This window comes from Sorex araneus, chromosome 6 (genome assembly GCF_027595985.1).
Source record: "Sorex araneus isolate mSorAra2 chromosome 6, mSorAra2.pri, whole genome shotgun sequence".
NCBI classification, from domain to species: Eukaryota; Metazoa; Chordata; class Mammalia; order Eulipotyphla; family Soricidae; genus Sorex; species Sorex araneus.
The window spans coordinates 40,448,669-40,592,847 of NC_073307.1; the positions used below are offsets into that span (position 1 = coordinate 40,448,669).

General features: G+C 40.3%; 1 protein-coding gene across 1 annotated transcript; it reads left to right on the top strand.

The window, feature by feature from the left end:
* Positions 1-392: 392 nt before the first annotated feature.
* DTWD2 (DTW domain containing 2) lies at positions 393-84,040 on the top strand. Its single transcript, XM_055142462.1, has 6 exons — positions 393-680; positions 19,529-19,619; positions 25,720-25,814; positions 27,742-27,934; positions 70,408-70,536; positions 81,323-84,040. Exons 1-6 carry the CDS (start codon positions 463-465, stop codon positions 81,491-81,493), a joined length of 897 nt encoding a protein of 298 aa, XP_054998437.1. The 5' UTR covers positions 393-462; the 3' UTR covers positions 81,494-84,040.
* Positions 84,041-144,179: the final 60,139 nt, after the last annotated feature.

Here is a 144,179-nt window from a genome sequence, read left to right on the forward strand (position 1 = left end):
TTTTTTTTGGAGGAGCACAGGGACTACTCCTGGCTCTGCACGCAGGAGATCATATGGGATGCTGGGAATGGAACCTGGGTCGGCCACGTGCAAGGCAAACGCCCTACCGGCTATGCTATCGCTCCAGGCCCCCTGAAGACCTATCAAGGTGGGGGTTTCTTTAACTGGCGACTATCACCTGCCACTTGTACCACCTGCGCCCCGCAGGGCAACCCACAGTCCACCCAAGCGCATATGCCTCTAGGACAAACGGCCCACGAGGCCCTGACCAATAGGCCCCTTCCTCCGCCGCTGGGGGGCGGGACCAAGCGCCCGGGCTTGGGAGCTCCGCCCTCCTTACGTGGCGTGCATACGCGCGTGCGTGCGTGCGTGCGTGCGTGGCGGGCCCGGTTTCTGCAGCGTGTAGCGCCCCCCGGCGGCGGCGGCGGGGCATCGCTGCGACCGCCGACCGGAACGCCCGCCATGGAGCCGCCGGAGGAGGCGCGAACCCCCCGGGAGCCGCTCCCGGGCTCGCCGGCGGCCTGTGGCTCGCAGACGTGGAGCGAGGAGGCGGCGGCGGCGGCGGCGGCGGTTCAGGGGGGCCCCGCGCCGGACGCGGAGGTGGACGGCGCCGGCGCCGACGGCCTGTGGGAGCTCCCGGTGGAGCCGGCGGAGCGGAGGCCCGAGTGTGGCCGCTGCAGGTGACCGCGGGGCCGGGGACGCGGCTGCAGCGCCCTCTGCTGGGCACGCGGCGCAGCGGCGGCGGCTCGGCCGAGCCTGTCCCCGAGAGCGCGGGCTGGGCGGGACCGGGCTGGGCGGACCCTGCTCGTGTGTCACGGCTCGGGGACCTTCCTCCGGGGCCTCGTGATTTCCCTGTCCTGCCTGCAGCACGGAGCGCGCCGTGCGCAGACCTCAGCGCGGCCCGCGGGACCTGCTGGGTTTGACTTGTCTCCAGTTGCGCTTAGTATTTGCAATTATATTTCGATTCCAGTATTTCTGCACTTGGCTGTATTGCTCGGGAGTGTTTCCTGCCGTTAAAAGCTCTTCACCTCCTCCGCATGCTCTGACACTTTTTTCCCTTTTAACAAGTTGCTGAGAATACAACTCTGGAGATGTGGAGAGGTGGAGAGCTGTTATCTATACAGTATAAACTAGTTGGTGGCTCCTTATATTTGATTTGATGGTGAGGATTCTGTTGCTTTTCTGGGTGAACTTTTTTGCTTATACTTATCATAGTTCTTGAAACTAAAATGCCGTCTTAGATTCGAGTGATCCATTATTCGGTAAGTTGCACATAACAGTGTAATTTCTCTAAGCACAGTACTATAACTGTCCCAGCCGAGGGAGTTCGGTAATTGGTTCTGTTCAGGAACTTCAAACTTGATTTGACTTAATCTGTTAGAAGTTCTGACTTACTTGTTAGAGGTAAAGTGTATTTTAAATGTGTTTTGTTTGCAAATCCACGGCACGTTTTTGCTTCTAGGTCAGTTACTCTCTTAGTCCCAAACATGTCAAATCCAAAACTTTGATCTCCAAGTATACGTAGTTCTTACTATTTGTTATGAAATTCAGGCTAAGGATTATTGGCATCGTCTGCACACAGAATGGTGAATTAATGGGCAAAGAAATTTGTTCAGGCAGTTTCAGAGTGCCTGCTACCAGGCACGATGATGGTCCCTGTCATCCCGTTGCTCATCGATTTGTTCGAGCGGGCACCAGTAACGTCTCTCATTGAGAGACTTATTATTACTGTTTTTGGCATATCCAATACGCATGGGTAGATTGCCAGGCTCTGCCCCGAGGGCTTGATACTCTTGATAGCTTGCCGGGCTCTCCGAGAGGGGTGGAGGAATCGAACTCGGGTCGGTCGCGTGAAAGGCGAAAGCCCAACTGCTGTGCTATCACTTCAGCCCTGCAGTAGCTCATATCTAGAAGAAGGCATATCCCTAGGTCGAAAATGTGAGGATATCGGGCATATTTCCCTTTCAAACTACAGGTAAGGAGCCATACAGAGACTTTTATTTTACACACATGTCCATGTTTAATCGTTGTGGGGGCCATTTCCAGGTGATTGGGGCCCGTGGCCAAACCTGGTGCTCCAGGGGCCCCTGCAGTGCCGAGAATTCAGCTCATGGCCTCAAGCTTGCAAGGCCTTCAGTGTCCTGCTTGGGGCACGTCCCTGGCCCTTGCACATTTTTCAAAGTAAAAAGGTCTTAAGCAACTTTGTTCAGTTAAGAATCACTTTGCTGGTCCTGAGTACAGCAGGTGGGGTGTTTGCCTTGAATGTGGCCCACCTAGGTTTGATTCCTGGCACCCCATATGGTCCCCTGAGCACAGAACCAGTAGTAACCCCTGAGCATTACCAGGTGTGACCCCAAAACAAAATAAATGAAATCACTTTGCTCTTTGTCAAGGCTTGTGGGCCTCATTCTCCCCCCTGGAGACTGGCCCACGTCTCAACCTGAGATGTGTCTTCTTGGCACTTTTCTCTGGTGAAGCCCATATTCTTTTTCCCTCTCTTGCTCCCCTTTTCTCTAAATTTCTTTAAATTCAAACTATTTCACTTCAGGGGCTGGAGCGATAGGACAGCGGGTAGGGCCTTTGCCTTGCACTCGGCCAACCCGGGTTCGATTCCCAGCATCCCATATGGTCTCCTGAGCACCGCCAGGGGTAATTCCTGAGTGCAGAGCCAGGAGTGACCCCTGTGCATCACCGGGTGTGACTCAAAAAGCAAACAAAACAAAACCAAACAAAACAAAAACCACAAAAATACCCCAAGCAAAACAACAAAAAAACTATTTCACTTCACTAACAAAAAGAAATACCTTGCTAATTAAAATCTTGTTTGAACTACAGGGGAAGTCAAACATACATAGAGATGGGAATATGTGTCTATCTCTTATCTTTTTATTTGATAGTCTCTGAAACGAAGACATGGGGCGGAGCCAGAAGTTAAGAGGACACATGTCTACTAAGTTATTAATGTTTCAAGAATTTACTTGTCTTTTAGTGAGTTAGCAGATCAGATATCAGATGTGAGCATACTTTCTTTTCCCCTTGCTACAGTCTGTGCTACTAGCTTCTTGCTCCTGTGGGTGTATAGAGAGTGGTCTAGAACACAGATGGTGCAGCTGAGCCTTCTATACAGGGTAGAGGGGTACAGGAAGCTTGGAAGGGGCATTGACTCTGAGGCAGAAAGGTAAAATGGTTGTCCTTGCGTGCTGATTTGGATTGATTAGAGAAGAATCTGGATGAGGGGAGATAGGATAAGGGAAAAGCGTATTTCTGTGGAGGAAGCAGCTTGTGTAGGGGTATAGTGGACAGCGGTATTTCTCAACCATGAGCTTTATGGTCCCTACTGTAGGTCCCCAGGTTATTCCAAGTCTACTGGCAAAAATTGTGTAGGGGAAGAGAGGTACATGTGAGATAATGGCGCCAATTGGTAGTGTGGGATGGTCACAGGAAATACAAGGTCAGGTCAGCAGGGGACCGTGGTTGGATGAAGGTTGAGAAAATGCTAATGTAGAGAGTGCAGTGGGTTTGGAAAACGTGGAGAAAAGAACGGTGCATAGGCGGGCCACAGAGATGGTAATGGTCGTACTGGGGAGGAGCAGAGTAAACTATTAGGGAGTTTGCGTCTACTGTGCTAGAACTCATAGGACCAGCCACACAAGTTGACTTTTTTGTTTTGCCTTTGGGCCGCACCTGGGGGTACTCAGTGCTACTCCTGGCTCAGTGCTTGGGGGTCATGCAGTGCCAGGGACTGTACCCGGAACTCCCGCATGCCAGCTATGTGCCCCAACCCTTTGAACCATCTCCCCGGCCCTGAAGTGTGAATTTTCACATTTGAATGGTGGTAACAAGTTCTTACTTCTCCAGGTTGCTGCTTTATTTTATTAAAAGAACAAACAAATGACAACTCACCAAGTCTACCACTACAGATTTGGTAGGGTCCAATGGTAAAAGACTTGCCTGAGAAGAGTTGGGGTCTCTTGCCAGAGAAGATGTTAGGCGCCTTAATTATACTTTTATGTCGTCTGTAGCTAATGCTCTGAGCCTGAATAAAGGAGTCAGAAACCCACTTGCTAATCATTGGTCCTAAGAAAGGCAGAAGCACATCTGAATACAGAGCATTTGGTGGGGGTGGGGGTGGGGGAGCTTGAGAGAGTTTGTACCACACTTGGCAACCCACTGTGCTATTGCTCGACTCCAGTGCAGGGTGTTGAAAATACGCCAGTTGAGAGAGAGAAACAGTGGGCAGAGCACGCACGCACTGCCGCTGGTCGACCTCTGGAAACGTGAGAAACAGAGTCTACAATTGTAATGATGATGATAAACCACACCTGTCTGTTTAGCACCAAGCACCTGCCAGGTGCCTACCAGACCTAGGTTTTTCTTGGGGGTGGTGGTGTAGTGGATGGGTTTGAACTCAGGGCCTCATGCAGGTGCGGTACTCAAGCTAGCATTGACCTGCATCCCTGGCTCCTAGCTGTTTGGTGTAGCCATGGCCTAGTTATTGCCCCAGCCTTCTGGAATGGATGAAAATGATAACTCTTATTTGTTTTTTGGGGGGAGGGTCATACCTGACTATGCTCAGGATTCACTCTTTGTGGGGCTTGGGGAAGCATGTGGTACCAGGGATCAAATTTTAGGTTGGCTGCGTGCAAGGCCAGGGCCTTGTACTGAGTTTTATTTTTAAAATAAAAATTTAAAAATTCAAGTTTGGTGCTCAGGGCTTACTCCTGGCTCTGCTGGTAGGGGTCATCCCCGGTGGACTTAGGAAACTGTGTTTGCAGGGGACTGAACCTGAGTCAGCTGCATGCAAAGCTCATACCCTACCCGCTGTGCTCATGGTGTTAACTTTTTGTTTGTTTTTGTTTGTTTTTTGGGCCACATCTGGCAATGCTCAGGGATTGCTCCTGACTGCACTCAGGAATCACTCCATGGGGGGTGCTTGGGGAACCTCTTGGGATGCCGGAGATTGAACCTGGGTTGACCATGTGTAAGGGAAGCACCTTGTCTGCTGTACTCTCTCTTTCAGGCCCTGAGGGCGTTAACTTTTAAATGATGGGGAGGTGGAGGTAGCAAGCTTGGCTCCCCAAGACACATCAGTCCCTTGGCTCCACGCTCCTCTCCAATGACACCTTGATTTTTGGGACCAGGGTGGTGTTCCCCCATTTTCCAATGATATACTAAGGCTATCTGGGCAGCTCTGAGTCTTAACGATTTTCAGGCTCATAACAAGATGCTCATATTTCAGTATTTTCCAGCTCTTTAAAAATGTACCTTGAGATTGAATTGACAGTTACTATTTTAGAAGTTGAGGTATACAATGTGTTGATTGGGATATGCTTGCCCGTGGTAGCTAGCTCGAACCCTTCTCTTATTATGTAATTATCGTGTAATTTCTTCTTTGAGGTGAGAAAATTTTATGTCTAGCCTTCCTGGAATTTTGAAGTTTGCCACACAGTTGTCATCGACTGTAACCCCATTACTAGTCTGTCTCCAGAACGTTTTCATCTCCTAGTTACAAGTCTTTGATAATATCTTGCTCCTTTATCCTCTGTCTGTACCTTTTCCTTCTTCTTCTGCATTGCTGCAGAGGAAAATAGGACCGGGAATAGCATCATCAGAGAAGGAGGCAAGGAGACTAAAAGGCACTTAAGGAGAACACAGCTGCCAAATTGTCTTATTTCAGGTTTCAAATTAGTCACTGATACGAAGAGTCAAAGTAAGATAGAGGAAGGATTCAGATACTTGGCTTCTGGGAGGATGGGAAGATGTGTCTGCACCTAGGTGCCTCCTGGGCAGTAGGTGGCCGAGCTGCATTCTCGCCAGGCCCTGGGAGTGTGCTCCCCTTTACCTGGCAGCACGACTGCTGTGAGCCCCACAGAACCCACCCAGGGTTTGCTGCCTGCCCGAGTCTGGTTCGCTCTCGGATTCTGAAGTTCCTGCATGTCTCTGCCCTGGTCCGCCTGAGCCACAGGGCAGGCCAGTCTGCAACTCCGGAAGAGGCACGTGAGCAGTAGTCCTTCTCGGGGTTTAGAAGAATGAAGACTGCTGAATCCTTATCAGTGTTTGGGGTAGTGGGGGAACAATTTTTGAAAAGTTTGAAATCAGCTTGATTATTAATAATTTAAAGATGAAAAGTTGGGTGTTCCTCGTGTTCTTTGTTCATAGCAGAAGTATCATACTCCCGAGAGAAGATTGTTATTTATTATGGTTTTTTTTTTTTATGGTGCTCAGAGATTATTCTTGGCTGAGTGGACTGGGGGTGCCCAGGGTATGGAGATTAAAACTGGGGTCAGTAGAAAGCAAGGCAAGTGCCTCCATCCCTGCACTGAAGATCCTTATGGTAATTTGTTCTATCCTGTTCATTTAGAAAATATGTTTATTCTTTGAAGTAGTACACTCGTAATGTGAAAAGCGAACTGATATACAAATTGCTCTGCAAGCTAATTGGATGTTCAAAGATAAGCAGAGATGATATATGACAAGAGGGATTCTTTTTTCTTAATCTTAATTAAGTCTCTGAGTGACCAGTTTTTAAAAACCACATTAATGCTTTTTAAAGGTTTGATTTATATCCTCATGAAAAATCAGAATTGTTTCTTTTTCCTCCATTAATAAAACTTCCCTTCAAAGGACATCAAAGCCCACGAACCCCTTAGGCTCATGTGTCCAAAATTAATCGTTCATAGTTCTGGTAGTGTTGGTATCATTAGTGAATATTTTTCAGAAATACTCAGGTCTAAAATTTTGTATTATTTTAAAAAATGATCCCCAGTCGCACAGCTTTTAGATGTACACTTTTATCAACTACTGAAGACAGCGCGGTGATTTGTACAGTTATGCTGTGCAGTACACATTCAGGGTCAGGTTTTGGCCAGGGCAAAACTACAGTATCTTCTGGAGTTTCCTTGCAACACTGTATGATACTGACCTCGGTGAAAACTGTGGCTTCCCATGTTCTCTTGTACGTCCTTCCAGCAGGGCATTTCTTGGCCTTCTCCTGCTGATATTGGGATGCGCCTGATTTAACTTTTGTCTTTTTGATGGTGAGATTCTTTTTTTTTTTTTTTTTACTTTTTTATTAATGAATCACTGTGAGGGTACAGATCCATTTTTACATATTTTCATGCTTGTGTTTCAGTCATGCACTGCTTGAGTACCCATCCCTCCCTCCACCAGTGCCCGTTCTCCACTGGAGAGCCCAGCATCTCTCCCACCCCTGGTCTGGATTCTTTTTTATTTTCTGAATCCTTTCTCGCCTGTGATTAGCTTCTGATTTCTCGGAGTACCTTATATTTTAGGTAGACAGATGGTACTGCGAGTAAAGCTTGTTTTCTGTGCTGAAGTTTTGTTAGATTGCATGTGTGAGTGTGTGTGTGTGTGTGTGTGTGTGTGTTTCTTTGTTGAAAGCCTAGTGAGCAGCAGAGCCCTGAATGTGCTCATGGAGAAGCACAGGCCGGGGAGGGATGGGTCCGCTGGCCATGCAAAGTCTTGGAGACACGAGTGTGATTGGAATGAGGTAGATCTGTTTATGGAGGGGTGTAACTTGGCAATCACTGTTATTGTCACTGTCATCCTGTTGCTCATTGATTTGCTCGAGCGGGCACCAGCAACGTCTCTCAATGTGAGACTTATTGTTACCGTTTTTGGCATATCCAGTACGCACGGGTAGCTTGCCAGGCTCTGCCGTGCGGGCCCGATACTCTCGGTAGCTTGCTGGGCTCTCTGAGAGGGGTGGAGGAATTGAACACGGGTTGGCACGTAAAAGGCGAATGCCCTACCACTGTGCTATCGCTCCAGCCTGTAACTTGGCAGTAGACCTTTTAATTGTTATGGATACATAGCATAATATTTATAACTTGAGCATGTACAAGTATACAAATCAGTGGCATTAGCATTAAAGTCACAATGTCATGTAATCATCAGCACTCTGTATACCTAAAACCTTTTTATTATTCCCAAGATGAATTTCATACATACCATTAAACAGTAATTTTTTTGTTAAAACATTTATTTTATTAAAGCACCGTGAATTACAATGTTATTCATAGTTGGGTTTTTGACACACAGTGTTCACCAATCCTGCTACCAGTGCCAGCTTCTCTCTATGAGGTTAATTTCCGCTCCCTTCCCCCACAGGCCCCTCCAGCCGGAGTCACCGCCTGCCTCTTGACAGACACCTTTTACATTTGATTATCAAAGTTTGATCTTGGGGCTGGGGCCATAGGACAATGGTTGCCTTGCACATGGTCCACCCAAGTTTGGTTCTGTAAAAAACTAACGCACGCCGAGGCTATAGGACAATGGTTGCCTTGCACATGGTCCACCCAAGTTGGCATCCTGTAAAAAACTAACGCACGCCGAGGGGCGTGTGCACTTGCTGGCTCTCCGAGTGGCTCTGTCTCACCACCTGCGTTCGGTGCTCTGGAACCACTGTGTGGCTGTCGGTCAAGGGCAGGCGATGGAAGGAAGAAGGCCAAACTGGTTGCTCGATCAGTTAATTTCATTCTCACTTTCTGCTTCTCTCCTGGTTCTCGATCTCTCTCTCTGGATCTCGCCCCCGGCTCTGGCCCACTCTTACCGCCTAGTTAAATCCCCCCAGCATGAGAGGGTTGGGGCTTACCCATAGGTGTGGTCATCATCAATAGGAGTAAAGTTCTTTCCCTCAGGGGATTCTGCTTCTGGGACAGATTCTCCTTCAGTAGGACCATCCACCCAAGGGCGGTGTGTTTCTCCTCTCCTCGTCCAGCAAACATATAAGCATTCATAATATTAATCATTTTGTATGGACACAATAAGAAATGCAATAAGCTTACAGAATTGCTCTCCTGGGGCCATCTCGATCTCAGACTACAGTGCTCAGGCCAGATTAGTCTTTCCTATCCCTAGCAGGGTCCTAGTCTCGTCATTACTTTTGGATCATGACAGCATTTGTCCATGACCAAGCTCTTAACTTATAGTTAAGAATTAGGCACTTTGCTCAGGCCCATCTTGATGCCAGGGTAACACATAACCAACCGCTTGCCCTGGATCTGTCCCATCCCTCGTTGGGACACTGCTTTTGAGGTGCTAGGAACTGAGGGCAACTGAGGCTTAAGTGGAGAAAGCAGATGCCCTGGAATGAATAATATTTGAAGCCAATTAACTCCCAAGTTACAAAAGCGTAATATTGTCTTCTTGTGTCTATACAAAAAGGACATTGCTTTAAAGTAAATTATTCAAAAGACACAAGGAGAGGAGAAAGGCAATATTAACTTATAAGTTCAGTGTCCTAGAAAGGTCTGACCTTACAAATTAACAGAGTCTGATTAGGGGGAAAGCTGATTAACTGTTTGGGGGAAGAGAGCATAGTGAAGTGGTTACAGATAAAGAAATGGGAGTGACTCGGGAGCACCTTAATGGGTGTGGCTGGGATGAACCTAAGCTCCTTGTGGCAAGGGGGGAAAGGACAAAGCAGTGTCATTCTACAGCATCCCTTATGGTCCCCCAAGCACTGCCAGGAGAATTCCTACATGTGCAGCCAGGAGTAAGTCCTGAGCATTGCTGGGTGTGGCACCCCCCCCCCCCCCCCGCCAAGTTTGGGTCTCACAACTTCAGTATTATTGGTTCTGTGGTTTGGATATTTAGCTCTATCATTCCTTAACACCACTGTCCCCTTCCTCCGGTCTCTGCTAACCCCTGTTTGCTCCTATCTTTGGGCACTTCACTTAGTCACGTAATATTGTCCTTCTGTGTGTCACATTTCACATGTATGTTGTCTATCCATATTATATATAACAATTGCATTCCCAGACCAAAGGGATAGTACATCATGTTGGGTGCTTGCCTTCCAGGTGGCAGATTCAGGTTCCATCCCTGGCACCCCATCGGGCTCCTGAGCCCTTGAAGATCAAATGACTTAGTGTAGACATAGTACTCAGAACAGTGCTTTTCTTTATAGTAAATCCATAATAAATATCAGCTGTCCTATGTTTTACATCTTAAGATTCTTTTTATTAGTTTATAAAAGTAAATTCTGTTTTAAATTAGCATGAAAAAATTTGAGCTACAAACCATTTTTTAAAATCATAGCAAAGTACACAAAACGTACAATTGTATTTAGTGCTGATGACTTCATTATTATATTATTTGTAGCTCTCGATCAAGTTTTCATTCAATAATTTTTTTTCTTGCCTTGTGTAATGTTAAAGAGATAAGAGTTGAATTCTAGCATATTTTCAGCTATTTACATAGTCATAATAAAAATGTTAAACAACTTTCCTATTGAAAAAAAAATGTGAAAACTACAGATTATTAGAGAAACCTTGAGTTATTCATTCTTTGCTTCTTAAAAGCCTTTTTAAATACACCTGAGTTATATGGTAAATAGAAAAGTATATCTACAGGAATATATAGTCGAGCATATGAAAATTTCTCATGACCCCTCACCACCTCCAGCTCCCATCCATACATATACTATCATGGTCTACCGGGCAGGAGTTGGGAATGTTCTACCTCTCACCCAGTCATGCTCAGTGGTGACCTCTGTTGGTGCTGGGGAAATTAACATGATTCTGGGGATTCAAACTGGGGTCCTGGGGGATGAAGGGCAAATGCCTTAATCCTTGCACTCTCTGTTTGGCTCTCCTAAGACTTTTAATTCATTCAGTCATTCATTTGTTTTAGTGGAGTAAGATAGCTTTATTTAGGTAGGGGTGAAAAGAAAGGTAGGGGGAAGGAGAGAGAAAGTGGGAGAGACAGCGAGAGGGAGGGAGGGAGGGAGAGAGAGGTGGGGGGAAGGGAGGGAAGGAGTGGCTGGGGAGAGAGAGCACATCTCAGCTTGAGATACGGGTGAATCTCCAAGATAGGGATGTGCCCTTCTAATAATTTTAAACTGGAACATTTCATAGCTTTCTTTTGACCTTTACTCTCGTAAGTCTGTCAGAATGGTTGAGAAACAACCCAGGTCTAGCCATGTGGGTAGGAAACTAATAATAAAGATAGGAATCACTGGGGTTTTGATAGTATTGAGATAACTTTCTGACCAGGGACTTAAGGAATGTCAGTGATTACCTCCAGACCATATTCTTTCATCAAGCTAGGCACTGGTCTATTAAAATGAACGAAACTTGGCTATTGCTATGAAAAAACTTTAAAGGGAGAAAACACATAGAGGCAATTCAAAATCATAACAGTCTGTGTTTTAGGATGACCGGTGGGAGGGACCCTCCACTATCTTAAGTGGAGCTTTTCATTGGAGATAGAATTTGGAGCATTCTTTCTGTGTGGCTTTTCTCAGTGAAGTACTCTGCCCTGGACTTTTACAGTCTGGTGCTAAGTGTATTCTTTTAGCCTTCATTTTATCACTCCCTAACCTTCATTTTTATCAGTCATCCAGTTCCCTTTCAGCAACGTTTATTAGATTTGTTGAACATCTGGGTCTTCTCATTTTAATTTCCTGGAGACTTCCCGTGCTTATATTTTATGTATGTCTCTTTTTGGGGTGGGGGGTGTTTGGCCCCACATCTGGCAGTGCTCAGGGGTTGTTCCTGGTTCTGTGCTCAGGAGTGGCCCCTGGTGGTGCTTGGAGGGTCACATGCTGTGTTAGCTGCATTACGGGGAAGTGCCTTAACTCCATACTCCCTCTCCACCTTTATGCTTCTATTCTAGATAAGACACACAGCCCGGGCTCTTTACCAGGGCAGAGCTCTGCAGATGTGTACCCCCGCCTCTGTGTTGCGCTACTCTCTCAACCAGGCTTGTGCTGGGGTCCTAGGCGTGCAAGGCATAAGACTTTCTCTACGGCTGAGCCACGTCCCCAGCACCTAAAACAGGTGTTTTATGTTTCGCTTTATATCTTTGTTCTGTTATTATCTCTGTATGAAGTGTTCCTCCCTCATCTCTATCTAAAACCTTAATCTGTTTCAAGGCCTAGCCCAAGTACCATGTCATGCATGACACCATATCTCATTCTTCCTGCTGTCTTTAAGTTTGAATTGCTTCTTCTCACTGCTGACTGTTTTCTCTGGGATACAATTATCTTTCTGTGAGCTGCTCCTTTCATCTCTCCTCTCTTATTGTTAGCCTCATGTCTTTAACTACTTGTATCCACTTTATTTTGAAAAATTTTATGCTTTGGCTTTGACCTTTTGCCTCATGTTCCTCTCTTATAACTCTCTCTCTCTCTCTCTCTATATATATATATATATATTTTTTTTTTTCTCCCTAAGCCGGCCTTATAACTCCTGAAGGAGTTATAAAATAATATAGTGACGACAATTTTGGTGAGGTGTGTTGCTATTTATGCTCAATGTAGAGATGGTAGACATTACATATTTTTCTTTTATTTATAAAATGAAGGCTAGTATATTAATAATTTTTTTTTTCACTGATGGTTGCCAGTATTTGAATCTAGGTCCTTATACATGTGAGACATAGGCTCTACCACTGAGATACATCTCTGATATTATAATAATAGTGAAAAATGCCTTCTCATTGATTATATTGAAGATAGTTTTAGAATAAAAAAAAGGGGTTTACCAGCAGATTATTTAAGTTCCTTAGTTTTTAATTTTTTTTTAGAGAAACAGACAATTTATTATAGCATGACCCCTGCCCGATAGAATCCCTCAGTAAGTCACATATATATGTATATATGTATATATACATATATATATATACATATATATATATATAAAAGATTGAGCTTCCAACCCCACCTCTTCTTTCAAAATCGAAGTTTCAACTTCAGAACTAGTACTGTATTTCTTGTTTGCCATCCTCAACAGTTGGAGAGCTCTGTTGTCATTGAACTTGTTCCTCTTTTATTTCTTGGATAGACCTTCTATATCAACAAAGAGATAATGGATCTAATATTTTTTGTCCTTAGATTTTAGTTTAGCCAATTGTAAGCTCAGCTGGTTGAACAGTTGGATGAAATTTAAGTTCCTTCAAAATGACAGCAGAGGGCACTGTGATGTTATGTTTGCAAAGCTGCTTCAAAATTAGACCGTTGTTGCTATTTTTATGTAAGGAAGTGTATCTGTTCTACTAGCCTATAGACAGTGGAATTCCTTGTTCTTTGCTTTTTCGTTGTGTTGGGACTATAAAATACCTATCGAGTTTGGGAAGTTTGTGAGGTGAGCTGTTTTCTTCCGGGTTCTAGAATTGTTTTGTTTTTGTTCAGTGAGTAAATGATGTTCTTTAAGAATAGAGATTTCGCTGGAGGGATAGTGTAGGAAATAAGGCAGTTACCTTGCGTGTGACTGTTCCTAGCTGGATCCCCAGCACTTCATGTTCTCCTGAGTACCCCCAGGGTCACTCCTCAGCACACAGCCAGTGGCAGCTCCTGGGCACTGCTGGGTGCTACCAGCTCCTCAGAAGCAAGCACCCTCCAAAGCCCAAACATAGTAGATCTGAGGGCCGGGGAGGTTGCTGAAAGGGCTGGAGCACAGGCTCTCTTGCATGGTGGTTCAGGTTCCGGCCCTGACCCTGCGCCACATGGTCCTCATCACCCCTGTACCACTGGCCAGAGCGGCACAGCGTCGAGTGGTCAGTACCGGGCTGCCATGGGGAGTGGCGCCTCCACCCTTGAGGCAAATTGTAATTCTCGTCAGTCTGTTTACTAGCCTTTGCAGTTTGCCGCTGTGCGATGGTCTTGACTAAAGTCAGTACTATGGAAAACTAGCGCTCCGTGGCTATTCTGTAAGGCGTTTAATTAAACCTTGGGAAAACATTGTTTTGGTTGCTGCAAGCACCTGTAGTTGCTTGTCAGATATGATGGGATTTGCCTGCAGGCGGCGGGGATGGCAGGCCTGGAGTGACGGATCACCCTGGAAACGCGGCTGTCTTCAGAAGCCAGGCTTAGTCTGGCAGAAGCCTGCGCATTTATACCCGTACTTTAATGAGAAGGAAAAGTTGTTTCATAAAGCCCCTCCAGGGAAATTTATTAAAAATTTTATTTGTATTTTAAGAATTAGAATTATTGGGGTATAGAAATTTATTTTATTCTTCTCTCTCTCTCTTTCTCTTTCTTTTTTATTTTTTTTTGGGTCACACCTGGAGATGCACAGGGATTACTCCTGGCTCATGCACTCAGGAATCACTCCTGGTGGTGCTCAGGGGACCATATGGGATGCTGGGAATTGAACCCGGGTCGGTTGCGTGCAAGGCAAATGCCCTACTCGCTGTGCTATCGCTCCAGCCCCCCCCCCCCGTTTTTTTTTTTTAAATTTTTGGGTCATACCCAGCAATACTCAGAGCTTACTCCTGGCTCTGAGCGCAGGGATCACTGTTGGCAGCCTTGGGGGATCAAATGGGGATCAAACCCTGGTGGGCCGTGTGCAAGGCAAACACCCTACCACTGTACTATCGCTCCAGCCCAAGTTAATAGAAGTTTTAAAGATGATAAGCCTCAATGATAGATAGAAAGTAAAACATTGTGTACTTACAATGTATTATAAATATAGAGCAAGGGAGAAAAGAAACTTCAATTCTTCCTTTGCTTATTGTATTTACACATTAGCTGAAAAGTAGCATTCATAAATAATTACACTTACATATTTCTGTAGGTATCCTGCAGCAGGTTCTTGGTGCCTTTAACTTCAACACTGTGACTTACTCAAAGCCACATAGCAAGACAGATTTTTGTCAGTGGCACATGATACCGTTTATTCCCAGGGCTGGGAATGGAGCTCAAGTGCTAGACCCATATGCTTTGCTTGTTTGAGGCTCTGGATTCGATCTCCAGCCAGAAAAAAGCAAAGGGTGCAAGGATGTGGTGCTGTGCAGGCCTCAGGTGATGCTGGGGTCTCCATGGCTCACCCTGCCACCCTTACCCTAGATGGACTGCCTGGCCTTGTGTTTTGTTTTAAAATGAGTTATTATTAGTTTGAATTTGGGCTTCACCCAGCGCTACCCAGGGCTTGCTCCTGGCTTTATGTTCAGGGATCACTCCTGTTGGTGGTTGGGGAACCATATACAGTGCTTGGGATTGAACCCTGGTTGGTCACTTACAAGGCCCTAGTGCTTATTGTTTTCAGATAATCAGTTTTTTAATTATTATTTAAATTTATTTTTTAATTAGTGAGTCACAGTGACGGTACATTACAGATTCACACATTTCCGTGCTTGTTTTTCCCTCATGCAATGTTTAAGAGCCCATCCTTCCACCAGTGTCCATTCTCCACCACCAATGAACCCAGTATCCCTCCCACCCCCCCAATCCCGTCCCCCCCCACCCCACCTCTGTGGCGGGGCATTCCAATTTGATATCTCTCTTTCCTTTTGGGTGTTGTGGTTTGCCATAGGGGTATTGAGTGGTCATCCTGTTCAGTCTTTAGTCTACTTTCAGCATGCATTAGATAATCAGTTTTGATGAGAAGTTATCTGTTACTTTTTTTCTCTTTCAACTATAGTATTTCATAGTAGGAGACAACTTAAAAAAATTCTTTCTGGCATAGTGATAGCAGTTGAGCTCTGCCAGGAAAGGAATCTTTCTTTATTATTCTGCAGGCCTGGCATATAGCAAGTTGTCTACAAATGTGTTGAATTTTATAAATTATTTGACTTAAAAGAATATGTTTATGTATTATACTCAAGCAGTTTTTGTTGGAAAGTTTATTTGATCCATTATTGATTTGAAATCTATAAGCCTTTAAACTTAACTTTTTTTTTTTTTTTGCTTTTTGGGTCATACCCAGCGATGCTCAGGGGTTACTCCTGGCTTTGCACTCAGGAATTACTCCTGGCAGTGCTTGGGGGACCATATGGGATGCCGGGGATCGAACCCGGGTCCCCGGGTCGGCCGCGTGCAAGGCAAACGCCCTACCCGCTGTGCTATCGCGCCGGCCCCTAATACTTAACTTTGAAGTGGGGACTTTTTATATTCTCTGGGAAAAGATTTTAGACTGAGGGAGCAGTTTCTTTCCACTTATAAATTCTTTTCGTAAGAAATAGTCGAGTAGCTGGATAGCTAGTCACCATGGTGGACCATTGTGGAGGAAGGATGTTTGAGAAGAATTGCTGTTGACAATAAGCACACATTCAATTTGTAAAGTGACCTGTTAAGTTTCAAGTTGATCAGTTGGAAATAAAAAATGTTTTAAATTACCAGGGTTGTATTAGTTTGAGGTTGTTGTAATTAGAATTAGGTTAATAAAGGAGACATGCTTTAAAATAACTAGGTAATGAAGTTTTATGAGCATGTCAAAGCTGAAGTCAAAACTATGAGTTTTAGCTTACAGCAGTTACAGTATTTACACATAAAGGGCTAAACTGTGTTTCTTTAGCTTTTGCTCTTTGCATGCCATCCTCTCCCCAAATGATCACAAATCATAAAAAAAAGGCGGTTATGAAACAACACATTTTATTTATAATACCAGTTGCTTAAGTTCTAAAGAAGTAAAGGAAACAACAGTTTTGAAATAGGGGGTAGGCTGAAAAAATTGGATAGGAGGGGAAAGGTATCCCAAGGCGGAAATAAGACACAGCAATTGTTGGTAGTTTGTGGGGCTGTGATCTGGGATAGAAAAATGGAGAAAGGAGACCAACTGCCCTCACAGGCCTTGCACTGGAGGGAAGAAAAGTCACCTCCAGTAATGTAAATCAGATGGAGTGCCTTAAGAAAAGCCCACCTGAATCAGGGGACAGAGTATGATGGCCAGAACGGCAGATGATGATAATAGGTGATTTTTTTTTTTTTTGCCTTACCTCGTGATGCTCAGGGGTTACTCTTGGTTCTGTGCTTAGGGATTACTCCTGGCGGTGCTCAGGGGCCATCTGGAAACTGGAGATCAAATTCAGGGTCAGCTATGTGCAAGGCAAGTGCCCTACCTGCTGTACTATATCTCCAGCCCCAGAAGTAGGTTTTTTTTTTCTTTCTCATAGATGTCACGCATGCTCAGAAGCCACCAGGGCCTCACCTAGCAGTGCTGGGAGTGGGGGCCATGAAGCACTGGGGATCAAACTCAGCGCCTTGTCTTTCTCACATGGATCATGTCTTTAGCTGGAGAAGCTGGTTATATTATTTTGGCTCGGGGCTGCTTCTGCCTGTGCTCAGGGCTTACTCCTGGCTCTGCACAAGGGGTCACTTGTGGGGCTTGGGGTACCGTCTGGGGTACTGGGGGTCTGCGCGGGTCAGCCATGTGCAAGGCAAGCTTGTTTCCAGTTGTTCTCTCTCTCTGGCTCCAGAAGGGGGTTATTTTTGAGAGAGACATTGGTAGCTATATCTGAAGCGGAGGCTCAAGAATGTTGAAAACATGAAATCTAACCTGCAGTCACTGAACTTTGTGATGTGCCTGCCAAGGTGGGGTGGACTGGAGGTGGAGATGGAGTCTGGGAACACTGGTGAAGAGAAGTTGACACTGGTGGTGGAATATTGTATGCCTAAAACTCAATTATCACAGTACTTTAATAATAATAATAATAATAATAATAATAATAATAATGATAATAAAATACAATGAGACCCTGAGTACGGCCCTGGAGGCCTCTGTCACTGGAGGACTCAAACAGTATTTCATTGCTGGACCTTTGAGTTATTGTTCTTATCACCTGGAGTGGGGATGGGGTGTGTGTAGGAAAAAGGGTTAAAGGGAGTCAATTGTTTGGGTTGGTGGTAGATGAAGACTAGTCTTTCATTTGTACTCGTAATGTAGTATTGACCAGTATAGAAATGTAATGCTGGTTTGGGGCCAGAGAGATAGTATAGGGGTTAAGGCACTTGACTTTGTATAGGTCAACCTCCCTTTGACCCCTGGCACCACTTATGGTCCCCCTGACCACTGCCAGAAATAATCACTGAGCACAGATCCAGGAGTAAGCCTTGAGTACCACCAAGTGTGAGCCCTTCCCCAACGAAAACAATTTAGAATATGTAATGTTGTGCTCTGAAACTTGAAACAACACTAGAATGATGACCATCACAGAGGATTAGGGAGAGGGGCCGATTGAGAGTTGGAAATTAGTATTTTGGGTAGATTATAAAGTAGTAGATGCAGAGGTTGAGCAATATATAAATTGAACTACATTATAAATTATATAAATTCCCTATGTAATTTATATGAAATTATGAATCATGGTTACTTCAATAAAATGTAAGAAAATACCACATTGAAAGTAAGACTAAATCTTAAATATTCTCATCATAAAAAAATGGTGGATATTAACTGGAATTACTGTGGTGACTACTTTGCACTGTATCTAGGTCATTAAATGATTATATCTAACATCTAAAACTAATATAATGTTATTTGACAATTATATTCCAATGAAAAATGAATAGATCACTGAGCAGAGTTTGTATAGTTTCTGTTGAAAGATAACTTCAAAGATAACATAGAAAGATAACTTTATTTCTGTAGAGAGTTGTCTTCTCTACAGAGATTTAGATTTTCAAAGTTGTCATTTAAAAGGTCAAAAGTTTGTTTGATTTATTATTTTAAAATTGGGTCTTATTTGACATTTTCACTGAGTCTATTGAATATAAATTTCACTGAATTCATTGAATATAAATTATCTTTGAGGAGTTTAAAAAATGGTAGTTTGTATAAGTTGTTTTATTGGTATTTCAGAGGAATTTCAGTTATATTGACATTTTGTATAATTTTAAATATCCCTCCAATGAAGGTTGGCTCACTTTAACAACAGACTCTTTATGACATTTTTAATGAGCAGTAACAGATGCATATATTAAAAACATGCATAATACTTGGCTTATCTACTAATGATAGAAATCAGCCTGTTAGGTAAAATGTTACATTGCTGGCTAAAAATAATGCTATAGTAGGACTTTTTTTCTGTAAAAGTTTAGTAGATAGAAATAATTTTGTTTGGTCTAGGCAATCATGTTGTGTATATTGATTTTGTAGCCTGCCACTTTAATGGTTTATTGTTTCTAGTAGAGTCTAGTGGAGTCTTTAGGATTATTTTGTGTATATTATCTCGCTAAAAGCTTTCTGTATGCACAATTATTTATGCAATTTTAGCTTTCCTTTTTATTTGAAATATAAGTTAGGTATGTTACTCTGCAAATAAAGGACCGTGGTAATGTTTGAAGTTTTCCACTGAAGATTCTACATAATATTGTCCCATTGTTCATCGATTTGCTCGAGCGAGCACCATTAAGGTCTTCATTGTGAAACTTGTTTTTACTGTTTCTGGCATATTGAATATGCCACTGGTAGCTTGCCAGGTTCTGCCGTGCGGGTGGAATTCTCTCGGTAGCTTGCTGGGCTCTTCAAGAGGGACAGAGGAATCGAACCCGGGTTGGCCACGTGCAAGGCAAATGTCCTACCCACTGTGCTATTGCTCCAGTCCATTGTTTTAGGTCCTATAATTTAAAATGGCAAAGTAGATGCAGAGAATTTACTACTTTTTTTTTTTTACCCCAAATTCTCATATCTAAATTGTGATTCAGTTTATTGTGTTCATTTTAAAAGAATGAAGTATTAGAAGATCTTTTAATATAATGAAGTCGGGTCTTGTGTAGATTTTAGGTGGTTATTATATCACTGCATTCCTGTTTTTTACAGGTTTTCTTTTTCTTTCTTCCCTTTAGCCGGCCTATTAAAGTATGCTTGTGTCCATTTCTGCCAGTGCATCCTCTGCACATCTCTACTCACTTGTACATAATTCAGCATCCAGCAGAGGTGAGTGAGCTTTGGCAAATACACGGTTTCATACAGTACATTAGTACAGGAGGAAACGCAGATGAAAATGCTCATTTCTCCCAGCTCTTTCGCTCTTCTGAAAATAAATTATGGCATTTGGGGAAGATAGTTTCTTGTGCTTCTTATCTTATAGAAAAATGTAGTAGCCTTTGGAGATAGATAAAAGCTTCTATTTCATAAGATGGTATCATTCCATAAGGTCATTATTAAATAGTATAGAAATTTAGAACTTGAACAATTTCTGAGCTTTTTTGAGTAGAGAGATAAGAAAATAATTGCTTTATTTTAATCATAGCTTATATTCCTTGATATATTTTCTTATTAAAGTTGACGTAACTTTAGAACTTTAATGTTACAATTATGAAGCATTACAAAAATAAATGTACAAGTTAAAAATTGTTTAGATGAATAGATCAACATGTACTTTTACAGTGTATACGCTTCACATAAAGACTTAAAAATTTTTAGTTAATACTCTCCTATATTGAATTATGCATGTACTGGTGTATATGTTGCTATTCATTGCTGCTATTAATGAGGCAAGGAAGGAGGTTATAAATAGCCACAGTTCAGTATAAGCTGATGCTTAAGCTCTTCTAGCATTTAGGAGCCAGGATACTAGATATCAAATCATGCTTTTGAAGAAGGATTATTTCTAAGGCCTATAGTTACTTAAAGACTTTAAGATGTGAAAAATACTAATCTTTTCCCCCCCTTTTCCAAGTGGTAAAGCAACCTATAAAAATTTAAACATTCCATTTGTGGAGAAAACGTTTTTTCCCCATGTGTGTGTGCGAGCATGTATTTCAGTGTTTACAGCAGCATGCTCTGTGAGCATCATAGTGTTTTGGTCAATAACATTATTTTACTACATTTAAACATTTATCACTCTGTAGCTCCATTTGCATAAAATGATAGCTTACTGGTTAATGCAAAAAATCTGGTGAGGGGCTGGAGAGATAGCACAGCGGGTAGGGCGTTTGCCTTGCACGCGGCCGACCCGGGTTCAAATCCCAGCATCCCATATGGTCCCCTGAGCACGGCCAGGGGTGATTCCTGAGTGCATAGCCAGGAGTAATCCCTGTGCATCGCCAGGTGTGACCCAAAAAGCAAAAAAAAAAAAAAAAAAAAAAAAATCTGGTGAAAACTTTTGATAGTGAATGGTATTTTCGTTTGTGATAGTGAATGGTATAATACATAGTGTGGTAACCTTGTCATTATTCTTGAGATAGCTCTTAGAATGCAGATGCTTTTATTACCTTGTGGTAATTTTAATGTTTTCTAATCCCTGCCTCCTCTCCCCCCCTCTCTCCTCTCTGAGCTAGAAAATATACCTTTTTTATTCCATCTTCTTTCATTCTTTCTGTTCTTCCATCATTCTTTCCATGCTTGTGTGGTGAAAATGTATTTTTGGTAAAACCTAATACATTTATACTTTTCCTTATCAACCAAGTAGCCTTCTAGTTTCCATCTAACTTAGTTATACTACTGGATTGCCTTCTGTTTAACACACAAGTTTCAATAAAAAGTATGTCAATTGGATGGGTTCACAATAAAAAGTGACTGAAGATTAATTAATTTATTTATTTATTTATTTATTTATAAATTGAATCACCGTGAGAACAGTTACAAAGCTTTCAGATTTAAGTCTCATTCATACAATGATCAAACACCCATCCCTTCACCAGTGCACATGTTCCACCACCAAGAACTCCAGTATATCCTCCATCCCACCCCCCACCCTGCCTGTGTGGCAGATGATTTTCACTTTATTTTCTCTTTTCTTCGATTACATTCAATTTTTGACAAAAACCACTATTATTATTATTATTATTATTTTTTAAGCTTTCAATGCAGTTTTATTTCAGAGATACTATCATGGTTATTTTCTGTTTTATTAAAACATTCTTTTTGCTTATTTCACTGTATCACTGACATCCCATTCTTCATCTGTTTACTCGAGCAGGCGTCAGTAATGTATCCATTCATCCCAGCCCTGAGATTTTATCTATCTATCTATCTATCTATCTATCTATCTATCTATCTATCTATCTATCTATCTATCTATCTATTTATTTCTCCTCTTTTTTTTATAAATTTATTTATTTATTTATTTATTTATTTTTTTTTTTTTTTTGCTTTTTGGGTCACACCTGGCGATGCACAGGGGTTACTCCTGGCTCTGCACTCAGGAATTACCCCTGGCCATGCTCAGGGGACCATATGGGATGCTGGGATTTGAACCTGGGTCGGCCGCGTGCAAGGCAAACGCCCTACCCGCTGTGCTATCTCTCCAGCCCCAATTTATTTTTTTTATTGAATCACCATGTGGAAAGTTACAAAGCTTTCAGGTTTAAGTCCCAGTTATACAATGCTCAAACACCCATCCCTTCACCAGTGCATATATTCCATCACCAAGAATCACAGTAAACCTCCCCCGCATCCCCCCACCTCCCCAGCCCCACAAAACCCACTATTATTATTTGGAATTTTCCTCCAACAATCAGACCTGCCGAAAAGGCATCATTAGATAATTTGTTTTCTATTGCTGATAATGAAGAGCATATGATGTCACACGGCCGCAACAGGGGTTGTGTGGTTTTGGAATTCTGGTATTTTAGTTATTAAGTCCAGAGGTATTTCTGCCAGCAGCTGTTGCATTCCGAGATTGGTTTGTGTGCCTCTGGGATCACGGCCGTTCAAGAGCGGAGGAGCTGTTTGTGGGCTGCTGCTCGGGGTCTTGTCTGGGCAGGGAGCAGGGCGAAAAAAGTGACTGAAGGTTATTAAAAGAGGCTTTAGTAGCTTTGGGAAATGAAAACTGGAAGGGAGTGGATGGTTTGGAAGGGAGATGATGGGGTATTTCTAAGAATAGATACATCTATGTATTCAACTAAGGGTTAAAAACAGGACATTTATCCCTCAAAATAAGTTTATAAAAAATAAATGTTGTGTCCTGCTTCTTGGTCATTCATGAGTAATGTCTGTGTAATCATAATTTTTTTTTCTTTTTGGGTCACACCTGGAGATGCTCAGGGGTTACTCCTGGCTCTGCACTCAGTAATTACTCTTGGCGGTGCTCAGGGGACCATATGGGATGCTGGGGATAGAAACTGGGTTGGCCACATGCAAGGCAAACACCCACCTGCTGTACTATCACTGCAGCCCCATAATCATAATTTATTAATGTAAAAATGTTGAAAGTTACATGACTGGAGTGATGTGAGAGAGCAGAGTCCTCATGAATTTGAAGAGAATTTACCAAGTGCTGCAGGTAGAATAGGGTTCTAGAGCTAGATTGCTTGAGTTCAAATCTGTTAGTAACCTTATAACCCATAACCCTGGTCAGTTTAGTCTCAGTGCTTTAGTATCATTCAGTAAAATACCTCTGGTGAAAGATAACGTTCTTTTTTTGGGGGAGGTATTGAAACCTCGATCTAAGTGTACCCCTGAGCCATATTCCCAGCCCCTGTCTGTTTTTAACATTTTAAGGACTCTCCATACTGTTTCCTATAGAGGCGGCACCAAGTTTTATTCCCACCAGTGGTGCGTGGGGGTTCCTTTTACTCCACACCTTTGCCAACGTTCTTTTTACAAGTCTTTTTTAAATGTTTTTATATTACTTTTATTTAAAATTTTTTTTAAAATTTTATTGAATAACCTTGAAATAGTTACAAGCTTTCATGTTTGGGTTACAATCTCACAATGATCAAACACCCATCCCTCTACCAGTGCACATTCCCCACCACCAATATTTCGGGTATACCCCCCTTTTCCCACCCTCCCCCTGCCTCTATGGCAGATAATATTCCCCATATTCTCTCTCTCCTTTTGGGCAGTATAGCTTGCAACACAGATGCTGAGAGGTCATCATGTTTGGTCCATTATCTACTTTTGGCATGTGTCTCCCATCCCAACTGGTTCCTCCAACCATCATTTTCTTAGTGATCCCTTCTCTATTCCATCTGCCTTCTCCCCTCCGCTCATGAAGCAAGCTTCCAGCTATGGGGCAATCCCCCTAGCCTTGTATCTAAAGTCTTTGGGTGTCAGCCTCATGTGATGCTACCCTACACTCCACAAATGAGTGCAGTCCCTCTATGTCTGTCCCTCTCTTTCTGACTTATTTTACTTAGCATGATACTCTCCATGTCTATCCATTCATAAGCAAATTTCATGACTTCATCTCTCCTAACAGCTGCATAGTATTCCATTGTGTAGATGTACCAAAGTTTCTTTAATCAGTCATCTGTTTTAGGGCACTTGGGTTGTTTCCAGATTTTGGCTATTGTGAACAGTGCTGCAATGAATATATAGGTACAGATGTCATTTCTACTGTGTTACTAGTCTTTTTGATGACAGTCATTCTCACAAGCATTAGATGGTATCTTTTTGTGGCTTTGATTTGTCTTTCCATAATAAGGCTGAGCATATTTTCATGTGTCCATTGGCCATATACATGTTTTCTTTGAAGACGTGTCTATTCAGATCTTTGGACCAATTTTTGTGTGATTATTTGTGGGTTTTATATTTTGGTTAAGTTGTATGAGTTCTTGGTATGTTTTGTTATCCTGTGTCCAGATGTGTGCCCTGCAAATATTTTCTCCCATTAATGATAAGATTCTTTTTTGGAGGAGGCGGTATCCTCACCTGGCAGTGCTCAGGGCTTATTCTTGGCTATGTGGTCAGAAATCAGTCCTGGTGAGGTGCTGGTGGTGGTGGTGGTGGATTGGTGCGGGGGTGGGGAGGTGAACTAAGGTCAGCTGTATACAAGGCAAATGTTCTACCACTGTTTTATCTCTCCAGCTCCAAGAAAGTTTTTTTTTTAATATTTATTTACTGTTACTGTTAAAAACAGTAACAGTAAATACTGGTGCCCGCTCAAATATTTATTCATTTATTTGATGGATATTTTTTATTTGTTTAATATCTGGGAAAATAATTTTTATTATTTATTTTTTTATAGCTAAAAGAATCACCCACTGAAGATATTAAGTGGAATTTATAGAAATGGCTACCAGATTCTCCACTGAAGGGTTTTTACTATTTTTTCATTTTCCTATACTCTTTTTTCCCCTTTGAAAATGAAGCCACGTACCCAGCTTGTGCTTTGGTGGGAGCAGGAGACAAAGCCATCTCCCCACGTGCTGGGAAATATTTGTTGCTGGGAATTCATTTTATAAAGGAGATTTGTTTCTTCTCTCCTGCTTGTTTGTTCAGTCGCTCATTTATATCAATCTAGGATCTATTTTATACTTGGGTTACAATCCAAATACTAGGTGACTTATTTTATTGCTCAGATCACTTTGGCTGTGAGTCCTTTAGCTTTTGTATCCCAGGGATGTGCCCCTGTTTTTTTTTTCTTTCCCTTTCTTACCACCGACAGGCTGTCAGGATTATCTCTGAGACTGCAGCAGTGTGGAGACCCTGGGGATTAAACTCAAGCCTCAGAGTAGTGCTCATGGGGTTTGAGCCACTGAGCCATCCTCCAGGTCCCTCCATTGCCCCTCCCCAGCCTCGTTGTGTTATTTTGAGCACTTCCTTCCTTGCTTTCTGAACACAAAGATCTAGGCAATTATTTTCAAGATGACGTACTACAAAATGCAATTACTCTTGATAGCAAACGTCTGTCAGAAAGTGATTCAATTTAGGTAACCAAATTTAGTTTTCATAATCTTAAACATTATTTAGATTGATGTTATGTTATTTGAATAGTAAACTTCTGAGCGTACACCCATAGACATGTACGTGTGTATAATGTTTCATACTGATGAATTAGAGAAATACAGAACTTTTTATTACTAAACTATGGATTGTAGCAAAAGACCAGCTAGAGACCGGAGAGATGTTTTTGGAGCCTGTTGGGTGCTTGCCCTGCACACTGCTCACCCGGGTCCCTGGCATCTCATACGGTCACACTGAGCCCTGCCAGCTCTGCCAGGCCAAATCCCCCCGCCCCTCCTCCCAATTTTTTTTTATAAGATTGGATAAATTTTTATGTAATGTAAATAAAATATTCAACATGAAAGATTCAGACATGTGTTTGTCTAAGTGAAAAAAATTGTGTTTTATTTTTTAATTAAAGGAAAATAAAGTGTTGCGGACAGTTCCCCTGCTGGCAGCATGCCTCCCTCCGGACAAGTGTAAAGTCAAGATTGGGCGGCGCTTCAGTGAGGAAAGGTGAATTATGTTTATTGGAAATTTAAAATAATTCTTTTCTAGAGGGAGAAGGACAAAGACTGGATGATCTCCCTCACCTGTGGTTATATATCGAACCAAAAGAGGAGAGTAAACGGTATCAAATGATGATAAACCCTGGACCTTTAATAATGAGCTTACCAGGTGGGGGTGGAGGGCCTTGGGGGCAGGGAGAGGACTAGAAGTAATGTAAGGCAGTGATGGTGAGCTGCAGTAACTCCTTATGTCAAAACCATAAAGAGTAGCACGATTGGGGCTGGAGCGATAGCACAGCGGGTTTGCCTTGCACGTGGCCGACCCGGGTTCGAATCCCAGCATCGCATATGGTCCCCTGAGCAACGCCAGGAGTAATTCCTGAGTGTAGAACCAGGAGTAACCCCTGTGCATCGCCGGGTGTGACCCAAAAAGCAAAAAAAAAAAAAAAAAAAAAAAAAAGTAGCACGATTGTGTTACCGAAATTCTAATAATAATAACAACAACAACAACAACAAAAACAACAACAATTGCTGTTGCTAGTATTATTTACTGCACTTATCTTTTAAAATGATTTTCTTTAGCTTGTCCCAAACGTGGTACATTGTTTGTTTGGGGCAACACCCAGTGATGCTTAAGACTTACTCTTGCCTTTGTGCTCAGGGATCACTCCTGGCGGAGCTCGGGAACCATATACTGTCCAGGATTGAACTGGAGTAAGGCACGCACCTTTACCCTCATAATATCTCTCCAGCCCTAAACATGGTACATTGGGAGTAATGGAAAATAAGTTCTGCCTTTTCCCTCAAAATAGTACACTTCCAAACTACAGATCGAATGCAGAAATCCAAAGAAAGATGGCATTATCTGCATCTAAGCATAACAAAATATGCTTAGCCTAAAAGGCATGTATGCATGCTGTTTATTTCACTTTTAGTGAAGGTGCCTTTAAGGTGGTCATTTTGTATTAGATTTAGTCTCACCCTCTTCTGCTATCTAATATGGTACTATATGGTACTTTATGGTACTATAAAAAGTCATTCTCTGATAGATTTTTTTCCTTTTGTTTTCTGTTTTCCATTTTTATTGAGGTATCATGATTCATAACACTGTTATGATACTTCCATGTATGAACTCTGATGGATGTTAAACTAAAGTTGAGTTAGAGCTAGAGACATAGTAGAGGGGTTGAAATGCTTGCTTTGTACATGCTGACCCTGATTTGATCCTTGGCACTGCTTATGGTACCCCAAGCACTGCCAGGTGTGACCCCTGAACAGAGAGCCGGCTGGGTGTCCCCCCAAAACTAAGGAGAAATAAACTAAGTTGATTGACTAATATGGTTCTTGCAATTGAATGACTGTTTTGGGCTTTTGGTAGAAGATCTGATGAAATCCTGGAGAAATGATTAAGAAATATTGCTTTTGATACCCTTGTAGGTGGAATTTTAAAAATAATTTCAAGTGTTTGCTCTAGTATGTAATAATACAGCTGTGTTTTATGTTTTAACCCTGTCTTAGTGCTTTCCTTAGTTCACTTATTGTAAAATTTTTTTAGATTTTCTAGAATTTTCTGTACTCTGAGTACCTTTATTTCTATTCCTTATCTATTGCACAATTGCTTCTGCAGTAAGTACAGTGTATAAAAGGAATGATGCAAGCCAGTATCTTTATCTTGATCCTAACTTTAAGGGACATTGTTAAATGTGGTATTGGCTATACAGTTTTGTAAATGCCATCTATCAGTGGAGAAGATGCTGTTTATTGTCGCTGTCTTTTTCTCCTTCTCCTGGTTATTTTGTTGATTCCATGCATAGGCCATTATTACATCTCCAGTGCCAAAAAAATCTGACATCTATTTTTGAATAAAGTCCAGTAAGAACAGCAAAACTTCTTTTGTCTACACAAGCTAACAAATGTTATTTTTAAACTTGTAGAGATCCTGAACTTTCATCTATTTGTCAGAAGTCTGGTACATTAATATTATATCCAGGAGCTGAAGCCGCTAATTTGGAAGAATTTATATTAGATTCTCCTATTTATCCTTCCACAATCATCATCATTGATGGTACCTGGAGCCAGGCTAAGGATATTTTCTATAAGAATTCCTTGTTTCGACTTCCCCAACAGGTAAATGAATTTCATAATGTAGAAAAGGTAAAATGTACCCTTTTTAATGTTTTATGTGAGGTGATAAAAAAGTATAAAGCTACTTTGTTCATATTATGAATAATTGAATTCTTATTTATCTTGAAATCCTTTATTTTGGTTTTCATTATTTTAATCATATGGTTTAGCCTTTTAATTTGTTATTGTAATTAATGATGACACATTTCCCTGTGGAATCAACCATTCTTGTGTTCCTGGAATGAACTGTTCTCTCTCTCTCTTTCTATATATATATCACATACATACATGTATATGTGTACATAATATATACTTATGTGTGTACATATGTGTATATATACTATGTGCACATATGTGTATACATATATATTATCACTTTGCTATATTGGTAAAACAAACACTATTTAATGGAATTAAATTTCTTCTACATGTTTTATACTTGTATTATCAGATTTGAACATTGAAATGACTCTAACCTCTTAAAGTAGATTGGAGAGATTTTAATATTTTTAGCAAGCAGACTGGAGTAATGCACATAATATTGGAATTCTCTGATTCTTGAGAATTGGCTCCAGCTTATTGTGAAAACCCACCTATTCTTGGTTACTTTAAATATGTTGTCTTTTAAATCCTTTTTTTTTTTTAATTTTATCACCATGTGGAAAGTTACAAAGTTCTCAGGTTTATGTCTCAGTTATACTATATTCAAACACCATCCCTTCACCAGTGCCCATATTCTACCACCAAAATCCCCGGTATACCCCCCGCCCCCCACCCCAACAGTGTAACTGATGAATTTCACTTCATTTTCTCTTCACCTTGATTACGTTCCATATTTCAACACAAAACTCACTATTGTTTTGGGAGTTATACCCCCAAACAAGATAACCCTACTAAGGAAGCACTTGATAATTAGTTTTCCATTAAAAGTTAAATCCTTTTTAAACCCTTTTATGGAAATTATTCAAGCTTTCTACTTCTATTTGATTTGATTTTTAATGGCATATTTTCTAGGGAGTTATTCCTTTCATTCAAGTTAAATAAATATGTATTTAATTTCTTAAGAATGTATCCTTTCTCCTTTCTAATTAAACACCTGTAGACACAGATACAAATGAAACTTTTCCCCCCAAGAATACATCAGAAAAATTTTTTTTTTGTTTTATTGAACTTTCATAAGTGTTAGTAAAGAATAGATGCCTGAATTTTACTTTTTGAAATTGAAATTTGGTAACTCTAGCCCAGAGCATTACGTTTTCCTAAATATGTTTTTTTGTTTGAAAAAAAAATATAGTAATTCAAAATATAACACAGTGTATAAAAATTCATCTTGTATATTTTGAGGCAGTTTTATCTTAAGCACTTGGACAATGTGGGTAATCTCAGAAATAGTATGTGTGGTTATTTAGAATCTTATACATCCAGCTCAGTATATGAGTGTTACTTGGTCACACAAAAACTTATTTTGAATCTGTATCATAAAACCAATAGAATTTATTTAGTTTTGCAGATAAATAGGGTAATTGAGTTGAAAAGGGAATTTTTTTTTTCTCTTTTGGGTCACACCCGGCGATGCTCAGGGGTTTCTCCTGGCTCTGCACTCAGGAATTACTCCTGGCGGTGCTCGGGGGACCATATGGGATGCTGGGAATCGAACCCGGGTCAGCCACGTGCAAGGCAAACGCCGTACCCACTGTGCTATCACTCCAGCCCCGAAAAGGGAATTTTTAAAATTTATTTAGAGTACTTGTAGGGTCATACCTTGTGGTACTAAGGGCCTCTTCCTGGCTCTGTGCTCAGGAGTCACTGTGGCAGTGATTGAGGGATCATATGTGCTACTAGAGATTGAAGAGGCTCAACCATGTGCAAGGCAAGTACCTTACCTCGTGTACTGTCTCCAAGTATTGATTTTTAAATACAAGTAGATATAATTCTAGACATCTGCAAAATTATAGTCACTTTATAGTAAGTTCTTATCTACTCTCTGTTAGCATTAAGGAGGTTTACTTGTTTTTAATGTATTTACCAGATCTTGAAAAAGTTCCCATTCATATGATTTTCAGTTAATTAGTAACCTTCTAGTTTTTCTGGGAAAACTATTCACTTACTACATGATAGACTTTCCTAGAAACCCTACTTTGATAAATGGACATTAGTAACTTGCAAGTATTGTGCCTCTGTCTTGATAGAAATTTGACTCAGACTAACTCAAAGAAACAAACAAAAACAGCGGTATATAAGGCATGCATCTGAGGAGCTCAGACCGATGGAGCTCCTTCAGGCTTGGCTGAATCTTATTCTCAGCAGACCTCTCTCTCTCTCTCTCTCTCTCTCTCTCTCTCTCTCTCTCTCTCTCTCTCTCTCTCTCTCTATCTCTCTGTCTCTCTTGTCTCCTCTCCTCTTTCTCTCTCTCCTCTCTCTCTCTCTCTCTCTCTCTCTCTCTCTCTCTCTCTCACATACACACACACACACACACACACACACACACACACACACATGCTTGATGTCTCTTTCTTTTATTTTGAGCTTTGGTTTCCCTTGTGTTCATCTGATTCTCTCATTTTATTTTAAGCACCGTGGTTTACAATACTGTTAATGGTAGTGTTTCATGCCTAAAACATTTCAGCCCCACACCCTCCAGCTGTATGTGCCTTTCCACAGTGTCCCAATGTCCCGACCCTTTCCTATGCTCCTCACCCCACACACTTCCTACTAAGACCAAGCACAATTCCTAGTAAGACCAATTCTAGTTTCTGTTACTTTTGGAAATTTGTTATTCCTCTATTATATTTCTTTACATCCCACATATGAGGAAGATCACTTTATGTCTGTCACTCTTCTTCTTACTAACTTCATTCAGCATCATACTTTCCAGATCTATCCATGTAGCACCAAATAGTATGATTTTGCTTTCCTTTCTTCTTCTTTTTTTTTTCTTTTTTGCTTTTTGGGTCACACCCAGCGATGCTCAGGGGTTACTCCTGGCTTTGCACTCAGGAATTACTCCTGGAAGTGCTTGGGGGACCATATGGGATGCTGAGGATCGAACCCGGGTCGGCCACGTGCAAGGCAAATGCCCTACCCGCTGTGCTATCGCTCCGGCCCCCTTTCTTCTTCTTTTTAAAAAATTTTATTTTTATAAAGTTGTTCACAATAATTTATTACATTTAATATTCCAACACTAATCCCACCACTGTTACACCTTTCTGCCACCATATTTTGAATGTTTTCATTCCAGTCTCAAAGCGTGCCCTCCAAACAGGACCTAAATAATTTATTTTGTATTGCTTGTTATGAATACCACTATCACTGTCACTCATTGCCCATCGTTGTTATGAATAATCTGCTAAAAATGATCCAGAAAGTTTCTTTAGAGGAAAGTGTGTGAAGATTGTTGTATTTCAGCCTGGAGCCATTAAACCCTTATCTTGGTACATCAGTGGTGTAGAGCGTGAGATGTCACGTGGCTGCATGCTCCAGGAATTAAAAAATTTTAAGTAAGGTGATACAACTGAGGTTAATTTTTTTTCCTTTTCTTTTTTTTTTTTAACTGGATGTGAATTTGGGGTATAAAAGCATCTCTGTGGATTGTTGCTCCTGTTGCTCTCTTCGGAGAGATTTATGTCTGAGTGTGGATCATGGCAATTAATGAGTTTATATGGTGCCAGAGGCAGTTCATGGGCGTGACTGCCAGGCTACTGGAAGCCCAGGGAGATGGGGGGAGTTCACCCATTCCTGTACGAGCCTGGAGATTTTGGTCCAGCATACCTGGGTTTTTCAGCAGATTCACTCATGGATGAGGTTTGTCCAAGCCTATGGAAGTCTACCGTGAGAATAGCAGTGATTTGAGTTCTGGAGGTTTTTGGTTGCTGGGGCTCAATTGGGGTGGGTGGGGGGACTCACCAATTCTGCTCTTGGTTGCCATGGACAAGACAGCCTGGCACGGGGTCCAGAGGCATCTCTGTGGTGTGCTACTCATGTTGCTTTCTCTTTTTTTTCCTTTTTAATTAAATCACTGTGGATTACAAAGTTACCAAGTTATTAATTACTGGGTTTGAGGTGTACATTGTTCCAGCACCAGTGTCTTTCCTTAGAGTCAAGTAGAATTCCATTTTGTATATGTCCCATAGTTTCTTTATCCATACATCTGTTCTTGAACACTTAGGTTTTTCTAGTCTCTTTGGAGGACAACATGGCACTTCTCAAAAAAGCTATATATCAGTGTTCTTCCAGTTTCATATATGAGTTTTTTCTCTCAGAGTGAAATCTTGGGCAGTTCTATAGTTGGAGGTGGGCTAGATTGGTTGATGCCATTGTTGATAGCAGGACCTTGTGATAGGGACAAATTCTTTAAAATATATCAGCTGTTGCTACTCTTTTTTTCTTTTTTGGGTCACACCTGGTGATGCACAGGGGTTACTCCTGGCTCTGCACTCAGGAATTACTCCTGGCGGTGCTCAGGGGATCATATGGGATGCTGGGCATTGAACCCGGGTCAGCTGTGTACAAGGCAAATGTCCTACCTGCTGTGCTATCACTCCAGCCCCAGCTGTTGTTATTAGAAGGACAGTTGGAATGTTTGGCTGGACAAAGTATTCTAATGAAAAAAGAACATTCTATCAAAGACCAAAACTACCACAGATTGTTCATTGTTCATCAGTTGTTTATAAATACTTTGTCTTTTACAAATACCTTTTTCAGTTTCTACAGAGTTAAGGCACTCTATAAATATTTTAACATTTCTAAGACTGTATCACTGTATCACTGTCATCCCGTTGTTAATCGATTTACTCAAGCAGGCACCAGTAATGTCTCCATTTGTCCCAGCCCTGAGATTTTAGCAGCCTCTTCCTACTCCTTTTTCCCAACGATCGGACGCTTTTTTCAGGGCCAGGGAATGTGACCTGTTATTGTTACTGTTTTTGGCTTATCGAATACGCCCCAGGGAGCTTGCCAGGCTCTTCCATGCAGGTTGGATACTCTCAGTAGCTTGCTGGGCTCTCCGAGAGGCATATATATCTGTATATATCTATATATAAAAATATATATTTGTGTGTGTATGTATGTATGTATGTATATATATACACACACATATATATACACACACATATACATATATATATTTCCTTTTATGATGAGGCTCAGTCCAAGCGTGTGGAAAGTGGCCTGGAGTGCGGCGGCGGTGGGGCAGTGGAAGGTCAGCTGCTGGGGCTGGGTCCCTTGGAGTGGGGAGGGCTCTCACCTGCCCCCCTCTGGGACACCCCTGGTGCAGAGTCCAGGGTGACTAAATTCTAAGACAGAAAAAAAAAATTTAGGCCAATCAATTCTTTCTAAAATTTCCCTAACCTGTAAGTAATATAGTTTGAACAAATTTGGTTTTATTTCTAAGTGTAATTTATCACTTTTCTCACTGTACACATACATCTACAAACTTGCTTTTTTGGGGGTGGTAATGGCTAAATTTGTGTTAGCTATTACTTTTAGTGTAATTGATTCATAACAGTGTAAAAATTTTGCTCCACAGGTTCAGAGAAGAACGCAGAGGACTTAGTGTATACTTTGCATTCAGGAGGCCTGAGTGCTTTCCTCAGTGTCACTGGGTAAAGGGAGCACTGAGCCTGAGCCAGGAATAGCTCCCCCCAGCACTGCTGGGTGTGGTCCCAAACCCAGACCAAAAAAAAAAAAAATAAACCCAATCCAAATAAATTTTTTGCAGATTTGTTACAAATACCTGAGAGAAAATGGCAGGAAGAAAAAAAAAATCAGCTCTAAAATGCAAAGTTTTATTTGCTTTACAAATTAAAAAAAATAGCAGATAACCATATGTGAATTTCATAGTTATGTATTAAGGAATGAAAGAATTGTAATGCAAGACCATTAACTTGGCTTCCTTTTAATCTGGATTTCTAATATATCCAGACCATTTGGCAAAGTATCTCTTTCCTCAGAGGAATTTTACACGGGAGACTCTTGACATTTGCTAGAAGTAAACCCAAGGTGAATATGAAAATGTTTGCAGAAGGTTCTGGCTTTCTTCAAAAATGTTTTTCCAGCAGACATTTGTATATCCTTATTCTACTGCCTTTAAAACTCCTTAAGCTTTATTTCTTGATAAGCAGAACACTGTTGGGAGCACTCACTGGTAAGACATTTTCATAAAAACTTTTCCTTGTGTACATACAGAGCTGTCACAGATTGATCTATGTGCCATATCTAATTATTGCAAAATTTAATATGATATTATCCATTAATTTGAGTTTTCTTTGCCTCTATCACTGGTATTGGGTATTGGGTTATTTTGTTTTCTTTTTGGGACACGCCCAGCAGTGCTCAGGGCTTATTCCTGGCTCTCCGATGAGGGATCACTCCTGCTGGTGCCTGGGAAAACATATGGTACTGGAGATCGAACAAGGCTTAGATAGAGCAAGTGCCGTATATCTCTCTCGCCTGGATTTCTTTCTGTTGCCTTTCTACCTCAAAAGGAGCAACTTTTTTTTTTTGAACTTTAGAGTTAATACATAGAAGATGTGGTGATCTAGGGAATAATAAACCCTTTTCAAGATGTAGATTTTGAACAGCCTACTCTACTTACTGTTTATTTAGTGACTTTTGTACTGTGCCTTCCAGTAAATATGCTTTAAATTAGTATGACAGCAAATATGTTATCTCATGATCTAAAGTGTCACTGTTCTTGGGGAAAAGTCAGGACTGTTGATTGTTAAACTCAGAACACCCAAGATTTATTCATTTAGTGATTACAGTTTTTGACCTTTCTGTAACATTCATAATTTTGTGGTCAGACTATATCCACACCTCTGGGTCTTTTCAGTTCTCTTACATTGGAGGGTACATGTTACTTAGAGGCTTTGAAGAGGATTTACAAGGAGGTGCTGCCAAACTACTTTTCAAGGTTGTAGAAAGCATTATAGTTACCTACGGAACTTGAGTTCCTGGTTTTTATTGGTATGTGATTTCAGGTGATAGAACTTGAAGTGATAGGATTTATGGCGTTGCTGTTTGTGGAAGAGCAATTTAAAGAAAGTTATCAAAAATCTTCACATAGAATTCTTAACTTCCATATGTTATTTATTGAGTTCTTAACTATGAACTCAGTTCTCTTAATGGGGAGAAATTCTCAAATCCCTTGGCTGCTAATAATGTAGCTTTTGAACTGGAAAGAATCTTAAAGATTAATAAATCATCAGCATTTCAGAAGTGAGGAAGTTAAAGGCCAGTAATAAATTATTCTTCCAAAGTTATATAGCTAGTTAAGAAGAGAAGTAGGAATGTAATTTGTTTCTCCTGCATCCTAATTCTCCATGTCATGCTATCTCTAGAATTTTTTAATTAGCACTGTCGAACTGTTGCACTGTCATCCCGTTCATCGATTTGCTCCAGTGGGCACCAGTAGCATCTCCATTGTGAGACTTGTTACTGTTTTTGGCATATCAGATATGCTACAGGTAGCTTGCCAGGCTCTGCCATACAGGTGGGATACTCTCAGTAGCTTGCTGGGCTTTCTGAGAGGGACAGAATTTTTAATTAAAATAATTTGGAATAAGTTTATTTTAAAATTAACCTAAATAGGGGCTGGAGTGATAGCACAGCGGGTAGGGCGTTTGCCTTGCACGCGGCTGACCCGGGTTCGAATCCCAGCATCCCATATGGTCCCCTGAGCACGGCCAGGGGTGATTCCTGAGTGCAGAGCCAGGAGTAACCCCTGTGCATTGCCAGGTGTGACCCAAAAAGCAAAAAAAAAATAAAAAAATAAAAAATAAATAAAATTAACCTAAATTTGTGCTTTTATGGCACATATCACTTGGTATAAATTAGTGCCTCAGATTTCCTAGGCTTTTTTTAAAAACCTGGAGAAACTTTTATAATTCATTAAAGTATAATTAACAGTCAACATTATTTTAGTTTCAAGCATATAATGATTTGGTATTTGTTTACAGTGTAAAATTGATAATCACAATAAGTTTAATTGCATCTTAGAAACTTAAGAATTTCAGAACTGTATTTTTGGTTTGACACTCATATAGTACATTGTAGCTTCTTTATAATTTTAAGGCTTTTTGGGGAGTCTCCTGTTTGACCACCTAACTAGCTGAATGCTAGGGAGCAAGGATGCGGCAGTGCTCAGTGGAAGCTTTTCAGTTGAGATAGAATTTACAACCTTAAAATTCAGACCTTTAGTACACAGTTCAAAAGACCTTTATATATATATATACACACACACATATATATATATATTATATAATAAATCGAATTGTTGGGTCATCCAATAACTGGTTAACTTTTTTTTTTGGCTTTTTGGGTCACACCCGGAGATGCACAGGGGTTACTCCTGGCTCTGCACTCAGGAATTACTCCTGGCGGTGCTCGGGGGGCCATATAGGATGCTGGGAATCGAACCTGGGTCGGCCGCGTGCAAGGCAGACGCCCTACCCGCTGTGCTATTGCTCCAGCCCCGACTGTTTAACTTTCTGAGGAGCTGCCAAAGTGTTCTCCACCGCAGCCACATTGCTTTGCATTTCTTCCTGCAATCTTTGAATGATCCAGTCTCTGTATTCTGCACAATTAATTATGTACCTTTTAAAAATTCTGGCTGTGCTGGTGGCTATAAAGTGGTTTTCATTTGTGTAATTGTTCTCATTTGTGTTTTCCTAGTGACTGATATGTTGAACATATTTCTATGTACTTACTGGTAATTTGTATGTCTTCTTTGGATAAATATCTTTCAGATCCTTTGTATATTTCAGATTTCTTTATTGTTAAGTTGTAGGTACTTGTATGCATTTTATAGATTAGTCCCATTTCAAATACATGACTTGCATACATTTTCTTACATCCTGTGTTTTTTTTTCATTTTCTTTATTGTATTATTTCATGCCAAAGAACTTTGATGAAGTCCAATTTCTTATTTTTTGAGATTAAAACTTTTTATTATAGTTTAGGCATTATGGTTATAATAGCACTAAAGTTTATAGTATTGATTTACAAAGTCATTGCACCCTGCCACCAGCAAAGTGCCCGTGACCCCTACCACTGTCCTTATGTCAACTTTGACCTGCTCTTCATTTCCCATACTTTTACTCCACTGTTTTTGATCCAAGTGTTATTTTTTTTGTTTTTTTTTTTTTTCTTTTTGGGTCACACCCAGCGATGCTCAGGGGTTACTCCTGGCTCTGCACTCAGGAATTACTCCTGGCGGTGCTCGGGGGAACATATGGGATGCCGGGGATCAAACCCGGCTCGGCCACTTGCAAGTTCTACCCGCTGTGCTATCACTCCAGCCCCTGATCCAAGTGTAACAGTTTGTCATTGTTTGATACTACACATTCCCTTGTTTTGTCTCTCTATAGTCCACCAATGAGTGAAATCACTTGACACTTGTTCTTTCTCTGATTTACTACACTCACAACATGATATCCTCCATCTCCATCCATATTGCAGCGTGAGTTCATATTTCCTTGCAGCTGCATAATATTCTGTTACTTATAAACACATATATAGCATACATATGAATATATGTGTATGATGCACACACATATACATATATGCATTTACATATATACACACCTGTATATCATATATACACATGCATGTGTATATATGTGACATGTATACACATAATCATATATACACACATATATCACAACTTCAAGAGATGTTTTAACACTTGGGGAAAAGTGAGGAGAAAATTACTGAAGATCTAGGGGCTGGAGCAATAGCACAGCAGGTAGGGCGTTTGCCTTGCACGCAGCCGACCCGGGTTTGATTCCCAGCATCCCATATGGTCCCCTGAGAACTGCCAGGAGTAATTTCCTGAGTGCCAAGCCGGGAGTAATCCCTGTGCATCGCCAGGTGTGACCCAAAAACAAACAAACAAACAAAAATTACTGAAGATCTAGTAGCACTGTAGTACTGTTGTCCCATTGTTCATCGATTTGCTCGAGTGGGCACCAGTAAGGTCTCTATTGTGAGACTTGTTGTTACTGTTTTTGACATACTACGGGTAGCTTGCCAGGCTCTGCTGTGTGGGCAGGATACTCTTGGTAGCTCGTCGAGCTCTCCAAGAGGGACGGAGAAATCGAACCTGGGTTGGCCGCATGCAAGGCAAAGGCCCTACCCGATCTAGTTTAAACATCAAATCAAAGGAGATTCCAATTAGGAAAAAGTTTTTTAGATTCTAAGGATACTGAATAGTAGAAACATTTTTAGAAATCAAAAAACTATTTATTATTTATTTTCCCTCAAATATAGTGATTATTTTGTCAGTCATTTTTCTAAATAAAACTATTTACTGTCATCCCGTTGCTCATCGATTTTTTCGAGCGGGCACCAGTAACGTCTCTCACTGAGAGACTTATTGTTACTGTTTTTTGGCATATCCAATATGCTCTCTCCTAGAGCAAAAAATAAAACTATTAACTCATTTAATTGCTGCAACTATTTCCTAAGATAGGTACTATCATGACTTGCATTTTGTAGGAGAAATTAAGGCACAGATGTTAAATAACTTTCTTAAGATCACAAAGTTAGAAAGTTATAGAACAAATAGAGTTCCAATACAGATATTTAATGTTTCTGCATAATATACAATATTCACATTAAGAGGTTGAAAATTGGATGCCCTGTTCTTAAAGTGCTTTGTGGAAGTTTGTTGTGAATGAGTAGGGCTGGTTTGGAAAATTCTGCTGCAGTTTGGATAAGCGTATGCTATGCACATCTGTCTATGACAGAGAGAAAAAAATGGGAGGGGGAGGGGAAGTGGAAGGAGGAGAAGGTGAAGGAAGAATAGGGAGACAAGAGGAAGAGAAGAGAAGGAAAGAGGAGACACTGTTTGTAATGATTTGACTTCCACTCAGGGGAGTCTTTGATAAGTATAAAATATTCAGAGCCTATTTTCATCTCCCTGATGATTAATATATTGAATGTTTTCATGTGCTTCTTGGTTAATTGAGGCCTGTTTTCTCTTATTTAGCTTTAGGACTTCTTTATATAATCGGGATATCAACCTCTTCTGGGATACATGCTTTCTTGGATTTATCAGGTTGCCTTTCCTTTTTAAAATTAAAAACATTTTTTGGTTTGTTTGTGGGCCACACTAGATAGGGTGTACTCCTGACTCTGCACTCAGGGATCACTTCTTGCAGTTCTCAGGGGTCCATATGGTACTGGGGATCAAGCAAGAGTATGATACATAAAAGGAAAGGGCCTTACTCAATGGAATCAGGAATGGGTGACCTCCCCCCATCTCTCCTTATTTCTGGCAGCTTGGCAGTTACACCCACAAGCTGCCTCTGGTGCCATATAATCTCATTAACAGCCATGATCCAGAGACTCAACAATAAATCTCTCAAAAGAGAGCACAGAACGGTACACCGTAGATATGCCTTCAGACCCCGCGCCAGGATGTTTCATTCAGGGCAACCTGGAGGGTAGTGGGTGAGTTCCCCTTCTCGCTCCAACAGAGCCAGCCCTGGCAGCCAAAAACCTCCAGAACTCAACCACCCCCATGCTCATGGCTGCTCTCCACATGCTCGGACGAACCTCACCCGTGAGTGACTCTATTATTGGACATCGCATACTTTACACCACCCGTATACCAAGAGTAGCACACCACATTTGATGGGGTTTAAAGTAGAAGGCAACCAATTTTAGGGGGACATATATTTATACAGATACAGATATAAGCACACAAGACTCAACCTTTAACAACATGTTACTCATCTCTTATAGAAGGGCTTAATGGCTCCTGGGTAAAATACAACAATCTTCACTCATTTTCCTCTAAGAAACCTTTGGATCATTTTTAGCGAATTTTTCATAACAAGTAATACACAGTTATTTCAGTCCTGCTTTGGAGGCAGGGTTTAGGGATTGAGATGGAAACATTTAAAATAGGTGGCGGGAAGGTGAAATGGTGGTGGGATTGGGATTTGAATATTAAATGTAATCAAATATTGTGAACAACTTTATAAAAATAGAATAAAAATAAGAAAAAAAAAAAGGAAAGTGCCCTGCCTGTTGTACTATTTCTTTGGTCCCATCAGTGGATTTTCTGAAATTTGAAAATGCTTTGCTTAGGTATGTAACGTGACATTTTTACTAGTTGCTTATGAAAGAGCTAGTGTGTTTGTTCTTTTTGACCACACTGGTATGAGTAGTCTTTTTGGTTTTGAGCTGTTCGAATAGTTGTGTGATGATATCTCATGTGGCTTTTATTTTATTTTAACCTAATGACAAATGATGGCTAAGTATCTATTCATGTACTTACCATGTATATACCTTGGTGAAGAGTATGTTCAGATCTTTTCTCTTCTTTAAAACATTGAGTTCTTTTTTCTTAATGAATCTGGAAGTTTTTTTCTTATATTCTGGGTCTTTGTCATGGTATGTGATTTGCAGATATGATTTTCTTCAAGTCTGTGGCTTGTCTTTCATCCCTATGGCTATCTTTTTTTGTAAGTGCAGAATTTATTCAATTTTATGAAATTAATCAAAATTTAAATTTATATTTGCGATTTAAAGATATAATCTTTTGGATAATTCAGTTGTTATTATTCATGAAACATGGAAAAATGTAATGTTCCAAAATTTTTATAATAAAGTCTTCTTCAGGAATAGTAATATTAATTAAAATAATAACAGAGAAATCACTTATCAAGGAAGAGAGGGCACTTGCCTTGTGTGCGGCTGACCCACGTTCAGAAGCTAACTAGTTGCAAAACCAGAACTTTCAGACACAGAATCATAGGAACATACTAAGATTCTTTAAATTCAGGTGACCTGAGAAGCTTTTTGGTTTTTTTTTTGTGTGTTGATTTTTGCCACATGTGGCATGCCCAGGGTTGCTCCTGGCTCTGTGCTGAAGAATTACTCCTGGTGGGGCTCACATGGGATTGCAGAGATTGCACCCGGGTCAGCTGCATACGAGGCAAGTGCCCTACCTATTGTACCGCTGCTCTGACCCTGACTTGAGGAACTTCTTTGGTGAGAATACATATTGTTAAAAACATTTTTATCCTAGAAAAATAAACAGGTTGATGATGGTTGTGAGTGCACAGTCCGTATTAGACTTGTATTCCTGGAGTGCCTTCAGTGCTTTCTGTACATCACCAGGCTCATCCCTCTGACTCAGAATGTTCTGCCCTTTGTAAATGTAGCAGAAAAAGCCTGAGCAGCTCGTCTGATTTTTTTTTTTTTGAGATTCCTTTTACTAGCAGTTGCTAACAATCTGTGTTGTCACAGTTAAGTCAGATATTCCATTACATACTTGTTCCTTAGAGAAAAGAGCAAAGCTAAGAAAATTAAATATTTTCAATTTGAAATAAAAAAGGGAAATTTTATTTTAACAAATCAAGTGTGATAATGAATGTTTTGTTTCAAAAACAGACTATGTAAATATGCATGTACAGAATATATAACATATGCACATATGATACAGTTGTTAACAGAAGTTGATTATCCTTTTAGATTTAAATAAAATTGCCTTAAGTTCTATATCAAATATGCTTTGGCACTTTTCTGCAAAAGCATTATGGTTATTTCAGCTCTGAGTTCCCACTCTGCTGGACTGATACTTCTCAGAAATATTCTCTCTCTCTCTCTCTCTCTCTCTCTCTCTCTCTCTCTGATTTTGGGGCCACACCTGGTAATGCTCAGGGCTTACTCCTAGCTCTGCACTCAGGGATCAAGGGATCACTCCTGGCAGGGCTCAAGGAAATATATGGGATGCCAGGGATTGAACTGGATCAGCCACATGCAAGGCAAGTACCCTACTCACTGAACTATCTCTCTGGCCCTCTCATGGATATTTTCTTCTCATCTTCTCTGTCTTTTCCATGTTGAATGGGATCTCTTTTCTGTAACACATCAGTCACAGTAAGCCATCATATGCCTGTGTATGAATATATGGAGCAGAGTCTATTGAATGTTGGGACAAATGATGATGTTGAACTGTAGGAGGCTTATATCAGGGTAAACTATTTAAAATGGAATGTTCAGTAACTGTTCCTTATCAACATGTGCCCAATTCATTTGGTTCCTTCCTTCCTTCCTTCCTTCCTTCCTTCCTTCCTTCCTTCCTTCCTTCCTTCCTTCCTTCCTTCCTTCCTTCCTTCCTTCCTTCCTTCCTTCCTTCCTTCCTTCCTCCCTTCCTCCCTTCCTCCCTTCCTCCCTTCCTCCCTTCCTCCCTTCCTCTCTCCCTCCCTCCCTCCCTCCCTCCCTCCCTCCTTTCCTTCTTCTCTCCCTCCCTCCCCTTCCCTCCCCTCCAGTCCTCTCCCCTTTCAGCTATTCCCCTCACCTCCCCTCACCTCCTCTCCCTTTCCCTCCTCTTTATTTTCTTTGTCAGCCCTGGTGATGCTTGGGGCTCACTCCTGGCTCTGCACTCAGAAATTAGGAATTACTCCTAGCAGTGCTTGGGGACCATGTGAGATGCTGGGGCTCAAACCTGGGTTGGGTGTGTGCAAGGCAAGCAACCTACCTGCTGTACCAACCCTCATTTGTTTCTTTCTGTGCATGTGTATTTGTTTTTTTCTTAAAATTTCTTTTCTTTGCTCTCAACTTGCCACTACTTTCCAAATTCAAGAGATATAGGTTGTTCCTATGATTCACTGTCTCTATATATATCCCTCTCTTACGTCTTTTTAAAATTTCATTTTATTTTTATAAAGTTGTTCACAAAAATTTATTACATTCCATATTCCAAAATCAAGCCTACCGCCATTACACCTTCCCACCACCATTATTTTGAATTTTCCCACCAAGACCCAAGCCTGCCCCAGAATCAGGCCCTAAATGATTTATTTTGTATTGAATTTTTGTGTTTATTTTGTATTTATTTGCTTGTTATGAATAATCCGCTAAAAATGATCCAAAAATTTTACCTTAGAGGAAGATCATTGTGTGAAGACTGTTGTATCTCACCCTGGAGCCATTAAGCCCTTCTATAAGAGATTACTAACATGTTGTTACAGATCGAGCCTTGTGTGCTAATATATCTATTTTTTGATCAGGATAAGTTGCCTTCTACTTCACACCCCATCCAATGTGGTGTGCTACTCCTGGTACATCAGTGGGGTGGAATATGAGATTTTTGCTCCAGGAATTCTAAAATTTTATTTTATTTTATTTTTTTTGGTGCAACCATTTTATTATTTTTTTTTCAGGTTTAAGTCTCAGTCATATAATGATTAAACCCCCATCCCTTCACCAGTGCACATGTTCTACCACTAAGAACCCCAAAATACCAGCCTCCCACCCACCCCCCACCTAAGTAGTTAATGATCTTCACTTTATTCTCTCTATTCTTTGAATATATTCAATATTTCAGTAGAGAACTCACTATTATTGTTTGGAATTTTCCCCCAACAACCAGGCCTGCTGAAAGGGCATCATTTAATAATTTGTTTTCCATTGCTGAGAATGAAGACTCTATGAGCTCATGCGGCCGTGACAGTGGCGGCACGGTTTTGGATTTCTGATATTTTAGCTCAGTTCACAGTCTAGATGCATTTCTGTAAGAAGCCGCTCTGGGTGCCAAAATGGGTTAGAAGACCTCTCGGATCATAGTCTTTAGGAGCAGAGGGTCCCGGAATTCTAAAATTTTAAGTAAGTTGATACAGCTGGAGTTAAACTTTAACTCGCTGGTGACTTTGGGGTTCAGAGGCATCTCTGCAGCTTGTTGCTCTCTTCTGAGCTTTGTTTGTGAAACTATGGATCACGACCATTCGTGAGCTTAATGATGACAGAGGCAATTTGTGGACATGACTGCCAGGCTCCCAGAAGCACAGGGAAATGGGAGAAGGACACCCATTCTTTTTTTTTTTTTAATTTTTATTTTTTAAAAAATTTTATCACCATGTGGAAAGTTACAGAGTTCTCAGGTTTATGTCTCAGTTATACCGTATTCAAACACCATCCCTTCACCAGTGCCCATATTCCACCACCAAAATCCCCGGTATACCCCCCGCCCCCCACCCCAACTGTATAACTGATGAACCTCACTTTATTTTCTCTTCACCTTGATTACCTTCCATATTTCAACACAAAACTCACTATTGTGGGAGTTATATCCCCAAACAAGATAACCCTAATAAGGAGGCATTTGATAATTAGTTTTCCATTCAAAGATTGTATGTTTTCAGGTTTTAGAAAAGGTCGCGCGGCCGCGTTAGCTCGGATCTGTCCCAGTCCCGAATCCTGGAGCCGTGTTAGTTGCTGCTCAGTGTCGCCAGGGTTCCATCTGGAGAAGGTGTGCTGGCGGCACCTCCTCCCTCCGGCCCCCCAGTGTTGCTGGCCCCGATTAGGGTCCGGAGCATTGTCCGGGCCGCGTTGCTAACCAGAATGCCTCCACCCATTCTTGATTCTGTGAGAGTCTGGAGATTTTGGTCACAAAACCCACTACCTGAGCTTTTAGGCACATTCATACTCATGGATGGGGCTGGTGGATCAGCTGTGAGCATAGTGGCGATTGGATTCTGGAGATTTTCAGCTGCTGGGGCTCTGTTTGGGCAGGTGGAGGGCTCATCTTCCCCTTCTCCAGGGTGCCCTGGGTGAGACTCAGCCTGGCGTGGGCTCTGGGGGCATCTCTGCAGCTTGTTGTGTCTTTTAAGTGTTTAGACTTTTTCTATACATGTGCAGAAACCTTCATGTCACTTGGTTAAAAATAAAAATCAGTCTTTTATTTATGCTCTATAAATGTGTATATTTCAAATAATGGTTGATACTTGTACATCTCACCCAGGAACTTGCTGATACTTTTTGAAAAGGATCTTTGTCTAAGCAAGTACAGCACATAAATGTGATAATTCATTTTGCTATTTCTTTAGCAAAAGAAATTTTTGCACATTTAGGGTATTATTGCTCTGTATTAGTGAACATCTTTGAATGCATTAGCTTTTGTCTCTTCTTTCATTCTCGTTCCTCTTGGGATCTGATTTTCTTTGTTGGTTCCAGGTATTTAACCCATTGCTTCATACACACAAATAAGTGCTTCACGGGGCTGGAGAGATAGCACAGCGGGTAGGGCGTTTGCCTTGCACGCGGCTGACCCAGGTTCAAATCCCAGCATCCCATATAGTCCCCTGAGCACAGCCAAAGGTAATTCCTGAGTGCAGAGCCAGGAGTAACCCCTGTGCATTGCCAGGTGTGACCCAAAAAGCAAAAAAAAAAAAAAAAAAAAAAAAAAAAAAGTGCTTCACTACTGAAATACATACTTGCCCATGTTAACTTTCTGAACAATATGAGGAATTGTTCAAAAAAGCTCTTTGAAACAATTGAAAAGTAAAGTCCAGGCATGAAATGTTGAGCCTTCGTTTCCTGAGCCTTAGAAGGCCTCGCACTCCTTGTGGACTCAGTGCACAAAGCACAGCTATGTGGATCTCAAGCCCTCTCGGGAATGGTCGTGAGGGATTGCTTGCAGAGGAGCCATCGTTGAGTGGGGACAAAGTTTACAACTCACAATTTCTTTGACTTTGGTGCTTAGCTGTCCGTATTGCAGAAGAAAATTGGAAAGTACTTCCATTGCCATTGTTGAGGTGACATGGATTGCAGTAGTGTTAGTATTTAGGCGGACACTGTCATTCTGCCACTCCTTGCCACGAAAGAGCCAGTATTCCCCCACCTCTAGCCCCAGGTTCTTTCTGTTCCCTTCCTCTCCCTCTCACCCCCCAGCCCCAGTGTGGTAACTGCAATCCTGTTGTTAAAGTTTTAGTGTTTGTTTTCTGTTTGTAGTTGCTGTGAACATGTGAGAATTTTTGTAAAGACTCATAAAAGTGAATTTTGGGTCAAGTGGGATGTTTTGTAACTGCTAGTTCAGTTTTAATAGCCTTTATTTTTACTGAGAAAGCACAGGGTTTACAAAATATAAATGCTTATAAGTTATAGGGATACAGTGTTACTACCCCCACACCCATCACCAAAGTGCCAGTATCCTTTCACCATAGTCCACTAGCAGTTTTTTAAATATCTGTCCCATACTCTGAATATTTCCTGGGTATTTTATTATCATTTATGTTTTTGCTAATGTGGTAATTTAAAGTAGAGTTTGATTACTGTTCCTAATGTTTTTTTAATTGAATCCCCTCTTCTTTCTGTGTCCTGATTTAATGTGGATACTAAATGATGTTAAAGCGTTGCTTATAATTCTGGATAAGGAACAATAGAGATTTTGATTCTCTATTACTGGGGACACAATTTCATAAAAATCTATACATAAAACCATTTAATAGAAGTGTTTTACTTATTTAAAATTTTATTTTATTTTTTAAACAATGTCCCTTCTCCTTAACTCTTGTTTTTCACTTGATTTTTTTTAATTTTTTATTTTATTTTATTTTTTTTTAATTTATTTTTTTTCATTTTTTTCATTTTTATTTTTTTTTTTAAATTTTATCACCATGTGGAAAGTTACAGAGTTCTCAGGTTTATGTCTCAGTTATACCGTATTCAGACACCATCCCTTCACCAGTGCCCATATTCCACCACCAAAATCCCCAGTATACCCCCCGCCCCCCACCCCAACTGTATAACTGATGAACCTCACTTTATTTTCTCTTCACCTTGATTACCTTCCATATTTCAACACAAAACTCACTATTGTTGTGGGAGTTATATCCCCAAACAAGATAACAAGAAAACTAATTATCAAATGCCTAATAAGGAGGCATTTGATAATTAGTTTTCCATTCAAAGATTGTATGTTTTCAGGTTTTAGAAAAGGTCGCGCGGCCGCGTTAGCTCGGATCTGTCCCAGTCCCGAATCCTGGAGCCGTGTTAGTTGCTGCTCAGTGTCGCCAGGGTTCCATCTGGAGAAGGTGTGCTGGCGGCACCTCCTCCCTCCGGCCCCCCAGTGTTGCTGGCCCCGATTAGGGTCCGGAGCATTGTCCGGGCCTCGTTGCTCACCAGAATGCCTGCCGCTTCTCTGTGGATTGTGGCATCAAGATTTTCACTTGATTTTTAAAAAGTTATATTTGGTGGCATATCATTCTTTTTATATTTCATGTGAATTAAGTTTTATTTCAGTAGGATTTTTATGTTTATAATGGCATGGTATGATGTTTACAGTATTCAGTGGAACTATTAAAGAATGCATAGGAGTATGAGACTGCTTTAAAGAGTTAGCTAGAGATTTAGAGATCTTAGTCCTCTTTTTGACAGTTTGGATAGGCTTCAGAGGATCTTGTTTTCTAAAGTATTTAGAAGCCAGACATATATCATAGAGTAAAAAGAATTCCCTGTGAGCCTTTAATACTGAGAAGTATTATTTTCATTAGACCATCTTTTTTTTTTTCCCAGCCCCCTACCCTGCATGTGTAACTGGTAAATTTCACTTTATTTTCACTTTACTTTGATTACATTCAATATTTAAACAAAAAAATTCACTATTATTGATTTGGAGTTTCTCCCCCCTAAAGTCAATCTGCTGAAAAGAAAGCATTTGGTAATTTGTTTTCCATTGCTGAGAATGAAGAGATATGAGTAGACCATCTTTTTAATGAATATTCTAGAAAAATTAAAGTTTTAGAAATTAATTAAAAAATTAATGTTTTAGAAAAATTAAAAACAAGCAAAACTATGTTAAGAACACTTTGACTTTCCATGAATACATTGTATCATGCCCATTTCTCTGTTTCTCTCATTTCTCTCATATTACTTGTTCAGTTTTGGATGCTTGAATTACATCCAGTGCCTCATACATGTGGGGCATGAACTTGTCTCTGAGCTACATCCCTGGGCCCAGTTTCTGTCTTTTTATTTTTTATTTTTTTATTTTTTTTTGTTTGTTTTTGGGTCACACCCGGCAATGCACAGGGGTTACTCCTGGCTCTTCACTCAGGAATAACCCCTGGCGGTGCTCAGGGGACCATATGGGATGCTGGGATTAGAACCCGGGTCGGCCGCGTGCAAGGCAAACGCCCTACCCGCTGTGCTATCGCTCCAGCCCCATTAAAGGGAAAATATTGTTGAGGCTTTTGTAGTTATAGAAACACAGTGATAATACCATTTGTGTCTTAGTTTATAATTTATAATGCTATTTAGAATGTCTCTCATTTGTTTCCCGGAAAAACCTTTTAGGTACTAATGTTGTTACTGTGTTAGAGTAAATCTGACATAAGTTGTATCAGATGGAACAGTGAACACTAATAACCACAGTTTTTGATGAAAATGTTTTAGGATAAATAACTACAATTAGTATTAATTTAAAAAAACTTTAAAAAGTCCATTTAATGCTAAAAATCTGTTTATCATTATGGTATGATACAGTGCATGGACACACCCAAAAGATATAATGTCAGATATATAGAGATAGTTCAGTAATACAAAAATCTATTTATATAGCATAAAAGGATGTCAACAACTTTTTAATGATTTATATGCATAGAGCATCTGGTCCTTTGATATCATTAGCAAGTTTGTATGCAGTCCAGATCTTGAGCCATATGGCAGTCATGTGTGTAGGACATGATAGAATATATCTCAGAAATGATTGTAGACTTACGGATTCTAGGAGGTTTTAAACCCAATATAAATAATATTTTGATTCATCATAGAAAGCAACTATCTCACTTTTTCCAGATAGACTGTGAATGAAAAATAATGTTGTTCACACTCTTTTTATCTGATGAGAAACATTAAAATACTATTCTTTATGTGAATAACGTTCATTGTTGAAGAGGACTTATTATAAATGTATGTAACTACAACGGACAATATTTACTCTCAACTGAAATGAAATATTTTAGCTGATGTAAACCTGGGGGCGCTTAACAGTTTGCAACATATCTAAATGACGTGTTTAGAAGTATAAATGTATTGTAGTCATATATTCTTTGACTATAATTTGAGCACTACAGTTCAGTACATGTACTATTTTGTACATGTACTTTCTTTAATCCTGTGAAGGCTTATTGAATCCTACAATGATTTCTAAACTATTCAACCTATAGGACTTGTTTTCTTGCCTGTGAACATTTGATTTACATTTCAAGTTGCATGTTTGCAGTTCTCAACTTTTCATAACTTTGTCAAGTTAGATAATGTTTTTGTAAATTATTTTGCAAGTGATTTATTTCTTAGGAATCACTATAGTTATATAGTGATATAGCTTAAGATGTGGAAAGGTATTATTAAGTGATTATATGAACATATTTTTAGAATGTGCTTAATAATAGACTTTTCCAAACATCAAAAAACTAAAAAGGAGTTTAGGATGAAATATTTAGAAGACCTTAAGGTTATCCAGAACCAGCTGATTTCATTTTGAGTCTAGCTAGTGTTAAACATAAATATTCCCAATTAAGTCATTTTAATCTCTTGATAATCTCTGTTGGTAATTTATATTATAGATCATTAGAACACACTTAAGGAACTCATTGATATTAACAAGCTGTAAACACTAGCCTGAGGCCTTTTGTACTACTTATCTAGATAAAATGTATTTCCTTTCTTAAAGGTTGTACCCCCGCTCTGCTGTATACCAACGTAGAACATTTTCTTCAGCTTCATGAAAGGTGTGATTTAGGCACTATGCTAAGTGTTAGGCGGTATTCCAGTCTCTAGTTACATATTTGATTCTCAGTTCAAATAGTTAAAAAGCTGATAAGATTATGAAACTATATACCATCTGTCTTTCCAGCTTTAATACTGCTTCATTGTTTCTTTTTATTACATTCTTAACATACTTTAACATTTGACAGTGTTAGATTGAGAAGCATTCCTATTGTATAGTTTGTACTTCCAAGATTTACAATCTTCCCATTTTTCAGTTTTTTGATTTTTACCTTAAACAGAGATTATAGGATGTTGATCATGTTGTAACTACCCCAAAATTCAGTCAAAATATCTCAGAGAAAAGATGCAAACTGCTAATGGAAATTTTAATGATCCCTTTTATTAATAATTAAAAATTTAATTCCATTTCCGCGGCATGCCTTATCATATAGTTAAATCCTGAGAGAATGTGAAGTACATGTCAAAAGATAAGTTCTTGGAGAGTGATAATTATTTCAAGAATCCTGAGTTAATAAGTATAGAACAAAATTAACTTGGGGTAGTTTTTGTGGAATTGGTATCTGTTTAATCTATTAACTCTCTTGCTCAGTCCGTCTTAAAACAGTATTATCTTTATATTTCAGGATTAGAGCTATAGTTTCTTGAAAGACAAGTGCTTTTACTTTTTCCCAAAGATTCCCCCCTTTGTGGTGGTGGTGTGCTGGGAATCTGGTCACAGACTCGGTTGCAGTTCTCACCCCCTTGAAGCTGGTACTTTTCACTTTTGCATGTGCTGTGCTGGGGGTTGCACACTTGGGATTGCCCAGGGATCACACCAGCACGAAGGTCTGTGCAGGGACTGATCCCTCAGTCTCACGTGTGCACAGCAGGCACTCTGCCATGGAGCCACATCCCCATCCCCCCCAACAGACATTTTTCTTTTCTGCAAATGGAGCTGTTCTTCGGTTTCTCTCATCTTCATAGTAAAACCATGTCTGTTCAATCTGATAAAGTTTTAAAGCATTGCTTTGTTTACACTGTTTGACTTGGACATGCTCATGTGACATCTCTATAATTGAGTTTAATGTGCTTTAAATGGTAGTGTTTAAAAAAAAATTATTAGACTAACAAGTACCAGAATGTTTATGTTAACACTGTTTGTAATCGTTTCAGTGCTCGTCAACAATAGAATGTATAAATAGTTGTATTTTCAGTGACATGCTCTGCAGTTATAAATACTAGCTGATAAGGAGCAGCCTCAATGAATTTTATAAACATGGAAAAGCCTACACATGAGTGTATATAATTTGGTTTATGTGAAAAGTGTATCTATATGAGTCAATTTATACAAAGTCGGAAGGTAGCAAAAGGATGGTTTTAGGGGTTAGGATACAGTCAGTTTCTCTGTGAAGGTGAGTACATGGAGACAGCAGAGGTGGTTTGTGTTTCTGGTTATAAGGACTCTTGATTGTGGGGGCTGGTCACCCAGCTTAAGTCTACACTACAAAAATGCAGGACCTGCACACCCGAGTCATTTTTTGCCATCTTTTAAAAGTATGCTTATCATGAAGGAATTTGTATCTGCAGTTGATTCTTGTTCTTTGTGATACACTTTTACCAAGTTGCTGTAAAAACTTCAGTTGTATTTGATTTCAGAATTCCTTGAACCTGTCAGTCTGACCCCAATTTCTTATACATTTATAGATTTTCCTTATTTTTATATATTCCTACTCCTGCTTAGATCCTTTAAGTGATTAACTATTCAACCAATTTTCATAGAAAGGCACTCAGATAGTTTTAGTGTGTGTTTTGACTGCAAAATTGTCAAGCTTTTGAATTTTTTTGCCAATTAGATAGTAAGACATGGTATCTCATCACTTTAGAAATGAACTTCATTGAGGTGTATTTTATATATGATAAAATGAATTTATTTTATCATAAGTTGATGATTTTTGACAAATGCATATTTCTTATAACCATTACAATCTCGTTGTAGAACATTTCCACATTTACATCATTTCCCAAAGGTTTCTTGTCTTTTTTGGATTCAGTTTTCTCATATTTTACCCCAGCCACAGATAATCACAAATGTGGAATCTGTCACAATTTATTAAATTTCCCTTTCAAAAATAATTTCATGTAAGAAGACTTGTGCTTTGAAAAGTGTGTAGCTACTAAAATAAGTGGAAGAGTACACTGGGAAATGAAAAAGAGCACATGCTCATGGATTGGAAGAATTAATATTAAAATGATCAACTGTCTAAAGCATTTGGCATTCGGTATAATCTCTCAAAATTTCAATGGCATTGTTCAAGGACAAATATTAACAATAGTAAAATTTGCACAGAACCACAGAATCTCCTAAATAGCCTGTAATCCTGAGGAAAAAAGAAGATGGGAGGCATAGCATTCTCTCACTTTAATCTATGCTATACAGCTATAGTAATCAAAACCGTGTGTACTGGAATAAAAGTATTCACGCCAGTGGAATAGAGCTGACAGCTCAGCAATAAACTCTTGGATATATGGAAATTTATGACGAAGGAGCAAAGAGCATAAAATAGAGAATGTCTCTTCAACAAATGATGCTGTTTGGAAAAATTGGATAGTCACATGCAAAAGTTGGACCACTAACTCATACCATGCACAAAAATTAACTCAATATGGATTAAAGACTTAGAGGTTAAAGTAAATTGAAATCCATAAAATACATTGAAGAAAATATCTAAACACTCTGTGGTATTGGCTTCAGAAGTACCGCCATAATTTTACTCCAGCAGCATGGGAAACAAAAGCAAAAGTAAAAAATTAGGGATTGCATTAAGCTGTAAATCTTCTGCTCTGAGAAAAATTGCCATTAAAACAGAAAAGAATTACTGGGAATGGGAGAAAATATTTGCAGACCACACACCTAAGGGTTAATATCCAAGACATCTGAAGAACTCAACAAAATAAACCAACTCTACCAAAAATCGAGAAGGGCCACACACTGGATATTCAGTTTACCAACCGGCCTTCATGGAAAAAAGTGCTCATCACTGATTATCTGGGAAAAGCAAATCAAATCACAATGAGGTATTATCATACAGTAGTAACAATGTCCATTTGTAAACGGGCCAGAAACAACCATTTCTGACATAGTTATGGGGGAAAGGGGACTCATTCACTGATGATGGGAATATAAACTTTTTCAGTCTCTATGCAAAGCAGTGTAGAGATTTACCAAAAAATTAAAAATAGGGCTACCATATGGTGCAGGAGTTGCACTCCTAGGCATGTGTCCCTAGAACACAGAAACACTAAATTTTAACAGATTTGTGCACACCTATGTTCATTGCAGTGCTCTGTGAAATAGCCGAGATCTGGAATCAACCTGAGTGCCAAATGGGAGGAGGGCATAGAGAAATGTAGTGTACGTATATACACAATGGAGTACTATCTGGCTGGAAGAAAAGATGAAGTCTAGCCTTATGCTGTAACATGGAGGAGCTGGAGGGGAGGGGTCACCCTAAGTGTAGTACATCCAGAGGGAGAAAGACGAATACAAAATTATGTCGCTCAGGGGCTGGAGCAATAGCATAGCGGGTAGGGCGTATGCCTTGCACGCGACCGACCCGGGTTCGATTCCCAGCATCCCATATGGTCTCCTGAGCACTGCCAGGGATAATTCCTGAGTGCAGAGCCAGGAGTAACCCCTGTGCAGAGCCAGGTGTGACCCAAAAAGCAAAAAAAAAAAAAATTATCTCATGAGGGAAAGATATCTGATAAAAATCAACACAGAATAAGTTTACCAAGGCAGGAGTGAGGAATGGGGGGTAGGCTGAAAGAGTTCTGGTGGAGGAATGTTGACACTTTGGTGGTTAGGCATGGTGGTGCAACATTGTGCTCTTAAAACACATTAATACGCACTTTTATAAATCAGTGTTACCTCAATAAAATTTTTCACGTAAGTGAAATCATAAAATGTATCATTTTGTGTTTAACTGTTTATTGAGAAAAATGCACTTGGGGATAGAGAGATAGTACAGTGGGCAAGGTGCTTGCCTTACATGTGGCCAGCCTGGGTTCGATCCCCAGAACCTCATATGGCTTTCCGAGTACCAACTTGAGTGATTCCTGAGTGCAGAGCCAAGAGTGATCCCAAATAACAAAAAACGAAAAGAAAAATGCTCTTGAGATGATCTTGAGAGCAGTCCATGTTAGCATGTGTAATAGCACTTAGCACTTTATTCCTTTTTGCTCAGTGTATTCCATTGTATGGACACTTGTTTATTTACCTGTTGGTTGATCTTTAAGTTATTTCCAGTATTCTTATGACTATAATTGCTGCGAACATCTTATATAAATTCTTGCATGGATATGTGTTTCTTTTGGGAATATGTTTTGGAGTAAAATGACTGGTAACTATATATTTAATGTAAGAAACTATCAAACTATTTTCTAAATAAATATAATGCTGCATTCTCGTTAGTGGTATAAAAGTCCAATTTCTTCACATCTTTAATGACGTGTGCCATAGCCTGTCATTTTAATTTTAGCCATTCTAATAAGTGATTAATGGCATCTCATTGACTTTTGGGCATTCAAATATCATTTTATATTGGGCAGTCTTTTTGTGATTGGGCTGTGAATATGCTTGAAAACAGCATACTGTTTTATATATATGCATATGTACACATGATAAATAAACATGTATATGACATTTTCATTCTGTGGGTTTTCTTCTCATTTTCTAAATGTCTTTCAAAGAACAAAATTACAATTTTGATAAAATTCAGGTTTTTTTGTGTATTGAATTATCATGAGATACAGTTACAAAGCTTTCATGTTTGAGTTTCAATTGTACAATGATCAAATACCCATCCCTCCACCAGTGTACATTTTCTACCACCAGTGGCCCCACTCTCTGCCCCTCCCCACCTCTTTGGCAGGCAATTTCCTTTTTACTCTTTCTCTACTTTTGGGCATTATGTTTTGCAATACAGATACTGAGAGGCCATCATGTTTGCTCCTCTATTTTCAGCAAAAATCTCCCATCCCAAACAGTTCCTCCAACCATCATTGACTTAGTGATCCCTTCTCTGTCTCAGCTGCCTTCTCTCCTAGCACATGAGGCAGGCTTCCAACCATGGAGCAGTCTTCCTGGCCCTTGTCTCTACTGTCCTTGGGTATTAGTCTCATATTAAGATATTTTATATTCCATAAATGAGTGCAGTCATTCTATGCCTGTCCTTCTCTTTCTGACTCATTTCACTTAGCATGATACTCAACATGTCTATCCACTTATAAGCAAATTTCGTGACTTCTTCTTTCCTAAATGCTCACTACTTAGTATTCCATTGTGTAGAGGTACCAAAATTTCTTTAATCAGTGGTCTGTTCTTGGGCACTCAGGGTGTTTCCAGATTCTGGCTATTGTGAGCAGTGCTGCAATGAATACATACAGGTGCAGATTTAATTTCTACTGTGCTTTTTTGCACCCCGGGATATATACCTAGAAGTGGTATTGTTGGGTCATATGGAAGCTCAATTTCTAGTTTTTTTGAGGAATGCTCATAATTTTTTCCAGAAAGGCTGGACCAGTCAGCATTTCCACCAACAATGAAAGAATCTCTTTCTCCCCACATCCGCACCAGCACTGGTTGTTCTTGTTCTTTTTGACGTGTGCCAGTCTCTGTGATGTAAGAATGATATCTTATTAGCCATGTGGAACATTTTTGCATGTGCCTTTTGGCCATTTGTATTTATTTTTTGAGGAAGTTTTTGTTCATTTTTTCTCCCCATTTTTTATTTAAAAATTAATTTTCATAAGGTGGTTCGCAGTAATTGATTACATTCAATTTTTCAACACCAATCCCACCATCATTACACCTTCCCACCACCATTTTTTCTAATTTTCTCACCACCATTCAAGCCTGCCTGCCAGGGGCAGATGCTAGATAATTTATTCTCTATTACTTAGTATGAGTATCATGAGAGGTCATGCAGCTGCAAAAGCGGCCGTGTGCTCTGGAATTCTAATTGTAAATGGTTGGCATCCAGAGACATCTCTGTAGGGAGCTAATCCTTTTGGAGATTCATTTGGAGTCTCCTGGATCAAGGCAATTGATGTGCGAGATGGCGCCCAGAGGCAGATTGTGGGCGTGACAGCCCCCAACCCCAAGCAGGCAGGGAAACTGCCTGTCTCTGCTATCACCATTGGCCTGGAGTCAGTCCTTGAACCTGCATACCTGGATTTTTTCTTCTGGAAGCTCGTTGCTACGGGGGTTTAATCTGGAGTGGGCGGAGAGGGCGCACCTGCTCCATCTGAGGTGCCCTGGGGGAATTGGCTCGGTATGGGGTCTGGCGAGATCTCTGGTGAGCTGCTGTCTTCCGGGATTCACTGCTGTCTTCTCCCCATTTCGGGGGGTGGGGTTGGAGATTTTTTCTTCTAGAGTTCTACTAATGTCTTGTATATCCTGGATACTAACCCCTTATCTGATGGGTATTGGGTAAATAATTTTTCCCATCCTGTGGGTTCTGTCTGTATTTTGGTCACGGTTTCTTTTGAGGTGCAGAAGCTTCTTAGTTTAATGTAGTCCCATTTGTTTATGTTTGTTTTCATTTGCTTGGTCAGTGGTGTTTCATCCTTTAGATGCCTTTCGCCTCAATGTCATGGAGAGTTCTGTCTACATTTTCCTCTGTGTATGTTATGGTAAAGTCCAGTTTTTTATGTTAATCTTCTATCATTCATGTTTGTAGTGTCCTAAGAAATTGTTTGTTACATCGAAATTACAGACTTCTATTGTGCTTACTTTTAGCATAGCATGATTTTGCTTTTATGGTAGTGATTTTGAGTTGGTACTTGTGAGGTAAGAGTTGGAATGATTTTTTTTCTCCCCCATATGAACATCATCATAGGTGCAGACACTAACGTAGATAGTTTTCTGGAGACTATATTCAGTTCCATAGATCTGTGCCTTATGCTAATGACCGTCTGTCCTAAATACTGTAGCATTAAAGTTATTCTCTAAATCTGCTTATAAGTCATTTAGCTTTGTTTCTTTTTAAAACTGATTTCACTAATTCTCAGTTCTTTGCATTTTTATGTTAATTTTATAATCCTCTTGTTAATTTGAACCAAATCTGAGATAATTTTCATTTGAATTGCATTAAAACTGTAGATTAATTTTGGGAGAATTGACATCTTAACAAGATGGAATCTTTTAATCTATCTGAATAAAAGTAGTATCTCTATTTTTCTCCTTTATATTGTTTTGGCATTTTTTTTGTTTTTTAAGAGTTAGGTCTTAAATATAGTTTGTTACAGTTATCTCCAGATATATTTTAAAGACTATGAGAGTTCCATTGTGTTTATTGATTAAAATTTCCAGTTGTTCGTTCCTAATATATAAATTCAGTTTTGTGTATTGACTTTGCTTTCAGAGATCTTTTCAAGTTTCTTAGTATTTGCTGTAGATTTTGAAAAGATTTCTTTGTTTTTTTCTTTAAAAAAATTACACCATCAGGTAGTAAAAGAAATGATTTCTGATTTGGAAATGCTATTGGAAAATAATGAGGAAAATAAAATACTTTATAAAAACTTAAAGATTTTATTCCTCCCCACCCCTCCCCTCCCCTCCCCTCCTCTCCCATCCACTCCCTCCCCTCCCCTCTCCTCATTTTATTTTTATTTTATTTATTTATTTTTTTTTGCTTTTTGGGTCACACCCGGCGATGCACAGGAGTCACTCCTGGCTCATGCACTCAGGAATCACCCCTGGCGGTGCTCAGGGGACCATATGGGATGCTGGGATTCGAACCCGGGTCGGCCGCGTGCAAGGCAAACGCCCTACCCGCTGTGCTATCGCTCCAGCCCCCCCCCTCTCCTCATTTTAGGCCAGACCTGGCTTATGCTTAGGGCTTACTCCTGGCTTTGCACTCAGGGGACCATATAGAGTCCTAGGGATAGAACTTGGGTCAGCTGCACACAGGGCAGTTGCTCTGGCCAAAAATAAAATAAAAGATGTTGTCATCATACAACTAACTGTTTGTGGCATAAAAGCTCTTTCCTGCAACATTAAAGATCAATTGATTCCAAATTTTAAAATTTTAGATACTTTTATTTGTCTTTGGGTGAGTTAAGATTTTAAGAGATATAGTCCAATTAATGCTTTAGGTAAATAACACTCTGGGTGCCTGTATAGGGACAAAGATGGCGAATTTCTAACCTAAAAAATGTGAACTCACGGCATTATGTTAAAATCTAATTGTTGAAGAATTACAGTTAAATATAAAAACATTGGTTTTTATTTATTTTTTAAAATAGTGAATTGCCATGAGGTACAGTTACATACTTAACAAACTTTCGTGTTGGCGTTTCAATCATACTATGATCAAGTACCCATTCCTCCACCAGTGCCCATTCTCCACCACCAGTGGTTCCAGTATCCCTCCCACCACTCCTCACCGCCTCACCCCACCTCTGTGGCAGGGCATTCCCTTTTGTTCTCTTTCTCCTTTTGGGCTTTGTGGTTTGCAATAGAGGTATTGAGTGGCCATTGTGTTTGGCCATTGGTCTACTTCTGGCACGCATAACCCAACTTGAGCAGGTCCTCTAAACACCCTTCTCTATCTGAGCTGTCTTTTCCCCCAGCATGTGAGGCCAGCTTTCAAGCCATGGAGCAAACCTCCTGGTCCTTATCTCTACAATTCTTGGGTGTTAGTCTCCTGTTCTGTTCCTTTATATTACACAGATGAGTGCAATCTTTCTATGTCTTTCTATATCCCTCTCTTTCTGACTCGTTCCACTTAACATGATACTTTCCATGTTGATCCACTTAGATGCAAATTTCATGACTTCATGTTTTCTGACAGCTACATAGAATTCTATTGTGTAGATGTACCAAAGTTTCTTTAACCAGTTATCTGTTCTTGGACACTCGGTTTTTTTTTCCAGATTTTGGCTATTGTAAACAGTGCAACAATGAACATACAAGTGCAGATGTCATTTCTACTATACTTTTTTGCCTCTCCGGGATATGTTCCCAGAGTGGTATTGCTCGGTCAAATGGGAGCTCAATTTCTAATTTTTTGAGAATCGCCCATACTGTTTTCCAAAGGGGCTGAACCAGTTGGCATTCCCACCAGCAGTGAAGGAGAGTCCTTTCTCCACACATTTGCACCAACACCAGTTGCTTTTGTTCTTTTGGATGTGGGCCAGTCTCTGTGGTGTGAGATGATATCTCATTGTTGTTTTGATCTGCATCTCCCTGATGATGAGTGATGTTGAACATTTTCTCGTGTGTTTGGTGATTTGGAGATCTTCTTTGAGAAAGTTTCTGTTCATTTCATCGCTCCATTTTCTGATGGGGTTGGATGTTTTCTTCTTGAAGAGTTCAACCAGTGCCTTGTATATCCTTGATCTCAACCCTTTACCAGATACGTATTGAGTGAATATCCTTTCCCATTCTGTAGACTATATTTTAGTCCTTGTAAAAACATTGTTTTTATCATGCCAACTCTAAGTCCGGGCTGGTCAATATTTCAGTTATTTCATTTATTGGAATTTTAAAACACGAAACACTTTTCTAATCTTGCTTAATCATATGGTTTTATTTAAAAGATTTGTACCTTGGTTTTCTAAAAAAATCTCCATTGAAATATCATGTGTATGATTATTAAAAAGAATTCTGGAAGGCTGGAAATGTGGGTTGGTAGCAGAGCATATGAGGTTTAGAATGCATGAGGTACTGGACTGAATTGTAGGCACCCCTCGCACCCAAATAAAAGTTTGGTATCACATAAAAGTTACAGTATTGGGGGCTGGAGTGATAGCACAGAGGGTAGGGCCTTTGCCTTGCACACGGCCGACCCGGGTTCGATTCCCAGCATCCCATATGGTCCCCCAAGCACCACCAGGAGTGATTCCTGAGTGCATGAACCCGGAGTAACCCATGTGCATCGATGGGTGTGACCCAAAAAGCAAAAAAAAATTACAGTATTTCTGTAAATATGCACAAGTACTGTGAATTATTGCCAACTTTTAGCCAATATAAATAGAGAAGAATGAATATAATCATTGTGTACTTGCCCTGGTATGTTGGTTGTAGCACAGAGATTTTTACAAAGACTTCTCTGTAATAGCAAGAATGCTCACAAATGTTCAATAATCAGGCATTTAAAAAATCATTGTGGTTTAATTTTTAATGCTGCTATTCATATTAATCAGGTAAGTAAGAATTTCAAGGATAGGAAAACTAAGAAAAATAACAATGGGTGATATAATTATAAAGTTACTTTTCAATTTGTGTAATAATACTTTGAATTTGACATTAGTTAAGCTGAATTGATAAATATTCAGTAAATTTACTCTAGAGTGTCATGGTTTTAAAGTGGTTAAATACTTTCCTTCTGAATTAGAGCAGTAATTAAAAAAATTTTTTTTTATTAGTGAATCACATGAGATAAAGTTACAGACTTACAAGTTTTCATGCTTACGTTTTGATCATACAAATACCTCCACCAGTGCCCGTTTTCCACCACCAATGGTTCCAGCATCTCTCCCATCACCCCCACCCTGTCCCCTTCACCCCACCCTGCCTCTGTGGCAGGGCATTCCCATTTGCTCGCTCTCTTTTTGGGTGTTGTGGTTTGCTACAGAGGTATTAAGTAGGCATCATGTTCAGTCTATAGTCTATTTTCAGCCCATATCTCCCATCCCTAGTGGGCCCGCCTAGCACCCTTTGTAAAGCAGTGATTTTTGAGTGATTCTATTATGTCAGTGTGCATACAAATTTTGAAACGTATTTATGTGATACTGATTGTGCTTTTGGAAAGTGTTGATGTATGGGATATGAGCTATTTTTAAACTCTATTGGATAAAATATAAGTAGACATAAAATATTTCTGATTAAATGTAGCCTCCTAAGTAAAATGCTCTGTTAAAATACACAGTGAACTTTAAATTATTATAAGAAAAGTATAAACTCTCTTATTCTTTTAGTGACTACATGTAAATTCTTTGCTTTAGTGCTTTTTGTTTAACTGAGATACACAATTATATTGACTTTATCTTTCCCCATTTTTAAAATAAAATAGCTGACAGAAAATTTTATAGTACTCACATAGGTGGCAATATATTTCTAACAGATATTTAATTTGATTGTCTTCTGGGTATCTTGGGGTTTAATAGGTTTGAGTTAAAGACTGTTTGCTCTTCATTCAGCCACTAGTAATTTCTTGGTTATCTGGTCACTTTGGTTACTCTGATAGTAGGTATATATTTTATTTATTAAGTGTTAATGCCGGATTCAGTGTATTTACTGGGTTGCAGTGATATATGAAAACACCTACTTACAAGAAATAAATTTTTGTCTGTATCTACTAATTACTGCAACTGCTAGTGAGCCATATTATGACTCTGATGGTGTTTCAGCCTCTGATTGCTTGCATTCTTTCATAGGAGTGCATTATTCAGAGCTGTTTTGCATAGCCACAATTCAGAGTAGGAGGGAGCGGCAGTGGATGCACGATAGGCTTTCTTGCAACAGCTGTCACAGTTGGCAAAGGTAATGCTGGAGAAACACTGCATTATAATGGCCCAGTGGACACTATTAATTCAGAGAAAGAAGAGCTGTTTTCATAGTAAGCTCACTTGGCATAGTTAGGCAGCTGGTATGATTATGTGCCACAATTACAGGGCATGGTGGGTAAAACTGGGAATGTTGTGGATTGTATAGTGGGAACAGATGGCTGAAAAATACTTGACCTTTTATTTTCTTGCCATTCTAATAATGAAAAAAAATTTTAAAAGAAATCAGAAAAAATAATTTAAATAAATTTGGAAACCAACCTGAATACAAATGGAAAAATTTAGCCAAATTTGGTGAGAATAAAGAAAGTTACAGTGAGAAAAAACCCCAACAGCTCAGGATTGGGGATTCAGTTTAGTGGTAGAGTGCAGCATTGCATGTATAAGACCCTGGCTTTGATCCTTACTGCATCTAGAGGTTGCTAATGAAACCTCATTGCTGCAAAATATTATTACAGAAATATGTAAGAAGTTTTCATGCTGATAAACTTTACATCTGACCCCACCTATTTTATTTGCTTAAGTAAAAATAATGTACATTTAAAAAGCAATTCTTACCCATGAAAATATTTGACTTTTAAATATTATATATATATATATATATACACACACACACACATATATAAGGATATAAAACTTGTGAAATCAGGATTTGGCATTTTCGTGATTTGCTTAAATGTGTGTTCTTAGGATAGCCTTCTGTTTAAGAGTAAGGTCCATCAAGCATTCACAGATATATATAAATTTATTTAATTAAATTCAATTAATTAAAAATCTAAGAATTTCAAGTTTTAAAAATGTGAACTAGAAAAGAATATATAGAATATATTCTTATATTATAATAAGAATATATAGAAAGTTCTCTGCTGAGAGCTTTATCCTACGTAGAAGAATGAAGAGTTCAGCCCTCAGGTCACCCTGCCTGGCTGTATTTGGCTGTATAACAGCCATGTAACCATGTACTTGCTGTTTGACTTGGCCAGTTTTTCCTCTGCGTTTGGATTCTTCATTTGGAAGTCAGAAGCACTGATAGCATTTATGTCATATATGAGGTGCAATTTAGTGAGATAATGTATGCAAAGTTCTTAGTATAGTTTCTGACTTACAGAGAATATTATCAAGACATGTTTATTGAATTTGGGAGGGGGTGATGCCGTACCATACCCAGAGGTGCTCAGGGACTATTTTTGGTTGTGTTCAGTAGTAACCTCTGGTGATGTGGGCGGTGTATGCAGTACCCTAGATTAAATAGGGGTCAACTGCATGCAAGGCAAATACTTTACCTCCTGGTCTCTTCATTAATTACTCTCTCCATCATCTTTTCTGTTTTGGAACAATCCTGGCATTGTTCAGGGACCACACAGTGCCAGCAATCAAACTGTGGAGTCACGCATGCAGAGCTTGTGCTCCATCCTTTGAACTATATCCCAGGCCTACAGAACTGTTTATTGAAAATGTATGTAATGACATGATTATTTTATTGAATAACTGAGACTTTCTTATTTGTTACTTTTTTCTTGGTAGATTATATTTTACATCTTATTATTCAATAACAGAGTGAATCATATATTTCTTTTGACTTGTGTCCAACAGGATTTTTTCTTTATCAATATTACAAAGATACTATGTTTGAGTGAAATAACCTTATTACAAAACTTCTTGAACCTTTATTAGTCCACATGATTCATATATTTCTGAAGTTAGAGTATTTTTGACTTTCACTTTTGACTGTTTGACTTGGCCAAGACTGTCTGCACTGTAGCACTATCATCCCATTGTTCATTGATTTGCTTGAGCAGGTACCAGTAACGTCTCCATTGTGAGACTTGTTGTTACTGTTTTGGTATATTGAATACACCATGGGTAGATTGACAGGCTCTGTCTTGTGGGTGGGATTCTCTCGGTAGCTCTCTTCCGGGAGCTTGGTTTTAAGTCTCTGGATGTTGGCCGTTGGTGGGATTACACGGGCGCCGGGGCCAGTCCCTGGATGTGACTGCCTAGCTACTGGAAAATGGGGAATCTGGGCGGAAGAGGCCCAGTCCCAATCCAAGCAGCCTTGGAGGTCTCAGCCCAGGTCCCACACACCTGGGTTCCTCTGCCGGTACCTTCATGTGTGAGGCTTATCCGAACGTGTGGAGAGGGGCCTTGAGCATGGCTGTGGCTAGGCTCCGGAGGTCTGCGGCCATGGGAGCTCTGCTCAGGAAGGGGAGGGAACCCCCTCCGAGGGGCCCCGGGGAAGACAGCCAGGCGCTTGGGCAAGAGATTCTCTGCCTATTGATCAGTTAAAATGATAAAATGGTTTGCATGCAGTATGCTTTTCTGAGAATGTCAGAACTTTCAAGGTGTGTGAGATGACTTTCATAGTGCCTCAGCAAGCTGTATCTAAAAACTGGAAGATTTTCTTGCTTAATTGTTAAAAAAACCCTCAAAACAAATCCTTAAATCAGGGGGTTTAAAGTCTCAGATTATGTGTGTTAAGCTGTGACTTTTGTTGGTTATTTCAGAGTTTAGAGTTTTGTATTCACCTGCTAGCAAAGGCCATGAAATGTATGAGAAAAATACTACTTTTTCACTGGAACACAGAAATAACTAGATGGCATAATGCATACCTGGTTAAATGAAGCATAGCATCATTTGAATGCATTTTAATTCATGAGAATTTGCCCGTAGAATGAGTTTATAGAAGTCTCAAAGAGAATTGAGATTATGTGAATAGGGAAAAAATCCTAAGATGTACTTTGAAAAAAAAAATTAAATAAGGGAAAAGTAAGTTTTGTTGTGTTCAGAATTTCAGGGAAAAGCTCATTCCACTTGAAAATTAAGCAGTATACTATTTTTTTTAAATTTTAAAGGGAAACTCAACTCAGCTACCATTGTATTATGAAAATTTCCTTTTTGAGATCATTAATTATAAAATAGGTTGGTTTTGATGTTAGGAAATCTAAAATGCTGTTTTTGAAGACTTGCCCTAATTTTATTTTATTATTATTTTTTAAGATATACTAATTAAAAAAAATTTTTTTTATTTTATTGAATCACCATGTGGAAAATTACAAGTTTAAGTCTCAGTTACACAATGCTGAAACAACCATCCCTTCACCAGTGCCCGTATTCCACCACCACAAAACAAAACATATGTAGTCAATTAGTTTATGACAAAGCAGCCAAGAATATGCAATAAAGAAAGGATGGTATCATCAATAAATGGTGTTGGGAATGTTGAATAGACACATGTAAAAGAATGAAGCTGAACCACAACTAAAACCAAACACAAATGCAAGGTCAAAGTAGAACAAATATTTGAATGTAAGTACTAAAACTATAAAACTTTTAGAAGAAAACAGGCACTAAAATCTTTGACATTGGTCTTGGCAATGGCTTTTTGTCTTTGATTTTATTTTGATTTGCCACCAAAGAACACATGCAAAGACAAACAGGACTGCATTCAACTAAAGAGCTTCTGTATAGCAGCTGTCAACAAAATGAACAGGCAACCTCTGGAATGGGAGAAAATATCTGCGAACCCAGGTATATGATAAGATTAATATCCCAAACATATGAAGAACTCATAAAACTCAGCACCTAAAAGAACCAATTTGATTATGAAATGGATAGTCTATGAACAGTTTCCCAAAAACCTTCAGAATGCCAATAGTCAGGTAGATGGAAAGGTGTTCATCATTAATCATCAGGAAAATGTAAACCAGAGCCACAGTGAAATATCATTTCACACCTCTTAGAAGGGCTGTTCATCAAAAAGTATAGGAAAGAGCAAGTGTGGGAAAGAATGGGGGTAAAGGAACCCAGTGCACTGCTGATGGGGAAATACAGCTATGGCCAAAACATTTGGAGTTTACTCAAAAGTGAAAAATAGAACTGGCACCTGGTCCAGGAATTACAGTACTTATACTGTACTGAGTACTTAATACTTTATGTAAGTACTGAGTACTTATATAAAGAAAATAAAAGTACTTGAAAAGATATCTGCATCTTCTTTTTCATGTTTGCAATGCTGTGGAAACAACCTAAGTGTCTCAGTGGATTGAGAGATAAGGAGATTTGTTATGTGTATATAATAGGGTATTGTTAAGCCATAGAAGGACTGAAATCCTGGTATTTGTGACAACATGAATGGGCTTTGAGGGTCATTGTCATCCCACTGCTCATCGATTTGTTTGAGCGGGCACCAGTAACGTCTCTCATTGAGAGACTTATTGTTCCTGTTTTTGGCATATCCAATACGCACAGGTAGCTTGCCAGGCTCTGCCATGCGGGCTCCATACTCTCGGTAGCTTGTCGGGCTCTCCGAGAGGGGCGGAGGAATCAAACTCCGGTCGGCCGCCTGAAAGGCGAACACCCAACCGCTGTGCTATCGCTTCAGCCTGTGATCAATGAAATAAGTCAGAAAAATTTATATGTTGAATGGTCTCACTTCTCTGTGGACTCTAAAAAAATATCAGGTGAAATATAGAGAGTACAGACTGTATAGAGAGTACTGGTTACCCAAGGTGGCGTTGGTTAGGTGAAATGGGTGAGGAGGATCAAAAGTACAAAATTCCAGTTGTGAAATCAGTTATGTGTCAATAATATACAGCATGATTACTATAATAATGACTTTAATAATATGTATTGATATTTTTTGATTGCTAAGTGTATGTCTTAAAAATGACCAACATAAGAAAAAAATGTAATGGTATGGTTGTGGATGTTAACTAGACTTGTTGTGGGTATTATTTTCCAGTATGTGCAAATACAAAATTCTTATATACCTGAAAAGTTGCGTGTTAATTTTACCATAATAAAAAAAATCCCCCCAATTTAAAAAGGTGTTGGAAGAGTACATCCTATCTACTAAAGTATTCTCTGGGGGGGGGGGGCGTGATATTAATGAGAATGATAGCCGGAGTCACATTGTATCCTGAGCCTTCAGATCAGACATAATATGATGTCACTAGATCTATTTCACTTCATTTCAGAGTTCCAGATGAGAATCTTTCATCCAAATTTTAGTAAGTCCAATTTTGGGTCCTTGTTCTCCATGCCAAATGAAAATCTCAACTGACCTTTATGTTGTCAAAAGACAAGTGTTAGATGCTACAATGCTATAGTTATGGTACGTGAGGAACAGCTCGTGCTTATTATTAAACGATTTCCAAATTATTCGCTTTGAGTAGAAGTTTATTTTATGAGTAATTTTATAAACATCCTTTGTAAGATGCTTCATTTTCAGAATTCCTCTTTGAACTTGTAGCTGAAAGTAAATATGTTATCATGAGAAATTTGGGTAAAAGATTAAAAGCATTTTAAGAGGAACACAATATAAATTCTGTGCTTATTAAAATAGTTTGATTATTTAAAAGTTAAAAAAATTAAGTGTTAATTGTCTAAGGGACATACAAATTTACCTTACATAATCAGTCATATAACACTGGCATCATGACACTAAGTTTATGTGTATTTTTGGGGTTATGATTTAGAAACTTTAGTTATCTTCATTTTTTATGATTAAATAGAATCTGTATGCATGTGTATTTTGAGTTTATGTTGGATTACTATAATAGTTTTGGAAAAGTTTTTGGTCACATATGCTTTCCTTCTATGACTATATGGTATAAAAAATTGCTTGTGATTTGTTTTCTCTTTATAATTTTTTTCCCTACAGATTTATGCTCTTAAAATATCACTTTGAATTAGAGCATGGTGTTTAGAAAAGATAAGTTATTTTTGTCCTTGATGTAGATTCTAGTAACACTGAGTTACTGGTTGAATTTTTCTCTATCTGAAAAGAAATTACTGAAAATATTGAGATGAGAGGGTTGGTGGTGCTCAGGGACACCCAGGATTTTTGTGTGCTGGGGCCCAGTTCAGGGCTAAACTTTGTGATTATTAGAGGTGTTCCAAAAAGGGTGTTTTGATTGGAGATGGGGATTTGCAGTGATCCCCAGTATTTGAGAACTGAAGGAGGAGTAGTTGTTATCCAGAGTTGTGTAAAGAAATTTCCACATTTGGTCTGGCTGGTACAAAGGAAGGTGTGGAGAGAGTTATTAGTAGAAATGGTGAATTGTGGTAAAGGATGGAGTTGGGAGGACTAGAGTGACAATATAGCAGGTCAGGTGCACCGCAGCCAACCCAGCCGCCCCTGGCACTCCATATGGTCCAGTGAGCTTGCCAGGAGTCAGCCCTGAGTGTGGAGCCAGGAGTAAGACCTGAGTACTTTCAGGTGTGGACCCCAAACAACAAAAGAAAGTATGGGGTTTGACAAGGTATGGATTGGGAGGTAAGGGTTTGCTTAGTGACAAGCTAAGGATTTTAATTTTTAATCAGTTATAATGTGATTCGTTGTTTTTCTGTTTTTTTTTTTTTAATTTCAGAGACATAACGGGCAGTGCTCAGGGGCTACTCCCAGTAGTACTAAAGGATCACATGATCACATGATACTGGGAATAGAACCAATGGCTTGTGCATGAAAATCATGGGTCCCGGCCCTTTGAACTATCTCTACAGCCATGTTCAGTTGTGTTTTACAGAATGACTTGGCTGACACATAGAACATGATTTCAAAGAAGATTCAATTAGAAAAAAATAGTCTGAACTCAGTCTTGAAATGATTGACACTTGGAAGTGAATATAACAGCCCAAGTGTCGGCATTGTTTAACATCTCAGTATGTTGACTACACCCAAAGCACAGTAATCTTAGTAAAATTGAATTGCACAACTGCATAAAATAGAATGTGTGTTTTATTTCTCTGGAACCTTTACAGCTCTCAGAGTGGTTATTGTTTGAATTTTAAAAGAATATTCATCAATCAGCAGCTATTTATATCCTCAGTTCTCTGCTACACAAACAAGGGTTAGTAATTCAGGGCCACAATTTGACGGCTTGTTCCTTAATTAGCATTGGACTCTTGTATTTGCATGCATGTCTATTTAATATTGCATGTGCAGTCTTATCTACTTTTCTGTACCGTAAAGAGCGAAAAGAACATACGTGAGAGTTAATTGGGACCTTGCTGGTGTTCACCTGAATGATGGGATAGGTAGAGAATCATGAGTACTATTCAGCAGTAAGCAGCAATGAGCATGTACTGCAAATAAGTCTTTTTGCAGTAACATGAGCCTTTGTTATGAAATAAACCAAAGAAAAACATTGTATGATTCACTAAAATGTGGCATATAGAGATAAAGAAGCAATTAGATAAATTAACTAACTAAAATTAAACACTTCTGGGTCTGGGGATGTATTTTTAAGTACAGCCTGGGTTTGATTGCTGGGCCACATGGCTCCCCAAGTATTGCAGAAGAGGCCCTAATGTTGTCTCCACAATTGCATAAAAAACCTCATAAAAATACAGTTAATATTTAAAAATTGTTATAAATAACAATTATATATAATTATATATGTTTATATGTAACAGTTCTATAGTGTTAATTTGTAAAATTTATCACTGTCACTGTCATCCCATTGCTCATCAATTTGTTTGAGCGGGCACCAGTAACGTCTCTCATTGTGAGACTTATTGTTACTGTTTTTGGCATATTCAATACGCCACGAGTAGCTTGCTAGGCTCTGCCATGTGGGCGCGATACTCTCGGTAGCTTGCCGGGCTCTCCGAGAGGGGCAGGGGAATCGAACAAAGGTCAGCTGCGTGAAAGGCAAACGCCCTACCGCTGAGCTATCGCTCCAGCCCTTTAAAATTTATTTTTAAATTGAATTTGTCACCTTCCATCACCAATACTGCCCCTCTTTATCCCTCCTGCTCCTGTGCCTCTCCCAGTCTGCCTCTATGAAGAACCACTGCTCCTCACTCCTCCTCCTCCTCCCTTTTCCTCCTCCTTCTCCTCTCTGCTTTTGGGCCTTGTTGTTTGCAGTACAGATACTGAAAGGCAATCCCTTTCCAACCATTATTGTCATAATGGTCCCTTCTCTGTCCCAACTAACCTCTCCTCCAGCCCTTGAGGCAGGCTTCCAGCCATGGGCCATTTGTCCTGACCCTTGTTTCTACTGTCCTTGGCTGTTAGTTTCTTAGCTATAGTGTTAATTTTTATGGTAGTGATGTGCAAAGTTATCTCACCTTCACCACAGTGCCGAAGACCTTTCTTTCTGATTCTATGTCTGGTTTTTGATTTTTCAATGTTTTTTCTTCTGGGGCCATTCCTGGCTATTCTCAGGGCTTATTTCCTGGCTCTGTGCACAGGGATCACTCCTGGCAGAACCCAGGGGACCATATGGGGTGCTGGGGATGGAACTTGGGTTAGCCACTTGCAAGACAAGAGCCTTACCCACTGTACTATTGCTCTAGTCCTCCAATGTCACTTCTGTCTGATCTTCATTATCTTCCTTGCTTCCCCATGCTTGGTAATCAGTTTTGTAATCCAAGGCCAAGGATTTGTCTACAAATTTTATTGGTTTAGGATTAGGTTGCATAGAATTTTTTTTTTAATTTCTTTTAATTTTTTTTTATTTTTTATTTTTTTAAATTTATTTTATTGAATCACCAAGTGGAAAGTTACAAAGTTCTCAGGCTTATATCTCAGTTACACAGTGCTCAAACACCCATCCCTTCACCAGTGCCCATATTCCACCACCAATAAAAACAAAAACAAAAGCAAAAACAAAACAAACAAACAAACAAAAAACAGTATACATCCCACCCCTCACCCCCCAACCCTCCCCGTACGTGAGTGATAATTTCACTTCCTTTTCTCTTTACCTTGATTACATTCCAGATTTCAACACATCACTCACTATTGTTGTTAGAGTTTCAAAACAGACTCACTATTTTTGTTGGAATTTATCCCCTAAGAATACAGCTCTATCAACAGGGAAATATTTGATAATAAGTTTTCCACTGATGAGAATGAAGAGATAAAGGTTGCATAGAATTTCTTGAGTGCGGCCTCAGAGCTCTGTAAGTTTTTAAGTCACTGTACCCACTGCTGAAGTTTGAGCACTGTCTCACCATCAAAATGACCGTCTCTGTACACTCCTTTCCTCTTCACCTTACCTTCCAGAACATGTATTTTTTTCCCTCTTCCGTGCCCCCCGCCCCCACATACACACATCATCTGAGAGTCAGTTTGGTTGTTGACCATTGGCTCTTCTTAGCTCTTTTTCTGTGAAGTGTCTACTCACTTTTTTTATCCATTGGGAGAGGGTAATTAGCCTATTTTTTGATTTGTAGGAATTTGTAAATATTTCAGTATATGTTGATACATGTGTAACTGCCCTCTTGATACCATCTAACAGTACCATGAACAGAGGTAACCTGTATAAAAGATGGTGATACGTTTGACAGTTCTAACCTGGCAGTTTGGGAAAGAAATTAGTTGGTATTTGAAGCAAGGGCTTTAGAGTTTTACAATTAAAACCGGCATTGCCCTGCTACTTTGTTTTTGGTTTCAGGTGCAGTTGAAGACCAGTGTTTCTAGTCAGTATGTGATTCGGACACAGCCGACCAATTGGTGCCTTTCCACGCTGGAGTGTGCTGCAGTGGCGCTTTCCATTTTGGAGAAGAATAATTCCATACATGAGGTATGTCTTTGGAGGCTTATTTAGTTTCTGTAAGTAACTAAAGGTTGGTTAGATTTTAATCTATAATATTTAGAAATGAGTAGCTTGTTGATTTTGTAGCTCAAGTAATAAATAGTATGTGTCTGGGATAGAAATTCTGTGTACTTGTATAACCTCCTTTTCCCCTAGGTATTTTTTTAAAATGTTGGTTTAGCATTCCAGATTGCATTATTTAAATATTCATTCAAAATTGTACAAACATCATTTGTAATAAGCTAAATTTCTTATAAGATACGCAACAATAAATACTGTACTTCTTTATGAGGGGCAGTGGTGTGCTATATTTTTCTTTTACTGTTTAGCATGTTCTTTTAGTATTTTATGTCCCCTTAAAATATAACATTCATTCTATTTGTCACTTGTCATTTGTTGTCCCATTGATCTTTGATTTGCTTGAGCGGGCACTAGTAATGTCTCCATTAGTCCCTGTCAAGTGCTAGTGTAGCCCAGTGGTATCTGCTCACTCCAGGAACACGAAGAGCCATTCATTCAGGGTTTTGACAAAGTCTGACCATCTCGTAGGTGGGTGGCCACTTTGTCTTTTGACATCCCGTGGAATCCAGTCAATGACATTTCTAGTCCAGCGATTGTCTCTGAATCGCATTACATGTCCAGCCCATCTGATTTTTGACGAGTTGGCAAACGAGACAGCATCTATGATTCTTGACCGTCGACAGAGGTCGGAACTCTGGATTCCTTCTCTCACTTGAGTGAAATGTGATACTCCAAGCATAGCTCTTTCAATTCCTCTTTGGGATACCCAAATAGTGTTCTCATCCTGTTTTCGTAGGGCCCAGGTCTCTGAGGAGTATGTTAGTGTAGGAAGAATGGTGGAGTCAAAAAGATGTGCCTGGGAGCTGGAGCGATAGCACAGCGGGTAGGGCGTTTGCCTTGCACGCGGCTGACCCAGGTTCGATTCCCAGCTTCCCATATGGTCCCCTGAGCACCGCCAGGAGTAGTTCCTGAGTGCAGAGCCAGGAGTAACCCCTGTGCATTGCCAGGTGTGACCCAAAAAGGAAAAAACAAACAAAAAAGAGATGTGCCCGGAGCCGGAGGTTCTTTATCCTCTTAACAACTTCTTTGATGCTCTTGAAGGCGTTCCACGCTGCTCTCTTCCTCCTGTGCAGTTCTGGCGTCAAGTCATTCTCATGTTGAGTTCTCGACCCAGATACACATAGCTGCTGCATTCAGAGATGTTCATTCTGTTTAGAGCAAATGAAACATCAGGGACTAGTTTGTTTTTCATGAACATCGTCTTCATGAGATTCAGCTGCAGTTCGACTTTTCCACATTCGTCAAAGTCGGCCAACATTTATGCCGCTTGGCTAATGTTTGGTGTTATTAGAACCATGTCATCAGCGAAGTGGAGTTGGTGTAATTGCCGACTGACCATCTATCTTCATTCCCATTCCTTCCCATTTCAGTCATCTATTCTTGAGAAAATTTGTGAGCAGCCCTAGATAATCAGATCAAATGATTGGTTTTCTTAGATTTTGCTCCGCCCTTTTCATCCCACTGCCTATTTTCTTGAACCTGACCATCATCCTTGTCCTTTGCCTATCCCTCTACTTCTTTTCTAGATTTGTTTATTCACCCTCACACCTTTGTTTTTTTGAAAATACAAAAAAAAAAGAGATCTGTATTATTTTTTAGTCTCAAAAGAAGAATGAGATCCAGGGCTGTTGTTAAAACATGCTCTCTGTACAGTCTGTATTTTTCCTGTCACTGATGTAAAACTCTGGGGTCAGCCAGCACAGACCTCTGACCCACTAAAAACTCCTATCTTGAGAGGAAAATGTGATGTTCTTTGACTTGAGATTCGAAACAGTCTTTCCTCACAGTCTGAAAAGAATCCTATAGATTGAAATCTCTTCATCTCCCAACTAGAGTTGGGTTTCTTTCTAATCTTAAAGGTGCTTATTTTGTAATGTTTTATTTATATTTTTAACTGACTTATTTAAATCATCATCATCCTGTTGATCGTCGAATTTCTCAAGCGGTCTCAGTAATGTCTCCATTCATCCTAGGAGAATGAGACCCAGCTTGTTACTGGTTTTGGCATATTAATACATCATGGGGACCTTGCGAGGCTCTCCCATGTGGGCAGGAAATTCCCAGTAGTTTACCAGGTTCTCCCAGAGGAGAAGTAGGCTATATCGTGTGGCTGCTTTGCGGCTGCGTGCTTCCAGGAGTTTGCTTTTAAGTCTCTGGATGCTGCTTGTGGATGGGATTACACGGCTCTGGGGGCAGTCCCTGGGTGTGACCGCCTAACTACTGGGAAATGGGAAATCTGGGCGGAGGAGGCCCAGTTTCGATCTGAGCAGGTTTGGAGGTCTCAGCCCCGGGTCCCATACACCTGGGTTCCTCTGCCGGTACCTTCATGCTTGAGGCTTGTCCGAACGTGTGGAGAGGGGCCTTGAGCATGGCTGTGGCTGGGTTCTGGAGGTCTTCGGCTGCTGGGAGCTCTGCTTGGGGTAGGGAGGGAAGCAGGAGCCCATCCCCTCCGAGGGGCCCTGGGGAAGACAGCCAGGCGCGCAGGCAAGAGACTCTGCATCACTCTCTTATTTAAAAAGTTTTAAAATTCAAGGGCATGACTTAATCAGCAGATAGGGCACTTGCCTTCCACACCACCAACGTGGGTTTAATTCTTGGCATCCCATCTGGTCCTCCGAAATCCCTGAGAACAGAGACAGGAGCTCCACTGGATGTGGCCCCCAAACAAAAGAAAACAAGTTTGAAAAATTGAGGTGACATAGATTCACGTCATTGCATATCTTCTAGGGGTACTCTTTTAGTTTATTTGGCCACACCTGGTGGTGCTGGGGCCTACTCCCAGTTCTGTCCAGGGTACTGAGAGAATCATGTGGTGCTGAGGTTGGAATCAGCCCTCTTGCATGCACTGCATAATACCAGCCCACTGCTATGCTCTCTCTCTGGTGTAGGAAGGCCTTTTTATGCTCTTTGAAAGTAGGCTGCCACACCCTGCCCAGCAACGCACCTAAATCCCTCCACCACCACCTATTTGAACTCCTGTCTTTTGCATCCCTCTTTCCTCCCTGTTTGACAGTGTCAGCTCTATCCACAGGCTATTTTGGGCCTGGTTTTGGCTGTTACCTTGCTTTATTTTGGTATATCGTGAATGTGAATGAGATTGTCTGGTATCTATAATTTAACGTAACTCAGCAGTTAACCTTCTAATGCTGTTCATGTATTTGCAAATGGCAAGGTGTTATTTTTTATTTTTGTTGAATGTTCCTCCATGTATATATGTGAGTGCCTTATCTTACATATTCATCATCCATCCTGTGGCACTTGAATTGTTTTCATATCTTGCCTGCAGTGAATAGAGGACTGTTTCCTTTCACATTAGTGTTTTGTCTTCTTCAGATAGATACCTAGGAGTGGAATTGCTGGATGGTATTCAAGTCTATTTGTAGCATCTTGAAAACTTTGTTGACTTCTCAAGAGGCTGGACTAGTTTACATTTTCTCAACAATGTACAGTTATTTATTTTCTCTATAACTTTGCCAACATTTGTTGCTTTTATTTTATTTTTTAATTTTTTTTTATTAGTGAATCACCGTGAGGTACAGTTACAAACTTATGAACTTTCGTGTTTGTATTTCAGTCATCAGTGATCGTTTATCCATCCCTCCACCAGTGCCCATTCTCCTCCACTGATGATTCCAGTATCCCTCCCACCACCCCCAGCTCATCCCCCACCACCCTACCCTGCCTCTGTGGCAGGGGTAGGGCATTCCCTTTTGTTCTCTCTTCTTTTGGGTGTTGTAGTTGGCAATAGAAGTATTGAGTGGCCTTCATGTTCGGTCTGTGGTCTACTTTTGGCATGCCACATTTGTTGCTTTTAGTGTGTATCATTCTCAAGGTTAGAGGTGATACCTGATTAAACATAAAGATGTTTTGTCATTGGTGCTACTACTACTATTTATAGTTAAGGAAAGTTATCACACGTCTCTGAGAAGCAGTTACCTGCTCTGTTCAGAGGTGTTCTCTCTCCTCTCTGGGGTGGAAAGGAATGCCATACTTTGTGTGTGTGTGTGTGTGTGTGTGTGTGTGTGTATGTAATTGTTTTCCCCATTAGGGTATAGAGATGGAGTATTACATTAGTTTTAGTTACCACATAATGATTCAATATTTATGTATTGTGAAATCATCACCACATGAGTCTAATTAACAGCTATCATCGTGAATAAAATTTTTTCCTTGTAATAAAAGCTTTTATTACTTACTGTCCTAGCAACTTTCAAATAAAATCTACAGTATTTTTAACCATAGCCTCCATGCTGTAAACGGGTTAGGGTTCTTGCCTTGCACGCAGCTGATCCCAGTTTAATACCTATACGGTATATTGTCCCCCCAGCCCTGCCTGGAAGGATCCGTGATATCAGCACCACGAGTAATCCCTGAGCAGAGGTAGGAATAAACCCTACGCACTGTTGTGTGTGGCCCAGCCCCACTCCCTCAGTAGTGCTGCAGTAATTATGGGGGCGTTTGTATCTTTGCTTAAGTACTCATAAATGGGCTGCCTGGATTATATATTCGATTTTTAATGTTTTCAAGGAACTTCATGGTTTCCTACAGTGGCTGCTTCTATTTACATGTCACCACTGGCATCACTTTCTCTACCTTCTCTCCTATGCCTGCTAGTCTTCGTGTTCTTGATAATCGCCATTCTAAAATGTGCACAATAATTTCTTGTGGTTTTGAATTGCATTCCCTTGTGATTAATGACACTGAGCACTTTTTCATGTATTTGATAGCTATATGACTGATTTGGAAAAGTATCAGTTTAGACAAGTAAAATCAGCCTTTCTTCATTGTGTTTTTTTTCTTTCACTCTTGGGTGTTATAAGTTCCTTATATGTTTTGGATATTAATGTCTTATCAGATAACTGACTTGCATATCTTTCTTACCATGCCAGAGGTCACCTTTTCATTTTGTTGATAGTTGCTGCGCAGAAGTTCTTTACTTTGATGCAGTTCTATATCTTTATCTTTGCTTTTTATCTCGATGTCAAATCAAACCAAAATCAGAGACAAAATCAAAATAAGGATCTTGGTGCCTATATTTCTCTTCAAGTGGTTTTATTGTTTCAGGTCTTAAGTTCCAATCTTCCACCTGTTTTAAGTTTGTACTTTTGTATGGTGTAACATAGTGGTCTCCATGCATTATTTTACTTGTTGCTGTCCAGTGTTCCCAACACCTTTTAATGAAGACACCATTTTGCATTTTGCCATTGTGTATTCTTGGATACTTTGTCATAAATTAATTGACCAAATTTTATTTGTGGGTTTGCCTTTCCGTCAGTGGAGGTCCTTGCTCCGTTGATCTGTGTGTCTGCTTTTATGCAATGCCATGCTATTTGGGTTGTCATTATCACTGGCATCCAGTTGCTCCTTGCTTTGTTTGAGCGGGCACCAGTAACGTCTCTCATTGTGAGACTTACTGTTACTGTTTTTGGCATATGGAATTCGCCACGGGTAGCTTGCCAGGCTCTGCTGTGCGGGCTCTGTACTCTCAGTAGCTTGCCGGGCTCTCCGAGAGGGGCAGAGAAATTGAACACGGGTTGGCTGCGTGAAAGCCAAACGCCCTACCGCTGTGCTATCGCTCCAGCCCACTATTTGGGTTATAGCTTTCTAATATTGTTTTGAAATAAGGAAGTATAATATATATATTTTTAGAATTATGTTGACTATTCTGAGCCTTTTATGATGCCACAAAACTGTACTGCTGTGTGTTCTATTTCTATAAGAACAAGTTCAATTAAAATTTTGATAGGGATTGCGTAGATTCTGTAGATTGTATTTTAGTAATATAAATTCTTCTAAATGGAATCTTACACTTCTTTGGTTCTTCATAACTCCTTTTTAATTAGTATATTATAGGTTTTAGTGTGCAGGTCTTTTGCCTGCTTCATTATATTTATTCTTAGGTGCTTAATTCTTCTGATGTAATTATAAATAGAATTTTTTTATTTCTACTAGTTTATTAGTGTATATCAGTGAAACACATTTTTTACATTGATTTTGTATCCTGCAGTTTTATTTAATTTTCATTTTCTAAGAGGCTTTGGGTAGAGCCTTTTGTGTTTTTATATATAAAATATTGTGTTCTCTACAAATAATGTCAGTTTTAATTCATCCATTCTGATTTGCATACCTTTTCTTCTTTTTCTTAAGTACTCTGGTACATTCAATACTATTTTAAACAAAATGTCAGTAGTGGCTTTTCCTGGTACTTGAGGGAAAGCTTTCAACTTTTGCTAATGTTATGATGTGGTGATATATGATATGATGAAAGTATGATGTTAGCAGTGGGTTGCCATTATGGTGTTTATTATATTGAGGTAAATTCCCTCTAAATCCACTCTGTTGAATTTTTATCATAAGCAGATGTTGACTTTTTTCCAATGCTTTTACTGCATCTCTTGAGATGAACATGTAATGTGTGTGTGTTTGGGGGGTAGGGGGGTGGGCGGCTGGGGGGGGTTGACTGTGGGGAGGGGTGCTGGCTTCAAACTCAGGTTCTCTCACATGCAAGGCGTGCTCTCTAACATTGATCCATGTCCCTAGCCCTCACAGGACTGTGATTTTTGGCCTACATTTTATTAAGTTGTGTGAATCATGTATTGCTTGATTTGTGAATGTCTAGCTGTCCTGAATTCCTGGAATAAATCCTACTTTATCTTAGCATGTGACTTTTTTTTTTTTTATTAAATACATGATTGGATTTGCTTTGCTAATTTTTGGTGAGGATTTTTGTGCCTTTGTTCATTAGGGATATTGGCCTGTAATTTTCTTTGTTGTGCCATCCTTGTTTGGTTTTGTTGTCAGAGCAAGGCTTGTCTCGTACAGTGAGTTTGGAAGCATGCACTGCTCTTCAGTTTTCTCTTGGAGGAGTTTGAGAGGGGCTGGTATTTACTGTCCTTTGGGCGGTGAAACTCACCGGCAAAGCTGTCTGGTCCTCGACTGGCATAATGGGAGTTTTCTGATTACAGATTCAGTCTCTTTACTAGCAATTTGTTTTGATTTCTTAGTTTTTCATGATTTATTCTTGGTAGGTTGTATGTATCTGAAAACTTTTTACTTCTAGGCTTTCAGAATTACTAATGCATAATTGTTCATAGCTGTTTCTTAAGACCCTGTGTGATATCAGTCGCAAAATATTTGAGTTTTGATTTTTTTGTTTACGAGTCACATCTATTATTTTTCTAAGTCTACTGGTTCTGTGCTCGGGTTAGTTTTGGCTGTGCGGGGGGGGGGGGTGGGGGTGGGGGATGGGGGCGTATGTGGTGTCAGAGATTGAACCAGGGTTGACTATATGCAAAGCAAGTCTCTTTACTGCCTCTCCAGTCTATAGTTTAAAAAAATTAATTTGAATCCCTGTCTTTTTTCATGCTGAGCTGTACTAATGGTTTATCAATTTGTTTATCTATTTAAAAATCTGCTTTTGAGCCCAAAACTTCCAGAACCCAGTCGCCGCCGCCATGCTCATGGCCGCTCTCCACTGGTTTGGATGAGCCTCACCCATGAATGAATCTGCAGAGGGACCCAGATATGCAGGACCTGTGACTGAAATCTCCACACTCATTCAAAGCAGGAATAAGCATCCTGCCCACATCTTTAGTTTATCAGTAGCTTGGCAGTCACACCCACAAACAGCCCCATATAATCTCATCAATGGCCATGATCCAGAGAGTCAGAAATAAAGCTCCCAGAAGAGAGGGACATAGGCCTTACCCATGAGTGAATCTGCTGGGTAATCCATATTCTAAATTTTAGAATTACTGAACCTCTCATACTGTATACCACTGATGTACCAAGAGTAGTACACATTTGATTGGGTTTAACAAACATGTTTGTAATCTCTTATACAAGGGCTTACTGGCTACAGGATGAAATACAACAATCTTCATACACTTTCCTCTTATGGTGGTGGGAAGTTGCCATGATGATGGGATTGGTGTTTGAATATTAAATGCAATGAATTATTGTGAACAACCTTACGAAAATTAAATTAAACCCCTGCTATTGGCTTAACCAAACTTTGCAAACCCCTTTTCATTTATTTCCTTGGTGATTTTTGTTTTCCTTTATTCTAAGTACTTTAGGCTTTGTTTTTTGTCTAATTCGTGGAGGTATAGAGTTGTTTATTTGAAGTTTTTCTCATTTCTTTTTTTTTTTTTTTGCTTTTTGGGTCACACCTGGCTATGCACAGGGGTTACTCCTGGCTCTGCACTCAGGAATTACCCCTGGCCGTGCTCAGGGGACCATATGGGATGCTGGGATTTGAACCCAGGTCGGCCGCGTGCAAGGCAAACGCCCTACCCGCTATGCTATCTCTCCAGCCCAGTTTTTCTCATTTCTTGAGGTAGGTATTCTTGTGAACTTCCCATTTAGAACTGCCTTTTATCCCATGCATTTTTACATATTATATTTCCAGCCAGCTAGAGAGATAGTATAGGGCTAAGGTGAATGTCTTGCATGCGGCAGAACTTGCTTAGATATCTATACCACAGGATCTCCCAAGCACCTCTGGATGTGTCCCTGGAGGCCCTCAGGCCTTGCTGGGGCAGCCCAGATAATCCCAGGCCCCTCAGGGCTGAGCATTGCATCTCCAGGCCCTTCACTGAACCACCAGCCTGCTTAGCTGAAAATCACCAGAAGGGTCCCTGGGTTTCCTGGCCACCACTTGGGAGTCTCCCCAAACAGACAACTTAACCATATTTCCATTTTTATTTGTCCCAAGGTATTTTTTAAAGTTTTCGTTTGTTGATAAATTGGGTATTCCATGGCATCTGTTTAATCTCCAGGTAATTGTAAATTTTCTAGCTTTATTTTCATAATTGATTTCTAGTTTCACACAGTATGACTGAAAAAGATGCTTGACAAGAGTGTTTTCAAAAAACATTACTGAGATTTATTTTGTGGCATAATTTATGATCTGCAGAATATTTTATGCATACTTGAACTTGAGGATAATGCTGCTTTTAGGAAGAGTGCTATGTATATACCTAAGTTCATTCGATCTAATATGCTACTTAAGGCCAGTGTTGACTTATTTTTGTCTTGGATGAGTTATCTATTTATGAAAGTGGATTATTAAAATCTCGTACTATTACTGTATTTCTGTTTCTCTGTTTTCAGATCTGGTATTATTTAATTTGCATATTTTTCAGGTGCTACTATTGGTGCATAAATAGTTACTAATGCTGTATCTTCTTATTGGTATGACTTGCATTTTTTCCCACAAGTACTTTTTATGAGGAGGACTCCTCATAAAACAATGTGAAAGAGGAGAATAGTTGTTATCCATTTTGCCTTTCTTATTTGAAAAGGTAGGTCTCCTCAGAATAAAGAACTTTACATACAGTTGCTTACTTTGTGATCATCCTTATCCTTGAGCTGTCTTATTCCAAGTTATTATAAGTGGCATCATATACTTTTTGAAATAGGTTTGAATTAATGTTTCATCTGTTGTTGTTACTTTTTGCCATCATAATATCTTTATACTTGTTTCTTGCTTATGATAATCAAAAGCTAGTTCCTTTTTGGTATTATTTGATAATTGAATGAGTACTATGTATTAATTGCCTTGTTCTACACACTCAAGAAAAATGTTCACTTTTTTTTTTCTTTTTTGGGTTACACACAGCGATGCTCAGGAATTACTCCTGGTGGTGTTCAGGGGACCATATGGGATGCTGGGAATCGAACCCAGATTGGACGCATGCAAGGCAAACGCCCTAACCACTGTGCTATTGCTCCAGCCCCTTTCTTTCTTTCTTTCTTTCTTTCTTTCTTTCTTTTTTTTTTTTAAATTTCACTTTTTTTTTTGCCTTTCCTCATATTTCTGATTCTTGCTATCATATTGGGAAAATTTTTGAATTAACAGTGGTTTTCATTCAGCTGCTATAATATTCACCAAGAGTTTTCATATGTTGGTAACCTTGAATGGAGACATCTTTCTTGCACAGTGCCAGGAATGAGCTCAGAGCCTCACACATGCAGGACTTGACTGTACCACCGGGTCACATTCTTATCTCCCTTTTTCTTCTTTTCATAATACTAGATTTTCCTCTACCTTTGACATTTTCCCTTATAAACTTGTTTTGGCTTGTGGAGTATAACCTGGCTGTGCTCAGGGCTCACTCCTGGCTCTATACCCAGAATCACACCTGATTTGGCTTAGGCCACCAGATGTGGTGTCTAAATGTTGAGCCCTCTGGCCAGCTTCATGCAAGACTATGGGAGTTATTTACTAAACTTGCCCAGAAAAAGAAACAAACCAAAGCCATAAAAACAGACAATTTTTGCCCTTACTTTTAAACATTTATAGCTTGTTGTTACAGTGCTCTATGGTGTAGCCAAAATGTCTTAGCTCTACGTGATACCAATAGTTGGTAATAATGGACTTGTGAAAACTTTGTAGCATGTGCAAAAGAATTTACAAAGCACTGGTTTTCTGTAAAATAAACTTTCAGAAATGAACTGATTTGTAAGTAGAGGATTGTCTATGTTTCTGTGGTATTCCTCAGTGGTATGGAGGATAGGAATGTAAGTGAATTGTTTATTTAGAAGTCATCATATGCTTATTAGAGTACTTGTTGCATTTTGTAGTGAAAACCCCACAACATTCCCTTTTTATGAAAGGAACAAACGGAATAGAATATCATGATTTGTTGCAAACATTTTATCTTAGTGTATTTTTTTTTTATCTTCACAGACTTTGCTTCGTCCTCTTCAAGCTTTATGCTCTTTTCAACTTCAGCATGGAGCTCAGATTCGCCTCAGCAAGGAACATCTTCTGAAAAATGGATTATATCCTAAGCCAATGCCAAAGAACAAACGCAAACTCAGGAAAATGGAACTGTTAATGAACAGTGTCAAAATTTAGTGCAAATATTTCTTACAGTGTGAGTTATAGTGACTTTGGCCGGTGTTGCCAAGTTTTCATACAGTTTAAGCTTGTGGGTTTTTGACTATGGGAGTTATATACTAACTTGCCCAGAAAAAGAAATAAACCAAAAGCCATAAAAACAGACAATTTTCACTGATTCAGTAAAAAGTAACTTTATATTATATTTATTTTTTTAGAAAAAATAAGCCTTGAATGCATCTTTTCAAATCTGTAATTTAAAAAACGATTAATTTTTGAGCTGGGTTTGAAGTTCTTATATAATGGAAAGAAATTGTTGTACCCAAGTAGAACAGTGTTGTTTTTATTAACATTTATACATCATTAGTGTAGATATAAAGTAGATAATACCTACATCAATTCATAATATAGTACATGAACTTTATAGTTTAAATAGCTGATGAAAATAATGATAATCAAGTAGTTTAGTCTTAACTTATTTGTTTCATAATAAAATAAGGAAACTGTCCTTTAGGAACAAAACTTGAACTTAGCTAATGGGATTTGAATGTTTGGTTAATCGCTCTAATTTTTGAAGAGCTGTGTGTAATTTTGGAATAGCACGTTTTATTTATAACTACTATTAATAAGTTTTGTGGTTTTGGTATTCATTAAATGTGATAACTCTGATAAACTACTTATACTGCAATAAAAATAAGTATAATACAACAGGAATAAATTTTTGAAAAACTAATTTCTGTAACTGTAGCTATTTAAATCTCTTTTTATAAATGAGCCCTAATTTTCAATTTAAGAATAAGTTCCCCCTGTAGTGATCTTGGGATTATACTCACTGAAATTTCTGTACAGATGAGATATGTACATAATATATAATTATATCTAACTCACATCTGTTGTAGGTATTGGCAGTGTTTTGGCAATAAGAGATTTTGTTTTGTTCTTTTTTATAGTGATTTCTAGAGTTTCCTGTATCCAGTATTAAATTGTAAGGAAAAATTAAAGATGCAGTTTTCAAAGTAATCTTGACATTTTTATGTGTATTTGTGATGTATAAGTAAATACCACTGAATATTTTTTATCTTTTTAAATTTTTTTCATTTTCGACCACACCAGGTGTTGCTCAGGACTTCCTCCTGGCTCTGCACTTGGATCACTCCTGGTGGTGCTCAGGACTTCCTCCTGGCTCTGCACTCAGGGATCACTCCTGGAGGTGCTCAGAGGACTGTATGGGGTGTCAGGGATCGAATCCAGGTTGGCCTTGTACAAGGCAAACACCCTGCGTGCCGTACTATCTCTCTGCTGCACCATTTTCATTCATTTCTTTTTTTAAATTCTTTTTTTAAACTGTATTAGATCCTTATTAAATACTGTCACAATTAGAACGTTACAAATGCTATGCGAAACTGCAGAAATATTTGAAAATATTAAACAACACTTTGGTTTCTACTGTTATTGACTTTTTTGGTACTTCAATACATTAATGCATTTATTCATCAATTTATTTGATTTTTTGACCACATTTGGCTGTGCTCAGAGCTTCCTCCTGGTTGTATGCTCAGGGATCCCTCCGGGCTGGGCTCAGAGGACCATGTGGACCTAGGGTTGAGCTCAAGTTGGCTGTGTGGAAGGCAAGTAGTGGTCTGCTTGCTGTACTGTTACTCATTTATAATAAAAAAAAACACTTAACAGTTATCTAGGAATAACAGAAAACAATAATGTATACTACTGTATAGTTTTTTTAACAAATGGGTTAAATAATTTTGAGGTAATTTTTTTCATGTTAAAATCAAGCATTACAAATTAATTTTGCCATTTTTAGAGAAAGTTTCTTTATAAGGCAACTTTTGCATCTAATTTTATTTTAATCTGAATTACTCCTTTAGAATTTCTCTGTGTTTTGTAATTATTGTGGTGGTCCACCTAGGGGTGCTCTCTACTTGGGTGCTAGGGAGAGGGAAGAGGGGACCTGGGGCCACAACTAAATAATGGGTATTTATAAAATTAAAAAATTTAAATGAATTTAATAAATGTCCTTTAACTAGATTTTAGATTTTAGAGTCTTTTTGAACAATTAATAAAGTAATTGTTCTTTATTAATTCTGTGTGTTATATTGCTACAAATAATATACATTTGTTCTGTTTTGGGGCCATACCGTGTAGTGCTCAGGCCTTGCTCCTGGCTCTGTGCTCAGGAATCACTCCTGGTACTTAGTACTCTGAGGACCACATGCAATGCTGGGGATCTGTCCCAAGTCCTCTGCTTACAGGACAAGCCCCCTACCCACTTACTGTCTCTCCAGCCTCCAAAATACATTTTAAAAAATGGCCCATAATTAGAGTAGAGGAGGGACCACTGTGACAACAGTGGTGACAATAATAGTGACAAAATATGACAGACTTTGACAAAAAGGATAATGGCAAAAAATGACCCCAAAATAATGACAAAATGTAGCCAAAATGACAAAAAATGATTTCATAGGACAAGAACCAAGTGTTGAAATAGGTAAAGGGTTATACACGATAATCTTTCAGAATCTGTATTATAAACCATAATGCCCAAAAAGAGAGAGGGAGAGGAAGGGGAAGAGGGGGAGGGAGAGAAGAAAAGTTCCTACCATAGAGGCCGGGGTTGGGGGTGGGAGGGAGACTGTTGGTGGGAAATGTACACTGGTGAAAGGACGGGTGGTGGAACATGATACAGCTGAAACCCAATCATGAACAACCTTGTAACTTTGTATCTCACTATGATTCAATAAAAAAAATTCCGTAGTCCTCCAAAATATTTTACTTAGAACTCCATTTTTTCAGTTCATGATATCTAACATTAAATTATTAATATTATGCTAAGCTTTCAAAGGAAATAGCTGAATTATTTTGTATTTATTTTAGAAATTCCTTTCCTATTTTTTGTTGATAAAAATTACTTGAATTGTTTTAAAATATATCATTGGTATGTTTTATTTTGGTGGTGAGTTTCAATACATCATTATTAAAATGTCGTATAGATTGAAATATTCAAATAATTCCTAATAGCAGCAACGAGAAGAGAATATTGGATAAGTAATAAAATAGATATAGTCATGGGTTAGCAGTGAAATAGACGTGGGTGTCCCTTATACTGATAATACAATTTCTGTACATTATGGTTTGTATGTGTGTGTCTTTTAGTAGACAGTTACCTGTTTAATTTCTGTTTCTCAGAAATCAGTCTAGTAAGCCACTTAAATACTTTTATTTATAACTTATGATAAGTTATAAAACAGGCATTGTTTTAGGTAGTGGAGAAAACAACATAGAAGACAGAGTCCTTGGATTCAGGAATGGCGAGTTCTGGTAGATGAAGGCACTCTAATAATTTACCTTCACATATTTATAACTGCTATGAAAAGGGCTCTGTATGAGAATACGTGACTTTAGCTGAAGTAGCTTAGAAAGGCCTTGCTGCCAGAAGGGGTCAGAGTTTAGAGGATTTCAGTTTTGTGCTAAATGAGAGGAACTGAAGGAGAGGAATTTTTTTTCTTTTGCATTTTAAAAAATTCTGCTATTTTTTTTTAGCTAAAATCTGGAGAAAAACGGACTGCCCAAAAACAGATGACTGGTTAAAGAAACTTTACATCTACACAATGGAATACTACGCAGCTGTTAGAAAAGATGAGGTCATGAAATTTGCATATAAGTGGATCAACATGGAAAGTATGTTAAGTGAAATGAGTCAGAAAGAGAGAGACAGACATAGAAAGATCGCACTCATCTGTGGAATATAAAATAACAGAGTGGCAGACTAACACCCAAGAGTAGTAGAGATAAGGACCAGGAGGTCTGCCCCACAGCTTGGAAACTGGCCTCACATGCTGGGGGAAAAGACAGCGCAGATAGAGAAGGGAACACCAAGTAGAGAATGTTGGGAGAATCCATTCAGGTTGAAAGATATGAGTTGAAAGTAGACTATAGACCAAACATGATGGCCACTCAATACTTCTATTGCAAACTACAGCATCCCAAAAGATGCAGAACAAAAGGGAATGCCCTGCCACAGAGGCAGGGTGGGGTGGTGGGGGATGGGGTGGGGGTAGTGAGAGGGATACTGGGATCATTGGTGGAGGAGAATGGGCGCTGATGGAGGAATGGATAAACGATCACTGTATGACTGAAATAGAAACACAAAAGTTCATAAGTTTGTAACTGTACATCACAGTGATTCACTAATAGGTTTTTTTTAAAAAACTGCTATTTTTCAATCACCATGAATTACAGAGTTAGAAAGTTATCCGTTATTAAGTTTTAGATATACAGTATTCCAACACCAATCCCTCCACCAGTGTCCCCAGTTTCCCTCCCATCCCCCAGCGTCACTTTTCCCCTTCCCCGTTATCCTAGTGACCCCTTCCCTAACTTATCCCCACTCCATTAGGCCCATCCCAGCGGCAAGCTTCCTCCTGAAAAAAAGTTCTCCTATTGCCTCTGGGGCTTTGCTTTTCCCCTAAAAAGTTTCTTTATGTCTCATATCTGAGAAAGATCTTCCTGTGTCTGTTCCTGTCAGGAGAGGATTTTTCAAAAAAAGAGATGTGTCATTGTTTTGAGCCGTACTCAGCAGTGCTTGTGGTGGAAGGAGATCAGACTTGCTCTCAGCCCACTGCATCCTCATAGTTTTGAATGAGCATTACAGTTTTTCTTAACCAACTGCTACTTTTCTATAGGTAAATTTAAAATGGCCTTTGCAGTAAAATCCATGAGTTACAAAGGTCTAACTCAGGTTTGCTCTTTTTTTATTTCAGGGAAACATTTCAGCTTTATGCATTTTTAAAATAAATGACATATTTGATGGCCACTTAGTATCTGTATTGCAAACCATAACACCCAAAAGGAGAGAGAAAGAGGGAATGTGTCCGCCACAGAGACAGTGGGGGGATGGGGAAGGGGGATACTGACTGGGAACATTGATGGTGGACAATGGGCACTGGTGGAAGATGGGTACTTGATCATTGTATGACTGAAATGTAATCATGAAAGTTTGTAAGTCTGTAACTGTCTCATGGTGATTCATTTAAAAAAAGACTTTAAGAAAAATATTTTAAAAATAAAATAAATGTCATATTAAGAATAGATTATCAGCAGACTGATCAACATCACTGTCACTGTCATCCCATTGCTCATCGATTTGCTTGAGTGGGCACCAGTAACATTTCCATTGTGAGACTTGTTGTTAATGTTTTTGGTATATCGAATATGCCATAGATAGCTTGTCAGGCCCTGCCGTGTGGGTGGGATACTCTCGGTAGCTTGTCGGGCTCTCCGAGAGGGACAGAAAAATTGAATCGAACCTGGGTTGGCTGCGTGCAAAGCAAACGCCCTACCCGCTTTGCTGTCGTTCCAGTCCATGACTGATCAATGTGGTTGATAAAAAAGGGAGGTGTTTTTTGGTTTATTTTTGGGTCATACCCAGAAGTATCCAGGGCAGACTCCTGGTACTGTGCTCAGGAATCACTCCCAGGGATGCTCAGGGAACCACGGGATGCCAGGGATTGAACCTGGGTCAGCCACATGCAAGGCAAGTTCCCTAACTGCTGTACTCTCTGGCCCCAAAATGATCTAATCTAATTACATTTCTAATTAATCTTGATCTCATTGCATTTCTTTGTTGAAGACAGCAAACTAATAGGCTAACTATGATGATCTTTGTATAGAAAGACCACATGAAATAGTTGACTAGAGGGTGGACTTACTGGGGAAGGGAGCAGGAATATTAGGTATTGTTATGTGCCCCTTTTAGATGTGTGTGTATAAATGTGAAGTAGGTTGGTTAGATGGTTCTATGGTGTATGTGTATGTGTGCTCATATGCATGCACACATGTGTGCCACACTCTACTGTGGTACATAGTCTAAGTGATGGACTTGTGGCTAGTGTGTTAGATGATAGGCCATCAATGATAGGATAAAGAAGAAGGAAGGCAATTTGGCATAGTCACTGGCTGGAAGTCTTAATGAAGTCATAGAAATACTGGAATGAACACTGTAGAATAAATTAGCTGTAATGAACAATCTAGAATAAACAATCTAGAACAAACTAGATTAAGTAACTGAGGATCAGTAGTTTGAAACTGAGATTTCACAGGTGGTTTTATTACTGATGACACTATCCAGTGTAATGCCTGTGTTGCAAACCACAGCACCCTAAAAGAGAGAGAGTAAAAGGGAATGCACCTGCCACAGAGGAGGGCGGGGGTGGGGTGGTGGGAGGGATACTGGGATCATTGGTGGTGGAGAATGGGCACTGGTGGAGGGATGGGTACTCGATCATTGTGTGACTGAAACGTACGCATGAAAGTTTGTAAGTCTGTAACTATCTCACAGTGGTTCATTAAAAAAAAGATTCACAAAATAAAAAATATGGTTTTAAAAAAAATCACACACACAAAGACTACATATATGGTGTTTGGACTTGGAAAAGGAATTTTAGATTTTTAGATTAGATTTTTAAAACTCAGATAAAGAACCAGGAGGCTGTGGAATTGGATTGTATGTGAGAACAAGAAGACTGGAAATCTTCCACGAGAAAAGTTGATTCTAGTTCATCAGTGAGTGAGAATTGTCTGGAGGTTAGCTGGGAAGAGTATCACCAAGGAGGATAAGGGATGAGAGTCAGCTAATAGGATAAATGGATGAGAGGTTTTGTTTTGATTTGTTTTTTATTTTATTGAATCACCGTGACAAAAGTTACAGAGCTTTCAGGTTTAAGTCTTAGTCATATAACGATCAAACCCCCATCCCTTCACCAGTGCACTTGTTCCCCCACCAAGAACCCCAGTATACCCGCCTCCCACCCCCCACCCACTTCCCCGCATCTGAGTGGCCAATGATCTTCACTTTATTATCTCTATACTTTGGATACATTCAATATTTCAACAGAGAATTGACTATTATTATTTGGAATTTTCCCCTAGCAAACCTGCTGAAAAGGAATCATTTGATAGTTTGTTTTCCATTGCTGAGAATGAAGATTATAGGTTTTGGATTTCTGTTGTTTTAGCTCAGTTTACAGTCTAGATGCATTTCTCTAAGTCTCTGGGTGCCAAAATGGGTTAGTCGACCTCCCGGATCATAGTCTTTAAAGAGCAGAGGGGCCGTGTCGAGCGCGGCTGCTCCGGATCTCATCTGGGTGGAGGGCCATAAATGGATGAGAGGTTTTTAATGGGGAAGGAGAGAACTATCAAGTTGGATGGAAAGTAACAGTGGCTGTCAAGGGGGTGACCTGCCCTACCTGCAGCCCCTCTGGCGTGAGTGATGTAAGAGAGAACCTTCTCCACTTTAGGGGGCTGCAGTGGATGCTTGGCTTTAAGGGGCTGGCGGTGTCAGTGATGGTAAGAGATAGCCAAGCTTTATAAATTAGGCTCATTATCTTATTTTTTTTAATTGAAAAACTTTGAAATTTAACTTAACCGTGATTTACAAAGGTATTGAGTTTGTTGAGTTTTATACACACAATGTTCAAGCACCTGTGTTAACTTCCCACTGCTAGTGTCAATTCCTACCTCCACTGTCAACTCCCTTCCACCACTGTTCCCAAGTTCCCTCCTGACTCCCCAGCCTGCCACCTTGACAGGCACATTTTAATGTTGGATGGTTGTGGTTAGAATATCATGTTTTCAGTGTTGTTGAGTTTGTGGTTTGGATATATAGCTATATAGCACTTCCCCATATTACCAATATCCCTGAGGACCCTGACCTCTGTTCCCCCATTATTTCCCTTTATCATTTTCCTTCCCCCTAAATTTCTTTTCTTCTATGTCCTCCCTATACTCTGATGTCAAGGGTGATCTAGGTATCCCTCCTTCTATGACACTTCATTCTCTCATCCAGTTATTCTGTGTACCACAGATCATTGAGATCTTGTTCTGGCTGATGTCATTTAACATGTTATCCTCCAGCTCCATCCAGGTTGCAGAAAATCGCATGATTTTATCATTTCTTACAGTTATATAATATTCCATTGTGTATATATACCACAGTTCATAATCCATGCTTCTGTTGTTGGACTTCTAGGTTGATTCCTTATCTTTGCTATTGTGCTAAGTTGTTGCAGTGAATAGTGATGTGCACAGATTCTTCTGAATGAATGTTTTTGTGTCCAGGGGTGCAAGGCAGGCACCCTACCCACTGTACAATTGCTCTGGCCCTCATTCCTGCCACATTTTATTAATCAATGCAGAGCTCCAAACAGAAGGAAATAAACTCCATATCTTTTTTTCAATTTTATTCTTATGAAGTTGTTCATGATGAGTTATTACATTCAATATTCGAACATTCATCCCACCACCATTACACCTTCCCCCCACTATGATTTCCGGTTTTCCCAACCATCACCCAAGCCTGCCCCCAGTAGCAGGCCCTAAATGATTTATTTTGTATTGCTTGTTATGATTAGTTCTCTAAAAATGATCAAAAGAGATTTTCTTAGAAGAAAGTATGTGACGATTGTTTTATCTCACCCTGGAGCCATTAAGCCCTTGTATAAGAGACTAATAACATGTTGTTACAGGTTAAGCCTTGTGTGTTTATATTTTCTCAGTTGAGCTTGGTTGCCTTTTACTTTACATCCCATCCAATGTGGTGTGCTACTCCTGGTATATTAGTGGTCTCGTACGTCTCTTGATCAGAGGATGAGCACATGCAGAAGAAATGGTAAAAAGTCTTAGCAGCCATTTTTGCAGGCAGTTTTCCTTTTGGATACAATTCACATCTTTTCAAAGTACACTCAGAAAGAGCAAAATTTTCTGCTGAGTAGGTTTTCTCATCAGCTTTCTGCTTATAGAAAGGGTGAAGCACTGGGCTGGAGTGGTAGTGCAGTGGGTAAGGCGTTTACTTTGCACACGGCCAGCCTGGATTCTGTCCCTAGCACCCTATGTGGTCCCAGGAGCCTGCCAGGACAGGTCTTTGAGCACAGAGCCTGGAGGCAGACCTGAGCACAAGGGGGTGTGGCCCCCAAACAAACCAAAGGGTGAAGGATAGAAGTGATGGGGGAGAGGCTGCCCTGCCACTACACAAATGTGTCTCCTTTCCTCAAGGCTCCAAGAACACTTTTCTCCACTGACAGATACTTTTCCTTCCCAGACTGCACTAACAGATTGTTTGCCATTCCTCTGCCTTTGTCAGCAGACTCCACTGATTTTGAAACTTCTGCTAGCATTCCATGTGCATCCTCTAACATAACACCGGGGTTAACCAGTCTCTAAATATTTGCAAATCTGTGTAAAAACATTAGTATTTTAATTTAGTGAATATTATTCTGGTTTCCTGTGAGATTGGTTATCTTTGTATATGTCATTTATTCACATTCACATTCTTTCTAGTTAAGTACTGTTTGCATATGCTGCTCATTTTCTTAATGACTTATTGATTTCCAAGAACCCTATAACTCAGCTCCATTTATGATTATTTCTTTTCTTGTGACTATTATAATACTTCTCCCAGCATGAGTGCACTTTGAGAACAGTATTTGTTTTAGAGTAAATTTAATTGCAATTTCTCCATTATGATTTGTGCCACTTGGTTTTATCTAAAAAAATCACTAGTTACGACATTATTAATCCATTGTATAGACTGAAATTGCTTCCTAACATCTAATGTCCTTTTTTCCCTACAGAATCAGTACTCTGGGAAATCTGCCCCACATAAATTATGTTTTCTAATATCTTGCAACTTGGTATGAACGATGATATATGAGACAGTTTGTTTATTGATTTGTAGTTTTATTTTTTTGGTCACACTCAGCAGTATTCAAGGACTATCGCCAATCAATGCTCAGTGGTCAGTCCTGGTTTTTTTTTGAGGAAACCATGTGGTTCATCGAACCCAGCCTTCTGTGTGTGAAGCATTCACTTCAGCCTGGTGAACCATCTTTCTGTCCTCTAAAAGACAGCCTGTGTATGTCTTCCAAGAAGACACTATCCAGGAGAATGCATACCTATCTCACTAACAGAAACCAGCATTCCCTGGAGAAATAGCTATTTTCTTCATGGACTGAACCTGGCTTATTTTGTTATGCTAGGAGTTAAGAATACGTTAAGAGAATAGAGGATTCTACAAAGGAACAGTAGAGTTTGATTAAGGAAGGACAGTCTTTTCAACAAGTAATTCTGAAACACTTAGAAACCCATATACAGTAAAATGAGCCTCTGCCAGAAACTCATACTTTATATTAAAGTAATGGATTCTAAACATAAAAATGTGAGGTCCTAAACTATAAATCTCCTACGAATAAGTCTAGAAGAAAATATTTGTGATCTTGTGTAGTCTGAAATGTCTTAGATCTGGCACTAAATCTATAACCCATAAAATAAAAAATAAATATGTTAAATCAAAACTGTATTAAAAAATTGGGGCTACATCCAGCAGTGCTCAGGGTTTAATTCTGCTCTGCACTCAAATCACTCCTGACAGGCTCAAGAACCATATGGGGTACCAGGAATTGAATTTGGGTGGTCACATGCAAGGTGAACACCTTACCTCTGTACTATCTCTCTGGTCCCCAGACTGGATTTTTATTTTTTAAAATTTTTTTTTCTTTAAAGAAATATTTTATTGAACCACCGTAAAAACAAGAAAAAAATACAAAGCTTTCAGGTTTAAGTCACAGTCAAATACTGATTAAACCACCATCCCTTCACCAGTGCACCCGTTCCACCACCAAGAACCCCAATACACCCCCCTCCCACCCCACCCCCCATCTAAGTAGCTAATGATATTCCCATTATTCTCTATATATATTGAGTACATTCCATATTTCCATACAGAACTCACTATTATTGATTGGAAATTTTCCCCAACAATCAGGCCTGCTGAATAGGCACCATCTAATAATTTCTCTTCATTGCTAAGAGTGAAGACTTTGAGTCCGCGTGGCTGCAATAGCGGCTGCTCAGTTTTGGGTTTCTAATATTTTAGCTCAGTTCACAGTCAAAATGGATGGCTGCAAGAATCCGCTCTGGTGCCAAAATGGGTTAGGAGACCTCAGGATCACAGTCAATAGGCGCGGAGGCTCTGCTTCTCGTGGCGCGGCTCCCGGTTCACCTCTGGGCGGAAGGCGCGCCGGGAACACCCCCCCTCCCAGGACCACCTACAGGCTACGTCACTAAAGAAAGTCCTACCTCCTGGTGGAGGGGTCTTAGAGGGTGGCTCTCACCGCGTGGCTGCTGCCGCTGCCGCCATTTTCGCTTAGAAAAATGGGGTGGAGAGGGAAAAATCCCTCCCCGGGCTGCACGAGGTTGTAGCTCAGTTCACAGTCAAAATGCATGGCTCAAGCATCCGCTCTGGTGCCAAAATGGGTTAGGAGACCTCAGGATCACAGTCAATAGGCGCGGAGGGTTTGCTTCTCGTGGCGCGGCTCCCGGTTCATCTCTGGGCGGAACCAGACTGGATTTTTAAATCTTGTAAAGATAAGCACCTCAACTGCTATCTCTGGCCCGAGACGGTTTCTTTCATTATCTACTCTTTTCTATTTGATAATATTCACATAAACAGGCATAAGATAGTAAATATCATTGTATCACTTGTATCACTTGTCATCCCGTTGCTCATCTATTTGCTCTAGCAGGCACCAGTAACGTTTTCATTGTGAGACTTGTTACTGTTTTTGGCATATTGAATACGCCACGGATAGCTTGCCAGGCTCTGCTGTGCAGGCGGGATGCTCTCAGTAGCTTGCTGGGTTCTCTGAGAGGGACAGAGGAATCGAACCCGGGTTGGCCACATGCAAGGCAAATGCCCTACCTGCTGTGCTATTGCTCCAGTCCAAGATAGTAAATATATGTAATAACATTGCCTTTTGTATTGTATTTTAAGAAATTTATTAAAATTTGAAAAAGACTGCAATGAGCATTTAACATACTTAGAATCTACACAGCTTTCCTTTTCCTTTTACATATAGGAGTACTGCGATTTAGCTTTTTTCTTGGGCGGGGGGGTCACACCTGGTGATGCACAGGGGTTACTCCTGGCTTTACACTCAGGAATTAGTCCTGGCGGTGCTCAGGGGACCATATGGGATGCTGGGAATCGAACCCGAGTTGGCCTCGTGCAAGGCAAACACCCTACTCGCTGTGCTATTGATCCATCCCTGAGTACTGCAATTTATTCAGCCACAGGTTAAGCTGACTGAAGTGGGCATGTGCTTCACATTACTTTTTAAAAAAAATGTTATTGAATATTCATGAGTTATTCATTACAAAGCTGTTCATGATTGGGTTTCAGTCATACAATGATTCAGCACCCATTCCTACACCCGTTCGGCACAGCTTTAAAAGGCATTATTCCATTTACTCTTTATAAGAGTTTGTGGAGTTTTTCTATCATAAGTGAGGAGGTTCGGGTCTCTGTCATCATCATCACTGTCATCCGATTGCTCATCGATTTAGCTCGATCGGGCACCAGTAACATCTCCATTGTGATACTTGTTGTTACTGTTTTTGGCATATTGAATACACCACAGGTAGCTTGCCAGGCTCTGCCATGCGGACTCAATACTCTCAGTAGCTTGCCGGGCTCAGCGAGAGGGGCGGAGGAATCGAACCTGGGTCATCTGCGTGCAAGGTGAACGCCCTACCCGCTGCACTATTGCTTCCCTCCAATCTTTTCTTCCCCCCTCAGTTTCTTTCCTTCTCTGCTCTTCTCCTTCCTATACTCCTGGGCCAAGTATCCCTATTTTCAAACATTGTATTCCTTCATATCCACTTATTCTAAATACCCCATAAAATGATAGATCACCCCATATAAGTGATAGATCCTGTGTAAGCCTTCTTCTTGCTTACTTCATTTAACATGAAATCTTCCATTCCCATCCATGTTGCAGTGAATTGCTTGATTTCATCTGCTCTGTAGTATTCTAATTATATATTTACCACTGCTTCATGAACCACTTATCTATCACTGTACACCTAGGTTGGTTCCATATCTTGTCTGTGCTGAAATGAATAATGGCATGCACATGTCTTTTTGAATGAATGATTTTTTTTGTCCTGGGAAGTAAGTAACCAGAAGTGGAATTGCTGGGCCACTGGTAGCTCAATTTCTTTGTTTACTGAGCTATTTCCTTACTGTTGTCCATAAAGGCTGAAACAGGCAACATTCTTATTAGCAGTTCATGAGAGTTTCTCTTTCACCACACCCCTGTCAATACAGATTATTCCTAGTGTTTTTTGTTTTGTATTGTTTTAGACATCACCTGGTAGTGCCAAGGGCTTACTCCTAGCCCTGTACTCAGGGATCTCTCCTGTTGTGCATAGGGACTGTACCGGGTGCTGGGGATTGAATTCTGGTCAGTTGCATGCAAGGCAACCACCTATCTGCTATAGTATGTAGAATTGCTCCACCATCTCTCCCCCACCCCCTGTATTTTTGACACGTGCTATTCTCACTGGTGTGAGATGATATCTCATTGTTGTCTTGATTTGGGTTTCCCTAATAATAAATAATGATGAGCATTTTTTCATGTGCCTTTTATTCAATTGTTGGTCTTCCTCACAGAAGTCCCTGTTCATTTTTGCTCTCCACTTTTTGTTGGGTTTTTGGATTTTTTTATTGTTGATATTTGTGAGTACTTTACATATCCTGGATTTGTTTTCAATGCAGATATTTTCTCCCATTCAGTTAGCTGTCATTTTAGTTTTATCCTGTATTTCTTTTGCCATACAGAAAGTCTTTAATTTGATGTAGTCCCATTTATTTATTTTATTGCTCTGTTCCCTTTGCCAGTGGAATTGTATTATTGAGGACTCCCTTGAGTTTCAGATCTTGGAACATTCTTCCTATATTTTCCTAAATGTGTTTTATAGATTCTGGTATGATCTCCAGGTCTTTGATCTGCTGTTAATTGACTTTTGTGTAAGGTGTGAGATAAGGATTCACGTTTAATTTTTACATCTGGTTATCAATTTGTTGAAAAAGCTGTCTTTACTCCATTTTATTCTCTCAGCTCTTTTGTCAAAAATTAGATAACCATATATGTGGACATCCATTTTTTTTAAATGGGAAATGGAATCTGATTTTTCTTCTTCAGCCCAGTTGCTCTCATCCTGCAGGAAATCCCTACCAGAAGCTAATAAGAGCTTCATTAGATGGTTTTCACGAAGAAATCATGAATCATGAAATCCCCGTTAATCGTCAATTTCTTGAGCGGTCTCAGTAACCTCTCCATTCGTCCTTTCCCTGAGATCTTAGAAGTCTCTCTCGACTTGGCCCTCCCAAGGATGTCGCACTGGAGACTCTTTTCAGGGTCAGGGGAATGAGATCCAGCTTGTTACAGGATTTAGCATATGAATACACCATGGGAAGCTTGCAAGGCTGTCCCATGTGGGCAGGAAACTCTCAGAAGATTGCCAGTTTCTCCCAGAGGGAGAAGTAGGCTACAAGATACCTTCCGGGAGCTCGCTTTTAAGTCTCTGGGTGCTGACTGTTGATGGAATTACACACACCTGGGTTCCTCTGCCAGTACCTTCATGTGTGAGGCCTGTCCGAACATGTGGAGAGGGGCCTCGAGCATGGCTGTAGCTAGATTCCGGTGGTCTTCGGCCACTGGGAGCTCTGCTCGGGTGGGGAAGGAAGCTGGAGCCCATTCCCTCTGAGAGGCCCCAGGGAAGATAGCCAGGCATGCGGGCAAGAGACTCTCTGCCTCATGAAGAAAATTAATTTTTATTTCTCAACTGAGTTCACTATGGTTAAAAGAATATAATTCAGAAAAGGGAGTGTAATGCATGTTGGCAGGGCCTTCCTGTGGAGAGGTTGTTCGATATGTTGCTGAATCTTGCAAGAGGATGCCTTAACTTGTATATGATTTAGGTAAGAGAATAGTAAAGAAAAGGAAATAAATAAAACAGTAGCAAGGAATTGGCCTGAATGATGATATAATGTTGGAACTAAAATATTCTATGTAAAATGTATGATATGCTTAATGCTCATATTTAATATTTAATAAATACAGTTGTGAAGGATAGTCTTTGAACACATTTTCAGCTAGTTGACTGACATTTCTGTGAACCACAATTAGAGCTGCCAAACAATTTCTTTCAAAATAGAACCAAAAGGGCTCTAGTGCTTATTGTCTGGAGTTGTATTAACATTATTTGATGTGAATACAGATTTTTTTTCTGCAAGGTGAGAATAAAAAGTACTTTATTATATACAAAACAAATTCCAATGGCAATTACATATTTTTCAAGATCAACAGTGAAATATTTTTAAAATGTGTTAAGATATTTTTGAAGATTCGGGCATAGTAAAAAATAACTATGAAGAAATATAGGTAAATCATTCTAAATTAAGTCATGGAATAAATAATTAAGAAACCACAATAACAAATAATAATGAAAAGCCAACTATATCTTTAAAAAAAGTTCACTAGAGATACTTTACTCTTCTGGTAGAATTGCTTTTAATTTTTGTCTTGGATTATACAGCAAGGAATTTAAATGAATGAAATTATTTACATGAGATATGGAGATAGGTCAAAGGGCTGGAGCATACGCTTTGCAGTCAGGAGCTTAGGCTCAATCCTTAGGTCCCCAACTACCATCTGATATATCCCCAAACCAAAAAGAAATGGCTCATAGGTCTATAATATCTTTTCCTGAAAAAAAATATATCTCCAATGATCAAAATGTAATTCCTGGGCTGGAGAGATAGTATACGGTAAGGTACTTGCCTTGCATGCATCCAGCCTGGTTAGATCCCCAGCATCACACATATGTTCCTGCAAAGAGTTCTACAAGGGGTCACCCTTGAGCTGGAAGTGGTCCCTAAACCCTACCTTTCCTCATTCACAAGTATGAATTCCCCTAATTGAGAAGTAAAATTCTTAGGCAATGCATGGATCCTGCCAGTCAGCCATATAAAACTGATATTTCATACCACTGTTTTTCCATCAACTTCTTGCTTATATTTCAAGTGATTTGCATAAGCATTTGAAAAAAAATACTTTAGAAAAGTTCTCTCAAGAGAAAGAGAGAGAAGAAAGGAGCCTGCCATAAAGTCAGGCTGGGGTGGGGGGTGGCTTGAAGGGTGGGAGGGAAACTGGGGACACTGGTGCTAGGAAATTACACTATGGTGGGGGTGTTGGAAAATTGTATGACTGAAACGCAATCATGAACAATTTTGTAGTGCTCTATCTCACGGTGATTCAATAAAAGAAAAGAAAAGTTCTCCATTTTTACAGTGACTTAGAATGTTTTTATATAAGCCAGGCTCTTGGTACTCAAACTTTAAAATTCTGGCTGTTTATGTTTAAAGAAAAATAGAAAAAAAATTAAAATTCTGATAGAAATTCTGCAAAAGATTCAGAGGCTGCACCTCAAACAGCTCAGTGGTGGACTTCCACACTCATTTTAAATGGGAAGTGAACAACACAATTGAAATTGGTCTATCAAGTATTCTGCTCTCAAACAAACTGTCTGCTTTGCTTCAGAAGTCAGGGAGAACAGAGAGAAGCCTTGGCCCTGCAATATGCTGTTTCTTTTTTTTTAATGTAGTAGTACTGCTATTTATTCAGCCACTGATTAAGCTGACTAAAGCAGGAATGAACTCCACATTACTTAAAAAAAATCCTTTTTACTGAATATCTGTGAGATAGACCATTATGAAGCTGTTATTGATTGGATTTAAGTCATACAATGACCCAACACCCATCCCTCCACCAGTATACATTTCCCACCACCAATGTCCCCCATCCCCCCACCATTCCCCACCCCCCCCACCCTCTATGGCAGGCACTTTTCTTCCTGTCTCCTTTTCCTTTTGTGCATTATGGTTTACAATGCAGGTACTAAGAGGTCACCGTGTTTATTCCGGGTATTCAGGATTTTTATTAGGAAGATAAGGCTGTAGTAACTTTTAAACTGGGTGGCATGGAATACTATGCATCTGTTAGAAAAAAGGAGGTCATGAATTTTGCATATAAGTGGATCAGCATGGAAAGTTTCATGCTGAGTGAAATGAGTCAGAAAGAGACAGACATAGAAAGATTGCACTCATCTGTGGAATATAGAATAACAGAGTGGGAGACTAACACCCAAGAATTGTAGAAATAAGTACCAGGAGGTTGACTCCATGGTTTGGAGGCTGGCCTCACATTCTGGGGAGAGGGCAACTCAGAGAAGGGATCACCAACTCTAATGTGGTCGGAGGCCATACGGGGGAAGGGTGTTGCGAGCTGAATGTGGGCTAGAGACTGAACACAGGGGCCACTCAACACCTTTATTGCAAACCACAACAGCCAGTTAGAGAGAACAGAAGGGAATGCCCTGTCACAGTGGCAGGGTGGGGTGGGGAGATGGGATTGGGGAGGGTGGGAGGGATGCTGGGTTTACTGGTGGTGGAAAATGGGCACTGGCGAAGGGATGGGTTCTTGAACTTTGTATGAGGGAAACATGAGCACAAAAGTGTATAAATCTGTAACTGTACCCTCACGGTGATTCACTAATTAAAAATAAATAAATTAAAAAAATAAATAAATGAAAAAAAAAACTGGGTGGCAGTTTTGGGGTTTGGATTTGACTTCAAGGCTTCTGGAAGTATAGGGAGGTGGGGAGAGGTAGCCCATCCTAATCCCAAGAAAGCCTGGAGATTTCAATCACAAAACCTACTTACCTGAATTTTCAGCAGATGGTATCTCACTGAGGCAGGAGATGGTGGAGTCAGACTGGGGGCATGGCAATTTGGATTATGGAAGCATGTGGCTGCCAGGGGCTCTGCTTGAGTAGGCACCAGGCTAACCTGCCCCGCTCTGATTTCCCCAGTCTCTTTTGCCTTGCACAGTCCAAGATTAACTGCGGCTTTTGATCTCTCTCAAGATTTACTTATTTAAGGCAGATAAATGAGCTTGTATAGCTGAGCTGGAGGTGGTTTGTTGGCATGACTCCCACATATCTAACTTTTGGCTATTTAATTTCTCAGGAAACTTGGTCCTGAGTTGTTGGGGTCTGGCCAGAGGCACAGTGACAATTTTGGGGTATCAGAATGCCTGAAGGCACAACTAGGCTGCTGATGCACTTGCCCTGCAGGTATTGTTTGACCTGCTGGTGGCACCGTACCCCCTGTGCTGACCCCATCTTGAAATGGGGTTATGACCTTCATGGGAAAGGTTTATGGGCTTAATGCTTTAAAGTCCTTCACTCCCCACTCCTCCCCCTGGGCATTGAACTGTGACTATCTCTTTTCTAGAGTGGAACCCGTGGCTGGTGACTGCTAAGAGAACTGTCAGAGAAGGAAACTCAGAACCAGTGGGAAAGGAACCAGTGGGGAAGTTGCATTAGCAATGATGCCAGCCCAGGGGTACCCTGGGCATGTTCTCGTGACACCTGCCCATGTAACGTGTGCTGCAGTCTGATGTCCTGCCAGCTCCCTCAGTGGTGCTTTTATGGAATCTCATTGGAAAATAGATGTTCTCTCTCTTAAGAGTACAACTCACATGACTAATAAAAGCATACTTGTTGACTGGGGTACAGAGAACCCCCCTCTCTGCCCCTTATCAGCCTGGGGGTGGCAGGAAGGAGTACAGGGTGTAAAGAAGGTTCAGAGAGTTCAAACCCCCAGAAAATGCTGCCCACAGAATTATAACTCTCAAGAACAGGCAGCCCTTCTTGGCTGGCCAGCTTCCTTTAGGAAACATTCAAGTTAGATTTTTAGGTGTTAAACTCAATTTTTGTTGTTACTGCTGTTGTGGGAGTCACACCTGGGGAGTTAGGGGACCATCACAGTGGGCCATGAGGTGTCGGGGATGGAACCAGAGCCTTATATATGCAAGACGTGATCAAGTGTCTTCCTTCCTTCCTTCCTTCCTTCCTTCCTTCCTTCCTTCCTTCCTTCCTTCCTTCCTTCCTTCCTTCCTTCCTTCCTTCCTTCCTTCCTTCCTTCCTTCCTTCCTTCCTTCCTTCCTTCCCTTCTTGCTTCTTTCCTTCCTTCCCTTCTTCCTTCCTTCCTTCCTTCCTTCCTTCCTTCCTTCCTTCCTTCCTTCCTTCCTTCCTTCCTTCCTTCCTTCCTTCCCTCCCTCCCTCCCTCCCTCCCTCCCTCCCTCCTTCCTTCTTTCCTTCCTTCCCTCCCTCCCTCCCTCCCTCCCTCCTTCCTTCCTTCCTTCCTTCCTTCCTTCCTTCCTTCCTTCCTTCCTTCCTTCCTTCCTTCCTTCCTTCCTTCCTTCCTTCCTTCCTTCCTTCCTTCCTTCCTTCCTTCCTTCCTTCCTCTTCCTTTCTCTTTCTTCCTCTTTTATTTATTTGTTTATTTTTGATTTGGGGCCACACCTGTCTGTGCTCAAGGCTTACTCTTGACCCTGTACTTAGGGTAGCACTCCTGGTGGGTCTTGAGAGACCATCTGCAGTGCCTGGGATTGAACCTGCATAGCCTGCATGCAAGTCAAATGCCTTACCCCTCATACTAACATGTGCCCTGGACAGGTGCCAGATTTATAGCATCCAGTTTAAGGTGAAACAAAGTTTGGAAATTCTTAAATTGTATAATAAGGAACAACATAAAGAAGAAGTGGGTTATTGGGGCTCTATGAAGCTTTGGGTATAAGTAATCCCAGTTTCAGAGACTGCCTCCCTCCACTGTTTTTTTTTTTTAAATAACGTTTTAGATTGTTTACATCTAAACAATAGGGAGTAGGGGTTATTACAGATTTGTTCCAGAGACTAAAACACACATGGTTGTGTATCTACTACTTTCATATTAATCTGAATTTTTTAAATCTAAGATTTTGAGGTTCCATTTTATTTTTAATTCTCCTTCTAAATTGAGAGAAGGTGTTAAAAGCATATGTTACAGAGTGAGCATCTGAAAATGTATTCTAATTCTGGAAGATGAATGTGAAAGTGCTGAAGTGGCTAGGTTTTCTGGAGAGCGTTAGGAGTGTGGTGGCATGGGGGCAGGGAATGAAGGGGGGTGGAACTGTGGGAAAGAATGGTAGGTGCATGTGTGTGTGTCTCAGGGAAGAATTCAGAATGAATTAAAAGTCGTTCAGTGCACCTGTGTGATACAACAGAGTAGAAATTCCAAAGCTGCTTCTCCCATATATTTTTCTACACATCTGTCTCCTGGCTGCTACTGCTATTTGTCTATATTCTAGTCTTTCAAGGAATTTAAAGATAGAGTAATTGATCAAATCAGTGAGAATTACTCAAAGGTTAGGACAAGCAAAATAGCACAGTAGAAATGACATCTGCACCTGTATGTTCATTGCAGCACTATTCACAATAGCCAGAATCTTGGAACTACCCGAGTGCCATTGGTGGTGGAAAATGTACACTGGTGGAAGGATGGGTGTTTGATCATTGTATGACTGAAACTCAAACATGAAAGCTTTATAACTGTATCTCACAGTGATTCAGTTTTTTTTAAAAAAAGGTTAGGACAAGTCAGTTTTATTGACTGTTTGAATGCTGTTTATCTGAATGCAAAGTGACATCCCAGAGGCAAATGGGGCATAAATACTAATAGTGTAGATTGTGGAAAATTTACTTCCAAACTCATGCCGTGAGTTCCGTGTTGACGGGAGCCTGCAAATGCTGCACGATACTACCTATTTCCTCTCTATTTTCAACTTTTTACTAGCCATTAAGTTGCACTACATTTTGGAATCATCAGCTGCCTCTTATGGTGAAATTAAAGATGCATGAATTGAGCTTTCATTATACATATTTTCTGAAATACTTTGAGATTATCACTATAAAACTTCCCCACTTGATGATATGATAATATACTGAATATACTGAAAGTCTTATTGGTTTAGTCATAAAATAATCTAAAATAATGACAGAAAATTAATGGTAAATAGTGTAATGCTATGTAAATTAAGCAGGTCTGTGTATTCTTAATACTTACCATTAAGAAGATCAAAACTTCATTAGCATGTCTAGAGGCTAATATTTAATTGAAATCATTGTTAATCTAACTAGAGAGTTTTAAAGGGAAAATAAACACCAGACAAATAATACCATGCAGGCATTAGACCATATAAGCTGAACCCAGAGAGAAGAATCATCTCAGTACTCTGATCTAAGAAATTTTATAAACTGATGTAGAAATCATTATGATTATTAACCCAACTCAGGTTCTCAAAATCAGCCTCTAGTATAGTGATCTAATATGTTTAACCTTGGCATCTTATATTGTTACACAATAAATATCAAGTAAATGACAAGGAGGACAAATGATTTAGGCAGATGATAATATTCTGCTTCAGTATGATGGCAGCTATTCAGAGAAATTAAAAATGTGATTATATTATTGCATATCCAAGACTTTGAGTTTACTGGTTTCCTAAAAGGTAAATGCTCAAGTGAAGAAGACATTTTTTCCCCAATGATATTTATTTTCCAGAAATATACCATTAAAATATTTGCCTTATTGTATCCCTGTCACCATAACGTTGAGATAATTAATGAAAATTTATTTATACATTAACAAATTTTAATAACCAGATACATGCAATAGACCACTCAATTGTTGTCCTGTACTTTGAACTAACATGCTGCTTAATAAAATTCTAGCTGAAAGTATTGCTTTTGGAAAGAACAACATTTTATATATGTTTATAGTATCTTTTTTTAAAATTTTTTATTGAGTCACTATGTGGAAAGTTACAAAGTTTTCAGGTTTAAATCTCAGTTATACAATGCTCGAATACCCATCCCTTCACCAGTGCTCATATTCCACCACCAAGAATCCCAGTATAGCTCCACCCCACCCCCCACACCCCTAACCCCCCCCACGCCCCTAGCCCCCCCCTTAGCCCCCCCCGCCTGTGTAACTAATAAATTTCACTTTACTTTCACTTTGATTGCATACAATATTTCAACAAAACTCACTATTATTGTTTGGAGAGTCTCTCCCCTAAAGTCAGACCTGCTGAAAAGGCAGCATTAGATAATTTGTTTTCCATTGCTGAGGATGAAGAGGTATGAGGTCGAGTGACCACACTTAGTGGCCTCTCAGTTTTGGGTTTCTGTATTTTAGTATTTTAGTAACTAAGTCCAGAGAGATATCTGCCAGAAGTTGCATCGTTGCCAACTTGTACTTCTCAGTTCCATTATATTCCACATATGAGTGCAATCTTTCTATGTCTGTCTCTTTCTTTCTGACTCATTTCACTCAACATGATACTTTCCATGTTGATCCATTTATTTGCAAATTTCATGACTTCATGTTTTCTGACAGCTACATAGTATTCCATTGTGTAGATGTACCAGAGTTTCTTTAACCAGTCATCTGTTTTGGGGCACTCTGGTTTTTTCCAGATTCTGGCTATTGTAAACAGTGCTGCAATGAACATAGAAATACATATGCCATCTCTACTATACCTTTTTGCCTCTCTGGGATATATTCCCAGGAGTGGTATTGCTGGGTCAAATGGAAGCTCAATTTCTAATTTTTTGAGAATCGTCCATATTGTTTTTCAAAAGGGCTGAACCAGTCGGCATTCCCACCAGCAGTGAAGAAGAGTCCCTTTCTCCCCGCATCCACGCCAACACCGGTTGCTTTTGTTTTTTGGGATGTGGGCCAGTCTCTGTGGTGTGAGATGATATCTCATGGTTGTTTTGATCTGCATTTCCCTGATGATTAGTGATGTGGAACATTTTCTCATGTGCCTCTCTCGCCAAAATGGGTATAGAAGGGACCTTCCTCAATATAGTCAAAGCCATCTACCACAAGCCTACGGCAAGCATCATCCTCAATGGGGAAAATCTAAGACCCTTCCCTCTGAGAACAGGGACAAGACAAGGATGCCCATTCTCTCCTCTTCTGTTCAATATAGTACTGGAAGTACTTGCAATAGCGATTAGGCAAGAAAAAGATATTAAGGGCATTCAGGTAGGAAAGGAAGAAATCAAGCTCTCACTATTCGCTGATGATATGATATTATACTTAGAAAACCCTAAAACGTCTACCAAGAAACTCCTAGAAACAATAGACTCATATAGTAAAGTTGCAGGCTATAAAATCAATACCCAAAAGTCCATGGCTTTCTTATGTGCAAATAGTGAGAGAGAAGAAAGCGACATGATAAAAGCTATCCCGTTCACAATTGTGCCTCAAAAAATCAAATACCTCGGAATCAGCTTAACTAAGGAGGTAAAGGACTTGTATAATGAAAACTACAAAATACTACTTCAGGAAATAAAAGAAGACATGAGGAAATGGAAAAATATTCCCTGCTCATGGATTGGAAGAATTAATATTGTCAAAATGGCAATTCTCCCCAAAGCATTGTACAAATTCAATGCGATCCCTATAGGGAAACCCTTGTCATTCTTCAAAGAAATGGAGCAAGCACTCCTGAAATTCATATGGAACAATAAGCCCCCACGAATAGCTAAAGCAATTCTTGGGAAAAAGAAAATGGGAGGAATCAACCTCCCCAACTTCCAACTCTATTACAAAGCGGTAGTCATTAAAACAGCTTGTTTATAGTATCTTGCAATTTACTTTTAAAAATGCATATTAGTTACTTAACTACCAGAACTATGGCATGCTATGGAAAGATATATGAAATTTACATATGTTTTCTGAATTTAAATAAAAAACATTTGTACTGAAGTTAAAGAAGAAAGGTGGAATGACTAAATAAAAATGACATCATGCAATCTGGGTCTCAGTTTAAGCTGGTAAGAAACAACCAAATTATTTTATTGCACAGCTGTATCATTTTACATTCCCACCAGCAGTGAAAGATTGATTGTTTCCCTAAGTCTTCATCCGTATTTGATATTACTATTTTTACTTTTGCTATTCTATATATACTGATATTTTTGTTCTTAATTTGAGTTTCCTAGTTGGTCATGATGGTTGTAAATAATATCTTTAACATATTTGCTCATATATTTGCTCCTAGATATGTCTGTCAGTGAAATCTTTTCAATTCTTTGCATTTTTCAATTTTTTCAAATTTCTTTATATTTTAGAATTCTAATTGGTTGATCTATGTTATTTATACTGTTGAGTTTGAGAGTTATGTACACATTTTTTTAAAATTTAGTTTTTAATTGGATCACTGTGGGATGCACAGTCACAATGTTGTTCATGATTGGGTTTCAGTCACACAATGTTCCAACACCTGTCCCTTCACCATTTTACCTTCCCCACCACCAATGTCCTCAGTTTCCCTCCTGTCCTCCCACCCGCCTGCCTCTGTAGCAGGCACTTTCTTTCTCTCTCCCTCCTCCTCGTCGTGCCCCTCTCCCCTTCCTCTCTTTTTCATTTTGGATATTATGATCTCTTTCCTTTTGGATATTATGATTTGCAATACAGATACTGAAAGTATATGTATATACAGACATATACTTATCATACATGTCCCTTTATTTTGAGCACTCAGTTTCTTAATTCAGAGCGATCATTTCCAACTATTTCCAAGTATTATTGAAGAAGACAGTTTTAAATCTGTCCCAAAGCTTAGGTGTTAAGAGTCTTAGACTTAGCAGGAAAGACTTGGAGGTTTCCACTCTTTGTACCTGACCTTTCCCACCTGTTTTTATTTGGATGAATAAGATGCACATAGTCATTCAAGAAAGCTCCAAAAGAATGTGCAAGGTGGCAGGTAATGGAAGAACTCATAACTCATTCTCCATAACAATGCACACTAAGGGCAGAAGCTCTAATTTTGCTGTTCGCTTTGTGCATGATGTGATTTTTATAGCTGGTTTATGGAACCGACAGCTTCTCTGTTCTAACTCTGATTTATGGAACTGACAGATTTTCTTTACTCACTTGATTTCTGGCATGGCCTTCTCCCTGTACACTCTCTGACGGTACTACTTACACAGTGCTCGAGGAGCAGCCTAAGGCAGGGGCCAGCAGACTGCTGCTGAGGGCCACAGCAGGCGTCGCACGTGTTTTGAGCTGCTGGCTCAGGACGCTGTACTCGCAACCTTGCGTTCACAGGGCTCCGCCCTTTGAATTCTCGCTCCAGGACGCAGAGAGATCTTTTTCGAGGGTGTTCATTGGTCAGAAGACACATCCATCTTATGCAAACCAGCCGCTTACTTGCAGGCATTCACTGTGTCTGGGCGGGGCCTTCCCCCGAGGCGCTGCACGTGAGCAAGATTCACTTCACGCCCTGCAGTGTCCTGCAGCCTGTGGAAGCCCTTTCCCGAACCTTCTGGCCATGCTTTCCCTCACGACGAATTGGTGAGTGGTGGAGCGTATGCGTGTGTGTGCGTCTGTGTGGAACGTTCTAGGGAGCGGGGACAACTGTCCTTTCCCCGCAGGCACATGGTGTCGGGGGGCGCCCTGCAGCCCCTTTCAGCAATGCGGGATGGAGTAACCCCCACTTTGTGGGCAGCTGCTCCCTCGTCTCCAGGTGTTCTCCAGGGTGGGGGCCACTCCCCGCAGTACCTGGCCAGCCCCATCTGCAGGTGTTGCTCGAACCCAGAGGTGCTGGGCCAGCCAAGGCCACAAGGGGCATGGGTGGTATATGACTATTGTTCTAAATGATCTCGTTAAAAAAATAATCATCTTGATATGTCTTAGCTAACAGAATAGAAAAGTCAACACAAATAAAAACTTTAGAAATATATTTGGCAGTGTGCTCAAAGTATTTACTGATGAGGTGTTAGCCAAAACACATTTGGAAATTACTAATTTTAAGGCAGTATCAAATTTTGGAAAAATATTTTGTTTAAAGACAATGTGGACGAAGGCTTCCTTAAATCATAAATACTAAAAAAATTGCAACAGCAAATTTTAAGAAGATTCAGATATCTACTTTTGTGTACCAACAAAAGCACACGGGCTAGATTAATCACTTGTGCTCCCAGAAGATGCTATGTGCAATTTTTTATTTTATTTTATTTTATTTTTTTAAATTTTATCACCATGTGGAAAGTTACAGAGTTCTCAGGTTTATGTCTCAGTTATACCGTATTCAAACACCATCCCTTCACCAGTGCCCATATTCCACCACCAAAATCCCCGGTATACCCCCTGACCCCCACCCCAACTGTATAACTGATGAATTTCACTTCATTTTCTCTTCACCTTGATTATGTTCCATATTTCAACACAAAACTCACTATTGTTGTGGGAGTTATACCCCCAAACAAGATAACCCTAACAAGTAAGCATTTGATAATTAGTTTTCCATTAAAAGATTGTATGTTTTCAGGTTTAAGAAAAGGTCGTGCGGCTGCGTTAGTGGCCGTGCGGCTTGGATGTGTCCCAGTCCCGAATCCTGGAGCCGTGTTAGTTGCTGCTCAGTGTCGCCAGGGCTCCATCTGGAGAAGGTGTGCTGGCGGCACCTCCTCCTTCCGGCACCCCGGTGTTGCTGGCCCCAATTCGGGTCTGGAGCATGTTCCGGGCCGTGTTGCTCACCAGAATGCCTGCCGCTTTTCTGTGGATTGTGGCAAGATGGCCTATGTGGAAATTTTAAGAATCATATTTAGTCCCAATTTGTGAGAGAATTTTATGATAATTAGAACTATTCAAAAATGAAATGTGCTGCATTGGGATTCTATTATTACTTTAATAATCTGCTTTTTGCCCTCCTTCTTTGATTACACACATGTATTTCCAGTCTCTGAGATACTGTATGTATCTCTCTTTTTTTGGTGACTTCCTTTTAGGCTAGGAAAGTTCTGAAGTCCTCTTGAGTCTGTATTCTAAAATGTAAAACCTGATCTTGGGCTGGAGATGTAGGTGAGCAATGAAGTACATGCTTGCATTGTGTGAGGCCCCAGTTGTGATCCCAGCACCACAAAGTATCACACCAGAATCAAAGTACCACACCAGAATCAGTCCTGAATAAATAAAACAAACTTCAGAGTAATAGTTAGAGATATGATGTAGCTTAAATTTATAACATTGTCCTTAGCATTTATAGATGAAGATTTATCTCATTGATGACTGCTGGGAGGTATTGTTCAGTGGGTCTCCTTGACATTATCAAAGCAAAGGCTTGTCCTGTTAGAAAAGATATCCATCCATTTCACGGCTCTCTTTCACATGGAACATAAGTAATTAGAGGTCTGGATTTAGTAGGATAGTATTAAATCTTATCTGGAGGACACTTAAGGTTTATGCAATACCCAGGCATCAGTCAATTAAACCAGAAAAAAAAATCGATTTTATGAGTCTACATGAGTCAGGCACTTGATTATCCTGAGAAAACAGAGGTCTGGCTTCTTTCACTGAGGCTTTCCTTCTGCAGGCTATTAACTGCTGACTCTTGTTCTGTTGACCCTCACTGATTCTGTTGTGTGACCTGTCATTCATTATCTAGAGCCTCTTCTGTTAACATCAACAGCTGGTGAACTTCAAGAGGGCTCCATGTGTTTGGGGTCACTTAGTGTGTGGAGGGCCATTTCTGGAGCGTGCTGACTGGTATATTTTTCAAGCTAGACTTCTCTCTCTCTCTCTCTCTCTCTCTCTCTCTCTCTCTCTCCCTCTCTCTCTTTCTCTCTCTCACAATAAATTGTTGGACAATGAATAACACCATGGATATTTACATTTAACATTCTTCATTTTATTCTTTAGTTTTCACATTATGGTCTACCTAAAGAATGTCAATGTGGAATAGTCTGGAGTCTCATGCCAGTGGAGGGTCACCCTGCTATTTCATTGTGCTCTTGGTTTCTTATGTGGGATGGGGGTGAAAGCTCTTAAGCCTTAAGTGGTATTCAGGGAGCTCGGAGACTCTCTGGAAATACTTGAACAATGACAGGTTTCCATTGAGGGTTGAATGAAGAAGTGCTAGTTGGGCCGTGCATAATGGGGACCACTAGACTATCTCAGCAGTACTGAGGGCCTTTATGACTATAGCTGGTAGTGCTTGGGGCTCCAGTTTAACCCCTGTGCTATCTCCACATCCCTCTCAGTTTTTTCTATCTCCAATCTTAGTGGCTTATTTAAAAATAACAACTTTGGGCCAAATCCTTTAATTGCTATAAAAATTAGTTAACACCCTTAAAATCTTGTTGCCATTTAATGGCTTAATGTTATTTGCTGGATATCATTTATTTCTCTGTTTCCACTCCCCCTATAATCTGAAATCTGTTAGGTTGTCACATTTCTATAATAACCTTAAGAAAAATATCCTAAAACTCGGCTAACTTAAAGGATTAGTTGCGGGGAGGGGGGGCGAAGCGATAGTACAGCAGGTAGGGCGTTTGCCTTGCACATGGCCAACCTGGGTTCAATCCCTGGCATCCCTTATGGTCCCCCAGCACTGCCAGGAGTGATTCCTGCATGCAGAGCCAGAGCCAGGAGTAACTCCTGAGCATTACTGGGTGTGACCCAAAAAGCAAAAAAAAATTTTTTTTAAATAAAAAAAAGAATAGTTAGATAACAGTGAAGAATACTAGAATGAACTTACGAAAGAATGAGGCATCAGAAGTGGAACATGATCCAACACTGATGAATCCTCTTCCCAGCTTAACAGTTATGTAGGGTCAAATAGTTATATAGGTCACATAGAATGTGACTTATATAAACACAGATCATTTAAATTTTGCAAAATCAGGATGGGCAGTCTAGAGAGGCAGGATCTTATGGACTTAAGGGCAGAGGAGCCATAAAAATAGTATAGGGGATAAAGGTACTTGCCTTGTATGTGTCTGGTCCAGGTTTTAATCATCAGCACAACATTTGGTCCTCCAAGCCCTACCTGGATTATCCAAGTGCGGAGCTGTGAGCAAGCTCTGAGCAACACCGAATGTAGCTCCAAATAAAAAAAAAACAAGACAGAGCATAGACTCTTTTCATACTGAATGTCCCACATAGTGTCTATAAAATGGGGAAGTGAACAATAATTTTTACCCCAATTGTGAAGAACTTTATCTTTAGCATCTCTCCAACTCATCTACATGTACTGTTATGAAAAAAAGTCATATATAGATTCCTGAATATTCTGTTTTATTTCTCATCTCTTCGCCTTGTTTCCTCTCCCCATTAGAATCTTTTAGCTTATTTATGGGCCACACCTGGAGGTGCTCAGGTGTTCTTGCTGGCTTGGTGCTCAGGGATTGCTTCCTATAGCAGCCTTGTGGCTATGTGGAGCTAGGAATAAAACCCACGCATCCTCCTTCTAAAGCCTGTGCTCCAGCCCTTTCAGCTGTCTTCCTCCCCAGACTGCCACTCTGCCTGCACTGGTTTAAGTCGGCCTGGTCATCTTTCAGGACAGAATTGTGCATTCTCTTTGCAGTCTAAACTGTGACTAACCAAAGTAGGGTAGAGACCTCCATTATCAACCCTTTTAATTCCATATAGTGGCATTTATTAACATGTGAGAACTCTATGTTCAGGACTCCAAGTATACTCTTAGTGCTCAATAAATGGCAAATGAAAATTATTTCTTAAGCCTAGAGTGTGTTGGATTGGTTATGAGTTGCCACATAGGAAAACACCCTAGATTCAAGGTGGAAGGCAATGCTGACTTCTCTGCTGTGCTTCTTGTCTTGAGCTATTCTCATGGCTGCCATTGGCTGGCAGCTTCTCTGGTGCTGGACGGTCTGAAAAGGCTTATTATTGTGTGTGGTGCCCCCAAGGGAATAGTTGAAGTAGATAATCTTGATCTTGTGATCTTCCACTGGACTGCTTTGTGTGATGGGTGGGCAAGCCTTGGGTGCTTATTAAGTCTCTGCTGTGTCATCTTTGCTAATGTTCCCTTGGCCAAAGCAGGTTATATGGTCCTACTCAGTGTCATCATGGGAAAAGTCTGAACAGGAGCCTGGATGCTAGGCCATAGGGTTCCACAACAGCCACTCATGTGATGACCTAGCATCTGTGCCTACTCTGCTGTTTGTTAAGGAGCTTTTGTTCTAAACTCATTTTAATCATTTTTCTCCTCTATAAAGCCTTCTGTGTCCATAGCGTGTTTCTTTCCTGTTTTCATTATAAGTAAGTTGCCTTCAGTTATCTCTTGGGTGCTGAAGTGATGTTCTTATCCAGGATGTGGAGAATTATTCATTTGTAGTTTACCTTACTTCAAAAAAATTTAAGGCGTCAACTTTGGAAATAGAGGCCACAGTATCACTTTGGAAACCTTAACAGTATAACATCTAATACATAGTTTCCCAGGTCAAGTCAGTCCTTACTGAAGTTATTAATAATCCAAAAGAAACATATTGTTTTGAAAATTTCAATTTTGAAAAGATAAAATAAAAAAGCCCAATACTCCTGCTAGTACGAGTTCAGGGAGAGAGCACTCTTGCTGTGTGATTGAAATTGCGATTGGTCCGTAAAGCAATTTAGTTCTCTGTATTGAGACTTTAAGGAATTCTTACCGAGTTAAGTACAGTGATTCCAATTCTAGAAGATAATTTTTTAAAAAATTTAGTTTATTACTTTTTACAGATTATCACTTTAAGGGAATAATTATGGATGATTTTGTACACAGAAACTTATTACTATGTTATTACTATTTTTTTGTATTGAGTTCATATCCAGTTGTGCTCATGAGGCTACTCCCAGTGGTGTTGGGGATAGGGGAAGGGTGGGGTGCTGTGTGATGTTGGGGATTGAAGCCAAGACCTCACACATGTAAGGTAAAGGCTTTATTACTGACCTGCGTCTGTGGCTTTCATGCACTACTTATGCAAAGGAAAGGGAGAAATGAAGTGGATTAGTTATGAATTATGAGATAGTTACATAACGGCATAGTATGCAACTAATAAGAAGTGGTCTATGGGAAGAAATAGTTTTGACTTGGGAAATTGCTTGAAATGTAAAATATGACTTAAATATATCTTGAGAATTTATTGAATCATATTAAATCCTATATGTGTTGATGTGAGTAGGTGAGAGAGTATGTGTATAGGGGGACCAGTGAACAATCACTTGTATCACTTGTCATCCCTTTGTTCATCGATTTGTTGAGTGGGTGCCAGTAACGTCCCCATTCGCACCTGTCATGTGCTAGTGTAGCCCAATGGCTTCTGCTTGCTCCAGGGACACAAAGAGCCTCAAACCGTTCATTCAGGGTCTTGATGAAGAAGTCTAACCATCTCATAGGTGGGCAGCCAGGTGGTCTTTTGACATTCCGTGGAATCCAGTCGGTAATAGCTCTAGTCCAGCGGTCATCTCTAAATCGCATTATGTGTCCGGCCCATTTGATTTTCGATGCCTTGGCTAATGAGACAGCGTCCCTGATTCTTGATTGTTGATGGAGGTCAGAACTCTGGATTCCTTCTCTCATTTGACTGAAACGTCATACTCCAAGCATAGCTCTTTCGCTTGTTCTTTGGGATACCCGAATAGCATTCTCATCCTGTTTTCGTAGGGCCCAAGTCTCTGAGGCATATGTTAATGCAGTGGAATTCAAAAGATGTGCCTGGAGCCAGAGGTTCTTGGTCCTCTTAAGAATTTCTTGGATGCTCTTGAAGGCGTTCCATACTGCTCTCTTCCTCCTGCGCAGTTCGGGTGCCAGCTCGTTTGTCATGTTGAGTTCTCAACCTAGGTACACATAACTGCTGCATTCAGAGATGTTCATTCCATTGAGGGAAAATAAAACATCAGGAACTAGTCCTTTCTCATGAACATTCAGCTGCAGTTCGACCTTTCCACACTCACAGTCGAAGTCGGCCAGCATTCATGCTGCTTGGCTGATATTTGGTGTTATGGGAACGATGTCATCAGCGAAGCGGAGGTGGTGTAGTTGCCAATGATCTATCTTCACTCCCATTCCTTCCCATTCCAGTTGTTGCATGATGTTCTCAAGGGTGGCACTGAAGAGTTTCAGTGAAATGGTGTCGCCCTGCCGAACCTCTCTCTTTACATCGATAATCACTTCTTTGTAGAAAGGTGAGATCCTGGTGATGAATCTGTACTACAGCTCATGGAGGATCCTGATGTATTGAGTTTGAATGCCCTGTTTGGCTCAGGGTTCGATGACTGCTTCAGACTTAACAGAATCGAAGGCCTTCTTTAAATCAATGAATGTTAGACAGAGTGGCATCTTGAACTCTTGAGAAACTTTTGATAAACCGCTAACAAGACTCACAAAGAAAGAAAGAGAGAGAGCCCTAATAAATCGAATCAGAAATGAAAAGGGGGACATCATGACAGAAACCAGTGAGATACAAAAGATCATTAGAGACTACTTTGAAGGCCTATACGCCACAAAACAGGAGAACCTAAAAGAAATGGATGAATTCCTTGACTCCTACAATCTCCCAAGACTGAACAAAGAAGACTTGGAATACCTGAATAGACCCATCAATGTTAAGGAAATTGAAACTGTAATCAAAAATCTCCCCAAAAACAAAAGCCCAGGCCCAGATGGTTTCACCGGTGAATTCTTCCAAACATTTCAAGACCTGTTGCCAGTTCTCCTCAAACTTTTCCAGGAAATTGAAAAAAAGGAACTCTTGAGAAACTTCAATGAGTTTGGTCACTGTGTGGATATGGTCGATCATGCTGAATCCTTTTTGGAACCCAGCTTGCTCACATGGTTGTCCTTCATCTAGTGTTCTGCCACTCCATTCAGGATGACTCGAGTGAATAATTTGTAGACGACAGGCAACAGGCAGATTGGGCAATAGTTGCTGATATTGTGGATGTCTTCCTTCTTGTACAACAGGACGGTCCGGCTTGTTTTCCACTGGGACAGAAGCTTGCATTCAGACAGGTAGAGTGTGAGGAGCCGGGCAAGTGTATTGACGAGTACTGGCAGCAGATTCTTCAGGTGTTTGGGTCTGACTTTGTCTGGACTGAGTGCTGCACATGTTTTTACCAATGAAATGGTGTGTCGGATTTCCGAAGGGAGAACGCTGGGAACGACAATAAATGTGTTGAATATTCTCTGCATGGCTCTGGGACTCAGCTGAAAAGAAGAAAGACATGCTCACTCCCCTCACTTGGCTTGTAGATGAATGTGTATTATAAATGCTAAAAGTCATGGATGCTGATTGGGAAGTAACCAGATTATTACTAGATAAGAAACAAAAAGAAAATGCATTGGGCAACAGATATTTGGTTTGTAAAGACTAAGGCTTTTTTTGAAGGAGATAAATATATATTCCTTTGGTGAGAAATATAGCATTGTAGTTGTTGAATAATGAGAATTAATATGCAGTTCAAATAAGGTAACAAGTTTTTAAGAATATCTGTTAAATATATTCCTGTTTTTCTTTTTTAGCAAGACTGCATTGCAAATACTTAAGCTACTTCTAAATTATTATAGATGCTGAAGTAATATATGTTTGAGTATGACATTATGTTGGCAAATATTCCAGGTACCCCTCACCTATCACGAGTTACAAATAAGCATATGTATATTTATATATACATGCACATACATTTACATACATACCCATCTATACAAACACAATGCAAATTGGGGGAAATATTCCAAAATCAACATTCTAACACCTAGGAAGGATTTTAACTTGTTGTCCTTAATTTATTTTTAGCCAAAAAATTTTATTAATGTAAATGTACTAAGTGCAACATATCTACTATATTAAAATTAAGATATGTTAAAACTTGGAAAAAGTGAGCTAATTAGGAAGTTGGTTGGTTGGTAGGAAAGCATTGCCTTGGCTGGAGGTAGGGAGACTGTTGTCTTAATTATGCTAGTATCGCCAGCAGGTCTCACTGGTGTGCAGACAGATGTCTCATGCTGTCATTGCCTGAAATTGTGAAGCTGTGTTGCATCCAAATCATTTTTCTAGTTTGAGTCTCCACTCATCTAGCACTTTCTCTGAGTAAGATTGAGACTGTGAAGGTATCTGTGTCTTTAGGCGCAGAATGAACTGTTTCTGTTTTCTCAGGCCTTCTGCTCATGATTCCCATGACAATGCATATTTCATTGCACTAGTTGGTCAGAACTAGAATTGTGGGTTTTACCTCAGATCTGTAAGCTTAGACAATATAAATTAATCTGTCAGCAACAGATTCATGCTTAGTGTGCTGACAAAACCCTATTTCTGAGCTTTCTAGGGAACAAATGTGCCTTGCACCCACATTTGCTAAGGTTATGCTCTGCATTGAAGTTTCTTGGTGGTCAGCCATGTGGCCTGCTCGGCTTGGCTGACACTTATACCTGAAGAGATGCTCATTTCTTTAATATTTTACATTATACTTAAAAACTCACAGTGTTGTCTGTTTTCTTTCTTATTTTCCCTACTGAAGGGGGAAAGCTGTAGGCATATTACTTCTTCATTTTATACTTTGGGCCTTATTCAGTACCTAACACAAGGCATACATTTAATTAATTTCTACTGACTGAAAAAAATATACATTTAATTAGAAGACATTTTACTATAGCACTGTAGCACTGTTGTCCCGTTCATCGATTTGCTCAAGTGGGCACCAGTAATGTCTCCATGGTGGACTTGTTACTGCTTTTGGCATATCAAATACGCCACGGGTAGCTTGCCAGGCTCTGCCTTGCAGGCGGGATACTCTTGGTAGCTTGCTGGGCTCTCTGAGAGAGAGATGGAGGAATCGAACCCGGGTCGGCCATGTGCAAGGCAAACACCCTACCCGCTATGCTATCACTCCAGCCCATTTTACCATATATGCAAGATAAAATAAAGATACATTTGGAACATCTACTTTTTGTTATTATTTGTACGTTATATGTGTTACTGGAGCAATAGCACAGTGGGTGGAGCGTTTGCCTTGCACGCAGCCGACCCAGGTTCGATTCCTCTGCCCCTCTCGGAGAGCCCAGCAAGCTACTGAGAATATCCTGCTTGCACGGCAGAGCCTGGCAAGCTACCTATGGCGTATTCGATATGCCAAAAACAGTAACAAGTCTCACAATGGAGATGTTACTGGTGCCCGCTCGAGCAAATCGATGAACAACGGGACGACAGTGATATAGTGATACAGTGATACAGCCTGATTAAAAAAAATAATTCTAAATTTGTTAAACTAGTTTTTTGTCTTCTTGTTCTCTGTACATTTCTCTGTATGAGCAGGCATAGCAGCATTATTACCAGCGGGTGACACTTAAGGATGTCTTAGGCCATAAATGCCACCATGCTTCTGTTCTGACAAAACTTACCTTGTAAGAAAGGACAAGGATGTAAACAGTGTAGCTAAGTAAGAAATCAGTCTGTCTGTGAATAATAACGTTGACGCCTAGTCCGATGACATTTTCTGTCCTCATTTTAAAAGTCTTTCCTTCCATAATAAACCCTGAAGAATGAATGCGCTGCGGGCACAACAATGAGGAGAACATTGACATTTTTTTCCCCTCCATAAAACAGATTGAAACTGACAGGGAAGAAAGGTAAATACCTGTGACCTCTTTTCAGCGACCTCTGCTGAAGCAGCTGGGAATGAAATGAGGCCTGCAGTGAAGGGTCTCCAGGAGGCCCGTCAGGTTCCCCCTCGGCCGGTAGGATTCTTTTCTCACCCTCAGTAACTCTTTTGTGCTCTCAGGAGGAAAACAGCTAACAAGCTTAGACACGAACAATGAGCTCCACATGTGCCGTGCAAATTTCTCCAGTTTCATTCGCGCCAAGCTGCTGAATGACATTTCCTCAGCTCCTGCTACTGTCCCTACCTCTGGGGAATGTCAGCGGAATGGCGAGGTCAGCCCCGCAATGAGGAGGCTTTCTGGGCTTCAATGGGGACTTTATGCACATTCAAATAGGAAAGACTTTGAAGGCTTTCTCCACTGGGGCCCGGGATCTCCACTTTGCACAGAGAAAGAGCCAGACTGTGCCGAGCCAGAGGGAATGAGCCAGCAGGGCTGGCTCTGAGGCTGATGTGGGGTGACTTGGCTCCAAGATGACCGTCTAATGTGTGGTCAGTTGAGAATAACCCTTTGTGTTCGGCTCACATTGGTGGGCGCAGGCCATGTGTGAAATACCTCTGACTTTCACTCACTGGCAGGGCTTTCCTTTCGCTTGTTTTGAGTGGGGTATTCGTTTGCTTTTTAAACTCTCTATTGTATAGCACTGTCCTCCCGTTGTTCATCGATTTGCTCGAGCGGGCACCAGTACTGTCTCCATTGTGACATGTGTTGTTACTGTTGTAGATTTTATATTATTTCTGTATGTTAATGTATATTTTTACTTGTTGTAACTTACAGTAATACTTCTCTTTAACAAAACTTTTAAGAATAACTTGAGTTATGGACTTTTGACCCACTGGGGTCCCTGAAATTTTCAGAGGTTTTTTTCAGTCTAGAGGAAATGCTATACTGAAAAGATTTCAGTGAAAAAAGGTAGACATCTTAAGAAAATTTGGGACTTTTCAAGAAGAAATTTAAGATATTTTTAGATAAAATATAGGAAAAGTTCAGTGAGGAAATAAACCTGATTTTGGGGACTGTATGAAGTTAAAGATAAATAATTTAATGCAAAGCAGCAAAATAAAAAGTCCTATATCTGTAACGAATTTGTGATTCCCAAAGTTTAGCATAAGAGAAAAGCAGTGTCTAGAGATACAGATGAAAACAGCCACTTGATATATAATGTTATGGCACTATAAGGATTCCAGCGTAGCATCTCATTTATCTAAGGTAAGGGCAACCAGTCATTTTATCAGTTCTTATCAGAAAACTGAGGAAAAATGTGCTAAAGCAAAGAGAAATTTAATTAATGACTATTGAAAGTAGAAGAGACAAGAAGGTCTGTCTGTATCTTATTTCTGTTTCCTCTGGATTATGTTCCTCATGTCACAGTATGACTGCAGCTGTTCCAGCCTCACACCCTCACTCCTTCTCTCTTTTCTCAGTTGGCTCTGTAAAACCTTCTGGATGAACTATTATTGAACTGATTTCTGTTACACTCCTTCCCTCCAAGCTGTGTCAGAGAGGAAGTAAAGTACTGTGTTTTTGTCAATTTAGACTTGAATGGCTGATTTTTTCCCTCTGGGTCTAATGAAGTTATGAATAGCCCAGAGAATGGGGAAGAGATTGGGGATTAAGTTCTCAAAAGGAAATCAAGGGCATAAGAAGATGCCATGGAAATGGAAAAGTCAGAGATAAATATCTTCCAGATTTATCAAAATTTATCTTATTTAAAAGTATATTTTAAATAAGAAAAGGTTTTCTTGTCTTCTTAAATAGTTTATTGATAAAAAACTAACAATACTTTGTACAAGCCCTGTCCAGGTCAATAAAATTTCTCAGTATTTCTTAGATTTTTAAATTTTAATTTTCATGCTGACTTGTGTGAAGCTTATGATTTTTAATATTCTTCACATGTAGACATTTCTTTTAAATTTATTTATTTGTTTATATTTGGTTTTGGGCCACACCCAGGCATGCTCAGGAATCACTCCTGGAGGCCCTTGGGGGGCCATGTGGAATGCCAGGGATGGAACCTGGGTTGGCTGCATGCAAGGGAAGTGCCCTACTCACTGTCCTATCTCTTGAACCCAAATTTTATTTCTTTTTTTCTTTGTTTTTGCTTTTTGGGTCACACCCAGTAATGCTCAGGGATTACTACTGGTGGTGCTTAGGAGACCATATGGGATACCAGGGATCAAACCCGGCCAGCTGCATGCAAGGCAAACACTCTACCCGCTGTACTATCTCTCCATATTTATTTATTTTATACACAATTTTCTAGTTTTATTTTTCAGCATACAAATTGAAAAAACATGTAATATAAGTTGTAACTTTTTAAGACATCCAATGTAGATAAACAGGGCAACTGTTGATACAATTCTAGGATTAAAATTAAGTAACAAAGTTGCAAAATTAATATTAATATGTTTAGAAAATGAATTTATGTAAATATTGTTATATATGATTGACAAATTTTATTTTTTTTAATTGAATCATTGTGAATTACAAAGTTACCAAGTTACTCAGATTTAATTTCAGGTCTACAATGTTCCAACACCAATCCCTTCACCAGTGCCTACTTTCCTTCACTGATGTCCCCAGTTTTCCTCCTGCCTTCTTGTCTGCCTCTATGCAGGCACTTTTTCTTCTTTTTTCTTTTCTCCCTACCCCTTTTAGGCACTGTAGTTTGCAGTACCGTTACTGATAGAGTATCATGTATATCACTTTATGTTCTTTCAGCACCTAGTCCTGGTCCAGAGTGGCTGCTTCCCTCTGTCATTGTCTGTCCTGTTTTCCCCAACCTCCAAGTGGCAAGCTTTGTAATATGGGCCTGTTCTCCCGCTCTTCGTATCTATTGCTTCTGGGTATTAGTTGTTGACCTATTATGTTTCTCATTATATCTTAAGTGTGAGATCATTCTATCTGTCTCTTTATCTCTGACTCATTTCACTCAGTATAATACTTGCTAGATCCATCTATGTAGCAGCAAATTACATGACTTCATCTTTTCTTACAGCCAAGTAGAATTCCATTGTGTACCATTGCTTCTTTATCCAGTCATCTGTTCTCGGGCACTTAGGTTGTTTCCAGATTTTGGTTCTTTTGAATAGTGCTTCAGTGAACATAGGAGTACAGCTGTCTGTTCTGCATTGTGTTTTTGGATGTTTGGAATATATTACCAAGAGTGGAATTGCTGGGTCATATGTAAGCTCAGTTCCTAGTTTTTGGAAAACATTCATATTGTTTTCAAAAAAAGGCATGACCAGTTGCTATTCCCACTAGCAGTGAATGAGGGGTCTCTCCCTGCCCCCCCCCCCCAATTCATGTCAACACATTGCTTTTGTTATTTTTGATAAGTGCCATTCTCTCTGGTATGAGGTGATACATCAATGTTGTTTCTTGTGTAGGAGAGGAGGGGAGGCACACCGGGTGGTGCTCAGGTCTTACTCCTGGCTGTGTACTCCAAAATCATTCCTGGTCATCCTCAGGAGACTGTATGTGGGGTCAGGGATTGAACCTGGGTCTGGTTCAACAAGTGGGCAAGGCAAACACCCTACCCACTCTACTATTGCTCTGGCCCCAAATGTAGATATTTCTAAAATAGATAGAATGCTGTGGTAGGAACTGCATTTTTATCTCCTATGCTTTCCCATCTCACTCTGAGCATTCCCAGTGAACTCCCACAGATGTCTGGGCTCCATGAACCAGACTCTACTGGGTGAAATGAGCTCTTCAGACCCATGAAATATCCTTCAGGAGGGTCCTGTGTCACAGTAACATCTGAGCAGGTGAATTGGTATGAGATAAACCTTTCTCAGTGATCCCAATGCTTCATGCTTGAAAGACTTCATGGTCTCAGTCTTACATCTTGGCTTTAGTAGTGAGGGTTCATTACAAATAAATCAACATGATGACTCTCTAACCCAGGGGTGGGGAACCATTTATTCTGCCAAGGGCCACTTGGATATTTATTGTTTTGTTTTAAGGCCACACCCCAGAATAGGGCTCAGGGTTTTATTTTTTTATTTTTACTTTTTAATTTAATTAATTTTTTTATTGAATCACCATTTGGAAAGTTACATAGCTTTTAGGTTTAAGTCTCAATTACACAATGCTCCAACACCCATCCCTTCACCAATGCACATATTCCATTACCAAGAATCACAGTATACCTCCCCCAACCCTCCACCCTCCCTACCCCCTATCCCACCTGTGTAGCTGATAAATTTCACTTTACTTTCTCTTTACTTTGATTACATTCAATATTCCAACAAAAAACTCATTATTATTGTTTGGAGTTTCTCCCCCCAAAGTCGGGCCTGCTAAAAAGGAAGCATTTGATAATTTGTTTTCCGTTGCTGAGATGAAGAGATATGAGGTCATGCAGCCGCGCAGTTTTGGATTTCTGTATTTTAGTATTTTAGTAACTAAGTCCAGAGAAATTTCTGCCAGAAATTGCATCATTGAAAGCTTGTACCTCTCAGCTACTTTATATTCCACATATGAGTGCGATCTTTCTATGTCTGTCTCTTTCTTTCTGACTCATTTCACTCAACATGATACTTTCCATGTTGATCCACTTATATGCAAATTTCATGACTTCATCTTTTCTAACAGCTACATAGTATTCCATTGTGTAGATGTACCAAAGTTTCTTTAACCAGTCATCTGTTTTTGGGCACTCGGATTTTTTCCAGATTGTGACTATTGTAAACAGTGCTGCAATGAACATAGAAATGCAGATGTCATTTCTATTATACCTCTTTGCCTCCCTGGATATATTCCCATAGGTCATATTCCCATATTTCCATATGGGTCAAATGAAAGCTCAATTTCTAATTTTTTGAGAATCATCCATATTGCAGATGTATTTTTGAGAATCATCCAAATGCAGATGTCATTTCTATTATATCTTTTTGCCTCTCCGGGATATATTCCCATGGGTCATATTCCCATATTCCCATATGAGTCAAATGGAAGCTCAATTTCTAATTTTTTGAGAATCGTCCGTATTGTTTTCCAAAAGGGCTAAACCAATCGGCATTCCCACCAGCAGTGAAGGAGAGTGCCTTTCTCCCCACATCCATGCCAACACTGGTTGCTTTGGTTTTTTGGGATGTGGGCCAGTCTCTGTGGTGTGAGATGATATCTCATGGTTGTTTTGATCTGCATCTCCCTGATGATTAGTGATGATGAGCATTTTCTCATGTACCTCTCAGCCATTCAGATTTCTTCTTTGGGAAAGTTTCTGTTCACTTCATCACTCCATTTTTTGATCAGGTCAGCAGTTTTCTTCTTGTAGAGTTCAACCAGTGCATTGTATATCCTTGATATCAACCCTTTATTGGATGGGTACTGGGTAAATATCCTTTCCCGTTCTGTTGACTGTCTTTGTATTTTGGTCACTGTTTTTTTTTGAAGTGCAGAAGCTTCTTAGTTTAAGATAGTTCCGTTTATTTATCTCTGTTTTCACACTTGGCCAGTGGTGTGTCATCTTTGAAGATATCATTGACTTCAATGTCATGGAGGGTTTTGCCGGCCTTGTCTTCAATGTACCTTAGGGATTCTGGTCTGATGTTGAGGTATTTAATCCATTTTGATCTGACTTTTGTACATAGTGATAGGTGGAGATCTAAGCCCATTTTTTGCATGTAGCTGTCCAGTTTTGCCAGCACAACTTGTTAAACATGCTTTCCTTGCTCCACTTCACATTTCTTGCGCCCTTATCAAAGATTAGATGATCATATATTTGGGGGTGTGTGTCAGAGTCTTCAATCCTGTTCCATTGGTCTACAGCTCTGCCTTTGTTCCAGTACCATGCTGTTTTAATTACTATAGCTTTTAGTAGAATTTGAAGTTAGGGATGTTGATACCTTCCATTTTCTTTTTCCCAAGAATTGCTTTAGCTATTCGTGGGGGCTTATTGTTCCATATGAATTTCAGGAACGCTTGCTCCATTTCTTTGAAGAATGTCAAGGGTATCCTCATAGGGATTGCATTGAATTTGTATAATGCTTTGGGGAGAATTGCCATTTTGACTATATTAATTCTCCCAATCCATGAGCAGGCGATATCTTTCCATTTCTTCGTGTCCTCTTTTCTGAAGTAGCATTTTTTAGTTTTCATTATACAAGTCCTTTACCTCCTTAGTTAAGCTGATTCCGAGGTACTTGATCTTTTGAGGCACAATTGTGAACGGGATTGCTTTTATCATCGTTTTCTTCTCTCTCATTATTGCATATAGGAAAGCCATGGACTTTTGGGTATTGATTTTATAGCCTGCAACTTTACTATACAAGTCTATTGTTTCTAGGAGTTTCTTGGTAGAGGTTTTAGGGTTCTCTAAATATAGTATCATATCATCTGTGAATAGTGAGAACTTGATTTCTTCCTTTCCTACCTGAATGCCCTTAATATCTTTTTCTTGCCTAATCGCTATTGCAAGTACTTCTAGTACTATATTGAACAGAAGAGGAGAGAGTGGGCATCCTTGTCTCATCCCTGTTCTTAGAGGGAAGGGTCTTAGTTTTTCCCCATTGAGGATGATGCTTGCCGTTGGCTTGTGATAAAAGGCTTTGACTATATTGAGGAAAGTCTCTTCTATACCCATTTTGGTGAGAGTTTTTATCATAAATGGGTGCTGGATCTTGTAAAATGCTTTCTCTGCATCTATTGATATGATTACATAATTTTTATCTTTTCTTTTGTTGATATGATGGACTATGTTGATTGATTTCTGGATGTTAAACCATCCTTGCATCCCCGGGATGAATCCCACTTGGTCGTGGTGTGTGATCTTTTTGATGAGTTGTTGAATTCTATTTGCTAATATTTTATTGAGAATCTTCGCATCTGTGTTCATCAGGGATATTGGCCTGTAGTTTTCTTTTTTTTGTGGTGTCTTTGTTTGCTTTTGGTATTAGGGAGATATGAGCCTCATAGAAACTGTTTGGGAGGGTTTCTTTTTCTTCAATTTCCTGGAAAAGCTTGAGAAGAACTGGCAATAGGTCCTCTTTAAATGTTTGGAAGAATTCGCCAGTGAATCTGTCTGGACCTGGGCTTTTGTTTTTGGGAAGACTTTTGATTACAGTTTCAATTTCCTTGATATTAATAGGACTATTCAGTACTCCAGGTCTTCTTCGTGGGCTCAGGATTTTTTCTGGGCTCTGTGTTTAGGGCTCACTACTGGTGGAACTCTGAGTATCTTATGTGGTGCCAGGGATTAAACCTGGGTCAGTCACGTGCAAGGCAAGTGCCTTACCCATTGTACGATTTCTTTGGCCAGTCATTTGGATATTTATAGCATCTGTGAACCCTCCAATACACTAGGGGATATAGAATAGACCTTATATGGTCCTTGCAGGCTAGATGTTTCCAACTCCTGAGCCCTCTCTGGAATCATCTTTCTACAACAGACCCTCTGTGTTTGATGTACTCCATTTATGTCTGGGCTTATGTGACATATTAATGCTGTGTTTCCCCCCCCTAGTGACACCTTGAGTTACCAATGATTCCTTTCATCAGATTTGAGAATTTAGTGACTTTTTAACTTCAAAAAATTGTTAATGCCTTTCCATGCACTTGCATTTAAGATATTAAATAATTTCTACTACTAAAATGGCCCCAATAGACTCAGGCAATAAATGTGAAGAGGAAAGTTTTTCTAGTGTTTAATCCCATTATACGCTATAAATAAGGTCACCTTAATTGTAAACTTTAGCGTTCTGGTTTCTCAGGGGTTTTGGGACAGCTAGAGCTTTTGTTCTCTGCGCAGATAACTCTAGAACTATCTGTGTACCTTCTTTTTGGAAACTTCTGGGATTCCCTCTTGTTTTCTGTTTCCTCAAGGAGGAAAATTTCAGTGACTCAGATGTCATTCAGGTGCTTAAATTTACTACACTCACTGGGGTTCCATCAGTTGGGCTTCCTGGGGGACCTCTTTTTACTCTTTTATTTTCTAGTTTGTTGGTGGATTCTGGATATAAAAAGAATAGTGGTAAAAGATTGACTCTTTGAATTTTTGCAAAAGGCAAATGTTTAATTTTCAGTTTGAAGGATCTCAGGTGAAACAATCTAGTTTTAGAGACTTTATGTTTTATGAATGAACAATAGGCTTTCTTTTCAGCCGCTCTGTTAAGTATATATTTTTCCCCAAATGATTGAAGTAATGTACTGAATGAATGCATGTTCATTTTGCTTTTGGCAAAAAGATAGGAAATTAGCAACAATAGGTGGGGCTGGCTCTCAGCTGGACTTCCATAGGGAAGAATTTGCATGTAGCTCTCTCAGTTTGTCTGAGCCTCGTTCACAGCCTGCCCTTGTCTGAGGTGTGTAGGGCTCTTAGCCACGGAGTACTCCATGCTTTTCTCTGTTCCACTCATAAAGACTTTCAGCCCAGGATGGAGCCTCAGACCCTCATGGTTCTTCAACTCAGTCATGTAAATGAAACAAGGTAGGTCCAATGGTGAAGTCTGGGTTCCACGCGGCAGCCATGACTGGAAATGAATGCCGTTTCTGCATCTAAGCCTTGTGAAGCTAAGTTGCACTATAATGCATATATACCCTCCCTGAGACACACATACATTATGATCAGAACCAATTGCAGACCAATTTGTGTTTAAGTCTAAGGAATGATTATTTTAAAGCTGAATTTCAGGAAATTTTGTGGTATGGGAGCAGAAGCAATTTTCTCTGCCTCATATAGGGCAGGATAAACTGGTTCCTTCTGGGCATTCTCCATGCCTTTCCCCTTCAGTGGGTGTTTAGGGTGTTTTGGGGAGCCGCTTTTACAACATGCTTTTTGGGGGAGCCCCTTTTACAACATGCTTCTGGGTTTGCATTCTAGCTGTGTTCCTGCCAGGTCCACATCCAGGATTTGGCCTAGTTTGAAATGGTCTCCGTCACAGGGAGATAACCGTGGAGATAGCCCTACTCCAGATGTGGCCTTTCTGCATTTCCCACCTGCTTGACCACTCTTTTTTTTTTTTAAGTAAAATTGAAAGAAAAACAACTGTTCTTTAAAGATTCACTTAACCACCCTGAAGTCATACTTCTTTTGCTTTTGGTGAGAGAAGGTTGTTGCCCTCTCTGTGGAACTGCTCCCAAAGGCCATGTCTGGAGTATGGACTTAATTGTTGAATATTAACACCTCTGGGGGTATTGATGTTTTCCAGGTTTCTAGTTTTGTTATACATTTCTCTCTAGTTGTAATTCTGTTTTCTAGTATCTTTTGTTTCCCATTGTGCCTGTAATGTGGATTCACACCTCACAGTAGGTGGAGCATGTGGATACTACCTCCTTTGAATGCAAAGGAGGATTCACCATAAGAACCTTGGGCACCTTCAAGAGAAGACCCATTCTGTTCTCTCCCAGATGTATCCTCGCCTCGCTTCACCCAGAAAAGACATCTCATCCCTCAGAGCATAGGATCACCAGATGTTTTGTCATTTTGATATTTTCTTACAGGAAAACCTACTTTATCAATATATCCCTTTAAATTTTTGGTGTTCAAAAAAAAACCCAAAATATAAGCAGCATGAGATTTCACAAAGTGCTTCATCATCCAGCGCATATTTTCCTATCTTGTCCACTGGATATTATGGGGGAACCCTATAAAAGTACCTTGCTGAGATCTTTGCATGGATTCATCATGTCAAAACAGGAAATGGGGGCTATTTGACACAAAACATGCATGCAAACACACAAACACATATGGGATGACATTTATACATTTTAGCTTAAATGTTTAAAAATGTAGTATTTTTTTCCCCACAGTGACCTCATCTTGTCTTCAGTTCCCAATTTCATTTGGTAAGCAGTAAAAGTAAAGCAGAAATTTACCAGCTCTTGCTGCTTTGGTTAGCTTGTTCTGTTCTGTTTTCAGGTAGTCTCTATTGGGTTCTCTCAGTGTCTTTCAAGTAAATAAATGTTCATTGACATTCAAGACCCAAACTTCTTAGCAGAGAAGAATATTTCTTTCTGCAGATTTTCTCCTCCATGCGTGACTCCCTAAGTTGTCAAGTGCACATCAGGGAAGCCCCTCCACCCCCATCCATGGGTGCAGGACAGCTGCCCCTTGTCTGGGTCTGTGCCTTTTTTGAGTCTTCTCAGGACGTTTCAGAGAACTTCCTTCTCTCTCTGATGATGGAGTGTTCAGCTGGTGTCTGCTGTGGATGAAACTCACTATTCAGGTCTGCTGGAGCTCAGGTAAAAAGTGAAGGAGACAGGATAGATGACCATGAGTTAGTGATTCTGTGGGCCTGAGAATGGGCATTGTTTCCTGCTGTTGACTTCTCAGGTTTCAGAACAGCTGTGGTGGCTCTGGCTTCAGGAAGATTCACTGTTTCAGACAACTCAGATCTCCCCGTGCACTTCAGCTCTGAGTTCCAAGGTGAGGAGAAAGTTGTCCACAGGAGCACTCCTGCAACTCTGATCCCATTGAGATATCTGGGACCACTCTTAGAAGAGTCCTTCCTTTTAAGGAAAGCTGGATCTCAGTACAGGTGTTTTGTGAGACAATCAGCACCTGAAATCCTGGAGGCCCTGGGCAGTCGGTGAGCAGGGCCTTTGGAGAAAGAACCTGATTCATCTGCACTTATTCCCTGTTGATGTGGGGAAAGTTACTCAACTTATTTCATCTTCTGTAAAACAATAAATGCCTCTATGACTAATGAAAAAATGTGGGAGATGCGCGCTGAAAATAGAATATAGACCAAACACGATGGCCACGCAGTGCCTCTATTGCAAACCACAACACCCAAAAGGAGAGAGAGAACAAAAGGGAATGCCCTGCCACAGAGGTGGGGTGGGGTGGGATGGTGGGAGGGATACTAGGAACATTGGTGGAGGGGACTGAGCACTGGTGAAGGGATATAAACAAAATGCAAACATGAACGTTCATAAGTTTGTAACTGTAACTCATGGTGATTCACTAATAAAAAAATAAAGAGAAAATGCTCAGTAATAAATGGCAGTTATAATTGTAAATCATTGCAGTATCTTCTAAATGAGGACAGGGTTTTTCTAACGTTCTAAAGCGATAGCTGCTTGCTTCTGTTACTGTTGGTTGGCTTCATTAAGGATGACATTTCCCCCAACATAGCCGTTTTTCTTTGAGACAAATGCCTTTTTCCTCAGAGGGATGTGTTTCTCCTTCTTCCTGCCAGAGCCCAGAGGATTCCTGTGAACATCCTTCCGCTGCCTCCCCCAGGGGCCCCTGGACCACGCTGGCCCTGCATAACTACCATCATTGCTCTGCCCAGGGAGACTGGTAGGAACATCCTTGGAGGCTTGTTGACGTCAACTCTGAGGATATACAAGATGGATTAAGAAAATACCTCTAATAGTTTTTACTTTTCAGGGAGCCAAATGTTTTTCAAATCAGAAGCAAGAGGATTTAGCACGGACTCCCCATTTCAGCCAAGGGAGTGATAACTAGAATCTTCCATCCCTCCCGAGCCTTCCTGTATTTCCCCAGGGCCTCACCTCCTGTCCTGCTCCAAGCTTGACTTTCCTGATTTTCTTCTTGAAATCTTCCAGCTGATCCTGCTGTCTTCCTTGCCCTCTAAGCAGGGCTGTTGGCTCAGAGTTCCTGTCTTGGTTTTGTTTTTGTGCTTATGAGGGGGGCTCTGCTCAGCAAGTTCTGGGTGCTCCTTTCTCTCCTTTATGCAGCACCTGTTATAAAAAAAGAGGAACAGTAGCTCTCGCACAAGTATGTGGCCCCTAAAATCCCTCCCAGAAAGCACAGAAACCAGATTAATAAAGCCTGGGCTGAACCCCGAGGTTCAATAGGCTTCCTCTTGTCAGGGAGAAAGTACACCTTACTGTAGTTATATCCTGATTTTTTTTACCAGTGAGTGGTCTCTGGGGAGGTGATTTTTGGTAACCTGGACAGGACATTGAAAGAGCAGAAGTATCTTTATTGAGTTATATCTCTTGCTGTCAAAATTCTCAAGCTCCTGGAGCTAAAAAGCAGAGCGGGGTTGTGCTCCTTAGTCACTGTGTTTAACTGTGGTCTCAGAGAAGCTCTGGCGTCACTGAAAGCCAGATTAATGCCAGTGTTCTCAGATCCTCTAGTCATTAGAGATCTGTAAAGAACTGTTTCCAGGCGACCTTGATTCCATATTACACTTTGTTCATTGGCTGGGGGCAAAAGATGCTTAGCAGAGGAGAGGTATGCAATAAAACAAGACGAGCACAAGGTGGCGCTGCAGCAGCACTGCCGGCCTTGCCAGCCTGGTTAAAGTCTAAAACAACTGTGTTTTGTTCACACCATGCTACACGGTGGGGTGTGTGCGTGCGTGCGTGCGTGCGTGCGTGCGTGCGTGTGTGTGTGTGTGTGTGTGTGTGTGTGTGTGTGTGTGTGTGTGTGTTTCAGCTTTTACCCAGAACCTTGCAGTCTATTTTCTTGCCGTGTTAGGAATGTTGCCTAAAATGAAACCCAAAGCTGGAAGATTTGTTTGTTGAAGTTTGCTCTATTTAGGATGTTTCCTTGCTCTCCTTTGAAGTTATGACTGAAACAGCCCTGTGAACCAGAGAACCAATCTGCTTAGCAAGTCTTCTCCCACTCTGGGAATGTTCCAGAGCCCTAGGTGCAAGGTGGCTGTGGCCTGACTTGTCAAGTTATTTGCTTGTCAAGACTTTTAATATTTAAAAATAATTCTTTTAAATGAATCACCGTGAGATACAGTTACAGATTTACAAACTTTGGTGATTATGTTTCAGTCATACAATGATCGAGTACCCATCCCTCCACCAGGGGCCATTCTCCACCACCAATGTTCCCAGTATCCCTTCTGCCACCCCCCCCCCACCACCCCAGGACTTTTAATATTGTTTGCCTAATGAAAAAGGCACCAAATAAATGCTGCCAAATATTTACATGATGAATAGACTGCCTCATGAATAAGTGACTCTATTTTTTTAATACTAAGAGAACTTACATAAAAAGAACTTGAAAACCACCAAGAAATATGTGAGAAGGCCTGTCAGAAGTTGCCTTGACTGTGCCTCTTTGATTAGTGGAGGGAGATTTTCCTGAGAAAGTGGTGTTGCCTCATTAACCTGCCCTCTTAGCCCTTGCTCAGAGCTTTCTGGAAGCCGGGACTGCTCTTATGGGAGAAATCACAACATAACAGATTTTCTGTGAAGTCCAGACAGTAAATATTTATTATTTTCCATATTATTATCATGTTATGATGGGTCTCATTCCCCTGACCCTGAAAGAGCCTCCAATGTGGCACCATTGGGAAGGACAAGTAAAGAGAGGCTTCTAAAATCTCAGGGCTAGGATGAATGGAGACGTTACTGAGACTGCTCGAGAAAATCGACGATCAACGGGATGATGATGATGATGATGATGATGATGATGATGATGATGATTGTTATCTTATCATTGGTTAGAGCTGGAGCGATAGCACAGCGGGTAGGGCATTTGCCTTGCATGTGGCTGACCCGGGTTCAATTCCTTCGTCCCTCTTGGAGAGCTACTCTCAGTAGCTTGCCTGCACTGCAGAGCCTGGCAAGCTCCTCGTGGCATATTTGATATGCCAAAAACAGTAACAAATCTCACCATGGAGACGATACTGGTGCCTGCTCGGGCAAATCGATGAACAACGGGATGATGATGATGATGGTGATGATGATGATGATGATGATGATGATAATGATGATTGTTATCATTGGTTAGGGCTGGAGCGATAGCACAGCAGGTAGGGCATTTGCCTTGCATGCAGCCAACCTGGGTTCAATTCCTTCTTCCCTCTTGTAGAGCCTGGCAAGCTATCGAGAGTAGCTTTCCTGCACAGCAGAGCCTGTCAAGCTTCCTGTGGCATTATTCGATATGCCAAAAACAGTAACAAGTCTCACCATGGAGACGTTATTGGTGCCCACTTGAGCAAATCTATGAGCAATGGGATGACAGTGACAGTGACAGTGATTATTGGTTTACAAATTATGGAACTCTGGGGCTTGATTTTACACTTTTGTGTGCAGTTGTCACCACTCTCGACACCAAAATCTGAGTGCCATCCTGTCGCCAAGAGACACTTCTGCTCAGCTCTGCTACCAGTCCTCTCTGGTAACTGCCATAGTTATCAGTACATCTAGAAGTTAAATTTCTTTTTTTTCCCTCTTCATTACTTTAGTTATTTATATTCCAACATATGTGTGAAACCATCTGGTGATTGTCACTATCACTCCACCTTCTTTGTTACTTCTTCCTTTGAAGTATTTTGAGCTTTCAAATCTTCATTTATATTTGAAATGATATAGGGAAAAAAATGTCAAGTTGGAAATGGGATCCCTTCTTGTACTTTGTAATGTCTGTCTGTAAAAAATACTTTTAGATCAGACAGCTCCCCTTCTGTGTCATTAGGGGGCACTGTTGCAGCCACATATGCCGGGCTGAGGATTTGCATTGAGATTAATGTCTCTAGAGCTGAAATTTGCTTGTTGCCAGCCTTCCTTCACTGCTGTTGATCACAGTCTTTTGGTGTAGTTCAACTGCTGTTTATCAGTTTAAATGCCCAAAGCCACTGAGAAAATCAGAAATAGGCTAATAGGGGGAGCTTAGCTTCCTGGGCTGGGGTTACTTACCATGAACAGATTTTTTTAGGAGCCAGATTTTTTTCAAGATTCTTTCCATGTTAAGAATGACGGGAATTGGAGAAATTGTACAGTGGGTAGGTCTCTTCCCTTGCACATGGCCAGTCTGGGTTAAATCTCCAGCATCCCATATGGTCCCATGAGCACTGCCTGGTGTAATTCCTGAGTGCAGAGCCAAGGGAGTAACCTTTGAGCATTGCCATCGGTGTGACCCAAAGCCAAACCAAAACAAACAAAATAATGTCCATGATGTTTAGTAGTCAGTTCTATGAAAAGCATGGCTTTACTTTTGCTTATACACTTTTGCTTTTTCAGAAATAGTTCCATTGAAATGGACTCATATGTACTGAATCAAAGTTAAAGACAGGTTCTCTTCAACACCTGGGACAGTCACTTGTATCAAATTATTTGGTAAGAGACTCTCCTTATAGTTCCTGATTCTTTTCATATTTTCTTTTCAGTGGTTTGCCTTTGATTCTGTTGAAACCATGATAACGCCTCACTGGTAACTTAACTAGTGTGGGAATAGTGTCTCAGTATTATTTGAAATGAGAGATTGCCTGACAGAGCGTGGTGGATGGTTTGTGGTGCTAAGGTAATAGGGGTCAATGTCAATGAATTTATTGATAATTGCAAATTAATAAATTTATTTATTTACATTTATTTAACAATTAATAAACTTATTGAATTTATTACAAGAATCTCAGTATTCTTATTCTTTAGAATTTTTAGAACATTTTGTTCTTGGAAATTCAGAAAACTGTCAAGATTCAGTAGGCTAAGATCTTAAAGTGGTAAATAAAAAGAGAAAGCAAGTTCCCCAAACTCAACAAATGCAAAGTTTTTTTTTTCTATCTGTTTGCCATAGTCCTAGTCATTGAAGACAACTGTTCATTTTTCTGTAAGCTCTTGTCATCTATTTCAGGCTCACAGGTTCCATCGTTGGCACCATATATGGTCCCTTGAGCCAGGAGTGATCCCTGAGCAAAGAGCCAGGAGTAAGCCCTGAGCTTAGCCAGGTATAACCTTAAAACAAACAAACACTATGCAAGTGCTTCCAGTACTATCTTGAACAGAAGTGGTGATAGTGGGCATCATTGTCTTGTCCCTGATCTTAGAGGGATGGCTCTTAGTTTTTCCCCATTGAGGATAATGCTTGCCCTTAGGCTTGTGGTAGATGGCTTTGATTATATTGAGGAAGGTCCCTTTTTACCCACTTTGGTGAGAATTTTCATCATAAAAGGGTGCTGTATCTTGTCAAATGCTTTCTCTGCATCTATTGATATGATCATATGGTTTTTTAACTTTTCTTTTGTTGATATAATGATTATGTTGATTGACTTCTGAATGTTGAACCATCCTTGCATCCCCAGGGTGAATCCCACTTGGTCCACTTGGTCGTGGTGTATGATCTTTTTGATGAGTTGTTGAATACTATTTGCTAATATTTTGTTGAGGATCTTCACATCCGTGTTCATCAGAGATATCGGCCTGTAATTTTCTTTTTTATTGTGCCTCTGTTTGCTTTTGGTATTAGGGTGATATGTGCCTCATAGAAACTGATTGGGTGTGTTTCTGTTTTCTCGATTTCCTGGAAAAGCTTGAGAAGAACTGGCAATAGGTCCCCTTTAAATGTTTGGAAGAATTCTCTAGTGAATCCATCTGCACTTGGGCTTTTGTTTCTGGGAAGAATTTTTATTACAGTTTGAATTTCCTTGATAGTAATAGGTCTATTCAGGTATTCCAGATCATCTTGGTTCAGCCTTGGGAGGTTATAGGAATCCAAGAACTTATCCATTTCTGCTAGGTTCTCTTGTTTTGTGGCATACAGACTTTCAAAGTAGTCTCTGATGACCTTTTGAATTTCTTTTTTTTTTTTTTTTTGGTGATGTCTCCCTTTTCATTTCTGATTCAGTTTATTAGGATTCTTTCTCTCTTTTTCTTTGTGAGTCTTGCTAGTGGTTTATCAATCTTGTTTATTTTCTCAAAGAATCAGCTCTTGGTTTCATTGATATTTTGGATTGTTTTTTGGGTTTCCATGTCATTGATTTCTGCTCTAAGTTTTATTATTTCTTTCCTTCTGCCTGGTTTGGGATCCTTTTGTTGGTCCTTTTCTAAGGTCTTGAGCTGTGAGGTCAAGTTATGTATGTGGGCCCTTTCTTCCTCCCTGAGATATTCTTGCAGGGCTATAAATTTTCGCCTTAACACGACTTTAGCTGCATCCCACAGGTTCTGGTAGCTCATGTCTTCATTCTCATTTGTTTCCAGGTATCTTTTGAGTTCTTCCTTGATTTCCTACCTGACCCACTTGTTGTTCAACATTGAGTTGTTTAGTTTCCAGGTGTTTGATTTGTTTCTCTGCATCTGTGCATGCTTAACTTCTATCTTCAGTGCATTGTGGTCTGAAAAGATAGTTGATACAATTTCTATCTTCCTGATTCTACTGAGGTACGTTTTGTGGCCCAGAACGTGGTCTGCACTCTTATATTTATTGCAGCACTGTTTACAATAGCCAGAATCTGGAAAAAACCCGAGTGCCTGAGAACAGATAACTAGCTAAAGAAACTTCGGGACATCTGTCACTGTCACTGTCACTGTCATCATCCTGATATTCACCAATTTGCTTGGGCGGTTGCCAGTAACATCTCCATTGTGAGACTTGTTGTTACTGTTTTTGGCATATCGAATACGCCACGGGTAGCTTGCCAGGCTCTGCTGTGTGGGTAGGATACTCTTGGTAGCTTGCCAGGCTCTCCGAGAGGGATGGAGGAATCGAACCCGGGTCAGTCATGGGCAAGGCAAACGCCCTACTCGCTGTGCTATTGCTCCAGCCCTTGGTACATCCATGCAATGTAATACTATGCAGCTGTTAGAAAAGATGAAGTCATGAAATTTTCATATAAGTGAAAATTTATCATGCTAAGTGAAATGAGTCAGAAGGAGAGTGACAGACATAGGAAGACTGCGTTCATTTGTGGAATGTAAAGTAACAAAATGGGAGACTAACACCCAATGATAGTAGGGATAAGGACCAGGAGGATTGCTCCACAGCTTGGAAGCTGATCTCACATGCTGGGGAAAAAGGCAGCTCAGATAGAGAAGGGAACACCAAGTATAGGATACTTGGAGGACCCACTCGGGAGGGGAGATGTGTGTCAAAAGTAGACTATAGACTGAACATGATAACCACTTAATACCTGCAGTGCAGACCGCAGCACCCAAAAGAAGAGAGAGAGTAAAAGGGAATACGCCTGCCACAGAGGCGGGGGTGAGGGGGCGCGCGGAGGGGAGGAGATGGGGGATGGGGTGGGGGTGGTGAGAGGGATTCTGGGAACATTGGTGGTGGAGAATGGGCACTGGTGGAGGGATAGGTACTCGATTATTGTATGATTGAAATGTAAGCACGAAAATTTGTAAGTCTCTAACTGTATCTCATGGTGATTCATTAAAAAGAAATTAAAAAACAAGCAAAAATATGAACAAAAATTCTTTTGGGACTTCTATTTGGCTTGGCAAGAATAAAGTGTCTTCTTCACAGAAATGGGGGGTAGAAGATCCATCACTATTCTCCTGTGAGGGGAGTGGTTGGTAGAGAAGGATTCTGAATTTATTTCTATCTTAAGCATAAGGAGGTCACTAACCCACCTGCTGGCTTTGCTCTAAAAAAGACTATGGGACTTAGCCATAGTTCTGAATCATTGTTCTGAATCGTGACAATCTAAAAGGTTATTTGTTGCATGTGTAGTACCTGCATTGAGAGGAGAACAATAATTGCAACATGTGACACATGATACAGTGTCAGTGACACAGATACACAGAGAGAAGACACTTTCTTTACACTTCACCCAGTTTAAGAGAGGAAGAATTGAGGACATTTACTGGAAGAAAGTGTCTTAGCTGAGTTATAACCAGAAAGGCAAATGAGCCTGCTGGAAATGCAGAGGCGAGCCAAGGTTTCACCACCTCAGTACTACCAACTGTGAGCAAGGTCACTCTACCTGCAGAAGACTCACCGTGCAGTCCTGGCTGCTGTCCACTACACTCCCGCTCAACCGATGACAACCAAGAGATGTCTCTGACACTGCGGGCTTTCTCCCAGCGATACAGCCCACAGCAATATCGGCCCTGACTGGGAACTATGAGGGCAGTGTTTCCTAAGTGAGGGAAAGCCGGGACCCCAAGCACAAGGTAGGAAGAGCAGCCTGTGCCGGGAGGAAAGATGCGGTGGAAGGAGGGAGGGGCGGGAATGGAAGTGCACAGGAGCCTCACGCTGGGGGATGAGGATGCAGCAGAGCAGGCAGGAGTAGAGCATGAGGAGGAGTGCCATCCCTGGGCGAGGATGAGTTTTGGGAAGAGACTGACACATGGGATTGGAATTTCAGACAGCTGGTTAGAGGCTGGGAGAAGTTGGACACCTCTGGGAGCTCTGCCATACGTGAGGATAGGAGATCATTATAGCAGGAGGGGGACAGGCAGGAGTGACAGGGGCAGGCAGGCAAGGACCTTGACCACGATACTGTATTTCTGATGCCCAAGAGACATTTTTTTCTTTTGGGTCACATCCGGCTATGCTCAGGGGTCACTCCTGGCTCTGCACTCAGGAATTACTCCTGGCGGTGCTCAGGGGACCATATGGGATGCTAGGAATTGAACCCGGGTCGGCCACGTGCAAGGCAAATGCCCTACCTGCTGTGCTATTGCTCCAGCCCCCCAAGAAACTTTTTGATTAAAATAAAATTTGGGAAAACCTATGAAAAAGAGTGGTTGCTACTTTTGTGCCTTTTTGGGAAGATTTTTTTTCCCCCCAGAGAATGGGCCAGTGAGCTAGGGAGTGAGATTCCAGTGCTGGGCTGTGCTGTCTGTCCGCTGTAACTGCCTCTGCCATGCACCATGACAAGCGACCACTTCCCCCGCCCCCGGGGGTCCTGGAGGTGTCTGTGTTCTTTTCCCTCTTCTAGGGAAGGGAGAGGCTGGAGGGAGAGGGGAGAGCCAGCAGCAGGAGAGTTGTGGGAGTCAAATCCATCCCTGTGTCAGTCTAGTCAAAGCCTGTGCTTGTGGTGGGTGGGGGCAGGGAGAAGAGATTTGAACCCAAGGTAGCAGGGAGATTTTTTTTTTTAAACAAAATAAATAGGACTGTGTCTTGGCAAGGTTGCTGTTTGTGTAAGTCAGAATTTCTGAAAATGTATGTCATTGGGTCTAGATGTCATTAAGGAAGGCATTATTTACATGAGACGTCGAGGAAAACTCCCTGGCAAAAACACGCCCCCGAGCCCCAAGCCGCCAGGTGTGTGCCTTAATGGGCTGACAGTTCTCAATTAGCCACGGCATGTGTGTGTATCTCTGGTAAAAATGTCAAGCAGTATAGAAGGAGATGACGGCTATTTGGTAGTCACAATCTATATTTTGGCACAGCCCTGAGTCCTTTCTTCTTATAGAAAGAGAAGAGTCTTAGATGCCTCCTGCACTGTGCGAATCTATCAAAGAAAACTGGGTCCAGATAGATAATATGGAGGTTAAACAGGGGCTTGTCCTGTCTACGGTCAACCCTGGGCCAATCCCTGGGGCCAGTGAACACCGATGGGTACAGACCCGTAGCCGAGGCCCCTCTGCCGTAACCCACGTATCCCTGGTCTCACAGGGCCCGAGCAGCAGCACTTCCTCTGGCTATTGCATTGAACCCCAGCCCAGGTGAGAATTGTGGGGAGGCAATTCCCTCCGTCCCCCTCCCCACAAAGGACAAGAAACAGACAACATTTTTTGTGTCTTGGGGTTTTGAGGTGGTAGAGAGGTCAGCACCGAGGGTGGGATCTGCTGGAGCTCAGGGGGAAAGGAACGAAGCCAACTTGCTTGTCCCAGCTCTTGATCCACATCCTCCTCAGAATCACAGAACTTCCCGTAATGTCAGTCTATAAAGCTCTTCTGTGAAGGTCAAGTATTCTAGTAACACGCTAGCGATCATGTTCTAGTTAATTCAGAAGCTGTCTTGTTTTCCCTAGGGGAAGACTCTTCAAGCTTATGACTTGTATATGCTGCCTCCACAGCAAATGGCTTAATTTCCTTCTAGTGATCCCCCATTCTTTATCCTCTCTCTCGCTCTCTCACACTCTCTCTCTTTCTCTCTGTCTCTCTCTGTCTCTGTCTTTGTCTCTGTCTCTCTCTGTCTCTGTCTCTGTCTCTGTCTCTCTCTCTCTCTCTCTCCCCCTCTTGCTCCTCACCCTGCCCCTGCCCCCATCCCTGCACTCACACTGCTATCTTTGGGTCCAACAGGACAACGCCACTTTTTTTTCTGGACAATTCCTCCCTATTTTTCTTTTGGTATCTCACAATTTGGAAACTGTCTTAAACCTAATTTTCTTGAGTCATGCTCTTCAAGTCTGTCCTTCGCACAATCTCTCAAGGGAAGGTCCTCTGGGAATGCAGCCCTGGGTAGCCCTGCTCTTCTGTGAAAGGAACCTAGCTTCCACCCTTACTGGATTATCAACAAAAGGATAATAGTTCTCAAAATCATCTTTTTTTCAGAGATAATGTTGCCATCTTGCCCATCTCCAAGGAAGAACATTTCCCTGTGGGCACAGGTCTGATTTTGCAGGCAGGGCTGATTCATGTCCAGCTCACTGTGGTACTGTCTTGTGTTGGAACTTTTTCTTCTGCCCAGAGAGAATAACCACTTCCTTCCTGCCTACTCCTGTTTCTTTCTTGCTTGAGGAATTATGCCAATGCCAGCTGGTTATTTGATCTGCTCCATCCAAAGAAGGGGAGAAAGGGTGTAATTCCTTCATTTTTTTTTGTGGTAAAACACATATAACATCAGCTTCATCATTTTAACCATTTTCAGGGGCATATTTCAGTGGCATTAAGTATATTTATACTTTTGTTTTATCTTCCCAAATCTAATTCCTGTTATTACTACTACCTGGGCCAGACCCTTTTGAAGATTTGACTTACTCATCATTTCCCTGGCCTTTCATATAGTAGACACTCAGTGCACTTATTAAACTGCAGTTGCATTCAGTGGACTCTTTGCATTCAGGAGGAGAAAGTTGCTGAAAACGTTACCCATGGGAGGCAAAGGCAGTCAGGATATATTTAGTAATATTTGCCTCTGTTATTGGTGCTTTCCTCACTTCTCCCAGGAAATGATGGGCTTAGATTCTTCCTGTTCAACTTATATCCTTCATGATGCCTTGCTGGTTCCTAATTATATAGTACCAGGAATTTCCTGTAAGTTGAGGAATATGCTCCTAAACATCTAGACGTGTACCCAAGTTCTTTCATGAAAATAACAATCCAGGGAATAATTCACAACCAAATTATTTCTTGTGTTTTACCCTGATTCCTCCCTGGGTCAGATCTTTCTTCAAATGATTAGGGATCATATTCAAACTGAAGCTCATTATTGCTTAATGTGAGGGAATTTTTTTTAATTCTTTTATTAATTCACCATGTGGAAAGTGAGGGAATTTTTTTTGTGCTTGTTTCTTTGCTTTTGGACCACACCAGTCTATGCTCAGAGCTGCTGCTGCTGCTGCTGCTGCTGCTGCTGCTGCTTCTTCTTCTTCTTCTTCTTCTTCTTCTTCTTCTTCTTCTTCTTCTTCTTCTTCTTCTTCTTCTTCTTCTTCTTCTTCTTCTTCTTCTTCTTCTTCTTCTTCTTCTTCTTCTTCTTCTTCTTCTTCTTCTTCTTCTTCTTCTTCTTCTTCTTCTTCTTCTTCTTCTTCTTCTTCTTCTTCTTCTTCTTCTTCTTCTTCTTCTTCTTCTTCTTCTTCTTCTTCTTCTTCTTCTCCTCCTCCTCCTCCTCCTCCTCCTCCTACTCCTCCTCCTCCTCCTTCTTCTTCCTTCTTCTTCTTCTTCTTCTTCTTCTTCTTCTTCTTCTTCTTCTTCTTCTTCTTCTTCTTCTTCTTCTTCTTCTTCTTCTTCTTCTTCTTCTTCTTCTTCTTCTTCTTCTTCTTCTTCTTCTTCTTCTTCTTCTTCTTCTTCTTCTTCTTCTTCTTCTTCTTCTTCTTCTCCTTCGTTGTTGTTTTATTGAATCACCATGAGATAGGGTATTACAAAGCTGTTCATGATTGGGTTTCAGTCATACACTGTTACAACACCCATCCCCCTATCAGTGTAATTTCCAGCACCAGAGTCCCCAGTTCCCCTCCCCACTCCACATACTACCCCCATCCTACCCTCCTCTATTCTCCCTCTCCTATCTCTCTCTCTGTTTCCCTCTCTCTCTCTGGTTCTCCTTCTCTCAGGGATTACTCTTGACTTAAGGCTCAGGGGGTCACTCCTCGTGTGCTTGGGGAGCCATATGTAGTGTTGGGGATCAAACTCAGATAAGCTAGGTGCAAGGCAAGCGTGCTTGCCTCTGACTAGCTCTTCAACTCAGAGACCATTTTTAATCTTTCTGAAAATGATTCAGTCAGATGTATATATAAGGAAGGTATAACCTTAAGGAACTTGATAAATGTCTTTATTTGATTCCTTCAAGTTCAGATACTGGAAAGAAGTCTAACAAATGAGTAATGCCAGGTGTTGAAGAAATTTTATGATAAGAGGAAGATGATCATAGGATTTTTCTAGTCCCTTGACTGGAAATAAAGAGTTTGGTGTGAAATGATGAAAGATCCAAGGGATCATAAGACACATAATATGCATTTTCCATAATTACCGCAACATTTTTGATGAGGTTCAAATATGGTGTGAACCATGGAAACACCTGTAAGGGCGATTAGAGGCTGCTCTAAAAGCCTCCATCCCTCTCAGAGAGCCTGGAAAGCTGCTGAGAGTATCCCGCCCACACAGCAGAGCCTGGCAAGCTACCCGTGGTGTATTTGATATGCCCAATACAGTAACAACAACGGGCCTCATTCCTCTGACACTGAAAGAGCCTCCAATACAGCAGCATTAAGAAGGATGAGCAAGGAGAGGCTGATAAAATCTCAGGGATGAACTAGACTGCCAAAATGAAGAAGGACTAAAATGATTGTACTTTCAATGCATGTACGCTGGCATCAGAAGCATCCATCGAGGACCTGATGTTGCAAGCGCAGAGATCAAGTACAGCATCATTGGTTTGACTGAGATGAGAAGGCATTGATCACATCATGCCATTTTTGACACTGGAGAAGAACTGTTCCTCAGAAAATGTGACAGCAGAGGCGTCGGTGATGTTGGTGTCCTTGTCAACACAAACTTGGACATGAACACTGATTCATTCAAATGCCTAACAACCCAAATCGGACGATTGTGCTTGAATAGATGTGGCTCACAGCCTGCAGTTTCTATCTTCGTTGTCTATGCACCAACATCCAACTATGATGAAGAAGAAATTGAGAAATTCTACATGGAGCTGGAGTTCTATAAAGAAGACCACATCTTCTACAAGATCATTGTCAGTGATTTCAATGCCAAGATAGAACCGAGAAGGTTGCCCAAAGAACTGCACATTGGGACCCATAGCCTAGAATGGAACGAACAGGGTGAGAGACTGAGTTCATCATGTCAAATAATACCATCCATGGTAACTCACAGTTCCAGAGGCTGAATCTAAACGTTGGACATAGGAGTCTCCCAGTGGACATTTCCACAATGAAATTGACAACATCATATTCAATCGATAGTTTTGCCTGACCGATGTTGCTGTTGTCCCAAAATTCCAAACGGGATCGGACCACAGCTCCTTCGTGCAAAATTCTACTTCACAGGGCAGGGAGAAAGGACTGCAAACTTTAAGTTTAAGAAGAGAACTCCCAGAATAACCACCAACTGGGAGCTCTTTGGCACTATTGTGGCAACATGGGAAGATGCCGTCGTTGACAACATCGACATGGAATACGATCGACCATTTTGGCACCTCCATGACTGCGTGAGGAATGCCGAGAGTGGGAAAGCCACAAACAGTGCCTGTCTTCGGAAACTCTCAAGCTCGGTCTCCAACGTGGTTTGGCACGAGCCTCAGGCAATCACAATCTAACATCTGAGCTCACAAAGCTGTGCAGAGAAGCGATAAAGGAAGACCTCAAAGAGAGAGCATCAGTGTTGGCCGATGAGGCAGAAGTTGGGAAAAGTATTTGCAATGCTTGCCTGTCCTTTGCCAACTACAAGACCAAGATGACTGCCCTCCGACGTCCTGATGGATCTGTCACATTTTTCAGAAGACAATGGAGAGGATTACTCATGACTTCTGCTCAGATCTCTTTGACAGCCACGTCCACCTGCCCACATACCAAATTCCGCAGGAATATGATACATTGTTCCCAACGTTCTCCCTTCTGAAATTTGACATGCCATTTCATTGGTAAAGATGCGTACAGCACCCGGTCCAGACAAGGTCAGACCCAAACACCTGAAGAATCTGTTGTCAGTACTCATCAATACACTGGCTCGGCTCTTCACACACTACCTGTCCGAATGCAAGGTTCCATCCCAATGGAAAACCAGCAAGACCATTCTGTTGAACAAGAAGGGAGACATCCATGACATCAGCAACTATCACCCAGTGTACCTGTTGTCCGTCGTCTACAAGTTGTTCACTCGAGTCATCCTGAATAGGATTGGTAGAACACTAGATGAAGGACAATCTTGCGAGCAAGCTGGGTTCCGAAAAGGATTCAACACAATCGACCATATCTACACAGTGACCAAGCTCATTAAAGTTTCACAAGAGTTCAAGATGCCACTCTGTCTAACATTCATCATTTAAAGAAGGCCTTTGATTCTGTTGAGACTGAAGTGGTCATCGAAGCTCTAGCCGAACAGTCATCGAAGCTCTAGCCAAACAGGGTATTCAAACTCAATACATCAAGATCCTCCATGAGCTGTATTATGGATTCACCACCGGGATCTCACCATTCTACAAGGAAGTGATCATTGACATAAAGAAAGAGGTTCGGCAGGGTGATACCATTTCACCAAAACTCTTCAGTGCCATCCTCGAGAACGTCATGCGACGACATCAATGGGAAGGATTGGGAGTGAAGATAGACAGTCAGCAACTATACCACCTCCGCTTCACTGATGACATCGTTCTAATAACACCAAACATTAGCCAAGTGGCACAAATGCTGGCCGGCTTCAACTGCGAGTGTGGAAAAATCAGACTACAGCTGAACCTCACCAAGACAATGTTCATGAAAAACAAACTATTCCCTGATGTTCCATTTGTTCTCAATGGAATGAACATCTCTGAATGCAGCAGCTATGTGTACCTGGGTCGAGAACTCAACATGAAGAACGGTGCAGGAGGAAGAGAGCAGTGTGGAATGCCTTCAAGAGCATTGAAGAAGTTGTTAAGAGGACAAAGAACCTCCGACTCCGGGCACATCCTTTCTTTTCTTTTCTTTTCTTTTCCTTTCTTTCTTTCTTTCTTTCTTTCTTTCTTTCTTTCTTTCTTTCTTTCTTTCTTTCTTTCTTTCTTTCTTTCTTTCTTTCTTTCTTTCTTTCTTTCCAAAAAAATTTTATTGAATCACTGAGATAGTTACAAGCTTTCATGTTTGGGTTACAATCTCACAATGATCTAGCATCCATCCCTCCACCAGTGCACATTCCCTACCACCAATATTCCCGGTATACCCCACCCCTTTCCTACCCTCCCGTTGCCTCCATGGCAGACAATATTTCTCATACTCTCTGCTTTTGGGCATTATGGCTTGCAACACAGACACTGAGAGGTCATCATGTTTGGTCCCTTATCTATTTTTGGCACATACCTCCCATCCCGACTGATTCCTACAGCCATCATTTTCTTAGTGATCCCTTCTCTATTTCATCTGCCTTCTCCCCTCCACTCATGAAGCAGTCTTCCAGCTATTTAGCAATCCTCCTGGCCCTTGTATCTACTGTCCTTCGGTGTCAGCCTCATAGACGTTATTCTGTACTCCACAAATGAGTGCAGTCCTTCTATGTCTGTCCCTCTCTTTCTGACTCATTATACTTAGCATAATACTATCCATTTCTATCCATTTATAAACAAATTTCATGACTTAATCTCTCCTAACAATATGGACAGTCCTTCAAAAACTAGAAATTGAGCTTCCATATGACCCCACAATACCGCTTCTGGGAATATATAACAAGGATGCAAAATAGTACAGTAGAAATGACATCTATACCTATATGTTCATTGCAGCGCTGTTCACAACAGCCAAAATCTGGAAACAACCCAAGTGCCCTAGAAAAGATTACTGGTTAATGAAACTTTGGTACATCTACACAATGGAATACTGGGCACATCTTTTCGACTCCACTGTTCTTCCTGCACTAACATGCCTCAGAGACCTGGGCCCTATGAAAACAGGACGAGAACGCTATTTGGATGTCCCAAAGAGCAATTGAAAGAGCTATGCTTGGAGTATCACGTTTCACTCAAGTGAGAGAAGGAATTCTTAGTTCAGATCTCCATTGACGATCAAGAATCAGGGACACTGTCTCATTTGTCAAAAATCAGATGGGCTGGACATGTAATGAATTAGAGCTGTTACCGACTAGATTTCACGAGACGTCAAAAGACCGCATGGCCGCCCACCTACGAGATGGTCAGACTTCTTTGTCAATGGTTTGAGGCTCTTTGTGTTCCTGGAGTGAGCAAATACATTGGGCTACACTAGCACTCGACAGGGATGAATTGAGACGTTACTGGTGCCCGCCTGAGCAAATTGAAGATCAATGGGATGACAAGAGATATAAGTGATACAAGTTCAGATACTGGAAAGAAGTCTAACAAATGAGTAATGCCAGGTGTTGAAGAAATTTTATGATGAGAGGAAGATGATCAAAGGATATGATCAAAGGATTGTCCTAGTCCCTTGACTGGAAATAAAGAGTTTGTTGTGAAATGATGAAAGATCCAAGGGGGCCTTGTGATTGATTGTTCAGGGGAGATATGTCCCAAACTTACT

Excerpts from the sequence above, each read along its gene's own strand:
- DTWD2 (XM_055142462.1), top strand. The coding sequence starts at position 463 with ATGGAGCCGCCGGAGGAGGCGCGAACCCCCCGGGAGCCGCTCCCGGGC. Across the intron at positions 25,815-27,741 it reads CGGCGCTTCAGTGAGGAAAG|AGATCCTGAACTTTCATCTA; the intron begins GTGAATTATGTT and ends TTAAACTTGTAG. Across the intron at positions 70,537-81,322 it reads AGAATAATTCCATACATGAG|ACTTTGCTTCGTCCTCTTCA; the intron begins GTATGTCTTTGG and ends TTATCTTCACAG.